General features: G+C 38.1%; 1 protein-coding gene across 1 annotated transcript; it reads right to left on the bottom strand.

Moving 5' to 3' along the window:
- Positions 1-30035: 30035 nt before the first annotated feature.
- Positions 30036-136631, bottom strand: galnt18b (UDP-N-acetyl-alpha-D-galactosamine:polypeptide N-acetylgalactosaminyltransferase 18b). Its single transcript, XM_084404461.1, has 11 exons — positions 136115-136631; positions 91292-91487; positions 87634-87800; positions 76817-77000; positions 74290-74487; positions 73986-74100; positions 62093-62278; positions 53214-53351; positions 51824-51919; positions 40581-40745; positions 30036-31129 (listed from the first exon to the last, which is right to left on the bottom strand). Exons 1-11 carry the CDS (start codon positions 136350-136352, stop codon positions 30983-30985), a joined length of 1830 nt encoding a protein of 609 aa, XP_084260587.1. The 5' UTR covers positions 136353-136631; the 3' UTR covers positions 30036-30982.
- Positions 136632-144179: the final 7548 nt, after the last annotated feature.

The following is a 144179-nucleotide window of genomic DNA, read 5'->3' as shown; positions in this document are numbered from 1 at the left end:
TCTTCTGCTGTTGTAGCCCATCCGCCTCAAGGTTGTAAACCTTTTTACGCCTCAAGGCTTTGTAAACCCTAGAAATGGTTGTGCGTGAAAATCCCAGTAACTGAGCAGATTGTGAAATACTCAGACCGGCCCGTCTGGCACCAACAACCATGCCACGCTCAAAATTGCTTAAATCACCTTTCTTTCCCATTCTGACATTCAGTTTGGAGTTCAGGAGATTGTCTTGACCAGGACCACACCCCTAAATGCATTGAAGCAACTGCCATGTGATTGGTTGATTAGATAATTGAATAAATGAGAAATTGAACATGTGTTCCTAATATTCCTTTAGGTGAGTGTATTCATATTCATCAGAATGTTATTCATATACTATTCATATTCACTGAATACTATTACTATATACAGTGGGTACGGAAAGTATTCAGACCCCCTTAAATTTTTCACTCTTTGTTATATTGCAGCCATTTGCTAAAATCATTTAAGGTCATTTTTTTCCCTCATTATTGTACACACAGCATCCCATATTGTCAGAAAAACACAGAATTGTTGACATTTTTGCACATTTATTAAAAAAGAAAAACTGAAATATCACATGGTCCTAAGTATTCAGACCCTTTGCTCAGTATTTAGTAGAAGCGCCCTTTTGATCTAATACATCCATGAGTCTTTTTGGGAAAGATGTAACAAGTTTTTCACACCTGGATTTGGGTATCCTCTGCCATTCCTCCCTGCAGATCCTCTCCAGTTCTGTCAGGTCGGATGGTAAACGTTGGTGGACAGCCATTTTCAGGTCTCTCCAGAGATGCTCAATTGGGTTTAAGTCAGGGCTCTGGCTGGGCCATTCAAGAACAGTCACGGAGTTGTTGTGAAGCCACTCCTTCGTTATTTTAGCTGTGTGCTTAGGGTCATTGTCTTGTTGGAAGGTGAACCTTCGGCCCAGTCTGAGGTCCAGAGCACTCTGGAGAAGGTTTTCGTCCAGGATATCCCTGTACTTGGCCGCATTCATCTTTCCCTCGATTGCAACCAGTCGTCCTGTCCCTGCAGTTGAAAAACACCCCCACAGCATGATGCTGCCACCACCATGCTTCACTGTTGAGACTGTATTGGACAGGTGATGAGCAGTGCCTGGTTTTCTCCACACCGCTTAGAATTAAGGCCAAAAAGTTCTATCTTGGTCTCATCAGACCAGAGAACCTTATTTATCACCATCTTGGAGTCCTTCAGGTGTGCTTTCATGTGTCTTGCACTGAGGAGAGGCTTCCGTCGGGCCACTCTGCCATAAAGCCCTGACTGGTGGATGGCTGCAGTGATGGTTGACTTACTACAACTTTCTCCCATCTCCCGACTGCATCTCTGGAGCTCAGCCACAGTGATCTTTGGGTTCTTCTTTACCTCTCTCACCAAGGCTCTTCTCCCCCGATAGCTCAGTTTGGCCGGACGGCCAGCTCTAGGAAGGGTTCTGGTCGTCCCAAACGTCTTCCATTTAAGGATTATGGAGGCCACTGTGCTCTTAGGAACCTTAAGTGCAGCAGAAATTTTTTTGTAACCTTGGCCAGATCTGTGCCTTGCCACAATTCTGTCTCTGAGCTCTTCAGGCAGTTCCTTTGACCTCATGATTCTCATTTGCTCTGACATGCACTGTGAGCTGTAAGGTCTTATATAGACAGGTGTGTGGCTTTCCTAATCAAGTCCAATCAGTATAATCAAACACAGCTGGACTCAAATGAAGGTGTAGAACCATCTCAAGGATGATCAGAAGAAATGGACAGCACCTGAGTTAAATATATGAGTGTCACAGCAAAGGGTCTGAATACTTAGGACCATGTGATATTTCAGTTTTTCTTTTTTAATAAATGTGCAAAAATGTCAACAATTCTGTGTTTTTCTGTCAATATGGGGTGCTGTGTGTACAATAATGAGGAAAAAAAAATTAACTTAAAGGGCACCTATTATGCCCCTTTTTACAAGATGTAATATTGGTCTTGGGTGTCCCCAGAATGTATTTGTGAAGTTTCAGCACAAAATACCCCACAGTTAATTTATTATAACCATTTGAAAATGTCATTTTTGGGGTCTGTTTTAAAAAGAGCTGTTTTGGTGTGTACCACCTTAAATGTAAATGAGCTGCATATCCCCGCCCTGCTGGACCCAGATGATGAAGAGACTCCGGCAGAATAAACACGAATGAGAATGGACCAAGACGTCTTGGAATGGTTATTTGATACATTTATGTACTTACAAAGTTTTAATCGCGTCCCCTTTGCAATTATGGATGTGCAACACACAGACAAATTGTGATAACGTACGCGCAATTTTTTGAAACTACACACACACAAATACTGTGATAACGTTTGCTAAGTACAAACAAAATTATATTTATGCGAGGGGTGCTGTTGCGTCATGTTGACATTACTTGTAGTACAGGTGCTTATGTGGCAAATGTGAGAAGATGGCTATACAGAACCAGAAAACAAATGCTGCAGGGAGATAGACGTTTATATACTGTCTATGGAGATAGAGCAGGTATTAATTTATTTAAATTTGTAATTGCTGCAAAAAATGATACGTGACATAAAACTGTCTGACGTTGTTTGTTGAAACATCCTATGACGACGACAATAAATAGCTTTAGACGCATATTTGTTGTTGTACTGGCTGACATCGATTGAAATGACTATTTGCTCAAAAATCATAAAATACACTTACTTCTTCTGGAGGTGACGTTGGATCGCGAACAGTAGGCAACGATCCACACTTGAGGATTAACTTTGACCCTCGTTCACTAAACAGTCAGTCAGAAAATGATTCTCGCAAACGTATTTAGGAAGTTTAAGTGGCGCCTTTTCTTCATAAATAAAATCCATCCGCTGTGTTTTCAGTGGCTCTGATGTCAGTGAAGACTACTATGTCCATTCTTACATCCCACAACAGCACCTACATTTCTTAGGAGACATAACCGGCTGTCGTTGAAACAATGGCGATGGTGTACAGATCACAGAGGGCGGGGTAACCACAGTGTCAATCAAACCACGTCGGTGGGGCTTGCGCAATTCTACGTCACATTGCACCGAATCTTAGAACAGCTCATTCTGAGACAGTGCTTATGATTTATTGAGATTGTAAAAAAAACACTGGGTGGATTTTTATCATTCTAGGATGGTTTTGCTCACACACTGCCAACACACATTTATGTTCAAACACCATGTAAAAGTGAATTTTGCATAATAGGTGCCCTTTAAATGATTTTAGCAAATGTCTGCAATATAACAAAGAGTGAAAAATGTAAGGGGGTCTGAATACTTTCCGGACCCACTGTATATAATAGCAAACAATACTATTTGAACTATCCTCCTATGTATGGTCGCATTGTAAACAGTGGGGCGGTACTTCTGCCAGCGCCGGCGTGACCTTTCAACGTGATGACGTAGTTCCCTGTCCGTTTGTTGATCAGCTCAATCCGAACTATTGAAGGTAAAAAGTCTATAAATTAATTTTTTTCTTTGAAAATGACCTATCGTTTCGCTAGATAACAACCTCTTCTTCAGCTGTGATCGCGTACAGCCCGTTTAAACACTTCAAAGACTTTTGAAACTGCATTGATTTGGACTTAAAAATGATGGTAACCAATGAAGTCCATTGTTAGAAGAAAAATCCAGAAATATTTTCCTCAAAAAACATAATCTGAGAAATGAAAGACATGGGTATCTTGGATGGCATTGGGGTGAGTAAATTATTAGGAAATTTTCATTTTGGGGTGAACTAATCCTTTAAATCAAAAACGGCAAAAGGCCAAAATTACAAGAAAAACAATAATATTATAGTAATTATCAGCAATGTCTTATTGACACACATAGAACAACACCCTGCAGGCGAATATAGAGATGAATCACTTTCACATCACTTTTCACACTTACATATTCAGATTCATGGTTCTTCTCATCTTAATCTGCCATTTACTTTTTTAATAACTCTGTATTCATCCTGACTGAGTCTGTCTTCTTTAAACCACACAGAAGTCTTCAGCAGCTCATTCTCTGACCGTGTTGAATAACTAATCACAGAAATATACATTTTTCTCACATGCTCTTTGTTATGAGACTATGCTTTAACAACTAAGGAAACCTCTGTGCCTGTGATTTAGCTCTGTCATGACATTTATAACCCAGCTTTGACAGGGTGAAAAATGTCAGCTGCACAATTTTGCTGATTGGCAGTAGGGTCTACATTTTTTTTTAATTATTATATGCAATTTCTGTCTTTGTGGATGGAAATAAATTGGGTATAGTCAAACTAAATGATGGCCTATCATTCTTACGGGCAGGAAGGAATATAAGATATCAAAGGATAGCTAATGCGTATGCATATGCATGCTTTACATTTAAAGCCCCGAGCGCTCCATTATTTAGTATTTTGAAGTACTGCAGAACAGGAGGGCAATAATTTATATGGTTCACTTACATAATCAACAATGGAATGCAAATGAAGGCACACTGATATATTAAAGAAAAATAATAGTAATAAATAAAGACTGGTTATATTAAGGGATTCATTGGTTACAACCAGGCATATAATAATTTATCATGAATTATTAAGGAAAAGGACAATTGAAAGTACATACCTTGTAGCAGTCAGCAAAAGTAAACTCATATCTATTCATTCTCTAAACAGCTTTTCCTATGAGTAAACTTATTTGTAATAAGACGTTTTAGCAGCTTTGCTGAAGAGTTCTAGCGTGAAATTATATTTTGGGATATCTATATCAAGCTAATGACAAAATCTGAGTAGCCATGGGAACATGTGCATATTCCTTCTTTGACGACAGGCATCTCTAAATGGCAATTTATAGACAAAGCTCATTCATGCAGATTAAAGACATTTACCCGGTTTTACAGACAATGCTGAAGCCAACTTGCACTGACATATCGTAAAATATGTCACTGCCATTGTTTTGTCTCTAGATGCACATCAGTAATTTATTTTTTTCCTAAGGCACGGTTATAAAAGCTACTTAAATGCCCTAATTGAACTAAGGTACTGGTTTAATTATCTGTCTGTTAAAACCGGGCCATAATGGGTCAATTGTTCCAAAAAATCCTTCAAAATCATAGAAATAACAAATTATATTTATGCAGATAAAAAAGAATCTTGTTTTGTATGACCATTAAGAATTTTTACATTTTGACATTCCAGTTTTTACAAAATTGCTTACACACAATTATGGCTCAAAATCTCAAAACTCTACACACAAAACCACAAAACACGCACACAAGATGCAAAATGTCACACATCTCTTCCAAAAGCAAACACTTCATTCAAAACTTTTTTTTAACTCTTCTAAAAATTGTGTTTTTGCATAGTAACTCTACACACAAACATCAAATGATTAGCCATCTCTTGTCTTATCTCTTGTCTTTTGCTTGTTCAGTGGAGCTTACAGAAGTTTGTCATACAGTAGCACTTACATGTATGTGTATGCATGCACAATTGCTAAACAATTGATGAACTTCACTGAACTGAACTGAGATGAATAATGCCAATACTGGCTTGTTAGAACTGCTTTTCAGGAGAATTTGAATTTGTTACTAATGTGAAGCTGCTTTGAAAAAAATCTGTATTTTATAAAGCACTATAGAAATAAAGGTGACTTGACTTAGCATGCATATTCAGCATTTTTGTACAAAATAAACAGAAATGCATGAGTGAAAATGTATTTGTTTCTTAAAACATTGAGTTTTGATTTCCAAGTGATCAAAATAGGTATATTTACACTATAAACAGGAATACAAGAGGGTAAAAAATTATTTATTTCTGAAAACACCGAGTTTTGATTTCTAAGTGATCAGTTTATGCACATGTGTTTTCACACATGATCATTGGGTGTAGGTAGTGCTGTAGTACTCGAGTCCGGACTCGAGACGTTTTTCTATTGTCTCGGACTTGTCTTGGACTCGTTGGTTTTTGCACTCGGACTTGTCTCGGACTTGGTTATTGGTCTCGTCAAATGTTCGAGTTGGTCTCGACCGAGTCCAGCAACGTATGGTTTTTTCTCCTTCAGTGATGGAGCGCGCTTGTTCAGAAAACGGGTAACGTTATTGGTTTAATTCACAATCCATCTAGAATATGCATTGACATTGGTTGACTGTGTCTGGCTCCACCCTATTCCTGGCTCCGAGGCATCAATCATTTTCATTTAGCTAACGACAGGCATGTTCCAACCCGAACATAAAAGTTAGCCTTAAAGGGGTCATCGGATGCCCATTTTCCACAAGTTGGTATGATTCTTTAGGGTCTTCATGTAAAGTTTGTAACATACCTTGGTTAAAATTCCTCAATGGTTGTGTAAAACAACACCATTTTTACCTCCTCAAAAACAGCTCTGTTCACAGCGACCCTTTTCGGTGCATGTCTCTTTAAATGATAATGAGCAATTGCTCACCCCACCCGTCTCTTCCATGGGGGTTGTCGACACAAGACTGGCTGAGGGCGGAAATATGCTAATACGGGACAGTCCATCAGCGGTCGTGGGCGAAGCATGAGCAATATGACATCATATTGCTCAGAAAATCCAAACGGCTTGATTATTGAGAGTGTTTAGGCTTTTTGAGGATTAGAAAAATGAGTGAATGGATTTTTTTCATTGTATGGTGGTTGTGTCCACACACAATGGTGGAAAACGCCCCCCTGGGGTAAAACGCCCCCCACCTGTTTTTCCCAAAATAACCATTAGAGGGAGTCAAGATACTGTTGCTATGCACTACGTTGACAACGGGGATATACAAATCTCCATGGAGAAGCTGACACCAGCGACATATTTGAAGAGAAGAGGATTACATGGTAGGTGCAATAATTTTCATATATTAGTAAACAAGTGTTTAAGAGAATATTGTTTTGCAGGATATCACAGTGATGTATGATAGATGAATAGTGAAGTTTGTAGTTTGAGAGCATATGTTATTTATAAGGAATATAATTATATTTAAAAAAATATATATTTAAAAAAAAAGTCATAGCTTGTGGAGTAAAACGCCCCCCAGGGGGCATAGTTTCTCGCTATCATATTTACTATAATAACGTATTTCTGTCTATCAAATCCTTTGTTTTACACTTAATGCAGTATATATTATTTTAATTTAGGGTTTTCTGTTTGTCTTGGTGATGGTGGTGAACAAATACATCTATTATCAACCCCATATAGGCCTAGTGTAGAAATCTCAACCTCATATATTTTTTTCTCTCCTTATAGATGCGGACATATAAGAGAAAAAGTAACCTTGGTGCTTATACAGAGCAAGCTCTACAAAATGCCCTCAGAGCTATTGAAGAGGGAACAGCTTTGAAGGCTGCAGCCCATCAATTTGGAGTCCCCCCAAAGACCTTGAGGCGGCATAGGGATAAAAAAGTTTTGGAGCCTGCAATCAAAGTGTTTAGGCCGAAAAGCAGTTTTTACGTCTTCATTCGAGCTCCAGTTAACTGAGCACATTCGATCAATGGAGAGGGCATTGTTTAGGCTTTCAACGATGAATGTAAGGAGGCTGGCCTATGACCTGGCAGAGAGGTTAGGCTTGAACCATTGTTTTAATTCAGAGCGCAAGATGGCAGGGAAAGACTGGTTCTATAATTTTCTAAGGAGACAAGGAACCCTGTCTGTCAGGACTCAACAGGCGATGAGCATATCTAGGATGGTGGGGTTCAACAGACCGAAGGTGGACCTGTTCTTACATACTTATGAGGACGAACTCCAAAGGCTTGGCGAAAACCTTGACCCCACCCGTCTGTGGAATATGGATAAGGTGGGTGTCCAGAATTTACAGAAGCCAAAGAGGAAGAGGCAGGTGGCAAGAGTCACAAGCGCGGAAAGAGGCTTTACTGTCACTGTTGCCTGTTCCATGAACGCCGATGGGCAGTTTGTACCACCACTGTAGAAGAAAATGAATGAATGAGCGCCTGCTGTATGGTGCCCCAAGCAGGATCGATTGGTGGAGTGACTGACTCAGAGTGGATGGACAGTACACTGTTTCTCCAGTGGCTGAGACATTTTTGTGACACCATTAGATGCACTCCTCAGAGGCCTCACTTTGATTTTGGATGGTCACCATTCGCATAAGACCCTCGAGGCTGTGATGCTTGCGAGAGAGTGTGGGGTGATAATGATTACCATCCCACCCCACTACAGCCACAAGATACAGCCATTAGACCACACCTTTTTCAAGTCTTTTAAGTCAAAATACAACACAACTGCAGATAACTGGATGACTTCTCACCCAGGACAACGAATTTATATTTATGCTGTGTGTGGGCTTTTCGATAAAGCTTACTCAACTTTAGCGTGTGTGGGGAAGGGCAAAAAGGGTTTCAAGGCCTGTGGGATGTGGCCTGTTGACAAGACCGTCTACAAAGATGAAGACTTTGAAGGAGCCGAATAACTGAGGAGCCAGATCCAACCTTCGGGGACAGCAGGGAGATTGAGGAGGAGATAAGTGCTGGTAAACAATTACAACTACTTTTACTATAAGGCTAGTGTCATTGTCATCGTCATCATCATCTTCTTCATCATCACTAAATTGTGTGTGTGTGTGTGTGTGTGTGTGTGTGTGTGTGTGGTTCTCTTGACAAGCCCCAGTGAATCATCCGTGGTCCCCAGCACTAGCGCCCACTCCCAACCACAACCTGGGACAAGTCTCCAGAGGCCAGCTGAACATGGTAAGAAAAACTATGTATTCTAAAGAGCTTACTATAATTAACCTTCCAGTCACTTGAAGACACTCCAGCTGGTCATTTAATTTGTATTACAACCTCTATTACTGTTAGGCTACTGTCATTGTCATCATCATCATCGTCATCATCTTATTCATCACTAAATTGTGTGTTTGTATGTGTGTGTTCTTTTGACAGGCCCCAGTGGGTTTCTGTATGCTAATGTATTTTTTATTCCTTTTTAAAGGACCGAGTCTGTCACCCTCGTCGCTTCTAGAAGAGCTGTCCCCTAGGCCAAGAATAAAAAACAAGAAGCCACGAAAGAGGGCATGTGAATCTTCAGCTGTGCTCACCTCCAAAAATGTTGGAGGACAAGATAGCTGCACGAAACAAAGGTACACAAAAAAAAAAGTTAAACGCAAAAGCGCAGCTGAAGTGAATAATAAGAACAAAGAAGATGATACAGAATGCCTCTACTGTGGGGAGTTTTTTTTCAATTAGTGGGGGGTGGGGGCATTAGAAAGGGGGCATTTTACCTCATCGCTGGGGGAAAAAGCCCCCTTTGTACACAAATATTTTCAGTCAAAGTACTAATTAATTATGAAGCCTGAGCAATTTTAATATTTGGTGAATAGTCACTCAAGACATTTATGTTTTGTTTCACAGTAATGTCACATTTTCCTTAAGGGGGGCATTTTCCCCCACTCTACATTTGTCGAGTATTCTCATAAGAGCAGTCTTAAATGAATTATATAAAGTCTAAAGAGAATATAAAGAGATGTGAGAGAATGAGACACGTGAGATCCACAGCAGCGGCTGCTCTTAAAGTGACAGCAGCCACTAATTCTGTCTATCAGTAAAGTTAAACAAAGAACAAAGGGAACAGAGAAAATTATTCACTGTTCTTGACTAAAGAACTTTTGTATCTTTAATAAGGATTAATCTCTATTTAATTTATAATTTATGCAGACTGTTTGATAACTTAATTCAATTTCTGTATATTTCCTAACTGTTAGACAGAAAGGGCACGGGTAAATATGACATTTATTATGGGTTTATGTGAGGATTGTTTTAAGTTCACTTGTGGCTCGTTTCCACCGAGCGATACGGTACAGTACAGGACAGTACGGTACGCAATTATTTCCGTTTCCATTGTCAAAAGTTGTGAATAGTACCAAAATGCCGAACCGTACCTTACCACTTTTTCGGTACCCTTCCGTTTGGGTACCTAGCACAGTGGTACGGTTCTAAAGGGTAGAGCTAGACTCACTGCAGAACGTTGATTGGTTGACAGAGAATGGTCACTTGTGCATGCTACAAGGGGAATGACAACATAAGAAGCTCCATTTTTTAATATACAGTTGAAATAAAATACCACTGTTATTGTGTCACGAAATTTTGCAGGCGAGAATGTAGTTTTTTAAAGTTCAAATCTGTGGTTTAGAAAGATTTATGAAAATTTTATACAGGTTGTGAGATCCAGGCGATCACCGGGGCGCTCAGCGCTCATGTACCCCACCTGGAACAGCCTTTCCTCGGCTAGTCGTTCTGACGTTTGCCGCTGACTCTGACGTCGCTGTAGTGATTAAACATGAGATATAATTTGATCTAACTGGTGCTTTTTGGTCTAGTGAATCTATCATTTGTTCCCTGACCAATCGTTTTTGTTAAGACTTTCAGAAGCGAACCCAAGCACAGACAGTCTTCAAAACACACAGTTTATTATAGACAGAAAAACAGGGAAAACAAAACCCACGAGGGGACAAATAACATAGATTGGGGAAAAATACAAATCACAAAACTAGACTTAGACTAGACAATTAACAGACAGCAATCACTAGATGAATCTTCACAGCGAAATCACACAACAAGACTACTCACATGATAATACAAAACAAAACAGCAAACACAAGGGGCTTAAATAGAAGAGAAAATGATAAGGACTACAGGTGATACTGATTAAACAATAATGACTAACGAGGAGAACAAGGGGGCGGGGTTAAGTGATGAGACAACATAAGCACACAGCCCAAACAAAAGGCCATGTGCTTGCACACATAACATGGGTCTGTCATGATCCTGCCTCAAGACTAGAGAAAATCAAGGACACGAGGGCAGAATCATGACAGTTTTGGCTGAGGGCTAAGTGAAGTTTCATAACTTAATAGATTTAGGCTATTTAACTTTACCGTTGTGACGTTAGAATAGAGCGCTGACTTTGTATGTTTGACTGAATGGTTTGCTTTCTTTCTTATTGTATAGCTTCTTGTACCTTTTACTAATACTTTTAGAATGGCTATTATTGATAAAACTGAAATTTAACAAAAAGAGACAGGGTTGAGTTTTGTCATTTTTAATTTTATTGTAGAGAAGATGATCAGAGTACAAATGCACATATTGCCTGGACCATATTAATGTATTTAATATGTTTAAAATTTAAACGAAAAGAGGCATGGTTGTGTTTTATATTTCGTTTTGTTACAAATGGGCTAACTGTATACATGCAGTGAATTTAACCAATACGCGTTGCCTGAACTACATTTGTGTGGCTATAATGTCACATTTGTGTGCCTAAAATGAAAACGAAAAGAGGCAGAGTGGTGTTTTATAACATATTTCATTTTATTGTTGCCTAAAATGTACATACAGAGATAACCGGAGTGGCCGAGCGAGCTGAGTGACGCTTTCAAGAACGCGCTGTTCAATTTGCAGAATTAACCGGACTCGCGTCCTAGGGAGTCATTGGCAAGTCCAAACATTGCATACTTGGTATTGAGAAACGCCTAATGTTGGCGCTTGTCTTCTTGTGACAAACAGCCACATGCTGAGAAGTAAGAACAAGATCTGCTGTATGTCATTCATTGTTGTTTACTATGTCGCTTTCTTCTTCGCACGAAAATGACGTAGATCGCTTCTTTCCGGCATAGGCTCCACCACGCCTATCAAGTATAGCAGCCTACTGTTGGCGGTGGAAACACAAGCCGGATCAGGGTTTACTGTCCCGAATCGTACTGTACTGTACTGTACTGCACCGTACCTTACCGCTCGGTGGAAACGAGCCATTAAAGCTGCATTCCGTAACTTTTTGGGGTTAAAAATTATCCAAAATATCTTTTTCAGCAAGTACATAACCAGAGAGTTGTAGCGACAATGGGTAGAAAGCAACCACCAACTAATCTTCTTTTTGAATATTAATTCAAATTCTCTACTTCTCGATGACTGAGGGGGGGAAGATTTGTTCAGAACGTCTCATGATCATCACCGGTCTGACTAATTGAAAGAGCCCCCGGCACTAACACATAAATGGTCAATGGCTAGCTTTGTGGCCTACTATCTTACTGGTTAAGATAAAGACAGTGTCCGCACATTCCAGAGTCAAATCACCAAGACCAGAGCCATAAGTCACCCATCCCGGTGCCAGAGAGTCTGCAAAGGACCCTTTAGAAGAAGAATCGACACCAGCAGATGTTACTGAAACCCCCGACAACATTCCTGAACACTTCCTCATTAAGACCTCTGAACAAACAGAGTTCTGCCTCTTCACCAGAGAACTGATTCTTATCAATAACTATACATAAAATCATTCAAGAACAATTTTCAATGGACTCATGATCAAACAATCATGCAACTACCTAATCCTGGGTTGTTTCCACCACTTATATGTATATTTTAATAAGATAATATGTTTTGATCCCATTTAATTCAGGTAATAGTTATTATATTAACTATTAGAAGGAGTGAATGAATGAAAGTGTGTACTGTTTCATATCAATGCTATCTTACGAACACAACTAGCAAGATGGCTTGAATGATATCGGTGTAATATGTTTTGATCTTCTTTTAATTAGAAATCATGTCTAAACTGTGGCCCCTGTTCTCTCTGTTAGTAAGGAGAGCACAGATAAGCATGATTTACGATCAGAACTGAAAAGAACGTCACCTCCTAAATTCAGCCAGTGTCTAATTGGCCAGAACTCATCCTGGAGGTTGGACAAAATTTTAGTTTAAAACCTTAGACCCAAAAACAAAGCTCTCTCTCTCTCGCTGCTCTCTCTCGCTGCTCTCGAAGCTCTCTCTCTCTCTATAGGAACCATGTAAACGCGCAAACGAAATAACCCAAATCAAGATCTGAAGAACATGGGTTAAATAGCTTCATTCAAGCCATCATCATCTACTCTCAATTTCCTTTCTTTTCTTAGTTTCATTTCTTTTCCGTTGTGAGTGTCGGTTCTAAGTTAAGTTTTGCGACAAGATTTCGAGCCACGTTTCTTCTGCAAAGCCAGCTTCAAACAAAGACTTTCATTCCGCCAGCACACCACGTGACTGACCCCGTGATCCAGACATCAGGCACGAGGAGACCGAACGGACCGGGAAAACCCCTTTCACGCAACAAAAAGGGAATCCCCAAAAGCAAATATAGTACCTCCATGCAGGCTAAAATCTTAACTGGTGTATTTATATAACTTTAATAACCTGCCTAAAACGATAGAAGGGTTAAATTAATGATTGATGGTTTGTTCAGGTCATGTCTAGTGTATATGGAATCGTGAGATTTCATCCTTTCACTCTTAAACCCACTCTTTCCTCACTCTATCCCTTTCTGCAACGCGTATGAATGTGTATGTGTGTGTGTGTGTGTGCGTGTGTTTGTGTTAGATATTAGCTTTATGTGTTAGTAGTCTATATAATCAATAAAGTATTGTTTGTATTTAAAAGAGATTACTCGTGTGTGCTTATCAGATTTATTGTCTTGAACTTCGATTTAAGTTACCTATGCTGTTACCCTTAATTTACTTCGTAATTTATTGTTAGCTGGGGATTAATTCTTTCTTGACCAGGAAGATATTATATTTCCTAGAGTTAATACTTGTTTATGCTTTCTGTTCATTGGATGAACTGATAAAATGATCATACTATTGATTCTGCTACAGTAAATTCTGAAGATAATAAAAAATAATTAAAATATTAATTATTGGTCATATTCCGTTATGAATAATAATTAATAATATTTATACGTGGGCGTATAAACGCTACATTTAATTGGTGGAGAATGCGGGCAGTTTAACCTAAATTGTAAGCATATACGAAGTAATTATATTTTCATAGTATGCGAAGGGAGAGATCCGAACCTCCGAGTCTGTGTGTATGACGTATGCAGCGAGCGCCGCGCGCCCTGTTTGAATGAATGTGAATACACAGAGAGAGCTGTTACTCTAGTCTAGGCTGCCTGCCTATTTTTATTTTATTTTAAACTGCAGTAAAATAACCCAAGATATAAGATCTCACACAATGATAAGGTAAGGATTGAGCGTGTCCCTCAATTTCTGAAATACTTATAGCTTAAGACGTCTGCGTGTTCCAGAGTCTTTCAAATAGCTATAACGTTATGTGTGTTTGTATCAGTCAGAGAGCTGAATGAAATTAAAACTGCAGTAATTAAAATAACCATGTAAAGGACGGATGAGCGTGTTCCTCGTCTAACGTTCCTTATTTATCTGATTGTCACTCAGTGCGTGTTCCACTGCAAGGACGAATATTCTCCTCACAGATTAGTCTTTATTTCTCAGGTTGTCCGTGCGTGTCCCACGGCAATCCCCGTGATAAACTATAAGCTTATCTGTGTCAGTTCAATTAATTCTCGCGTAAACACTGCGTATGTCCGAGTGTAGTTGAATAGGAATTATTTAAAGTTGTGTTCAAGTAAAGCTTGACGTTGAAACTTAACCAACAGTTAGGAACCCTGTTGTTTTTGTGTGCTCAGATAACATTGCACAGAGACGATCCGCCGAGATCGCTATTGTTCCATCTATTACAGCGCAAAGCTGCCCTTTAAAGTTAATCTCACTCTTAAACAACTGAGTGAAGCCCCACGTCGTAAAAACTACGAGTGGTGTCCTTTATTTGTATTTTTGAAATGCGCCGACATTTCACGTAATATGATCGACGTGCATATTCTTTGAACATTGTTGAAATGTGCCGACATTTCATGTAACATGCATTACTGTTTACAAACTGCAATTCACATGTTTGCCCACTAGCGTTGTTTTGTCGCCATAGTTACAATCGTGACACGGAAGTCTTAACCAACGCTTCCGGGGGAACTCTGACCCTCGCATGATCAGAGCCACAGCAAAGCCCTGACCACAGTGTAAACAAACCCTTTGGTGGCTAAGCTAGCTGCTAACCCTTGGCTAAGCTAACCTAACCTAGGCAGTTGTTTACAGTGAGGCCTATATGCTAAAGCCTTAAGCATTATTTACGTTTGTCATTTGTATTAACATCAGTGGTTAAATACAGTGTCTGTTTGAACAACGTTAAAGTGATTTAACCATTTAAACACCTTGATTTTTACACCTGTTGGTCTTTTCTTCTTTCTTATTTTACCTGTCTAATATTTTAATTACCCATATTTTCAGTGAAAAGGAAATTTCGTTTGCAATTATTAATTTCGTTTACCTGCATTTTACTTGAAAAAGAAAATACTGGTTTATGATTATTAATTGTCAAATTCTAATTTGATTTAAAAAAGGAAATTAAAATTGAAAATCTATTTTTCTAAACAGGTAATTTCTAATGATTTCTAGATTTATTTTTGATAAATCTAATTTCATAATTTTCATAATTTCTAAATTACTCTTTTAGATTTAATCACTTAAGGTGAATACGTTTTGAACTTTGAAAGTTAAGTAAACTTATTCAACCCACATTTCCCTATTTCAAATATTGTTAGACTCCTACTTGCTCATTTATTGTTATTGCGTTGTAACCTCCTTCTCAAGTTGTGGTTATAAACTTAACCATTCTATTTTACCCATTTACCTCTTTTTGTCGCTGTGGAGCGACACACCTGAGCCTCAATAGGAGACATTGGTATCTCACTACAAGTTTCAAATAAATCAGAGATAACCCTCTCTTTACAAAGCTTTATTTTTGAATGTTTAGTTGGTTGGCAACTATCAATTCTATACTTGTAGTTCGACAAAGGCTCCAGAGCCATTTGTGGATCCAATCTCCTTCCCTCCTTTCCTTCTTACATCCTTCCTGTTCTGTCCTGATTTCCCATCCTTCACATTTGTAGGAAACAAACCTGGAAGAACCATCAATCGAGTCTAAAGAAAGAGAAAGATAATTTTTCCAAAGAAAACAATTATTAGGTATTTGATTTGTAATCAAACCCTCTCTTGTTCTCCATACTCTCTCTGTCTTTGTAAACGCAATTTACAATTTAACATCTTATCCAAGATCAATTAACAGAGACCAGTGTTGAGCAACCGTCGCCTTCATAGCATCCCAGCTGTAAGCGGTCCAACTGACGGTGTGTGGTGTCAATCCTGTAAAACTCGGAAAAAGGTATCAGCATTATTATTGTATAATTTTTCCTTGTAAACATAAGCAATAATATTGTTTACCTTTCTGGAAACAGATTCTCACCGATAGGAAGCATTTACGAGGAAAATAATATTTCTCCTACTTAAGAATTTTCTTTCTTGTTTTATTGAAATTGGTTTTAACCTCTCTCTCTTTTTTCCCCTTACTCAGTTGAGCGACACATCACGAGTTTAAACCAGCTTTTCAAAAAAAAAAAAATCCTTTCAATTGAGATTTGTTTTAACCTTTTTCTCTCTTTCCCTCACTTAGTTGAGTGACAAAGTTTCCACATCACTAACCTACCTGTCTACACTGAGACCAACACTTAGACATTACAACACTTCACTATTGTTGTACAGTCACTGAAACGACACTTAGCTGTTCAACCACATATAGGCTTACACCCCACACAGATCTGTGTCAGTCTCTTCACCCCAGCGTGCCAACATGTCGTGGACAACAAACCCCACTGACGTGGACGCCTGGCTCGGAGGCATTGCAGACTGCCTCACACCAAAGACATTTGAACTGTTATTATTTTTAATAATAATCATAACGCTGAGAAGATTCCTGACACATGATTCAAGCCAGAATCAGAACCACAACCACGCGGAACTAACCAAGATTATCTGTTCCCTAAGCAATGCCTTCACAGCCCAGCTGACACTAAGCGACAAGCACATCACCCACCTTCAGGAGGAGCTGACACGTGCCCAGAGCCGCATAGACAAGCTGGAAGTGAAAGTCCAGGACGACTTCAAGCTTCAGACCACTGAGTTCCTGAGAGAGCTGATGCACACTCAACTCTGCACTGACCAGCTCAAAGTGAAAGCTCAAGTCGAACTCGAAGTGCCCGACAAAGTGAAGCAAGAAACAAAGAAGCAAGTTTACAAGCTCCAAGAAGCCCTTGCAGTCACTGAACGTGACAAACAAGAATTAAAGACTGTCCAGAAGCACCTGGTAAACCAACTCCAGTCTGCTGAACACCAGCTAGAGAAAGCTAAAGCTGACATTAAAGTCAAGAACTCTAAGATCATTGCTCTGAAAGACCACCTGGAAAGGTGCAGTGCTGAAATCGACCATCTGACCCAACAGCGAGATGACGTCAACGACGAGCTCTACGCGGTCAGAGATGAACTCCAGCACATTTTCAAACAGAAACCAGAGCCAAGAAGGGAGAGACCTCCCTCAGCATCACCACTGCTGAGCAGAACAGAGTCCTCCATCCAAGAACTGGCATACAGTGAAAGAAGTGAATGGCCACAACCCGAAAGGTCACCAGCCTTCACCACAGAACTGTTCACTGCCAACAAACAAAGAGAGCTCATTCAGGCAGACTCCAAAGCTGCACAGGGGATGACCTGTAAAGATCTCAACCAGCTGGTTAAGAGTATCACTCAGTTCAACCTGAACTCCACGGAGGGCCCAGACATCCAGGCCCACATCCGAGATATCAACTTCCACCTAGAGGTGAGACCACATGTGACTGACAGAGACAGGTTTTACATCCTCAGATCGACATCCACTCCAAAGGTACGAAGCTTCCTAGACCGACAACCTGCTCATGTCAAGTCAAACTACCAGCTGCTATGTGAGACACTGATTAAAGAATTCACAGGCCCAGAGTCGGAACATGGTGTGTTAATCGCTTTGGAAACTAAACAAGGTCGGCAAGAGACTCCTCAAGCCTACTACCACCGTTTTCGACAAGCCTTCTTTGGTGCACATAACTCACCTGAACATGAAGAGGATGTGAATTTCAAAAACCTCTTCCTGAGAAATCTGCACCCCGGATTGAGTTATTACCTTGGTCTCGAGGCCTGCGCAGACACAATGACAATTCAACAGCTGCGTGACCTGACACACAAGGCCCACATCAAACAGAAGATGTCCTCAAAGAAAGGTTTGAAAACATCCACAATTTCAAACTCCTTCAGCCAAGACACAAGCCTTGCACTGGAAGACAACCAGTGGCATGACAACACCACAGTTCTTCGTAAGAAGCACAGAGAACGTGACTCCCATGCCGATGACAGCTACCACACCAACCGCATGGAAAAGACATGGAACCACTAATGAGGCAACGGGAAGTGTTCCTAGAAAGCAGGCTGAACACGGATGACCAACAAGATGAGTCAAATTTGCTATGACTAGCGATGGAACGGAAGACCCACGACTCATCTGATACACCTTCATAATGAAGATGACAACCACTTGTTCTACAACAACACAGAACAAAGTGGTCTCTCACAGTCAACCACTGACAAACACCCAGAGGTACCAGAAAACACCATCCTGGTTACCCATCACTCATAAAGAAACCACCAAACGAGCTCCAACTCAAGAACCATGTGTGTGCTACAGCAACAACAGTAAGCACAGAAGATCAGAAAGGCTGTCACAACCAGAAGGCATCATCGGAGGAATGCAACAACGGAGACCAAGTTTCGCACTACAGCTTCACGCATCCATGCCAAACTACCTCCCCATGTCTGCCAGAGAACTTCCTGCCTTACTGGTTTGACCCCCAGCAGATCACAGAAGATCCTTTCTCCAAGGCAAAGAGGCAACAAGCTCATCAAAGCTAAGCCATCAAGCAAAGGGGGGAGCAAAACAGACTGAAACAGATCTGACCATACATACATACATACATACATGCATGCATACATGCATACACTACACAACACCCCTAACATACTCACTAACATATAGAAGTTAACCACCTCTACCGTGCAAAACACGCAACAAACATGTTTTCTCCCACAGGTAAAAACTAACTTCAGGAACTAGCTTAACAACGTAGCTACACTTACCATAGGAAACATGGTAACTACCCATCCAACAAGTACACCTGAGAACACCTCTCATTACATCGTGATACCTGACACCCTAGCTGCGCAACAGTAGTTATAAGTCATACCAGGAACACTCAACTGCTTTGTTTTGTTTTACCTCTTCCTTCCTTTCCTTCTTCTTTTATTAGGTAAAATGCCTGTCCACCCTATAAGGGTCAAGGTCGCAATAATAGGATTGACACACCACGCCTAATATTTGTAAGTCACCTTAAAACGAATGTGAGCCAGAGAACTCCCTGCATCATTCGTATCACAAATTGAAAGGTAAATTGGTCCAAACCTAGAACAATTTAGAAGAGAATAAAACAAACAAATCAAATTTAATCACAAAATTGATTAATCACCGTCCCAAAACGAACTAGGATAACGGTCCTAAGATTGAACTAAACTTTATTCAACGTGATTAACTACATTGAGAGAGTGAACCTGTTTATGCCTAGGTAATCTAATGTCCTGCACCAGTAAAGTGACCAGTCATGGAGGTGTTGTCTTGTTGTTTGCTGTGTGTGTTTGCTTCCTCTACCCATTTCTCCAGCGTTCACCGATGTCTTCTACTCAACACATCGTCGAACGGAGGGGGGATATGTAGCGACAATGGGTAGAAAGCAACCACCAACTAATCTTCTTTTTGAATATTAATTCAAATTCTCTACTTCTCGATGACTGAGGGGGGGGAGATTTGTTCAGAACGTCTCATGATCATCACCGGTCTGACTAATTGAAAGAGCCCCCGGCACTAACACATAAATGGTCAATGGCTAGCTTTGTGGCCTACTATCTTACTGGTTAAGATAAAGACAGTGTCCGCACATTCCAGAGTCAAATCACCAAGACCAGAGCCATAAGTCACCCATCCCGGTGCCAGAGAGTCTGCAAAGGACCCTTTAGAAGAAGAATCGACACCAGCAGATGTTACTGAAACCCCCGACAACATTCCTGAACACTTCCTCATTAAGACCTCTGAACAAACAGAGTTCTGCCTCTTCACCAGAGAACTGATTCTTATCAATAACTATACATAAAATCATTCAAGAACAATTTTCAATGGACTCATGATCAAACAATCATGCAACTACCTAATCCTGGGTTGTTTCCACCACTTATATGTATATTTTAATAAGATAATATGTTTTGATCCCATTTAATTCAGGTAATAGTTATTATATTAACTATTAGAAGGAGTGAATGAATGAAAGTGTGTACTGTTTCATATCAATGCTATCTTACGAACACAACTAGCAAGATGGCTTGAATGATATCGGTGTAATATGTTTTGATCTTCTTTTAATTAGAAATCATGTCTAAACTGTGGCCCCTGTTCTCTCTGTTAGTAAGGAGAGCACAGATAAGCATGATTTACGATCAGAACTGAAAAGAACGTCACCTCCTAAATTCAGCCAGTGTCTAATTGGCCAGAACTCATCCTGGAGGTTGGACAAAATTTTAGTTTAAAACCTTAGACCCAAAAACAAAGCTCTCTCTCTCTCGCTGCTCTCTCTCGCTCTCTCTCTCGCTGCTCTCGAAGCTCTCTCTCTCTCTATAGGAACCATGTAAACGCGCAAACGAAATAACCCAAATCAAGATCTGAAGAACATGGGTTAAATAGCTTCATTCAAGCCATCATCATCTACTCTCAATTTCCTTTCTTTTCTTAGTTTCATTTCTTTTCCGTTGTGAGTGTCGGTTCTAAGTTAAGTTTTGCGACAAGATTTCGAGCCACGTTTCTTCTGCAAAGCCAGCTTCAAACAAAGACTTTCATTCCGCCAGCACACCACGTGACTGACCCCGTGATCCAGACATCAGGCACGAGGAGACCGAACGGACCGGGAAAACCCCTTTCACGCAACAAAAAGGGAATCCCCAAAAGCAAATACGCAAGTACCTCCATGCAGGCTAAAATCTTAACTGGTGTATTTATATAACTTTAATAACCTGCCTAAAACGATAGAAGGGTTAAATTAATGATTGATGGTTTGTTCAGGTCATGTCTAGTGTATATGGAATCGTGAGATTTCATCCTTTCACTCTTAAACCCACTCTTTCCTCACTCTATCCCTTTCTGCAACGCGTATGAATGTGTATGTGTGTGTGTGTGTGTGCGTGTGTTTGTGTTAGATATTAGCTTTATGTGTTAGTAGTCTATATAATCAATAAAGTATTGTTTGTATTTAAAAGAGATTACTCGTGTGTGCTTATCAGATTTATTGTCTTGAACTTCGATTTAAGTTACCTATGCTGTTACCCTTAATTTACTTCGTAATTTATTGTTAGCTGGGGATTAATTCTTTCTTGACCAGGAAGATATTATATTTCCTAGAGTTAATACTTGTTTATGCTTTCTGTTCATTGGATGAACTGATAAAATGATCATACTATTGATTCTGCTACAGTAAATTCTGAAGATAATAAAAAATAATTAAAATATTAATTATTGGTCATATTCCGTTATGAATAATAATTAATAATATTTATACGTGGGCGTATAAACGCTACAGAGTGTTCAAAACTATCTGCTTGCCTTAGCTCGATTCAAAATGGTAAGCTTGTAATAATGTTTTTAATTCCAGTGGTACTGTTGGATGTCTTTGCGTCATTACGTCACATCTGTACGCATAAAGTAGGAGTCTGCTACAGAACGGAGTGGCTACAGAAAAAAGAGACTGCAACCGGGCCCATGCGAAAACAAGGATAAATATCGGAAGGGCATTAAATGTAGTTGTTGATGTTGTTAACATTAACAATTTGAGAACAAAGTATAATTTGCACGGTTTGACGTGATAAGATAAGAGATTAGATTTTATCAGTGTGATTTACTGCAATGCTTTTTTCCCCTTAGTTGGTCAGAACAAAAGTGGATGTTACTTGTTCAGATGTCATTTTCCGGTGAAAATTCTTATGTTGGTCATACTTCCAAAAAGTAGAATCTGTGATTGCAAATGACATTATCCATACCGGATAATTCTGCGAATAACTGCAATTGCAGATTTCGAACAGAGATCGCGATGAAGAGAAAAAACTACGGACTGCAGCTTAAAATTAAAAGTTGTTAATTGTTTTGAAGCCTAATATATGTAAAAAAATCTAATCAAATAAAAATAATGGATAGCTTTCAATACACTGTAATGTTGAATGGCTTGCTTATCTCATCTACACACAGACGCAGCAGTTCTCATTTTTAGAAAACCATACATTATTATAAGGAAAAATATTAACACACGAGGGAAATCATTGTTGTGTCCATGAAGATGTGAAAAAATAGGCATAAGTCTAGCTTACACATTTACCCAAATTAGTATATGCCTGTTTAACCAAAGCTAATTTGGGTGGCTTTCTCCCATCCCCATACAATGTCACTTCTCTGTGTTTTACGGCCCTGACGAGAACGTCGGTCTCCTCAGCTGTGAACCGCTCCTGGTGCGCGCCTGGCAAATCCGCCATTATAATAGCCATCCGCCATGGAACAAGCACGCCTGCTTTTAAAGAGGAATGTGAGATGATGCTCTGATTGGTTTATTGCACGTTACGCCCAAACCACACCTATGAATAATGAAGCTACTTCAGACCAACCCATTTTAGATTTGCGTTGGGCGCAAGAGTCATTTATCCCGCCGGTATAATAGCAACAGCGCCCAAGACCCGCCCACAAAGTTACTTGCGTTTCGCGCTTGATACTTGCGTTTCAGATCGTTAAAATAGGGCCCTTAGTGTCTAAGCAAATAAAATAAAAATACACTTCTTTCCATCCTAAATTCTCATTACATTTCCCATTGACAATTTTCTTAATGCAAATTCCCTTTCTGTCTTTGTTTTTTTAGTGAAATGTGATCTGGACACGTTTCATGAAGTTGGCCATTATATAATAGTTAACAAACAGCACAGAGCTGTCAACACTGCAGTAATTGCGATGTTTTCCACTGAGTATATTTTTATGCTTAGGGCCGGATTCTCAGGTGTATTCGACTGCTCTACAAAACACCTCCCCTCCTCCAGCAGCACCTGTAACTCACCTGCCGCATGGAAGACAAAGAGAGCCTCTGTTCTGCCCCCACGGCGTCGGATTCCACTGGGAATCATGTCCATTCTCAGCTCAGATTATACCTTGATTCTCTCCATATGCTAACCTGAACCCTCATATTCCCCATTGTCATATTGCACTTACTTTGTGCCTGGAATAACTAATGTTATGCTTTATTTTCTGCTGCTGTATCAGAAGCAGGGCTGCTGTGTGCGTGTGTATGTGTGCGTGTGCTTTGATTATAGACATCCACAGTTTCATTGCCCCCATCCCCAAAGAGAGATACCTAAATAATAGATATGGGCAAGGGCTGGAAAACTGTCATCTACTCGCAGGAGAGGAACAACGGCACTGCATCCAGCTTATTGCATCTGTTTCCCTCTGCAGAAACGAGAAACCAGCAGCACACATAAATCCTGAAAGCAAAACCCACACAACCTCTGACAAATGTAAGTATACTGGACCTCCCATGAGTTCAAATATAAATACTTAATAATATCCACCTTCCACTACACACACACACACACACACACACACACACACACACACACACACACACACACATGCACACACACACACACACACACACACACACGCACACACACACGTATATGCAGCGCCGTTGTGCTTCGGGAGACCCGAGTTCGAGTCCTGGTGGACCTTTCTCGATCCTGTATACTAAGTATACTTGAAGTTGTTCCAATTTAGTACACTAAATACACTTAAAGTTATGCTTTACTACAATTTAATTACAACTAAAATATACTTTGTACAAAATTACTGGCTGCAAGTATACTTAGCATATTTTTTCACCAGGGTACCTCTAGAAAATTCACTTCTATGGTTTATCTTTCCTCGACTCATCTCTTAAGGGTATGACTTGCGTCAGGGTGTAAACGCACCTCTCACATCCATGCACCGTTTTGACCAGCACATGAAAGGTATTGCATATAACATTGTGAAAGGATAGTTGTGGATTTTTTAACTGAAAAAAAAAATATATATATATCAACTGATTTGATACATCACATTAAAGCTGCCGTCGGCAAGATTTTTTTGATCATATTCACTGAAACCGACACTATGCTTCAACAGAACAACATAAATCAGCCAGTTTTAGAAAAAAACCCGCGCTTCTAACTACACCTGGAGCCTGTTATTTGTTTTGCAAAAACCCACCGCTCCTGGTATTTCTGGTCCAATCAGTGCAGGGCTGTGTGAGATCTGACTGTCAATCACAGTTCGTGCACACGCCACAGATCCCCGCGCACGTTACAATATCACATGCACACACCTGAAGTTCGCAGGTGTGTTGGATTTTACGAAGCGTGATGGCGGAGAGAAAATCTACTAACAAGCTTCCAATTCCTCGATTAACAACCAGAGCTAGGAGGTCCAAAACAACCAAGGAAAAGAAAATGATGCTTCGATGCTGAAGAGAGGGGTGCGTTCACAGAAAATCTGGTGCGCAAGCACTGATGAGCACCAACTCGATGGGAGGGTGCTTGGTGGTAGTGGGGGAGGGGCATGAGAGTTGTAAACATTCAAAATTTTGGCTAAGTCCCCTCAATCTGCCAAACTTGCCGACTGCAGCTTTAAGGAAAGGACTTGCTGAATGTAGGTTGAAGAAACTGTCTTGGGATGTTTCAATTTCTGCAACACCAAACAAAATTATGATGGATTGTTACCAAACAGGTTCCTCAAACACTCCCACCATTTGCCATTGTTCAGCAAGCGGATCTTGCATACATTGGATTCTTTATACATTGGATAGTTTCAACTTGTTCTCTTTAAATCAATGAGATGGAATTGAAATTAACTTTTTTTAAAGATATTTGAATGAAAGGAAAATGTCTGTCTGTCTGTCTGTCTGTTTGTCTGTCTATCTATCTATCTATCTATCTATCTATCTATCTATCTATCTATCTATCTATCTATCTATCTATCTATCTATCTATCTATCTATCTATCTTTCATTTTGCTACAATCATTCAAATTTAATTCAAATTCAGGAATTTAACCGGAATTTAAAATACATTCTCTGTTAAATCCTGAGAGATGCTCAACTGGAATAGAAGAAAGTCTTTTAACTTCAAAAAATACGTCCTACAAATCTGGTAATCCTTGGTTAAGCCTCGAAAGGTCAGCAGCCAAAAATCTAATAATCAGAAAATCTAATCAAAAACCTTTTGAACTCTCAACACATTCAGTACTTCACCTCCACACAATACTGTTCCAGGGGTAACGCCAATTTAATAACTGAATAATATAATCTCAGAAGAAGGTTTGCAGTGCTAAATTAAGTACCGGTTCCTCACATGCAGTGGCTTTGCACGCATAGGTAACATCATTGCTTTTTCAGAAACTCAAAAAGACTTTGATCATCTTTGGATGGAAGGACACATTGAGCCAGGACACTGACAACTGAATGCCTGAATGGAATATTGATCTGAGTGACTCCTATTAAACGATTAGATAAGAGGAGACGTGTTGACATTGTGCTTTGCTGCCCTGCGTTTACAATGAATGCGGAGATCACAATTTTAGAGAGAATCTTTTTGGCAGGCCGCCTTTGCAAGCACACATACGCATCAGCTGACGTTCTTGATGTATGGCTTCCATTTGTGGTTTTGTCTATCATTTGCTATGCACTGTTAAGTTGTAAACCTTTGAGTTGTATTTTAACTACATGCATGAAGTAGTTGCAAAAGCAAACATTTCCCAGACTTTGGTGGTAGTGTGAGGGTGGTAGAATTGGATGTGCATGTATATTTAATGGCAAACATCCCTCTGGCCCAGCAGAACTGTAGATGCTAATGAGGACTGGCAAGTTGAGAACAGAAAGTGCCACTCGTCTCTTCCCTTGATACACACCAGAGAGAGAGAAAGAGCGAGAGAGTTTAAAGAAAACATCTATGCCATCGCCGCACACAACTCCCTCCCGCTACAGGGAGAATACAGACATCATTTGAGAATAAAATCTTTGACACGTGAACTGCAAAGCTGTTTACCACCATGTAGGGAACAACAGTATCAAATGGAGTTTTTTTAAAGGGATAGTTCATCTCAAAATGAAAAATTTGCTTGGTATCTGGCAATGTTACAAACCATATCACTTTCTTTTTTCTTTGGAAAATGTCCAAGTTGCTCCTTTCCACACAAAAGCATACTGTACAGTGATCTGGCGCTGCATTTATATTCAAATGTGGCACATAAAAAACACACACATCATGCTATTGATATAAATCACACCAAAGCCACTGGCATGTATTCTGAATTATCATGATGTGCCAGTTTAGAATATGGGAAATTGCACATTATTTGAGAGCAACAGTCGAAGGCAAGATTTTCAGTGAATAATAACTTACATTTTAGTGTGTTTAGGCTGAAAATTATGATAGAAATACATTACTGCTGTATTATTAGTACTATTGTATTGCAATAATATATAAATAAAGGTTAATAATGTACGATTTTTTCGTTAAAATATTTTTAACCCAGTTTATTGTTCATTGACTAGGCGTACTATTAGTATGCCATTCATGTGTTTATCTCCCCATTGAGGAGGCGTTTACACAACACAGTTGTGTAACTAAAAACTGAACATTTTATAGGCATTTGGCCATTTATTTGGACAACAGCCGTCTGGGGGCCTGAAAACTTTTTGAAAATGTGCTTCAACTTTAAGGAGCTTAACTTCACCTTCACACAATGGAATGATTTTCTTCTCTTTTTTTAAATAATTTCTGCAAATAATTAAATTACAGTGGATATGTAATGGGTTCTTTATTTCACTCAAGTTCATGTATGGATTAAATTAATGAGGTCTGAGTTTGCCTCAATGCCTTTTTTTAAGTCTGACCATCCATAAAGAGAAACTCATTCGGTTTGTTAAAACATAAAAGGCATTGCTTGCAAATTTTTGCACAGCTTATACCAAACATGAGAGCTACTGTTTCATTGTGATTTCATGCCTTTGTTCTGTTAGATTTGATACAAGCAGCAAAATGAGATTCAAATCACAGGTCAAATCACAATTACAATTTTAAAGCTAATAATTCACCACATAAAACACATTGTGAACCTTGATTATTTAATGCAGTCGGAGACACTACTTATTTGTCCCTCAGGTTTTTTTCTTCATAGTTTTCAGATGATGTTATGCAACCTGTCCGTTTTGGCATCTGTCTAATTTGACTGGTGTTAACTAAGTTATGACCACAGCCACATCATCCTGTTGCCCAAGACTGGTTGCCCCACTAAAGCTAAGCAGGGTTGAGCCTGATCAGTACCTGGATGGGAGACCTCCTGGGAAAACTAGAGCTGTGTTCAAAATCGTCCCCTATACCCTCATTCACTATTCCCTACATTAGTCTACTATAGTCCCCTTGAAGGAGTGAAGAAAAACGAGTGAGTGAATTTGGACGTTGAGTGCGTCGGAAGAACTGCTGCTTTTGCTTAGTTTGTGCTTGCTGTTTAATAATCATTTGAAGCTTAGCAATCTGGCAGCTCCAGTAGTAATGAAAATATTTAACTAAACTATGTATAAACCTCAATTAAAATTTAATATTTAAATAAAAAGGAATTTATACCTTTATGATATTACGCTGTACCCACATTGGACCAGCAGTTTTAATAAATGGATGGATGGATGATTCCGTTGCGAGTGCCATAGGGAATTCACGGCGCATTATGGGTATTCTCTAGTCATTGAGTGTACATCAGTTGTGCACTTGTCATTGTGGTGCATTTTTGGGATTGAATGAGTGCACTCGATAATGTCCACTATGGTTACAGACATCACTACAAATGGCTGTTCCCTTCAAAAGTGCCCTATTTAAGGGTCTAGGGGGCGATTTCGGACACAGCCTAGGTTGCTGCTGGAAGAGGTGCTAGTGAGGCCAGCAGGGGGCGCTCACCCTGTGGTCTGTGTGGGTCCTAATGTTTCAGTATAGTGTTAGGGACACTATACTGTCAAAGAGCACCGTCCTTCGGATGAGACATTAAACCGAGGTCCTGACTCTCTGTGGTCATTAAAAATCCCATGGCACTTCTTGTAAAGATTATGGGTGTAACCCCGGTGTCCTGGACAGATTCCCTTCATTGGCTCTTATCAATCATGGCCTCCAAATAATCCCCATCCTCTGAATTGGCTCTATCACTCTCTCCTCTCCATCTATAGCTGGTGTGTGTGTGAGCGCACTGGTGCAGTCGTATCATACGTCTGGATACTGAACACTAGTGGGTGAGGAGAAACCCCTGATATGACTGTAAAGTGCTCTGGGTGCACAGTTAGTAGTAGGGCACAACGGGGCTAAAGGCACATCCTCAGAAAAAAATTATTTTCACTACTCCAGGTGTGTATGGTTGCAGAAACAAATATGGTAACACTTTATAATAACCAAGCAATTAATCATTAGCTAAGCATTAATAAACATTTCATTCATCATTTATAAAGCATTAATAGACGTTAATAAGCATAAATATAGCTATAAATGCTTTATTCTTGATTTATAAGCATATCTATAATAATTGTATTTTCATACTTTGAATTTTGAATAAATGCCCATTCATACATCTTAAATATTTCTATGTTCTGTATCACTGTGTTGTGTTGTTTGTTTCCTTTTTCTGTTTAGAAGATACTGAGTCTTTAAATCTCCTCTGTAAATGCTTTACAAGGCATAACTAGTCCACACTTTAGATGAGCTCAAAAATAGTTAACTGACCACTACTAAATGCTTTATAACCTGAATTAACCATGAATTACAGTAGAAATACATGTTAATAAATCATTTATTAACACACTAAGTAACTATTACTATATGTCTGAATAATAAGATGTATGAATGTGCATTTAAATAGTTTATTAATCATTTACTTACACTTTCTAAGTGATCGTATGAACCACTGACAACTCCTAAATAACTGGTTTGTAAATAATGCGATAGGCTACTTCATTTAGAAATTATAAATGATCATTAATAAAGTATGAAAATACAATTATTAAACACATTATAGATATGCTTATAAAATTAAGAACAAAGCATTTATAGCTGTATTTATAAACTGCTTATTAATGTATATTAATGCTTTATAAATTATTAATTAACTGTTTACTAATGCTTAACTAATGATTAATAGCGTGCAGTTATTATAAAGTGTTACCAAAAGGTTTGTATTAAATATTGATGGAGCAACAGATTTTGTGTGAAAATAAATGATAAAAGTGTTTTATTTTGTTTAAAAATCTTATAAATGCATGAGGTGGCAAGGTGGAGCTACCCCACACATGGGGTAAAAGGCTCAATACCATGGGGCAAAATGCACAGTATTGATATAAATACTTTAGAAATATATATATGTATATATATATATATATATTTTATAATGTCGAAGTTAATATTTAGTAAAGTACTTAATAGCAAAGTCTGCACTATTTTCGGTTTATTTTGATAAATATAAGAATACATTTTTGTTCAATAAATATACTGTCATTAAAATATGTTAAAATAAATATATAAATAAAAAAATATTTTAAAAAGTAAAGATTCTGAAAGCACTGAATGAGATGCATTTTTAAATACGATGGTTTCATTATAAATATGGTGATTATCTCTAAGATGGACACCCAACTTAATATACCATATTTACCATCTGAAACTAACCATGTCATGTCAACAAATGGAAAAGTAAGGCAGCTTTTTATTATCATGTTAATTATTGTGCCTTTAGCCCCGACAGCAGGGACGCCTTTTACCCCAAATACAATACTTTTACATATACGTCCGTTATTGAAGAACTGTTGCTTTAATTAGATCGAACAAAACTGAAAATCATTAAGAAGACCTTTGTCTCAAAATATATTCAATAATTTTAGTGAATCTTATTTGCTACTTAAATCTACAACATTTAAAAAAACATTGAATGATAGATCAAATTAGCGCCACTGCATCAAGGAGTAGCTAAATTTTCACGTGCATCTTGAAAGGCGGATGTTTTGCAAAGTGCTGCATCAAGTTGTAGTGGTGTAGAGGAGAATAAAATCAAAGGCGTCTTTTACCCCGGTGCACTTTTAGCCCCATTGTACCCTACATAAGAGAAACGCTATATAAATGCTTTATTCATTCAATGTACAGATACATTTGCACCCAAATTATCGTAGAATTTGATTGCTCGCACTGCTCTGACATCAATTGTAAAAACTGAAAGACCTATTTATTTTGCCATTTGTAACTATGCAGAACTATATGGTTTGTTATAATTATTGTATCCACCAGTTCCTCAAGGTAAGAAGCAATGCTATAAAATACTGTGTGATCTTGAAGGAATATATTGTTTGTTTCTTCAGCTACATGGCATTCGCAACAAGCGTATCTTCTTAGCAACTCTAGAGAGAGCACATCTGCTGAACCAAAGCACTGACACTGCGAGGAATTACCTAACCTGTCATGACAACTATAGATGTGTCTCTGCTTACAGGAATGATGGTACAAGGTCTTGTGTAAAAAAAAAAAAACTTTGAACAGAACTCACAATTTGTCGTAGCATTTGTTCTTTTTACTGCCATTACTTATAAATACTGAGAATATTTACTGTACATGTAGATATAAAACAGTTGATTGTATCTAGATATGTTCCAACATATTGGCATGTCCCAAAAATGTACAGAGTTATTTCAAAATAATCTCAACCTACAAACCTGAGACACTAGAAAGAAATACAGCAAGAACGTTGCCAAAGCTTTGCTACATAGTAGCAATTATGGCTTCAATGTGTGCATTGGAGCCGATACAACCTTCAAGTCAAGACAAAACCAAGTATACCTTGCACAAAATAAATCTCAGTACAGTGTAGATCCTCATTATACACAATGCAATATCGGCCACATGTGGCTTATCAATATGCACAAGTACAGTAGCTAAGAAAAATGTTTAACATTTATCATAAGATGTCAAAGTCAAAAAGAGACATCCAGGTGCTTAATCTTTTCATAATTCCTTGGTGCAGTCCTAGTTCCACATATTCTTCTTCAGTCTTGATGGTACCATCATAAGTTGCTACCAGGCAACATATTGGTGATGGTCCAGTTCTGGCCAGTGCATTTGTGGAGGGCCAGCTGAAATCCGAACTCATTGTCATTGTTCTCCACGAGTTCAAGGCATCGCTTTGACTTTGTATTCTGGATGGAGCCTCCCTGAAGAACAGAGAAAGAAAATAGATATTTCATTACAGACTCCTTCGACATTCCCCAGGCATATTCCTGTATGGATGGAGCTGTCAGGGCTTCATCCATCTTTCCCTCAAATTCCCTTTCATGAGGATAACCTTTCACAATTGATGATCAGAAAAATCTCATCTGCCATTACAGTGTGATCTCAAAAGAAAATGTAGTCATTCATACATAACTTACACATACATCTTTGTGTTTGGGAAGATGCTGAAATGTAACATTTGGACAAAAGTATTTACAGACCTTTTGAAATCTTTAGCATGAATGTATTTCTATAGGCACATTTTACAATTATGCCAATATTTTTGAGCCCCTAACCTCAGGCCTAAACCACTTCTCAGCTATTAAAAAAACATGTACATTTAGAATTGATGATAACTTTCATTACAGATTCTTAAGAGAAATGAAAGTTGAAAATAGTCCCCAGATCTTGTCCACCAGCGTAGTCACATCTCATTCAAAGGCCCTGTTTACATCTGGTATTAAGATGTGTTTTGGTCGATCGGATCACGAGTAGACGAGGGAGACACATTCCTGTTCACACCTGGTGTTTTAATCCGTCTTTTTTGTCCACTTTCAACCACTTCTGTCCTGATTTCCTCGAGGGGAGGGTCTAAGGGCAGGTAATTGTGTGGGCTTATTCAGATCTTTCAATCTAATGGACAAAATAAGCTTGTGCAATTTACATATGAATGTGCCCAGAGACAACGGAAAACATACAGAGAGCAGCAGCTTTAGTTTCTGCTCTGGAGCCGCAAGACCAGCCGAACGCTGTGAGTGTGTTTAAAGGAGTCATAACCTAGTATTACCTTGGATACCCACGCTCTATTATAGTCTTTCAGGCCCTTCTAAAAAAGAAAAGTGGAAAAAAAATAAACACAGAGCTCCTCTGACCCTTATTTCTGAAGGCATTATTGTCTCGCGAGATCTGATGCGATATTTTGGCTGTCGTGGACGGTCATTTTAATAATGCAAATGAGGGGCGCGTTGATTGGTGGCAGGAAGGAGGGGGGTTGACACCGCAGGTAACTTCAGCATATCATTCCAAAATGACATCATGGCGCAAGTTGTGAATGAACCCGACCTGGCCGCGACCTACGGAATTCAACCGTTATATGTATGAGCCAGACTCTGAACCTGAGCTGGAAAGGGAAGATGTAGAGTCGATGGAAGGACGTCTACATCAAGATGTCTCTGAATGGTAAAGACAATCATTTTGACTGAGACATACATTATACCTTTTATTTAATGTAGATTACATTAACGGAGATGTAGTCTACTTTTTTTATCAGCTTACAGTGGTTATTGAGATCAGCGTTTGCTATCATGTGGTGTTTTTGCCTTGTTTCACGTTGTGGTTTTTTAGACATTCAATATTTTTCTTCTACAGACATGTAACGTGATCTTTTTCTTTATGTTTATTATTACTTGACTGTTTGTTTTATTTATCTATCCTTATCTATAAAAAAATCAATACAATTATATGTTGTCATAGTTATATAATATACAATTCTATAAAAATATAGCTGTATCATTTTCTTGTCTGTTTATCATTTTTAAATTTGCCCCAAATTTGTGAACGATTCCGGCGTAAAATGATCAGCACAGACACCTAACGTTAAGCCAGTGGGAAGGGTTGTAGGAACCGCGTCATTAAAAATGAATTTAATCCACTGGTCCCTGACAGCTTGGTTCGTTCTTGGGAGAGAAAACACATTTACATGTTGATTCTGGCAGTCAACAACAGAGCAACTCACGTGTGCACTACGTTTCTGCATCTTTCGCGACTGAATATGAGGGGGAAAGGGGCAGGGCGGGCTTCCTGCAGCATAGGTCTGCGGTGTCCATATATGGTGTATCCTGCCCCGTCTTGACGTCAAGTCGGGGCAGAAATAAAAATCTCGTATTTGAGTGCGCGTGCACGTGGGCTGGTTTACGAACCCAGGGGTAAACAAACGCTTCACTTTTAAATATCGGCTTCCCGGCCAGTGTATAATCGTTAGGCAATCATAACATACATTGATTCTCGTGGAAAAGTGAAAATTACAGGTCATGACTCCTTTAAGAAATCAGGAATGGTGAGAGAACATTGTGCTTGGTACATTTTTCCTCTTCAAATTAAACTTGGATCCCCAGCCCACAAAGTTTAAATCCCGTCCGGCCAGCGCGCTTCCCATAATGTTACGCATTAGGTCAGTAGACAGAGAGAAGACAGTCTTCTTGTGGCTGTTTGAACACATTCAACCACATTAACGTCTACACTATTAAAGCAATCCGGTCAAATGCATTTTCACTACCTCTGGAAGTGGTCGAAAGTGGACAAGCTCAAAGCATGTTAGACCCCGTTTACACCTGTATTTAGTAGGGGTGGAACAGTACATGTATTCATATTGAACCGAAACGGTACGGCCGTCATGGTTCGGTGCATAAATTTCCATGGAGAATACACGGTATAAAAATAAATAAAACTCGCTTGCAAATTAATTAATGTAATGTGGAACTACTGTTAGATACGCGGGTTCTTTAGGGACACCTAATCTGTAGCCTCTGAAGCAGGCTGCGATGTAAAGATTGCAATGCTGGAATATGTTGTGTGTGTGAGAGAGCGAGAGTGAGTGAGTGAGTGAGAGAGAGAGAGAGAGAGAGAGAGAGAGAGAGAGGCGCGGGCGCGATCGAAAAGTCACAAAGTGTTTACTTATATTTCTGTGCGTGTGTGTGTGTGTGTGAGGCGCGGGCGCGATCGAACAGTGGAAACATAAAAACATACTCCGTCATTTTGTTAATACAGGACATCATTCAAACTGCAAAGTGTTTAAGTTACTGTTAATTAAAATTTTAAGAAAAACACATATATTATTCTGAAATGTAGCAAATACATTTTCAATTCATTCAGGTACAATTACCAAACATATCTCAAGGTCTTTTTGTCTTTTTTATTAATTTAATTAATAAACTAATTATATAAAACTATTGTCAGTGCACTATAAATAAACTGGTTCTATGCCTTTACTTTATTAATAAAACTTATTTAAAAAAAATACAAGGCTTAAGTAATTTATTTTCCTTTGGTGGTACAGCCTGAGACATGCACAAGCCTTCTGCATTTTTGTTTTGCTTTTCCCTCCATTGTACCGAACTGTGATGTCAAAACCGAGGTATGAACCGAACCGTGACTTCTGTGTACCGTTCCACCCCTAGTAATTAGCGTCGTCCACTTGTGATCCGATCGACCAAAACACATCTTAATACCAGGTGTGAACAGGGCCAAAATGATTTGTATGCAACTTTGTCAAAAGTTGGACTGTTGCAGTTGGTCAAAAGACACGCATGAACCAATGTATTTGATGTCATTTACATCAAGCCTGTGGTGTTATGCAAATTTTGACCATTGAAATGAATGCACTGTTTGAGTGGGCTTGAATGAAGAGGATATTGATGATTAAATTACAGGCTTTGGTTACACTTTATCTTAAGGAGTCTTAGTTAAAGTGTAATTATACATTTAAGTACTGAGTAATATTAGCAACACACTTACTGTAGGGTTAGGGTAGGATTAGGGCTTGGGGTTGCACTTTATTTTACAGTATGTGCACTTGCATGTACTTACAGTGTACTTACCTAAGAAAGTACTGGTAATATAAGGTAACTACATGGGGTAAGGTTAGGTTCAGGGATAGGTTCAAGGGTAAGTACCTAGTTATTACCCAGTTTTTGTAATTACTATAATAAATACAGTATGTACATGGGGAACAGTAATCTAAAATAAAGTGCTACTGGGTTTGGTATAGGGTTAGTTGCAAATAATTATGCATAATTGTAAACGTACATGTAACATGAAATAAAGTGTCACCAAGTGTGCATTATATACATTTGATGACATTAAGCATATTTGTCACTAAACCTAAACCTTTTAGACCTAAAATGATTCATAAGATTTAGCACATCTCTAAACTTGTTCATCTGAAAAAATAGTTTAGATACTGTTGATACTATACATTATACATTAATTATGTGTATTTTAGTATTTATGTAATCATACAAAAATGTACGTGTGCTAGAACTGTTAAATATATGATTACTAATGAGACATGAAAAACATGTTTTCCATTAGTAGGCAATTCAAGCTTAAATTGTGTGTCTGGGACATTAATTGCATCCATTTTCTATTGCATTATATTTGTTTAGAATTAGAAAATGCTTGTGTTATGGTAATGAGAAATACTACTAATAATTTAGATTTAGTGATGAAATTCGACAGTCATAATCTTGACAGCATTTTTGGGGGTTCAAATTGGCTCATGAAGAGAAAAACATGAGCAGGTTGAAGGTTTGGGTCAAACTTTAAAGACATCAGTCACATCAAATTCATATTCATCTTTCAACTCCTCTTCTGAAAAGGGCTTGATAGAGTCGCAGCTGGAGTATCTGCGAGGGAACAGCAGCGCTGCAGGCTTAGACATGAGAGAAGAGGCTAAAAGCTAGAAGGAAGCCTCCGCACTGATCTCAAGCCGGGGAGGATGGGACTGCAGGACTGAGATAGGGTGGCTGATTTTTTCCACTGCCAGAGTTCATTTTAACCCGCTTTTCACAGAAGAGAACGCCTGTGGCCTTTAGACCCGGGTTTATGTGGTCTCAGTCCCACAGACTCTTTGAGAGGTGCTCAAGGCGTCTGACACAGCTGTGGTCAGGAGGTCTTCAAGAAGAGGCTTACATTCACTATAAGTTTCTTTAAGAAGAGTTATCTGAAGCCTGTACTGTGCTGCCTCTAAGTTTACCAGAACAAGATATAAAGCTACAAGTATTAGAGTTTAACAGGTCAATAGTATGCGTGCTATTTTATCCCTGTGAAACCCTCCCGGACAACTTGTGCTGTTTGATGATTTTTTTAGGCTTTCTGACCAAGATTCTTTCTACAATTCTTCAGCTGTGATACTTGAAGAGTCTTTGGCCACTTAAACTCTCCTCTTCGCCATACATCATGACAATATAGACACACGTCCTCTACCTGGAAGATTCGTAACATCTTTAGTTGATTGGAACTAATTAATTATCGCCCTGATGGTGGAATTTTCTTACACCCACTTTCTGTTTCGTGAAGCTCAACAATCTTTTGCTGCACATCAAAACTATTCTTTGGTTTTACTCACTGTGATGGATGATTTATACTGTAATATATTTTGTGTTACCTCATATTTATACTCTTGTGAAACAAAAAGTCATGGCTGGATAATTTTATGTTCCTAGTCAGCCTGGTGTGCTAAAAAATTTAATTATGAAAGAAAATATTTTACTCATAAGAATTCCTAGGGCTACCATTAACTGTGGCAAATGTGTATTAGAGAAAAACTTTTATTTCATAATGTGATTCATTATTTTACTTGAATGAAAGATTAGACTTTTGTGATTTTTTTTTTTTTCTTAATGAAAGATCAAAGGATAGCTTTCTTTGATCATGTTTTACCAAGGAAGGGAATAATTCTGACCACAACTGTGTGTGTGTGTGTATAATTTTATTTCAAGTAATGAACATGTTTTATGGTTTTAGTTAATGATAATAACACTGGCTACAGCTGTCTGAAATTAACTATTTTGGATAGACTGTTCTAATGTCTATTTGAAGTGCTCAATTCAGCATCCATTCAGTATTGAAGTGGTTTTCTCTTTTACATAATAATAATAATAATAATAATATAGGACAAAAGTTTTTTTTTTTTATCTTTAAAGGAAGACCTTTAAAGATAAAAAAAAAAAACTTTTGTCCTATATTATTATTATTATTTTGTTGTTTTAAATTACAATGAACACCTGTAAGTTAAAGATAAAACCAGAAAAAAACTGCCATGCGACTTCAGTGTATCTCATGACGCTTTCTTCTGACATTGCAGTCTTTAAAGTCCCAATGACTTTTGATTAAAAATTTTACGACTCAGAATAATTCATGAAACTTGGCAAGCAGCCTCAGACGTAATAAGTAACGTCGCCCGTTGTCAGTTTATTGATACTGCTGACAGTTGAATGTTTTGAAAGTTATTGATTTCAAAGAATTATCCTTAATCTTGAGCTTGAATCATCACACTTTTTGAGGAACGGGGGGGTTATTTCATCATTAAGGGTTATTTCTGATGGCTATTTCAACATCTGAGGGTTTCTTCATTGTTTTTAAAAATGAACTTTGCACGTTTTCTTTCTTGACAAATGCAATGACATTTAAAGAAACACTCCTAAGTCAAAGTGTTCTTTGAAACTAATGAAATAAGAACAAAGCAAGAGGATTTTTATATTGTTTTTGCATATTGAAAATACTCCCTTGTTTTATTCTCTGGAAAGAGTTCATCACTTTATCCTAATTTCACCCTAATTTGTCACGGGCATGTGGCATTTGTCTTTGTACATCTGCTAAAGCTGCCTGAGGCACAAATGTTCCACTCATAATGGTGCATAAGAAGTGTGTTAAAGGTTACAGGTTTCCAAAGTCTTTAAAGTGGTTCATTCAAGCATGGTAAATCTAACATGGCGGTGTGCATCCAGCTGTGGGCATAGGGTAAATATGAAGGGCAATGCTAAATCAGCCCATCACTTGAACTGTTGCGCATCACTGGCTGATGTCGACATGAATGATCTCTCACAATCCCAGAGACCCAGGCCTGTTTCCAGACCTAATCAATTCAATACAAAGATTTGGTCAGTTGGCTGTTTTAAGAATAGCCTTGTACTCTTATATTAGGTCTAAGAAGTCGACCAGCATAGGAATTTGATATTGATCTCGTCTATTCCAGCGACGACGTGTGTACGAGCGTGAGACTGAGATTATACTGGAGCGTTGCCTTCAGCCACAGCTAATGTGAGATACATACATAAACACAAAAGGCAGCAGAGATGTTTCATCATTGGAGAAATGAGTTACAAATGGCAAGCGATAAGACTAAAACTAATTAACGTGAGTAACTGACACACATTTCAATGAGTAACATCATCATCTGTCCTATAAAGAGCGAAAACAATTCTAATAAACAGATGCTCACACCGTACTTTATGCATCTCATACAAGCTAGTAAAATCAGTATTATTAAAAGTAATCCCTCAGCTGTTTCATTTCTATCCCCTTTCTTGTTATTAAAGAAAATGGCTTTTTAAAAGTTATATTAAAACTGTAAAACACAATGACTGTTATAAAAGTGTAAACAGCACCAGCCACAAAGTACAGTTTCTGTATAGACCCCGACAGATACGCCACTGATACTGAAATCTACATTTTAATTGCTTAAACTTACATTTTTAAATAAAATCAAAGTTCAGCGCATTTTTTTCTACACTAAATTACATTAATAATGAAGAAAGTGGAATAAAAACTATTTTCCTGAGAAGAAATTACAATATCAACTGTGAGTGAAGTGTATGAAACTACAATAATATAATATACAGTAGTCAACATTTGAAGTGGATCAAAAAAGTTCATCAAGAGCTGTCCTAAGACAAGAACTGGTATTGTTCAAAATTCCCCAGTGCTCCCAATCCTCCCTCCTTTAACTAGTACTAATGAAAATGTAATTCCTGAAATCAGAAATAGACATTGTTACTAGAAAAAGTACATTCTTAATATCAAGAATTCACATTTTAAATAGTACAGATTTAATTATTGATATCAAAAATGCATCCTGTGAATGAATGAAAGCTAAAATGGCTTGCCACTGTGTTTTAAATGATAAAAAGCAACACTTGATACTTGATGGTTATTATTTACTGAGGGGTGTGCATCCATATTGACCAGTATGTCCAGCCAATCAACATTTTAAATGCAATATAGTCTATAAATCAATAGTCAATGTCAATACATTGCTCTCCATCTTGCTTTATTGCAGAGTTGTAACTAAACTGACTTGTGGACTAGATAATCATTGTCTTGTTTTAAAAGTATGTGCGCCTATAATGAGGAGTGCCTTCACGCCCATATATTGTACTGGTCCCCACAGATGTTTTGCTGGAAAGTGCATATGAACGCATGTTAACGCGTGGCGCGGTTATCTTTTCCGAGCTGCAGTTTATAAACAAATACCTTTGCCCTTTGTCGCTCTGCCCAGCTGGGGTTAGACAGACAGACTAGAGAGAGACGCACATCAACTTAACTTTACTGTTCTTTGCTGACATCAAACTTGGAGAGGAGAGAACACAAGTCTACCTGATTGCTGTTCCCGCAATTCACTCTCATTGTGAAAGTTAAAAACAAAATTGACACATTGAAGTGCTCTAGTTTCAAGAGAAATTACATTTAGTTGTGAAAATAGCATCTGTCATATTATAAAATATGCAAGCATTTTGTCTATGGATCTCAGAAGAGCCCTTTAGCTTGATGTGCCACTTATTTTGTTTGGGAGAGTTTGAAAACACAACTCTTTCGACTATTTCCCTATCCAGCAACCAAAGAGCGAACCAGACCTGTTTACCATTACCATCATGGCTTATTTACATTATATAAACATGTGAACTGCCATGAAATTTAGGTCTGGATTTCCAGGCTAGCAGTTTCTACCATTCTTAAATAAATCAATTAAACTAAAACCATATTAACCATTTCATTATAGAAAACTATGCGACAAAATTGAAAATGAAATGAAATGTTATCAAAGTTGAGATCTGTTCAACTCAAGGATCTGCTCGACTGAATTGTTGTGTGTTTTGTTAGCATTTTCTTTTCTTGGCTGGATGACTAAAACATGAGCTTTCATTATGGCAGTCACTCTTCCACTTCGCGAACGAGCACTGCAATGTCCTTGACAAAACATGACACCTCAGTGGAGCAGAAGAACAGAAACAACAGCTTAAAACCGCAACCTTATGTTGGTTAGTTAAAAAAGAAACTGATATCCCAAAGTGCCACCCCTACCTTTTCAGATACATACAGCTGACCATTTGTAATTTACCTTACAGCAGCATCTATGTTCATCAAAAAAAATGTCACTGCTCCTGTTTTTCAAATAAAAACACATAATCCAAAAATAAGATGTAGTCAACAGATGCACAAGTATGAATGAGGATGAAGACAATGTGCATTTAGTACAGATATTCACTGTACATAGAAATTCATGGAAGAAATGGGCCAAATGTGTTGCTCAATTTTTCTTACTTTGAAGAACTATAAAACCTTCATGCAATCATCTAGTCTAAATTGAATCTAGTGTTAATGAAAACTGTCCAAACCCACAAGCTTTATTAGTGTTTTTTGTGTGTGTGCTTGTCTGCTTGACAGACAAAATGGCGCACAGCAATTTAGTTGACTATTTGGCTAGTCACTCATTCATCTGCCATAAGGTAAATTACAAGCAGGTTGCCGTTTCCTGATGAAATTAAAATTGAATGCAGTTTTTTAAGTGTACACCCCAGGAGTGAGAACCTGTTGTGAGAACGCAGACTGTATTACCTGAGTAAAATGCCAGTGGAGCTTCATGCGTTTAGCCGCAGCGTAGCTGCACTCAATGAGCCGTGGCCGGCCGTTCACATCCACCAGGCACTTGTTGTCATCATCGTCAACGGTGGGGCTCAAGATGCCCACGAATAACTGCTGAGTGCTGGTGTAGTATACATTCTGCAATGACAGAGCACACTCGTCAATAGAGTAAGCTTGTGAAAGAGCACATCTTGCAGCAAATAGTCACTTTATAAGCTACTGTGGAAGATTACAAGGACATGCACTTCAACCTTTCAGTAAGATCAACATCTACTGTATATCTCATGTCACAAAACATAATCTCCATGCAGCAGACCATGAAAATACACACGCTAAAGGTGTGATTCCAAATCAGCCCAAGACAGAAGGCATTTTAATGCTTTTAAATGCTTTATTCATGAAGCATTCTGTTGCTGTGCACTTTGCAAATTAAATTAAGGGAAATTAATTTGCAAAGAAAAAACAAATCACTCAAATTTCACAAGTAATAAGGAAAGAAACTGCAAGAAACGCATTGGATTAAATGCAAAATTTTAAAGTAGAAAGACTAAAGTAGTTTTTTTTTTTTTACATAAAATAGTATGTAGAATGTACTCCAATCTTTGCTTTATTTACCTCAAAATTTAACCTCGAAAAAACAGAAACATGCGCCACCCAGAACTCAACTCCCTAACAACCACCTAGCAACACCCTAGCAACTGCCTTACAACCACATAGTGCCAAGTGTTGCCACAGCAAGCACCACTTACATTTATTCAGAAAATGTCTAGTTATTATTATTATAAATATTATAGTTTACATATATGAGTTGCAAATAAAATGAAAGGAAAACGGACATAAATAATAGACCACATAAAGAATGACTCATTCGTGCAACTCATATATGTAAACTGTAATATCTATTATAATAATAACTAGACATTTTCTGAATACATTTCAGTGGTGCTTGCTGTGGGAAAACTTGGCACTATGTGGTTGCAAGGCAGTTGCTAGGTGGTTGTTAGGGAGTTCTGGGTGGTTGCTAAGGCATTGCTAGGGTGTTCTGAGGGGTTGCTAGGGTTGTGCTAGGTGGTTGCTAGGCTGTTAATAATAATAATAATAGATTATTATTAAAAATACACCTTGCATTTATGAGTCATTCTTTATGTGCTCTGTTATAGGACACTTTTTTAACAGCATGCTGCATTTTACGCATTTTGTTTTTCTCAATTCACACAGTTTAGAAAGAATTTATTTGTGTGTTAACGGTTTGATATGTTTCACATCTGGAAGCTCTAAAAACTGTTTATTAATCATTGAATAAGGTTTGGGGATATGCTAACAAACTTCTTCCACTGTTTGAGTGCCAGGGTGCCTTTGCGGGTTTTTTCGTTTTTTTTTTATTTGCAATACGTGTATACTTCTGTTTGTTGACTAAACAATGCATTATTCATGGTATACAAGTGAGAGCTAGCATTATGCATTAGACGCACTCGAACAGAACCTCGCTGCATTAACACTTTAGAACAGATGGTCACATTTAGCCTCTACTAAGTGCCTAAAACTTTGCAGAGAAAAACACACCTTTATTAGTGTGGTGTTGAAGGGGTCATGTATTTTTCATGTACTTTTTTTCCACGTGGTCCACTTATAAACATTAATCCAGTGAAATGCAAAAAATAAATAAAAGAAAATACCCTTTTCAATTCAAATGGCCAGACAGATGGTGGAAGATGGTCATAAAAATTACATTGTGATTTTTATGACCATCTTCCACCATCTGTCTGGCCATTTGAATTGAAAAGGGTATTTTCTGCAACCCAGGATAACAGAAAAAACTACTTAAACATACAATTCACTGCAGTTTCAAGCTGAAGTGAACACTAGAGGCAGTAAATCGGCAACAAATTTTATTCCTTTTCACACAGCTTATGATTTTTTTTTTTCAAATGCAATAGAGCATTAACCTTTCAGCACAATTTCACTTATGAACTGCTGTGTTACGTACAACAACAAATGTAATAGTGTTGCCACAGTCATGTTTAACTGTTTCAGAGAAAACTGAAGCACCGGTCACTGGACGTTTCACTTTGAAAGTGCTGTGAAACGTGCTAAATGGACCCACATGGACCCTTCAAAAATGGACCCACATGTACTTTTTTTCATGACACCGGGCTGTTTAATAAAATCGCATCTGCAATGGAGAAAAAAGGCAATACGTAACTTGTTTCCCTTTTTTGTGAATTGGTGGCTAATTCGTATGAATTTGTACAATCTCATGCATATGTTTTCGTACGATCTACAAACAACCCAGACAGCAACATAGTGTCGGCCCAGATCCGGCCCACATTTGGTACATTCGCTTACCAGATGTGGCCCGGATCTGGGCCGACACTATGTTGCTGTCTAGGGAAAAAAATAGGCTTTAAAACAATTTTCACTCAGAAAATTGCTAGCAAATTTCACAAGTAATTCGTAAAGAAACTATATTAAATAGTTTTTTTCTTGTAAAATGTACTCCATTTTTTGTTTTATTTACCACTAAATTGAACTTTTTAACGTTTTCTTATGATTCACATTGTACGAATTAATACAAAATTACCAGAGGTGTCAAGTAACGAAGTACAAATACTTCGTTACCTTACTTAAGTAGAAATTTGGGGTATCTATACTTTACTGGAGAAATTATTTTTCAGACGACTTTTTACTTCTACTCCTTACATTTTTACGCAATTATCTGTGCTTTCTACTCCTTACATTTTAAAAATAGCCTCGTTACTCCTATTTAATTTCGGCTTGTTTTCATTCTGGCTTGTCGTCGTTAAAAAAAATTGGCCAATTACACAAACGGTTTAGATCTGAGTCCCGCCTCCTGAATACACATCGCTAAACTGATTGGCGTTGTGGTGTCTTTCTAACTTGTGAGAGGCAGTAGTCACATTTGGTTGTGCGAAGCGCCAAAACTCCTCTGAAGGAAACCTAGATGCGGTAAGCGAGGGAGAAATCGGGGCAAATCGCGTCAAATATTGATTCACACACACACAGAGAAAGAGAGAGAGAGAGAGAGAATTAATTGCATTTTTTTTCCTTACATTACTTTTATACTTTAAGTAGTTTTGAAACAAGTACTTTTGTACTTTTACTTGAGTAAAAAGCTTGAGTTGATACTTCAACTTCTACAGAAGTCTTTTTAAACCCTAGTATCTATACTTCTACCTGAGTAATGAATGTGAATACTTTTGACACCTCTGAAAATTACCATCTGTTTTCCTGTGAGATCGGGTTCTATCCCTCACTATCAGTCTCTTTACAAGACCTGCATTATCTGGACAGGATCACAAAATATTCCAGGCTGAAATGTGGCGCACAAACTGTTATGATCAGACTGAAATTATCAAGGAGAGTTAAAAAAAAAAAAAAAACGTCAGCCTTTCCTCAAGTTGGAAGAGCAGTAGAAGCTAATAAAATAAACTGACAAATGAATGAACTAATCGGATGGTTGCAGGTTTTAATTTGACAGGAAATGACTATTGTGTCACGGAGGCCGAGCCAAATCTGTCCAGGATTCAGAAGGAAGCACTGCTAATTGTGCGGCTGATGTAATTTCCTTTGATGGGACGGGTGTCGATGTGTGAGCCAGAAACACCAGTGGCATCTGTCTGAAGAATCACCGGCAGTCACTCCAGATGGCCCTTCAATGACGTATATGATGAAGAGACTTAGCGTGCGTAGTGCATGTTTCTGTGTGTGACTGAACGTGTGTAGAGAGAAGGTGAGCAGAAGGAGAGCGGCCGAGGGGCTGAGGAACATCTGGCAGACGTGTCTCTTCAGGGCTAGTTTGGCCGAAGCAAATCGCTGTTTAAGTCACAAACTTAACATTGCTTGCTGCCTCATGCATAAAAAAAGAGTTCACCCATGAATGAATTCTTCAAATGTGTCACTCTAATGGAAGCTCTGAAGCAAAAACGGAGTTGAAAAGTGTGGAGCGCTCCATTTGTTGCTCCTCGAGTTAGCAGAGAACTGTGAGGCAGATACATTTTTCTCCTGAAGGATTTTCACTTCGAGAGTCCTCTGGCCAGCTTTAATTTCAAAAGATAATATTACCAATGTTTTCTGATGTAAAACTCTTTCTTTTGATGCTATTTGGTTTGAGGACAGTACTTCAGGCTTTTTAGACTACAGTCCCAGGTTGGTACTAGGCATTATTCCACACATAAAAAGGTAACAATTGTTGGATATAAAGAAAATAGGTTAATGGTATGCTGCTGATTCACCGTTTTAAAACACACCTGGTTATAAAGGGGGGTCTGTAAAGTCCACTTGAAATCAAAATAAACCTTTTTACTTTCAGCTAAACATTCCTGGAATTATTTTTCACCCTCAAACATTATCTCCTTGCAAGAGACCCCTTCCTAAAACGCAGCTAATAGCAGCTACAGTATATCACTGGTTCTCAACATTTTTGACTGCAAGAATTACAATAGAATTGACAATATTCAAAAACCCATATATTCATGGTTTATTCAGAAAAATAAATCGAGACCCTTTACAATAAAGTCCCACTTGGTAATATTATTTACCTGATAACGAACTACCAATGCAAAATACTTCTAAAGCATTTATTAATCTTTGTTAATTTATTTGTATCAGTTAATACTATTTAATGGACCTGAGATAACATGACCTAAAAATGAACAGTAGTATTTTGTTAACTTGGGGTCGTTTACATAAAAAAAATGGAAATCTTTGAATGGGGATAATTTGATCTGTACGCAACAACTTTAACATTTTTAGTGCATTGTTGTCAAATGTACCACAAGATGAATAAATATTGTAACAAATGTATTTCTTATTGTTAATGTTAGTTAATACATTAACCAATGTTAAAGGAATAGTTCACCCAAAAATGACAATTATCCCATAATTTACACACCCTCAAGCCATCCTAGGTGTATGTGACTTTCTTCTTTCAGCCAAACACAATCTGAGTTATATTAAATTATATCCTGGCTCTTCCCAGCTTTGTAATTGTAAATGTAAATGTAGTTTTTGAGGCTCCAAAAAGCGCATCCATCCATCATAAAAGTAATCCATTCGACTCCAGCGGATAAATAAATGCCTTCTGAAGCGAAGCGATGCATGGGTTTTTGTAAGAGAAATATCAATCTCTTCTCTTATATCAAAATCCGGTGACATTTTTCTTTAAAACTTCTCATTTTAGACTTTAAGTGTTTTGTTTTGCTCTATCATCTGCGCTTCTACGTTCGTCAATACGTCATGCGTCGGGTCAGAGGTCACTCTTCTACCAGAACTTGACTCTCTCATGAACGCGCGTCCAGCCATTACCGGAAAGCAGTGATTATAGTTTATAAAGTTTTAAATATGGATATTTTTCTTAAAGAAACCCCATCACTTAACTTCAGAAGGCCTTTATTTACCCATTGGAGTCGTATGGATTACTTTTATTCGCTTTTTGGAGCTTCAAAAACTCTTCAAATGTCATTGCAAAGCTGGGAAGAGCCAGGATATTATTTAATATAACTCTGATTGTGTTCGGCTGAAAGAAGAAAGTAATATACACATGGTTTGAGGGTGAGTCAATTATGGGATAATTAATAACTATTTCTTTAATATAAAAGTTTCCAGCAAGCATTGCGAAGATTTTTTTTTCCTTTTTGTTTAATGATCAATGAAGAAAAATACCTGTATAGAGAGGTAAATCTGAAAGTCAAACAACAAATTACAATGTATCATGAAAATTAATGAAGAGCACAGCCATTTATGTCAAATCCCTGCCCTGATCTACAACATTCTGGGAAAAACAAAGACAGCAGGTCATTGCAATTTCATTGCAATTATCATGCAGGTTGGACTTACTAATAGAATAGCACCTCGAAGAGAAACCACGCTGACCAACTCATGTGCTGATGAGTCATATTCTCAATCCAGTAGATACGTATAAGGCCTACATCATTATGGCAAAATTCATAATTGGTAACTCTTTTCCTTTGTTAACTGCAATTTTGAATTTTGATTAACAGAATTAACATTCAAAATATTTCTGCAATAGAAAGTTTTAATGGAATGAATCTTCATGGAACCATTCAATGCCAATAAAGAACTTTTAAGAGTGTAGTATATTAGTGACTTATTGGCATATATAGGCTATATTAAAATTTGTATTTCATACATTCATTTCTCATACATTCAATACAGTATAAAGAACATGTAGGATGTTGGAAAATAGCAATGTCTTTTCTGTTAACCAAATGCTTTTTACTCTACGCTATTGCTTCAGTGCAAGTAAACAAGCGCACCGGTATTTGTTGTGTAGTGACGGGCATGTTCAAGTAAGCCAGAAATGTGCAGATTCTGCGCAATACGCTGTATTTAATAGATCACGATGATTTGGCTTACACAAACTTCCCCAGCAAAGTGAGTAAACATAGTAACACGCCAAATTGGCTAGAGATTTGACAGCGTTACCCGCTACAGTTCATTTTTACCCGTATTTGGCGGGTTGGCGGGTGTTAATTTCAAACCCTGGTTACACGTAGTTACTATAGTAATTACCAACTACTTATAAATTGTCCATAATTACATGCAACTAACCCTAAACCACATCCTAATCTCAGTACTTAAATGTATAAATTGCACTGTAACACTGACACTTTAAAGTATAACTTTACTAGTGACACTTTAAACCACAGGTTACCTAGCACTGCTGTTTCACAAATCTTTTCTGAACAGTGTGCCATTCTCTGAACAGAGGGAGTGAAGGATCTGAAGTAATCTCCTTGGGAAAAGCTCTGTTTTCTACATGTTCAGCAGTGTGTTCATGTGTGCATAGATTTGAGACATTTGCCAAGAACTTCCTGGGTTTGTATGGACGCCATTGTCAAAAAAAAAAAAACATCCCTGCTGTTCCAATGAAAAGAAAAAAATAATGTCTGCCTGTACCGACTTTTGCTCATACTTCAGAAGTTAGGAAGACAACACCTTTGGAGAAAACTTTCATAGCCCCCAGAATATTTTGTTGTAAGAATAAGTAAACAGTCAATGCATCAAAAGAAAGAACAGAGCCTCTGCTTTTAAATTAACCAAAAAACTTTTTTCAATACTTCAATGTGGGTGTTCAAAAAAAAAAAAAAAATCTTTCAAAAAATAAAAATAAAAAAGCCCAAAGCTTGTGCTGTCCTATATCTCTTCGTGGGTTTGATATTTCATTCGGTAAAATTAGTCAAATTTGATTTATATGCTGTTGAATGTTTGATGATCATGTTAGCTTGTGCGTAAGCAACTTCTATCCACTCCTTCTGGTTTACGCAGATCTTTTTGGATCGAGATATTCTGTACTCTTTCAGAATATGCGTAACAGCCAATCATAGTGAAAACACGGATTGCTGGTGTAACCCCTCCGGTTCTACTCGCACTGCTCTGGGGTGCGTTTCCCGAAAGCATCGTTGGCCAACTATGGTCGCAAGTTCCGTCGTTACCAATAGAGCTCAATGGACATTGCGATGAACTTGCGACCATAGTTGGCCAACGATGCTTTCGGGAAACGCACCCCTGAACGGGATTCGAACCGCTGTTTCCAGCATGTGAGGCAGGCGTGCTAACATTTGCTAGTGCACCTCTTGAGGAAAACCAGTCAATGGTGGTAAAGCGTTGTAATAAATTGCAAAAAATCTTGTCAATTGAATAGGAATGTTTTGGTTTTTATAATCACCCTCAAAACACTCCCATATGCTGATTTCTGTTTATAAACTCCTGAGGGTTTTCTTAGGCAAAGCCAATGTATGTGACAAAAGCAGAACAGAGAAAGAAAGAAATATGAATATTACTACCTATAACAAATCATCAACCTAAGCACACAAATAAAAGCATATCTCACACATAGAATATTTATACAGACTACACTAAAAAAATATATTATATATTCATTATCTTCATTATGTTTTGTTTGTTATTTTGAACTTACACAAATATAGAGGTTTTTCACAATCAATAAAGCAATAAAAACAAGTGTACTTGGAGTCAATCTGGATCTATTACTGAAAATAAAACACTGAAAATATGTGTATGTGTTGCATATGTGTTGATGGCATATAATATTCACACTGGTTAACAAAAAAATTATAATAATACAAAATATTGGTAGAAAGCTCTGGAAAATCAAACAGCCACCCCTGCACAAAAACACTTATGACTGTCATCCCAGCCCACTCTATTGCAGCTCTATTGTGTCTGACTCTGTATTGTGTGACTCATATAAAGGCAATGTGCAGTTTCACTAGTTTTAATACTCATAGTTAACAAAAAATAAAGTAATAACCACCCAGAGGAACATTTTTATTGCTTCATTATAGCTCAAAAGACTTAATGGAGTTCTCAGTTACTCCTCATTTCATCTTGGATATTTCTAAATAATAATAAACCTCTCAAAATAGTTTTAGCATGTAAATGAATATGGCAATGTTAATGTATTTGGTCCTGGCGGACAAAGTTGCTATGAGCATCTAAGATATAAAGATGCTCGAATGAAAGATATAAAGATATCAAGATGCTCGAATGAAAGATATAAAGATATCAAGATGCTCGAATGAAACATGTAAAGATGCTGCATGAAACCGTACATAAAAAAAAAAACCCGGCAGATCTAGGCAGGTGGAGCTGGGGAGGTGGAGGGTTTCAGAGTAACTCTGATAGTGTGCTGCACGACTAACCTACAGAAAACACTGAACCAGACTTTTTAAAAGTTGAGCAAGAAATCTCATTGGCTGCAGATTCAGCAAAGGCCATGTAGTCAATGATGTGATTGACAGAGGATTGCATCTAAAGGACCTATCAGCCTGTGCCATCTTTCAAGACTTATAGGCCATGTTCACACAGCAGCAGAATACGGTTGTCAGTCCTGAATTTGAATCATTAAAGGGTTAGTTCACCCAAAAATGAAAATTCTGTCAGTAATTACTCACCTTCATGTTGTTCCAACCCCGTAAGACTTTCGTTCATCTTCGGAACACAAATTAAGATATTTTTTTATTAAATCTGAGTGCTGTCTCACTCCTCCATAGGCTTCTAAGACATTATAACTTGCTGGCCCAGAAAATGTATTAAAGACATCGGTAATATAGTCCAAGTGACTCCAGTGGCTCAATCTTAAGTTTATAAAGCGACGAGAATACTTTTTGTGCGCAAAAACAAACAAAAATAAGTCTTTTCACGTAGTGTTTAAGCGTAGCGCGTCTGTGTTGCACGTCACCACGTATGACACACATGACCAGCGTCGGCCAATAGTGAGCCTACGTGGTGACGTGCAACACAGACGCGCTACGCTTAAACACTACGTGAAAAGACTCGAGGCCCAGAGAGAAGGAAATGAAAAGTGGAATAAAGTCGTTATTTTTGTTTGTTTTTGCGCACAAAAAGTATTCTCGTCGCTTTATAAACTTAAGATTGAGCCACTGAAGTCACTTGTCATTTTTGAGTGAACTAACCCTTTAATACGGTTACTTTTACGCACAGTTCAGTTATTTACAGGCGCGAAAACCACATTCTATAACAAACACACCCATACATCAGGACTCACAACCGCATTCTCGCAAATCCCATGCTGTGTGGACAGAACTGAATTCGACAACTAGTTGCCTGTCACGTCATACAGTGTGAAAGGGCCTATGGTTACTGGTAAGAGAATATAGGCTTGACTCCCATAGCAAGTTCATACAGACAGTATTCGAGACGCTACTGTAAGTTGCTGTTTGAACAGGACATTTCGTGACTCACACCTCTAAGTAAATGCGGTTGTCAATCCCAAATGTAGTCATATTTATTCATTTAATTCAGATACTAAAGAGATCTCATTTGCGATGTTTCTTTTCCAAGTACACAGACACAAAATGAGATCACTATTCACTGTCATTACGTGTTGTCTAGGAATATAACTGTGCATCTGGATTAACTCGATTATTTCCCCTCTCTGTTTCAACAGGAAACAAAGTGAATGACTAATAAACAAACTGGAAACAAAACATTTGTTTGCTTTAGTAAGCTGTTGAAAACTTCTCACCTGTTCTAAACTGCATCTGATGAAAATTCCCTGTTGATTTGCTAGCCTAACAATTCATCAGCATTGAAAAAATGTTACTGCAAACAAATCTATTATATCCGTTTCGTTTGTGCTTCCATAACCTCTTCCCTTTCTTATTCAGCCTGTTCTCTGCTGGGTCCAGGTCTCTGAGTGGCATTATCTGCTCTAGTGCTGCTCTCTGACTCTCTCTCTGAGGATATGAGTGCACTATAGGTCCCTCCATATCACATCTAAAACCTTTTTAGTTTACTTTCCATCTCAATATATGTATCATCAATGAACTTTCAGTTATTAATTTGACCATACTATTTAGTTAATCACTCTTGGTCTTCAATGTTCTTGGTCTTCAATGTTGGTCAAAATCGCTGTCTCCAGATAGAAGCTACGATAACGATTTGCAGGGCGTTTTTGAAACAAGTTGGCCATGTCAAGACAACCTGTACTCTACAGAACTGCCTTCCTCAGCGGATGGACGAGTGGGAACATAACGATTATAAAGAGCTATTTCACAAATGTGTGATACATCTGTGATATATTCTGTGCACCATTGCCTAAAAATTTTTTTTTTTTTTTGCATTTGCATTTGCTGTTCTTTCTTCAAGGATCTCTCCAAAAAAAATCTGCTTTCAAATAGTTTTAGAATTCAAAACTAAAACATTTTAACCATACATTCATTAATGTCAGTGTTTTAATGTTTATTTTCAATTTTCCTTCTCACTCATTTGTGCTTTTATTATTTGTCCCGAACACAGCCATGTCAAGATAAAAGTGGGTAAAGACGTGCTTTTTTCGTCATTAAACAATGGTACAAATACTAGTAAATTGACGAGCGCAAACCTTAATAAATCATGTTCTGTGATGTATTTAAATACTCTCCTCCCATAAATGTAGCGTCTGAAAGGGAAATTCCTACAAAAGCACATGCAATAAGGTCAGTCGCAAAAATAACTGTTCATTGCTCATTTTAACAGCATGTCTTTAGCAAATCCTGACAGTAGTTTTGTAACGGCAAAAGAGGGTTTGCACTGGTGAATCTGGCCCTAAATGCATTCAATTGGCAGCCCTAATAAAATACACGGAGAAGAAAACCAATGTCATAGCCACTCCAGTGATGCATGTGAACAGAGCGAGAAAGGCCACTCACCTGAGGTGTCATCCCGTGACAGAGGTAAAGGATGGGAATGTTGTCAGTGTCTGGCCCTTGGTCGAGACACAAGTCAGTCTTCAGAGAGTTTCTCAGCTAAGAGAAAAATGATACTGATGGTTAAGCATCAGGAGAATTAAGCACTCAATCAAGTGCATGTCATTTGTCGTAGTTGTTGTTGTCGTCCCTCTTTTTCTCATACAGTAGGTAAAACTCAAGGCTGTTTCTCACTTGCATCGTAATTCTCCTCCTAATTACAGGATGTAATTATAAAATTCATTTTCATAAGTGTATGCACACTCATGAATCATCTAAATTATATTCCAGCCGAAGTCCTTGGCGAAGTAGAAGAGGTGTACTGTCACGCCTTCCACAAATAACTTGAACTCGCTGCGCTTCTGTTTACCTGTTTTTCCCTCCGGAATATAAAAAACCTATTAGTACAACAATTTCATGCAGAGCCTCATAAACAATTTTTCTCCATAGGCTTCAAAGTTTATTGTAACTGATACGTCTAATGAAAATACTGTTTAAACACATAGCTGTATCAGTGACAACAGAATTCCTAGCGGAGGACTTCAGTGGATCATATCTCTGTTTTGGCATTTTCCGTTGGATTCAGCTGAATACTGCTGTGCCTTTTATCACTGTGTGCTGAATTGCCAGCCAACATGATTGACAGGCTCATCAAATGCAGTCACTCAGAGTAAAGTAATGAGGGCGAGAGCTATTTCGGAGCCCTTTACTCCCAGAATTCATTTCAATAAGGCTGACCTATTTTCCACAGTTTCTTCCTTTTAAATTGCGTCTATGAAAACACATATGATGAAATCAAGCACAGAAAGAACACCTCAACCAGACAGCCTGGTTCTGCATCAGTTCTGAGTCAAGTGCATTATTATTTTGTCTAGTATAGGAAATAAAAAGTGAATGAAATGTTTGGACTTGACATGAATGGCTTATATAAACAGTTTGGGTGCGCCGTGCTTCATTTTGTCAAGCAAATTGGAAAATCCTCTTCAGACGCCTTGGACGGAACGGCGAGTGGGTGTCACACGTGGCAAGCGCCGCTCTCAAATCCAGCCTCAATGGTAAAATATCTGGGCATTCACAATGAGCTGTGGCTTATTCAGCACTCACAGGAGTCACGCTTAAAGCTTTGGCTGTGTGGAGAGAAACTGTCTTGCAAACTGCCACTGCTCTGACTGGACTAATATCTTCACTCGCAGGGTTTTATTACAGCACGATTTGATTCCAGATAACACTGCACTGCTGGGAAATGAATGAATCGGACAGAATACACACTGTATTTGAACTCTTTATTTGCTCTTTTCATGCGCTGAGCATTCACGATTGCTTTCGCTTCGTTGGACTTAATACAAATACTCACCACTCCGTATGCGATGGTGTCTGTGTACATTCTCATCTCAGGGTAAATGTTCACTAGATACCAGCGGAAGGTCTTGCACTGCAGTTTTTTCCTCAGCGCTTTCCTTTCCGTGATGTCACCGATGTCTATCCCTGAGTCCTGATGACACACAAACACAAAAATGTAGAGTTGAACTCGGTTCGGTTTCATTAGCTCGCGAATCTTACTATGCAGTACATTTTTTAGCATCCAAATCATACATGCATTTATTTCTAAAAAAACTGATTGGAACCCTCACAGCTGATTGGAACTGATTGCGGCACAAAAACGTGGAGAAAATGATGGCGAAAGACCCTTTTTTTATGCTTTTAATTTATAAATCAAACCTAAACTCAAGGAAAACCATTTGTTCCCATTGTAAGGTGAATCAACATCAAAGCTAAACAACTGAAATATCACCAGTGAGGACTAATGCGCAGACCATAACAGTGGCAAAAACAACTTAAAACATGTATTGTAATATTTAATCTACAAAGTGTGGAAATAATTGTTTTATTACTGAATTACTGCACATTTGAGTTCTCTTTGTATTTACCAACCATTTTGATGCAGAATTATGGAACAATCTGTTTCTGTAAGGCTGAAATGTATTAGTGTCTTACACACAGTCTTATTTTATTGTTGAGATAGAATTATAGTTTCTATTAATAGTTTGAATGAGTTTTTACAGTTTACATGTTCATTTTTTTGTAAAAGTTTCAGTAATCACACACACACACACACACACACACACACACACACACACACACACACACACACACACACACACACACACACACACACACACACACACACATTTTATGAATTAAACAGCTGGTAAGCATACTTTATCATGGGTTAAACATGAAAGTATAGTGTAATAATTTCAGACATTTATCCTTACATAGAGCCTTCTTGGCATAAAGCCTTTAAAATTGAGTCAAGAGCCCCAGGGTTCTATTTAGAACCTTTTTTTCTAAGGCATTTTTTTCAGTGTTTCAGAGTTTAAAAGGGACCGCATAACAGGAATGACATGACAGCATGCATCCTTAATAGCACAGTGCACTAACAATGACCTTTATTCATTACTATATTAATAATATTGCACAAGTGCTTTGTTGTTTAACGTAGAAGGATATTATTGGACTGGAGATATAGACTCAGGAGGATTTGCCATTTATTATTGCAGTGATTTATGAAAATGCAGCATTGAACTCCATATATCACTGGAACTGAAATAGAAACGAACATCTCAGCTCAAGTTGCTCAGCACAAAGAGTCATATCTTTGTTCCTGCATCAACAGTCACTTCCCTTTCTCCCGTTCCCTCCTCTCAACATTCAGCTTGGGTCTGGGAATCTGCTGCAATCTCACGACGCCTTTCCCTTTCACCAGATCTTAATTGCTGTCTCGCTGATAAATGCACAAGCAGGGCCAAAGCTCCCTAAATAAATTGAGCACTGTAACATATGGTTGGAAGCAGAGCTGAGGGCTGGAGAACTATAAATGAGGTAATGGTTGTTTAATAGACAATAACAACTGTATTTCTCTATGCATTCTAATCACTTTTCTACAGGCTTTATAATCAGATCTGCTTTGCATTTATTCAAGTTATGTATGTCTGTACAGTATTGACTAGGGGCATCATTTTTGTTTCCAACAACAGAAACAGAGTGTTTATGGGCCAACTCCTGTTCTGTGGCACATTTTTAACTCTGTAACAAAAAAAACAAAAACAAAAATCATATGCTTGTGATATAATTAATGAAAGTATTCTTTATAAAAGGGTATTTCAGATTTTCAGAAAAATATTCTGGTCAAGCTCAGTGTTACGTTTGAGTTTTTGTCAGGATCCTGCTCTTACTGTCTTGTCTGTTTTGTCATTGTTTAATGTTTCCTTGTTGGTTTTGTGTTTGAGCACATGGCTCTATCTTTGTTTGTGTTTGCCATGTCCTGCCTCCTTGTTTTCTGTTACCACGCCCCCTTGTTTAGTTCTCGTCTTGCCCTCATTTCACTAATTGTGCTCACCTGATCCTCATGTGCTTTGGTCCCTTTCATTAATTGTGCTTCTTTTCCTCTTGTCTTTGCTGGTTCGTTTTGGTGTGTTGTCTGTGTTCCATGTGTGTATTAAGTTTCCACAGAAATTGACAGCTTCTGGAGATTGTTTGGAGTTATCTTCATTCCGGTTCCCGTTTGGCTTCCGCTCAGCATTATTCACACCACTCATCCTCTCCGTTGTTTTATGTCCTGGTCGCCCGCCTGCTAAACGTGGTGTTTTGAGTATCCTCATCTGTACGAACTGTCCATAATAAACTGTTTGCTCTCTGTTCATTCTGTGCCTGGGTTCTCTCTCTCTGAAGCGTGACAGTCCGAAATAGCATACTCTCTTGAGTTGGTACTTATTTTGAAGTAATTACTTCATGATCGCTAAAAAAGTAAGTTCTATGTAGTATGAATGTGTGTAGTATGGATGTAATCCAGACGTACTACATTCGGCTTGTTGTCATTATCATGTGACTCACCAGCATCAGTTACGTCACTTTACTGCCATTTATAAATCCTCTCCCGTGGCCTCATGGGATAGTAAAGTGTCCATCGTATGCACACTTCAGAATCTCGCCGGAAGTAGTAGGTCATCCGGCACTTTTTGCCTATTCTTTTATGAGTACTGTGAATTCGGACATACTGTTTTTCACCTACAGTATATAAGGGAAGTATGCGATTTCGGATGCAGCTAGACTCCAGAGTTTGAGTTGTGGTCTTGTTTGGTTATGCACTGTTTCCAGTTCAGTTTCCTGTGTTAGGCGCCGTTTACACAACACCATTTTCAACTAAAAACAGAAGAATTTTTTTTTAAACTGAAAACCTGGTCTGAAAACACAAACTTTTGAAAACAATACCGATATGGTCTCCGTGTAAACTACAAAACGCAAATTTCTGAAAACAGCGACATCATGCGCATGAGTATTACGTGTTCAGTCTAGAGGCTGTGATGGATTTTAAATAGATAAGATAGTAAACTATCTTTTAAACTAACCATGATTCTAACAATTTTAACATATAAACCTTACTTCCCCTTTTAGGTCTAACATTCTAACACAATGTTCTAAGATGTTCTGTTCTTTGTCTATTTGTGTTATGAAAAATTCTCAATTGCTGACCATGACAAAATCAAAAATATACTGTCTGTATTATGTCATGATATATTGAGTAATCAACTGAGCTCTTAAACCTTTACAATGATATTTTTGCTAATGCCAGTAACAGAGGGTAAAAAGGTGGGGGCTTGCCTTTACCAATAGAACCAATCAAATTGTAGGGAAATTATGTAATGTATCATGTCATTTTCGCCCATTCTCCTTTTCTATAAAAAATGTTGTATTCATGTTTACTGGTGGGATTCTCTCTGAAATTTGTCTGAGATCCTCCAGCCGTGCTTCTTCTTGGGGGAGATTCTCTGAGAGCTGCTCGGGATCTCTTCCAGCCGTGATTAAAGCATTTGGAGGACATTTGCTGAAGTCTGTCTGTTTTTTATTGCTGTGCAGCAAGTTAGTTAGGGGAACAAGTTATTTAGCGAAACACTAGAGACCTTACTACCAAGTGATAGTGTGGATTGCGTTAGGAACACTAAAGACCTTATTCCCAAGTGATAGTGTTCGATGGGGCGAGACGTCGTTCCACTCTTTGTGAGACTCTTAGGCGGGGTTAGATTGCGGCTTAGGCATCAACCCGCACGTTCAGGAGGAGGAGACAGAGGAGGAGGAAGAGACAGATGAGGAGGAGGAAGAGGAGGAAGAGACAGAGGAGGAGGAGGAGGAGACAGAGGAGGAGGATGAGACAGAGGAGGAGGAGGAAGAGGAGGAAGAGACAGGGGAGGAGGAGGAGACAGAGGAGGAGGAGACAGAGGAGGAGGAGGAAGAGACAGGAGGAGGAGGAGACAGATGAGGAGGAGGAGACAGAGGAGGAGGAAGAGACAGAGGGGGAGGAAGAGACAGAAGAGGAGGAGGAGGAAGAGACAGAGGAGGAGGAAGAGACAGAAGAGGAGGAGGAGGAAGAGACAGAGGAGGAGGAAGAGACAGAAGAGGAGGAGGAGACAGAGGAGGAGGAGGAGGAAGAGACAGAAGAGGAGGAGGAGGAAGAGACAGAGGAGGAGGAGGAAGAGACAGAGGAGGAGGAAGAGACAGAAGAGGAGGAGGAGGAAGAGACAGAGGAGGAGGAAGAGACAGAAGAGGAGGAAGAGACAGAGGAGGAGGAGGAAGAGACAGAGGAGGAGGAGGAGACAGAGGAGGAGGAGAAGGAGGAGACATAGGAGGAGGAGGAGGAAGAGACAGAGGAGGAGGAGGAGACAGAGGAGGAGGAGGAGACAGAGGAGGAGGAAGAGACAGAGGAGAAGGAAGAGACAGAGGAGGAGGAGACAGAGGAGGACGAGGAGGAGGAAGAGACAGAGGAGGAGGAGGAGGAGGAGGAAGAGACAGAAGAGGAGGAAGAGGAAGAGACAGAGGAGGAGGAGGAGACAGAGGAGGAGGAGAAGGAGGAGACATAGGAGGAGGAGGAAGAGACAGAGGAGGAGGAGGAGACAGAGGAGGAGGAAGAGACAGAGGAGGAGGAAGAGACAGAGGAGGAGGAGGAGACAGAGGAGGAGGAAGAGACAGAGGAGGAGGAAGAGACAGAGGAGGAGGAGGAGACAGAGGAGGAGGAAGAGACAGAGGAGGAGGAGAAAGAGGAGGAGGAGGAGACAGAGGAGGAGGAGGAAGAGACAAAAGAGGAGGAAGAGGAAGAGACAGAGGAGGAGGAGGAGACAGAGGAGGAGGAAGAGACAGAGGAGGAGGAGGAGGAGGAGGAGACAGAGGAGGATGAGGAGGAGGAAGAGACAGAGGAGGAGGAGGAGGAGGAGGAGGAGGAAGAACAAGAGCCATCATTTCCAATGAAATTAGAGCAACAATCATACACCATGTTCTGGTTCATGGAATGAGTATGAGGGAAGCAGGACCACGTGTTCAACCAAATATAAGCAGGTTCTCTGTGGCCTCCATTGTCAGGACATTCAGAGAAGAGAACAGGTAAGTGTACTATCATTTGTGGTCCCTCAAACTTACAGTACAGTATGTACAGTTGTGGAACGTCTCAGTAAATTACTGTAACATATCTCTAAAAATTGGCTCTTTTCTTGCAGTATTAAAACTAATAGTAGTATTAAAAATAATAGTATTTTATGTATTGTACATATTTGGTGACATTTCAATGCATTAGGCCTGTCTGTACAATTCTAACAAGAGGTTTTATTTGCTAGAATTGAAAGACTGCCACATGCCAGTGGAAGGAGAGGTATGTTCTCACAACAGCAGGAGACCATTATTGTCAATATGGTCCTTCAAAATAATCTCATTCGTCTGTGTGAAATACAACAGTGAGTTGAGGAAGACAACGTGAACTTTGAAGGAATCAACAGTGTGAGTCTCTCCACAATTGACCGTGTCCTGAAACGCAACCTGATAAGTCTCAAACAAGCCTACAGAGTACCATTTGAGAGAAATTCTGAAAGGGTAAAAGAGCTACAATATCAATATGTACAAGTAAGTAATCATGTCCAGAGATTATACAGCACCATTGAGTTACTGTACATCTTTACTGTGTTGAATGTAATGCAGCACATGTATACCGAAACATGAAGCCTGGAATGCTATGTCATTTACGTTACTTCAAAAATAAATTCTTGTTTATTTCTATAGAGAATGTTTCAACTGGATTCCATGGAGAGGCCTCATGAGTGCATCTTCTTGGATGAAGCTGGCTTCAATCTCACCAAGAGGAGAAGGAGAGGCCGCAAAATTATTGGTCAACGTGCCATTGTAGAGTTACCAGGGCAGCGTGCTGGCAACGTGACCATATGTGCTGCCATCAGCAGCTACAGGGTTATTCACCGCCATGTGACTTTAGGGCCTTACAACACTGCCCATCTTATAACGTTTCTGTATGCTCTACAGGAAGCACTACTGAGACGTGAAGAGAGAGGTGATGAGCAGGCAGAGCATCCCATGTATGTGGTATTCTGGGACAATGTGAACTTTCACCGTGGTCCTAGAATTCGTGAGTGGTTTGAAAATAACCCACATTTTATAAATGTGTGCCTCCCACCATACTCGCCCTTCCTTAATCCCATTGAAGAATTTTTTTTCTGCATGGAGGTGGAAGGTCTATGACAGAAATCCTTATGCACAGGAAAATCTCATTCAGTCAATGGATGCAGCATGTGACAACATTGGAGTGGAAGCAATTCAAGGTTGGATTCGGCATGCTAAAGGATTCTTTCCCCATTGTTTAGCAAGGGACAGGATTGCCTGTGACGTTGATGAGGTCCTGTGGCCTGACCATGCCCAGAGACATGATGCTGAGGCAGAATGATTCCAAGACATTGTTTGCTATCGATCTGCTGCATATTTTGTTTGTGACTACATTTATATGTGTGCAGGATTGTGCAAGTACTTCATAATAAATATAATTTTTCCCCCGCTCTGCCCTGAGTGCAGTGTTTTGCATTTATCTCTGTAGTGTGTAATGACTGCTGTGTAGTGTTTATGCATTGGCTGGATGTGTGTGTTATCTGAAAACAGTGCTTGGTTTTGGGTAAAGATAACATAGTTCTGAAGCAATTGTTTGATATAGCAAGACAAGTCAAGGGTTTTGACAGTGTAGCTTAAGTTTGGTGATTAGTGTTTAAGGTTTTGAGAAAGCAAGATAAACATTTAAAAAATGTGTTTTAGCAATTCAGAAATACAGTAGTTTATCCTTGTGTAAAAGTAGTTCATGTTTCCGTTGTCCTTGTTCATTAGTTGCCATGGTTTTTGATTTGCCCTCATGTGTTTCACCTGTGTCTTGTTAATTATCTTGTTTAATCCCTAGTGTTTCACTGTATATATATTGCCCTCATTTTCAGTTGTTCTTCATCATTTCTTCATCATGTTTGCTGGTTGTTCTGTTCGCGGTTTGAGAAGTGCTGAGTTCCAGTGCTTGAGTATTTTGACTTTGTTATTAATAAAGACTGCTGTGTATAGAACCTGCATTTTTCATCCTTTTTCTCATCCAGTGCTGACAATAAGTGAGGAGATTAAACAACTGCCTATTCAATGCACTCTTTATAGTATTATCAGCAACACCTATCAAAAGATAAAGGTGATTTAGGGCACATCCTGTATAAGATATCATTTTCAATGAATAATTTCAATTAATAAATCTTTTTTTTTTTTTTTACAAATATCATGAGTCTTTAATTGATAAGGATATCTTAGGAAATTAAGGAAATAAACTCTTGTCGTCTCAAGATTGGACTCCTTGGCTTTCAGGCATGCAGTTACAATGATCCAGAAGGCACACCTGGACTTCAGTGAACACTAAAGGGCTCCCTACCCACCTCCTTTGTCTCGCTACACTGGCTGCCAGTATCTACCCACATCAGATTCAAGCCATATAAAATCTCCACCGTCCCACATACACTCATTTTTACACATCTATGCTTTCTCCGAGACTGCTGGGGTCTGTGCTACCATCGCAATGAGGCACAAAATCAATTTCCAGAACATTCACATTCACTGTTCCTTGATGATGGAATATTGCAAATGTCACCAAAACAACCCTATAAAATCCCTCTAAAGCCACGGTCACATTAGACTTTGAGCATGTGAAACTTCTATGAGCACTATAACGGTCATACAATTAAAAATCACAATTCAAAATAATAATACATCTAAAATATAAAAACATGCAATTTACTGATATGCTGCAATCCAGTAGATTTAAGAGGACCTATTATTCCCTTTTACAAAGTCTTCATTTTATTTTTGGGGTCTACTAGAGTAGTTTTTTTTATGCTTGGATGTTAAAATATTGTTGCAGCACCTGTCTTCACAGTCTGTCAGTAACGCTCTGGTCACTATGAAGCCACTCCTTCCGAAAAGCACAATGGTATCTGATTGGTCGGCTGGATCAATGTGTTGTGATTGGTCAACTGCTTTGAGCGTGTTTCAGAAATGCCCTTACCATAACCCAGTGGTTCTTAACTCCAGTCCTCGTGACCCACTGCTCTGCACATTTTGTATGTCTCCCTTACTTAACACACCTGAACCAGATCATCAGCTCATTAGGAGAGACTCCATGAACTGAACTGAGTGTGTCAGATAAGAGAGACATACAAAATGTGCAGAGCAGTGGGTCACGAGGACTGGAATTGAGAACCACTGCCATAACCACAGGTTTCAACACACTACTAACACAACTCAGCTCAACCAGGCTTCACCTCACCTCTTCTTTTTTTTTCTTTTTTTTTGGACGGGAATTATTCAAATGAGGAATATACGAAAATATATCGCTTTGGAGTGGACTTTGTGCTTTGTAACTATACAGACCTTTTTCATGCTCAAACAGCACCATAATAGGCCCTCTTTAAAGTTTACATTCGTTTAATTTAGCTAAGAGGTCCTATTGGTCAAACGTCTTCACATGATACAAATCCGCAGGGCAGAGTTCACCAAACTTGAACTTTGGAACACAGTGAAATTCGCATAATTTAGCATGTTCATATGAATGAAAGTGAATGGAACAAAACGTGTATTCTGATCGCCCCTTAAATCTTTTAGAAACATCTGAAAAAACGACTCTTTATTCAACTTTACTGACACAAATTAATTATAATATAAACAATACTACTATGAGACTTACATATAAAACCCCTAAATCTTTTGTAAATTTTGGAACTTTGGAAGTATTGCAACTTTCATAGTGTTACTGTCTCGTTTGGATGAGCTGTGTTTTAGCATTCCTTATTTATAAGACGAATTTCTAGCGGTATGTAGCTGACATAGACTCACCTCTTGTGGAATGTTCCAGGCCATGTAGACGTGACTTTTAAACTCATCCATCCACACTTCAGCCACCCTCAGAGCATTTCTGCGCACGTGGGCAGTAAGATCCTCCGTGTAGGGTTTGTGGGCGCGCTCGATATGAGCGATACGGGCACAGGGCAACACCTCAACACTTCCTCCACACTGCCACACCTACATACACACAGACACAAAGAGTCTAAATAAAAGTACATTTTCACGCTGAGAAATAGAACATGCAATTCTTGGCAAGATGCATTAACTCTCTGGCTCAGACTGAGGAGCTAAAAAGTGCAGATGCTTTGTATCTTGCATAACAGTTGTGTCTTTAAGAATAAAGCTCATTTGAGCATCTTAAGGACACCCAGACCCCCATGAGACCCTGAACGGGGATTTAATTTATGGCATGTGCAGTAAATAGGGTACATTTAAAATACTGATTCGTCTCAAGGGGAAAAGATAATGCATGTGTCCTTGCATGTGCACACACACACTCGGTTCCAAAACCGAGTGAGGCAGCTGTCTTCTACGGCTGTTTCCTAACACAGATGGAACCTCATAAGTGACTGATTTGGAAAAACTCTACATAGACAGCAACAGAATTCAAATAGATTTCCACATGTGAAGCACACGGGAGACGTGAACCACATCTACAACATAGTTTAGAGTTAGCATGTTGCTAAACTAACCATCAGCCTGTCAGGCAAAAATCAGAGCACACTAACAAATACTGCTTAAATATTGTTTATCCTTATTCATTAATGGGGCTATCTGTAAACTAGCCTGATTATAATCAACACCTGCAAGTGTACACTTTGAAGAGTAAAAAAGACAGAAGGTTACGTTAATTCAACTTTATTATATGGTAATCAAATTGCACTTACAAAAGTCATACATTTGTGAATAAACGGATATATACGTTTATTTTAAGTATAATAAATAAAACATAAAAAGAAAAGGCAGATCAGAACATGGCAGACAGGGGAGCGTAGTCGTCTAACGTTGTTAGAAGGTTGGGTACGTTGGGTCAACGTTCTGTGTTTGCTGGGTACCTGGCTGCCAATGGAGGTGCCATTTTGAGACATCATATGTGTGCTACCAAAGAGAATGCAAACTTATTTGAAAAGGTTGGTTGACCAATAAAGTCTTAGTAATTTATTTAAAAAGCATGGCGAGAAAAACAGCATAGCAGTCTACCAGAGACCAACATCCAAAACACAGCAATACACTGGTGACAAGCTATGCTGTTTTGTATTTGTATATATATATATATACATATATATATATAATTATAAAGCTGCATAGGGCTAAAAGCTCTTTCAGCAATTAAAATAAGCACACTAACTACTATCTATATGTAGACAACATTTCTATCTCTTTTTCAAGATTAGAACTGCATTTTGAAGCCATTGTTATGGTCAGCCAGTTTTCAACAACCACGGTCTGTGGAAAAATATGACAATCTGAGAGGTCAGGACTTCACTTTGAAGCCAAAGGAAAGATTTAAAGATTGTGTGGAGTTTATTTTAAGGCTGAGCAGAAGAAGCTATCAGGGATGCTCGATAAACGCTTCACTCCAGCAGGTACACTCTGCTCTCACTGTGGGGAGGAAGATGAAGCTGTCATTATACCTCAAACAGGACTCACTATCACTATATTGCTTGCTCTTAAAGGGGCGTTCACACTGACAGCGAATCGAAGTGACAAAGCCACATGAAGTCACTCAATGAGAGTTGGCAGTTCCCAGAAACATGAGTGACTGTTGGAGTTTCAAAAGAGTTACCTGTCAAAAGTTTGGAATAATTAAGATTTTTTAAATGGTTTTGAAAGACGTCACCAAAGCTGCATTTATTTAATAAAAAATACAGTAAAACTAATAAAAACAGTAATATTGTGAAATAATATATCAGAATATGACTGTTTTATTGTATTTATGATCAAATACATGCCTTGGGGGAGAACAAGAGACTTTTCAAAAGCATACTAAAATCTTAATTATTCCAAACTAGTGTGTGCTTATGAGAAGTTAGAGGGAGTTGCTGTATACAGTTGGATACAGCGATCGAATGTGAACGCCTTCTAGCAGCCAGCAGCACAGAAACACTGTGACCTCCAGCGATTGAATCGCTGTCAGTGTGAACACACAGTTAAGAGAACAGAAGATTTGATCAAGCACACATGCCAGTCACTCTTGTGTGTGAGGGGACCTGTGTGTATAGAGCTTTGGAAAGTGGCTCGATGAGGTGCTCGAATGGGTCAGTTCAAATCTAAAGTCACACAGTTATAAGCAAGAACACAATTATGCCTCGCTTTGAATATGGGGAGTCAATTATAGGTAGCCCTTCAATGCAATCAGCAGTTTCTATGACAATGGCACACCAATGACATGCAAAGATGGAAACAGCATACAACATCTACTCCCTTGGTGATGTCTGGAAGCAAAAGGTCCAAGGACAACTGGCTTGGATGGTTTCCCAGATCAGAATGGTGCAATTAAAAGCACTTACTAGTATATAATAAAGCAGCAGTTGTTAAATTGAAAGAAACGATTTTCCGTGTGGGCAGAATTGCTGTTGTCATGGTTTATTGTCGTTGTTGACCATAGCGTGCATTAGCAGTCGCGCTGCCCTGATATTTACTCCTGTATAATTGATCCTTGTCAGACTCTATGTTTGACAAGTGAGTAACATGCGCACTGAACTGAGAAGTGGGTGGTTTAAAAATGTCTGTGCGTGTGTATGTGTGGATGTGCGACCGCCTGCTTTTATCCCTCTTTTCTGCCTGCCAATCCTCCTACGGACACTCATGGTTCCCCGAAACTAGAGCAGCTCTGCCGCTTGTCAGTGCTAAATTTTGTCTCGCTGTTTTTTTTACTCCAGTGTGCTAACATTTACTCCCAAATGATCATCCAAATGCTTGAATTTGTTCTACTGTGATGACACTGATTGAGTACACTGGTTCATATGAACCCAAATGTCATTCATTTCCTGGTGCAAACATTTGCTCAAGAGTGCTCCATTTCCATTGAGTGCATTCACTCGCCATCACAGAGAAATGTTTGGGATAGCAAGAGTGGCAGAAAGCTAATCAAACAATGACCATGTCTGAAATAATATATACACTGAATATTGCCTACTATTTTTTTAAAATAGGGTTTACTTTTGTGATTATGACTTTCTGACTATACATTATCCTACTTATTATACAGCAACTTTCCAATTGAATGGACATTAAATACTAATTCGTTTTAGAATGTGAGAGGATTATTACACAGGAATATTTAACAGCAGATTGTGCAAAATCCAGGTTAGAGAACTGCATTATTAATTCTTGGACATCCTTTAAAAAATAGTCATGAGAAAAATGTGTTAAATAATCATCATGGCTGATATAACGTGTGGTTCATTCGACCTTCTGGAAATAGAAAGTCAATCTGAGTGCATAGTAACTCTAAGAAAAGATGGTTATTTAAAGGTTCTTTACACATAGTAACAGTTCTATTTAGAACCATACCTTTCTGAACAACTGTTTTATGGCAAAATGGTTCTTTGAGTTTGAGTTTAGGGTTCCTCTTCAGTCGGTCACTCCAACGCCATGTCGGTGACCGACAAATAGGAATCTTGCTAGAGAGGCCAATCTACTTCGAGTGAAACTAAACGAGTCAATGCACATTGGCGTGCAATCATTTGCATCAGCTGCTCAGCCACGCAGCGTGGGTATATAATACAGTGGGGAGAACAAGTATTTGATACACTGCAGATTTTGCAGGTTTTCCTACTTACAGAGCATGCAGATGTCTGTAATTTTTATCATAGGTACACTTCAAAAATCCAGAAAATCACATTGTATGATTTTTAAATAATTAATTTGCATTTTATTGCATGACATAAGTATTTGATCACCTACCAACCAGTAAGAATTCCGGCTCTCACAGACCTGTTAGTTTTTCTTTAAGAAGCCCTCCTGTTCTCCACTCATTACCTGTATTAACTGCACCTGTATAAAAGAGACCTGTCCACACACTCAATCAAACAGACTCCAACCTCTCCATAATGGCCAAGACCAGAGAGCTGTGTAAGGACATCAGGGATAAAATTGTAGACATGCACAAGGATGGGATAGGCTACAGGACAATAGGCAAGCAGCTTGGTGAGAAGGCAACAACTCTTGGCCCAATTATTAGAAAATGGAAGAAGTTCAAGATGACGGTCAATCTCCCTTGGTCTGGGGCACCATGAAAGATCTCACCTCGTGGGGCATCAATGATCATGAGGAAGGTGAGGTATCAGCCCGTGATCTAACCGATCTGCCTCTCCTCAGAGGGTTACTTCAGGCAGTAGTGCGGGTGACCTGAGGATCACGGTAAGCGCGCTTCCTTCGGGGAACCAACCCCCTAGTAACCCTCATCCCTCCCACGCTCCGCAGCCAGTAGAGCTGCCGAGGGAACACGCTGGACCATCCACAAGGTGTGTACCAGCCAAATCCTTCGGCGCTCCCCAAGATGACCAGATGTCAATCGCTGCATCGGAGGGGGGATCAGACTTCTCCAGGGATGACGATTCCGCTGCGCTGCCCCATTGTCCCATTGAACCCTCCACGTGTCCTGAACCCTCGAGACTGGATGATTGGTTACTCGGGGTGGCCCGTGCTGGCTCTTAGCAACCCACCCCGTTTCCTTTCTTCCCGGAGGTGCATGAAGAGCTCACTGGGTCATGGATGGCACCTTTCACTGCCAGAAACCGTCCCAGTGGCTCCTCCTCCCTCATCACCCTTGATGGTGGGCCGGGTAAGAGGGATATGCGCATCCCTCCTGTGGAGCGGGCTGTTGCAACTGTGTCCTAAATCCACCTGGCGGGGAGAGCCGTGTCTCCCTTCCCGGGCCTGTAAGCACTTGTCGGACCTAACCGGCAAGGCTTACAAGGGCTCTGGGGAAGCATATAATAATGTCATATAATTGACATAATTTGCTTTCAATTTTTTATGTAAAACCCTCAAAGAGACCAGAAGGTTTTATAAGACCAAGTAGAGGTAAAAAATCTACAAGGTTCTCTATAATACCATTATGGTTATATATAGCACTTCCAAAGCATGGTTCTTTATGGAACCTTATAAAAAGGTTCTATTTAGCACCAAAAATTGTTCTGCTATTGTTACAAGCTGATAAACTCAATCTGGTATTGTTTAGGACATAGTATTGCTATATATTTGGTGGTGGTTTAAGGTGTAAGGGTCTATAGTGTAATTATAGATGCAATTAGAGACATTAATTACAGCTATAATTACATGCAGTACTGTATACTGTAAGTACAATGTAAATACATGTATGTACTTAATAAGTGCATTGTATCAATTCATTAATTGAAATGTTAGTACATAGTAGTATAAAGACAATTTCAATTGGGACTGTTTTTTCTTAAAGAGTGTACATGCTTACTAAAGAAATAGTATGTGTAATCTATCCATTTTCTCTTGTTTGTCAGGTCTTAGATAGTGCAGAGAAAACTGGCATCAACGCTACAGATAACGCAGATAACGTGATAAGCATGCTTTGCACAAAGTATTTTTGTATCTAATTTACAACCCTGCAAACCACTAATGAAAGAGACTCACGTGGATGACATGTCTATAAATACCTCCTCATAGTTTATGTCACCTCGCTATGTTCAGTGTTTCATAGTCATGTCAACAATCCACATCTGAAAAACTGAGCCATTGTTCACTGTGTAAAACCAACAGGAAATGGGAATGTATGTAAAACAACATGAATTAATGACGCTTCAGCAGCCTTGGACCTTTGATAACGACAGCAGAGTGTGCTGACATGACTCTTTATTGTAGATAATGGTAGCTATGTTTTATTCCAGACTAGAAAGGCCATCTGTTTCAACTTCTGAGGTGCTCCATCAGCAAAGCCTCATTCCCTTCGGATGCAGAAGAACAGAAAGAGCCCTCACACAATGCTGCTCGATGCCCTTCAGACCTTGGCCTGCTGCAAAAATACCTGCAAAACGCTCTCATTTTCCTTCATCCTTTATCTCAATGCCCTTCTAAAGGAGAGTATGTACTAAACATGCTATGAGTTCACGTACCAAAGTGCAGAAATCGATAGAATTTAATTTACTTTAGTGAGCAAACAGTGACTCACAAGCAGAATAGCAGAATAGCAGAATCCAGGTAGACTAGAGTATAACTAAATGAAGAATAAATTTGAACATTACTTCTATTTTCCACTGCTACTCTTGGTGAAACGTTGTGAACACGGGCTAGTGGAGGGATACAATCAGTCAAACTGTTTTATAATATGCAAGATTAATCCCACAAAACCATTAAATGTGTACAGGTCATATTTCACTCTATAATGAAAGGACAAACAAGAAATTATATTTTGGATAAAGAAAAATGTTTTTTTCTCATGGGAGAAAATGTGCTATCATGAAAATATCACAATTAAAAACACATTTATGGTCCAACAATTGTCTTTTCTTCATGCAAACTTTAATGTTCCAAGTCATGTTATCAGATATCCCACCTCTCCCGGAAGTTTTCTTGGGATTTTGGGGTGGAAAATTGACCTGAAATATGACATTTCTAGACCACCCAGTTAATGCTTGTGGGCCACAATAGTCATTTTGAATATTTTATACCAAACCAAATCAAATCTCTGCATGGCCTATTTATTTTATCTCTGGTACTCTATAATTCGCTTACATGTTCCACATAATTTCATTTATTATTTGTTTCCGAGTGATTCAGTGTATGAGAAGACTCCATCTGCATATTGCTTAAATGCTTGATGAGCTTTATCACACAACGCTCTAATCTCTGTTTATCATCTCAGAAGGTTTCAGACATGTGATTCATTTGCTTTTCACTAATTTAGAATTTAACGCTGATTGAGGACACATTACATCTACTTTTAAATAGAACAACAAACATATTTTTATTAGAAACCGTAATCTTTGATATGCGTAGATTAGAAAATCGTCTTCTCTCTTGAGACTTTAATCTGCAGACACGTAACTCACCATCTCATTGTCGGCGTAGTGCTGCTGTAATACACTGCAGACAGATGAAACCTACTGGGAATTATGGGTAAAGTGAGGTAAGGGGTAGTAGCGCCTCTAATCTGACTAAAACACCTCAGCAGCCCATCTTTTCATTGTTTTTACCATAATCTGCAATACACAGACATGAACAAATCTAGCACACTGTGTCTCTGCGTGCCTTCTGGTGCAATCAGATGATTCACTTTCCATTTATCCACAAACCAGCGAGGGACAGTGAAAAAGTATGTCTCTGAGAAAATTGTGCATGCTTTCAGAGAAGAGCAATCAGTGGCCCATTATCAAGCATAAAAATCTTAAAAGCATGCCATTCACTGAGGGAAAATTACCAGGGAGGGAAATGCCACCCTACTCTCCTCTCTCCTTTAGCGTGATTGATGATTATATTTCACTGTGCTTGGAGAGAGTGGCCATAGCTTCGAAAGTCAAGCCATTTTAAGGCTGTGCTGACTCACGGATAGAGGACAGGTGGGGACAGCAAGTTTGCCCTCTAGTCTCTGAATTTGATATATTATAAACAGTACATATGTGTATTTTTATTCTGTCATCAGCAATGCCCAATGTCAAATACTTTTTTGGGGACACTGTATGCTTAAAGGTTATTATTGTCTTCCTTCAGGGATTATAATGGCTCTCTTCTCAGGTACGGCACATTTATTAAGCCTGTGTTGGGATGGAGAAACAGACATATGCGAATAAACCGGCAAATAACTGCAGTATAAAAGGAAAGGAAAGCAAACAGGGTCTGGAGTGCGACAGTCATATACTACTGGTCAAAGGTTTGGAGAAATTAATATTCTTTAATGCTTTTGAAAGAAGTCTCATATGTTTACCAAGGCAAAAATGTTAACCGTTAAATAAAGTAATATTATGAAATGCTATTACATTTTAGTAGAGCTGTTTTCTGTTTGAATATGTTTTAAAATGTCATTTATTCAAGTGAGGGCAAAGCTGAATTTTTAGCATCATTACATAATGATCCTTCATTCTAATATGTGCTCAAGAAACATTTCTTATTATTATCAATGTTGAAAACAGTTGTGCTGCTTCATATTTTTGTAGAAAATTGCAATACAGTACCATATAGAAGTTTGGAGTAAGTTTTGTTTATATTTATTTTTAATTCAGAAATTAAATTGATCAAAAGTGACAGTAAACACATTTACAATGTTACAAAAAGATTTCTATTTTAAATAAATGCTGTTCTCTTGAACTTTATATTCATCAAAAAAGTATCACGGTTTGCATAAAAATAATAAGATCAATTATTATTAATTGAACACTAATAATAATTTATAATAATAGAGCAGCAAATCAACATTTTAGAATGATTTCTGGAGGATTACTGTATGTGACACTGAACACAAGTAATGATGCTGAAAATTCAGCTTTGCATCACAGGAATAAATTATATTTTAAAATATATTTAAATAGAAAAAAACTGTAAAATAATATTTTACAATATTACAGTTTTTACTGTATATTTGATCAAATAAATGCAACCTTGAGAGATTTACAGATTCTTAATCAATTTTACTAAATTACAAATACAACATTGATATTGATATTTTTATTCCCAACACAGCAGCTTAAATGTAAAGAGATACTTTTTTATGACACACAATATTCTTTATGAAAATGCACTGAAATATGTATTCAGCCCCACATGTCCTGCAGATTAAAACTAAATTCTCAAACGCTCGCTAGTGAATGCGCTAGTGAATCAATTAAAAACCACACATTTTCTAACTGAAAGCCCAAAGGACATTGGGGCTTACAGTTTATAATGAGTCATTATTCAGGTTGTAAGTTTGAAGGGCATCTCTGAAATGAATACTAAAGAGTTATTCTGTGAAGTTAGACATTAAGTAAAACAAATACATAAGGAAGAAAACCAATAGCGAAGTGTTTGTAATGTCCCAGCAGGCAATGCTAGTTCAATTCTAAAGAAATGGAAGCTGAATCAAACCACCCAGACATTGCCTAGAAAAGGTTGCCCTACGAAACTCCTTGCACGAACAGCAGGAGACCACATAAAGGACAATGTTCGCTTTGAGAGTTCAGTATCTGAAAACAGAGTAAAGGTGCAGCAGTCGACCATATCAGGAAAACTGTATAACACTGGCCTGTATGGGATTGTGGCACAGAAAAAAAGAAATATGTGAAGCAAATGTGCAGTGCAAATCTAACACTGCTCAAACCTAATACCTCAAAAAACACCACACCTTCAGTTAAAGTGGTAGTTTTCATGCTGTGATGCTGTGGAGACCCGGTTTCGTGAATTTTCAATATCGAATTTGTTATTAAGTTAAAGAAAGGAAGAAAAAGAACAGAAAAGGTCTGAACATCTTTGCAAAGCTAAATCTAACAATTCACTGGTACAGACAATGTAGTGTTATAAAGGCATGGAATGCATTGATGTGTCACTCTTTATGTTTGCTATGCAATGGTATACCAGTCTAACTGGTGCTAAGACACTTGAGCGAGTCATGTTCAACCAAGTCTCTACCTTTCTCACACAGAGCAACCTCCTGGACAACAACCAGTCTGGTTTCAAAAGTGGCCACTCAACCGAGACTGCCCTGCTCTCGGTTATGCCGAGTTCACACTGCACGATTTTAGCCCCGATTTTCACTTGCCGACAGGTTTTAGAAGATCGCCGACAAATGTCCGAAATCATAGGCAAATCGGTGCTCGTTCACGCGAGTGACAATCACACAGTGTGAATTATCAAAGACGCGATCTGAGAGAATCGCAGAAGAGTCGGACCTGTCGGCGATTCAAAATCAAGCTTTGTGAATGTGTTCTGACTGAAAACTACATCGGCGATGACCTAAAGCCAATAAGAGAGCAAGAAACAGGACATGGGGATGTTTGGGGAGGAGTTAGACCAGAATATCAGTATTTTAGTAGATATATTTACAATTATATCAAACAGAAACAAACCACAAACATTTGCTTGACCAGAAGCAACAGCAGCACATTGCAAAATTTACAGAACTCTTTACAGAACACACAGTCATTGCTCCCCTCGTCTCCCCAACCATTTCCTCCTGCATAATCTGTTTTTCTTTTTTGGATCGCAATCTTCTTGCAGGCTATCATTTTTAATAACAGTTTCAGTCTCGCGCGAGAACTCCGGTCGTTTTGGTTGTGAAACGTAGTTTACGGACCAGACAGAAGTTGTCGGCGATTCTTTCTTTTGTAAAGTCATGCAGTGTGAAACCTCCTGGCGCTGATCCATCGTGCAGTGTGCACACACCAGCAACTGAATGTTACCCCAGATAGTCGTGCAGTGTGAAAAGAACAGTGACCTTACTACTTTGAAAATCGTGCAGTGTGAACTCGGCATTATTGAAGCTCTGAGACTGGCAAGAGCAGCTTCCAAATCCTCAGTACTCATCTTGCTGGATCTGTCTGCTGCTTTTGGCACAGTTAACTACCAGTTTCTCCTGTCAACTCTTATGACAAAGGGCATCTTAGGAACCGCACTCCAGTTGTTCAAGTCTTACCTCTCAGCTACAGTAGGTCCTTCAGAGAGTCTTGGAGCAACATCTAGCTACTGGAGTACCCCTGGGCTCATTGCTTAGACCGCTTCTCTTCTCCATCCACATGTTATCACTAGGATCTGTCATTCACAAACATGGTCTTTCCTATCACTGCTGTGCCGGTCCTGCAGATTTGTCTTATACAACATTAGAAAGATCAGGCCCTTCCTAGCAGAGCATGCTACACAACTCCTTATCCAAGCTCTTGTTCTATCCAGACTGGACTATTGTAATGCTCTTTTGGCAGGCCTTTCAGCATGTATGCTGTCAAACCTCTGCAACTGATCCAGAATGCTGCGGAAAGGTGGTCTTTAACAAGCCGAAGAGAACCTCTCTTCATAAACTTGCACTGCTTGCCAAATGCCGCTTGCAACAAATTCAAGGCACTGATGTTTGCCTACAGAACAACAACTGGCTCTGCACCACTAAAACTAAACTCACTACTTCAGACCTACGTGCCCTCCAGAAGCTTGCATTCTGCAAGTGAACAGTGTCTTGTGATGCCATCCCAAAGGGGCACACAATCAATTTCACGGACCTTTACCTGGACTGTTCCCCGCTGATGTCCTGCCTAAACCAACCCAAGCTGCTTAGGCTTTTCATTTTCAAGAAACGGCTAAAGATGCATCTTTTTTGTCAACAACTGAACCATTAATACTAATACTAATACTTACTAATCTATTTCTATTCTATTAATTTTTTTATAAAAAAAAAGCCTACCTGAGACTTGTCACAGTACATATATATTGTTGCCTTATTGTTGGTTTGATTGCTTGTATTGTTCTCCTCATTTGTAAGTCGCTAAACGTGTCTGCTAAATGATTAAATATTAATGTAACTAGAGAATTTTTTATTAAAACATTGAAAAAATAATGCCAGAAGTATTGTTAGTTAACCAAAATCAGGGTTAAAGGCAATCAGGGGAATGTTATATGTATATTAATAGACAAAAAAAAAAAAAAAAAAAATCATTAAATAAATAACAAAATCAATAGATTAATCAATAAAATAAAAATAAAAAATTGTTAGTAGCAGCCCTAAATTCACAGTGTCTTCTCTTGCTATACTTCATCTGAAACTATTTTAAGCATTTTATGCATAACAATTACAACCCGATCAAAAAACACGTTTTGACAAGGGATGCCGTAAATGGTGCCAACTTGAACTTTCCTGCCAAGAAAAGAGGGCCATTAGAGTCATTAATCCTTCAAGAGTGCATCCATTATCTTCATTACCCCATAGCCTGTACAGATTGATATAGTTTCTCACCCTCACACCCAGCTCAACATTCTCTCCTCCGTAAATCTCCATGCCTTCATCCAGCAGACCGATCTCTGCGAAGTACTGCCTGTCCACCACAAAGCAGCCAATCAGGGCAGGACTCCTAAAAATTTATATTACATAATTACATTCATTGAATATATATTCATATCAGCCAAATCAGAAAATAAATAAATACATAAATACATCTGCATTTCCAAATAAATGAATAAATACATACATACATGCATACATAAAGAAAAAAATGGATGGCTGGATGGATGTGCATTCCAAAATATATTAAACAAAATACCTGATTGGAGCAGTGCTGTTGTTCAAGTTCCACCAGGATTTTGGTGGGTTCAGATATCGGCACCACAGTTCCCAGTCATAGCCCTGAGCAGAGAGTGGGTACTCCTCAATCTCAAATGTGTCATATTTGATATTGTCAAAAGATGGGGATATAATTCTGGTTCTGTCTTCTTTGATCCTTTGGAGAATAGGCTCTGCCCTGTAGACATAACAATAAAAACATTTACCACGCAGCGAACATGCTTTGTTCCAAAAAATATTTGAGTATGACTCGTGAGCCTGAACAGGCAGTGTGTTCTCAACATGATTAAATAGAGACTAACAGACAGAGCCTATTCAGTCAGTTCATCCTCTGTACTATTTTAGGACTATTTTAGACTCTTCTAGAGAGATGCAAATTGAGCAGTACAGTACAGCTTTAAAATCACATCAAAGCTGATTAAAGGCAGAAAAATTCTGGGCGTTATTCAAATTGCACTGACATATCTGGGTCAGATTGTTATGAGTCAAACCATGGTGTGCCAACTGTAAGATCCAGAAATTCTTTTGATGATGAAGGGCATCTATATGATCTGTGTTCTAAAAGAACCAGGATAGTTAATAGAATCGTTCATCCAAGAATGAACTTGATGTGTCGCCAAGTTTGAAAATGAAGCATGAATGAAATTTGAAAGCTAGTGTTATATGTTCCCTATGTCTTGTTTAGGACTTTTTGGTTACTCACTGTCCCGAGTGCCATGTTTGTTGTTCGTTGTAGTTCTCCCAGGTGTGTCTTGTTAGCTTGTTTCTCCCTTGTGTATAGGTGCGTTCACGTCATGTTGCAATTCCCCTAATTACGAGATTTCAACCTGTAAAAGCCTCTCATGTCCTTGTAGAGCATGTAACTTGTAAGCTTGGAATTTCCTGAGAGATCCTACTTGTACCACCTGACTGCTGCAGATTCATTCATTTATTTATAATTCCTAATTGTCAAAGGACGTGAAAAGCTCTTAGTAGAACGTCACATGATGTCATCTCGAAATTACAGTAATTACGGCATGGAGTGAACGCAGCATATAGCTCTTGTATTTCTCATGTTCAGGGTCTGGTGTTGTCCTGTTTAAGCAGTTTCGTGCCATGCGTTCCAGTTCTGTTCCTGGTTCAGGGTTGTCCCTGTTTTGAGTGTTTTACTCCTTTTTTTACGCCTTACTCCTTTTGAGTGTTTATTTCCTTTAATAAATATTCTTTACTGCATTTGGATCCTACTCTCCCCTGTCTTTTCTGCATCCTCATCACGTTACAGCTAGAGAGGACTTTCAGTTTCAGTCTGTTCTTCACATTTACAACCCAAAATCATTAGAAAAATGTGCCTGTGGTAACATTTCTCTAGAGAGTAAACACAAGTCGGCACACTGCCACTGCTGCTTCCAAAGAATCAATTTATTGAGCGATACAATGTTTCGACCCAAAGATCTTCATCAGGCATAAAAACAAGTACACAGCAAGGAATACTTTATATCAACGTAATCCGTAACACCTGATCTGACTGAGTGACAACTCATTAACCCAAACATTAAATAAACTGAGAGAAAAAATACAAAATAGCCATATATATATATATTAAAATAAAATAAAATACAAAATAGTAACCAACATTCAGATCAGGTGTGACGGATTATGTTGATATAAATCATACCTTGCTGTGTACTTGTTTTTATGCCTGACAAAGACGAAACGTTGTATAGTTCAATAAATTGATTCTCTGGAAGCAGTGTGCCAAATTTAGTTTACCCTCTAGTGAATTGCTTGATCTGATCACGCACCTGCCTGAAGTTGTCTGGATGTGCGCATACTACCCACTTTGAATGTGGTGACATTTCTGCAAAATGATTTTAAGTTGCCTCTTGCATGTTTTGAGACACTTTCAAAGTGAAATATCCAGTGAGTGGTTAATGCTATATTGCTTTTATAAATAATGTACCACTTACACTAAACCTAACCGACAGAGTTTAAAAAAGTGAGATAAAATGTGAGATAAAAATGCACTTGCTGAAGCAACCATGCCATTTTAACTTGCTTATACAAGTCTTTGAGCTCTTTTATCGTGACTCGTGGACTCGTGCACTCATGGGACTCGTACCCAAGCGCTCGCATCACAAGCGCAATGCTGTACCAGGTGAGCTACCGAGCAAGTTTACAGCGTCAGAAAAGCCATAATATGGAGCTGATTATGTGTGCAAATGTGAAAATGTATTAGTTTTCAAATCATCCACTATGGTAAAATAGCCTATGCTGCACATCTTCAGTCTGTCTTCATATGGATATAATGTATATATATATGATGATCATACATATATATATATTTGGAGCAACATGAAAATAAGAGAACATTTTTGAAAGGCTGAAATTCTTTTCAAACCCTTTTAGGAAAAATGCCTGTCAGTGCTTGAACAGGAACACTGATGCTTTATACAATTCGATTGAAAGAAGCAGTAATTACAGTCTGTCCGTGAAGCACTAGGAATAGCCAGAATTCTCATATCACCCACCAGCCAGTGTTGAACTCTACGTGGGCGTCAAACAGGGCCACCACAGGGGCAGAGGCAGCTCTCCAGCCACTCACACGCGAGCGGATCAGGCCCTCCTGCTTACTGTGCCGCACCATTTTAATGAAACCCGGCTGCTTGGCGTTGGTCTCCTTCACAAAGTCCTGTAATTTCTCCTTTAACTCGTCTGAAAGGAAGAGAGAGAGAGACAAAGAGAGAGAGAGAGAGAGAGAGAGAGAGAGAGAGGGAGAGAGAGAGCTATAACATTACAATGGCTCCTAAAGGACTGTCCTCATTATCCCTGGTCACAGCAAAGAGGATGTTGTTTCTGTGTGTGTGTGTGTGTGTGTGTGTGTGTGTCAATATGGACTCTTGTGTCTGCCAATCTTGTTCAACTTGAGTAAAACACTGTGCTCTCACACCAAACAATACAACATACAGAGTTCATCACACCTGACCTCGCTCCATTCAGCACCTAAACAATGTACTGTATGTACGAAGATATAAATAAAATAACTGATCTGGTGACCAATTAATATTATTATTACATAACTGGTGCTCAATCATTAATAATGGTTCTTATTATAATTCAATGTTTTTGCTGCTTAATATTTTTGTGCAAACCATGATACATTTTTTTTCACGATTCTTTGAGGAATAGAAAGTTCAATTAAATATTTTGTAACATAAATGACTTTACTGTCACTTCTGATCAATCTAATGCATCATTGCTGCATAAACGTTTAACGAATAAACGTTTATAAGTATTAATTAAATTAAATTAAGCTGCAAAACTGTTGACTTTCTTGATTTTTCTTGAGCACCAATTCAGAATATTAGAATGATTTCTGAAGGATCATGTGCCACTGATGATTGGAGTAATGATGCTGAAAATTCAGCTTTGACATTACAGGAATATTTATATAGAAAACAGTTATTTTAAATTGTTATAATTTTGCACAATATTGTTGTTTTACTGTATTTGTGATTAAATGCAGAATTGGTGAGCATAAGATACTTATTTTAAAAACATATTGTTAAAAAAATTATTCCACACCGGCAGTATAGAAGTGCAAATGTGAAGCATGTGATTCTATATCACCATTAAGAAATGTTAACCACAATGTCAACGCCACTAACATCTGCAACACTGATAAAACTTTAACAATCTGGCAAAAAGTCAAAATGAAGGTGCCTTACATGAATATATAATGCAAACCAAGACGCAGTGTCATTAAGTTTTCATTTTGGTCCTCTCATGTCTTACGCTTCACTGTTAAATTGAATTCCTATGATTTATTTTTAATTTCACCTTTTTCTCCTTCTTAGAGAAGAAACTGGTGGAAGAGAAGATGAGATCTTGAAGGGACGGGATGTTGATGTGAAAAGGATAAAGACAGACTCTTTTACATTCTATACAATGTATTCATTACTGTAAGTCATAAATTGCTGGTGTACAGACTGCAATGAATCTATTTTCAAATGTATTCCTCTAAAACAGGAGTATTCAATTAAAGTTCCAAGATGTCTGGTCTCTATATTCCCTTCCCAGGGGATGTCCGGACAATACTTGTTTGGAACAGTTACACATTTCCATCAGGGCAGCCGTAGTAAAAGAAAAATCCTAAACACTCAAAATAGTCATCAAGGATGAGAATCATGGGCTCCGAGAGCCAAAGCAGTCCACGCTAAGAATTTTTTACCAATATTTACCAAAAAAAGGAAATATTTCTCCCAGCTGGATATGAGTATAAAAAGGTAAGATCAGATGTTTTATTAGGCTATTATTAGGGGTTCAAGCATGAAATGCTGAAACCCTATTGTAATTGTAAGGATTCGTAAAACGCATCGTGCAGGCCAAACCGTAAGGCCTAGAGACGTGAAACCTGGCCAGATGGTAGGCCTCAATTTGGGGACAACCTATCAGAGTATGACCCCGATTGGCCCATAGGTGGCGCTACAGCAACTAAAAGCATATGTGACATAACATCCTTAACAAGCATGCAAAATTTCATGGAGATCGGACCATAGGTGGCGCTATAACTGTTAAAAAGCTTTAAAACCATATATTTCCTATGGTACATTGCCTGTATTGGCAGTAAATGGTCTTTTCCATCTATTATGTCAGTGGTTACATGCTTGCTAAATAAAACTTAATAACTTTTGATGGTTTTGTGCTTAAAGGCCTTAAAGGCCTTAATTGCTTGAACCCCGATAAATGCTGCTTGCAGCTTTAATTATTATTATTATTCGTATTAATACTATTATACATACTATTATTATTACATTTAGACACTCGCTCAGCTTTTTGCTCAAAATGTTGCTTTTTTTAAATTAAACTTACCCACATTCAAGTGTTGATAAAAAAAGAATGCATGAGGCTAGAACAAAACAGTTTTTTTTTTAAAGGGTCCTATTATACCCTTTTATGAAGTCTTGATTTTGTTTTTGGGGTGTACTAGAATATGCTTTCATGCTTGATTGTTAAAAAAAAAAACATTATTTTTCACGTTTTATGGTATTATAGCACCTCTCTCCCCAGTCTGTCCCGAACGCACCATCTAGTTCCTCTTTCGATGAAGCCCCTCCTTCCGAAATGCTGTGATTGGCTAGCTGGCCCAATGTGTTGTGATTGGCACCGCTTAGTGCATGTTCGGCCCATAACCGCAATTTTCATCTGCTCAGATGTAACTAGAGCTTACAAATGCAACAGTAAACACTACACTCACCTAAAGGATTGTTAGGAACACCTGTTCAATTTCTCATTAATGCAATTATCTAATCAACCAATCACATGGCAGTTGCTTCAATGCATTTAGGGGTGTGGTCCTGGTCAAGACAATCTCCTGAACTCCAAACTGAATGTCAGAATGGGAAAGAAAGGTGATTTAAGCAATTTTGAGCGTGGCACGGTTGTTGGTGCCAGACGGGCCGGTCTGAGTATTTCACAATCTGCTCAGTTACTGGGATTTTCACGCACAACCATTTCTAGGGTTTACAAAGAATGGTGTGAAAAGGGAAAAACATCCAGTATGCGGCAGTCCTGTGGGCGAAAATGCCTTGTTGATGCTAGAGGTCAGAGGAGAATGGGCCGACTGATTCAAGCTGATAGAAGAGCAACTTTGACTGAAATAACCACTCGTTACAACCGAGGTATGCAGCAAAGCATTTGTGAAGCCACAACACGCACAACCTTGAGGCGGATGGGCTACAACAGCAGAAGACCCCACCGGGTACCACTCATCTCCACTACAAATAGGAAAAAGAGGCTACAATTTGCACGAGCTCACCAAAATTGGACAGTTGAAGACTGGTAAAATGTTGCCTGGTCTGATGAGTCTCGATTTCTGTTGAGACATTCAGATGGTAGAGTCAGAATTTGGCGTAAACAGAATGAGAACATGGATCCATCATGCCTTGTTACCACTGTGCAGGCTGGTGGTGGTGGTGTAATGGTGTGGGGGATGTTTTCTTGGTACACTTTAGGCCCCTTAGTGCCAATTGGGCATCGTTTAAATGCCACGGCCTACCTGAGCATTGTTTCTGACCATGTCCATCCCTTTATGACCACCATGTACCCATCCTCTGATGGCTACTTCCAGCAGGATAATGCACCATGTCACAAAGCTCGAATCATTTCAAATTGGTTTCTTGAACATGACAATGAGTTCACTGAACTAAAATGGCCCCCACAGTCACCAGATCTCAACCCAATAGAGCATCTTTGGGATGTGGTGGAACGGGAGCTTCGTGCCCTGGATGTGCATCCCACAAATCTCCATCAACTGCAAGATGCTATCCTATCAATATGGGCCAACATTTCTAAAGAATGCTTTCAGCACCTTGTTGAATCAATGCCACGTAGAATTAAGGCAGTTCTGAAGGCGAAAGGGGGTCAAACACAGTATTAGTATGGTGTTCCTAATAATCCTTTAGGTGAGTGTATATCAACACTAATGTTGGCTAGTAGGTGAGCGGAGGCAAACAGCTTTGCCCTTTATTTACATCATAGCAACTATAAAACACAGATAAACATGTGGGATATGATGTTCAGGAACATTGTTTAAAACACATTTTAACCACTCTGAGTTTGTCAGCCTTAGGAAGGTCAAACATAAGGACAAAACAGCGTCTCTTTGACATAGCAGCAGCTCATTTGCATATTCTGTGGGCGGAGATATAGTTTTTGGAAAGTGAATTCCGTTAAATACAATATTTCCAATTGGAGTGGACTTTGATCCATTTGAATACCGCTGCTCAAGAGCATTCTTGAAATCTCAATCTACGTAAGGAACTTCCAATGACAATACATTTCTTTGTTACCTTTTTCTTTTTTAGGAACTGCTACAATGGTTTTGCCATGTGCTTTTTTTTTTTATGTTTTTTTTTTTAATATGTTTGAATATGTGTCTTGGAAAAACCAAGTATCCAAATAAGGTAATCTGAATCATTTAGTAAAAAAAAACATGGTAATACACCTTAAAGCATCACTGATACCATGTTACCTTTTGGTAAGAATTTGTGTAGTTTATTCAGTCGACGGCCTAATCTTCTTATTCCCTGTTTGCTGAGGCTAAATTGACTTTCTATTAAGTTTGCATGAAAAACATGTTTGATGATTTTGCAGATGGTATAGCCACGGGACAGGGAGATTAATTAATAACATCAACTCAATTATCCGTTGCTGCTAAAACAAATAAATGACCACAAAGACTTCAAAAACAAAAACTCATCCAGACAAGGCTATAAGTTGGGACATCAATTCTGTTATCAGAGTTTCAAATCAGATACAACTAATAACAAACATTGTGTCTCCTTTCCACTTTCAGATCTATCCTAAAGCCCTTTTAAAAATATATATTTGTAATTTTTACAGACAAAAACTCTAAATGCTACAGTAAAACCTGTTATTGGTTAACTGTAAGTTCCCTTTCGGATAGGAACTTCAACGCTGCATTATGGCATTGATGCTATTGGAACACTTCCGTGTGAGGAAGGTCCTTCAGAGTTGTTGATTTGTTTTCAGTCTATTCAACAAGCATCTGTGCAAGTGTTGCACAGCTTTGATGGGTAAGCACCCCCCTCAGCGCGGCGACATTGGTATTGTCGTTTCCATAGCTTTAACGGCATGGCGCAGCATCAAAGTTTCTATTCAAAAGAGAAAGTCTCTGGTTACATTTGTAACCCGGTTCCCTAAGAAGGAATGAGGAATTGCGTCCTTCACACAACAGAATCTGATGGCATGCTTTTCAGGCATCATTTATAGTCTTGTTGTCTCGCTACGTAGCGACCACAAGCCAGCTAATAAAGAATTGGTGTGTTTACACACATGCTTCAGACACCGGCTCACTGTAAGCATTCCCATTCGCTATGATGCTGCGTCTCGTTCCCTCTCAGGGAACCGGGTTACATATGTAACCGTACCATACACAGGGAAGAACTTCAAATGGTTTAACATAGCATTATATGTAATTTTATTGTACAAATGTAGTTTTACTATAAAATTTTGTCAAACTATAAAATTACCTTATAATTTACGGTGGGAAAAAATTTACAGTGTTTTTTTTTGTTGTTTAAAGTAGATTAGTATATTAACTTTATATTAGTTATCAGCTTTCCCGTAATATCTGAAACAACAGAATGTCAACCAGAATATTTCAGTATATTTTTAGGGGTATATATGCGAAGAATGAAATCCCTGATTGAAAGAGATGATGGTGTAACTAAGTATGTACTTCACACAAAATGATTCCAAGAGGTGCAGATTGACTGAACTTGTAATACTGTAATACCAATTGCAGTGATTGTTATCTGACAGTTGTTTTTTCTCAATTGTCTTGCCCTTAATGTTCATAACACTGGCCACAGGTATGACAGAAGCTAAAGGTCACTTCTTTTTGCCACAATGCAATTCACCTTGCCCTTGAGTGGGATGTTGTGTTCAGCCAAGCTCATGCCTACAGAGTTTATCCTTGAGCGATCACTGTCCCTCATCGATCACTGAGATTACACGATTGAACGTGAACAGAATGTCTCTTTCAAAAGCCAGAGAACATTGGATATGAACAGCTTGTGGCTCGACAAATTGCTCTAATGCTTTACCCCCGCCTGCAAATATGAGTTTTATGATTGAACCGGGAGACACTAAACGAAATCTGTCTTCTGATTTTATTTGACAGGAAAAATTCTCCCTTTATCTTCAACCTCACCAAAAACTTTCCTCAAAGCTTATTAGAACAGAACTTTCATCTCTGTCAAAAATTCCTGATTGAAAAAAAATGGTGAAGACTACTATCATAATAAAACAAAAGCATAACAGGTCCATTATCTCAGAACTGTTCATGACTGAAAGCATCAATCTTTCATCACCATTATCTCAAGTGCATTTCTTGTTTCAGTCGATAGAAAACACTAAGCTTGTCTGAATCTACAACTACTAGCCATTTTAATATGAAGGAAGACTGACAAGATAAAGCTGTGTAAGCAATCTTATTGGGTATCAAAGCTTTAGAGGAAACATTTTAATTAAGTTGTTGGTGTTAAATGACTTAAACCGATCTTCTGTCTTTCCCTCTGTTGAGATACGGAAGTGTTTTTGTAGGGTTTGGTGAAACCTAAGAATTGACTCTCTTTTAATTTCTAAGTTGGAATTTGAATTGTATTGGCCAATGCAGTATAGTATCCATCCATCCATCCATCGTTCGTCATAAACGAGACGTACTGTATACAGGTGAGAGTTATATATAAACACCTCCATTTAATACATCTCTTGAAGGACAACCTGTCTTCTCTGTCAATCTTATAGAGACCCATTGGTTTATGGGTTGCCTCTTGGAAGATGTCCTCATTTTCCCCAGGCTTAGAAAGAGAATAATTTAATCTTTGCGTATGTCAATATAGACTCTGGGATGGCTAAGCTGTATTGAACTGAATGTGAAGCTCTCAACCAATATAATACAACATTCATGAAATCGATCCATCACTCTTTCTAACAGCTCAAAACCCACAATGCCCAGCCAAAAGTACAGTGGCAGTTCTTTTGGCTGCATGTACAGATGGTTCCATTATTCCAGATTTGCACAAAACTTTTCTTGTCGATAAAAAACGATTGTGAAATGACGGCGTTTGCATTAATCAATGTTGTGCCACTAAAACATCATTTTTTCCTCTCGCGAAAACTCATTCTGAAAATCATGGCAACGGATGTTGGTAGGTTTATGTAAATTGCAGCCACCACACTAGCTGTAATTTTTTTAATCGAAGGAGGCGTATGCATGTTATCCAAGCATTAATGGCAAGGAAAGCCCCTTATACTTGGCAGCGGCCACGTATGAGGTGTTTCTGGGTGTTTCTCCCTCATATCTGCTTTGAGGTTTTGATAAATTGTGACATTTCTTTGTTGTTTAGAATCCAGTATTCCTGTAATTATTTCGTCTTCTGTCTAAACATCTTTAAAGAATTATCATGTGACATTTACGTAAGCCAAGTGACTTGTACTGTAAATGCGAAAAAAACTGTTTCCATTGCAATTTTGCTAAATATTCCTTTTTCAAATTGCCTGAAAAACCACCTCTTGCGAGCATAAAAACGTTTGTGCAATATATGGGAGTTTTTGCACATTTTCAATTCGCAATTTCAACTTGCGTAATTTGAAGGGTAATGGAAACACAGCTAATGACACTTTGACACATGCAGTCATGAAATCTGTGACTCTCATGCTACACTAACTGAAAAACATCTATAATGAAAAATAAACTTAATTCAGTATATATACTCTCTGAAAACAAGTCTCATTTTTGTATGCAGTTCTGCTTCTAAAGTTAATTTATCTTTCATTTTTGTATTCATTTTGCTTAATATTTGAACTCACAACTATCTACAATAATAAATGTACTTGATGTATTCTCTAAAAATACATCTAAATAAATTATGCAATTTAGATTTTTAAGAAAAAAAAAAGTATGCAGTGTAAGTCATCTCTCTCTCTCTCTCTCTCTCTCTCTCTCTCTCTCTCTCTCTCTCTCTGATGATAAGGTGGTTATTCATCAGTCGTCATCTGAAGAGGCAAAGAATTTCTGTCAGCTCATTCTCAGGTTTTGAGAAGAACGAGATTCAATTTTCTTTGGCCTTCACTGAAGGTTGACAGATTTTCTGTTGGTCTCACTGTTGACACACTCTCAGGTACAAAAGCTGTCACTGGGACAGTACCCTTCAAAAGGGTTCTAATATGTACCATTTAGGTACTAATATGTACACGTTTGGTACCAATATGTACCTTTGAGGGACTTAAATGCACTCTTTAGGTACAAAGGTGTACCTTTTGAAAAGGTGACAGCTTTTGTACCTTTTTTCTGAGAGTGCATAAAGTCTTATGTTGAGTGTAAAGATAAAACTGTCAAAATTCACATGATTATTCCAGCTGAAAGAGTGGGCCACTGATGCTCAAAATGGTACAATTAGTGAGGCGTCACCTGGGTCGCTTTACTCTCTTTCTCTTCATGTCAGTCATTGTGTCTGCAGCACTATAAGATAGTGTAAGCTGAACGCAGAAGTGGCTCTCACATTAAGAAGCAACGTCGAGAGATCCTCAACCTAAAGAACCAGGCAGCCTCTACAGAGCCGTGGGGGTGACGTCAGCTAGAGGCGATAAGACCACCTATTCTAGCCGTGATGACAAAAGTAAATCAGTTTCAGCAGACACACTATGCCCTGACACACAGGATGGAATGACACTGGCAAAATGTCAAAGACCGCATGTTTTTTTTATGTCATTTTTTTTGGAAGAAGATGATTTTTAGGGATAATGTATTCTTGCAGATAATATAATATTAATGAAATAAAAGGCCACTTAACTGTACTGTTAAGTATACTTTCATTCATGTTTACTAAACACACTTTTAAAAATGCACTTTGTAGTTTTCAAATTAAAAGTTTTATATTAAAGTGCATTGTGTTTAAATAATCTTTTGTCATGCTTTAAAGTATTATTGACTATATAATTTTAACTGTTTTGTGCTACTTGATATTTCATTTAAAGTACATTTTAGTACTTTATTATAGTAATTATGAAATTACATATAATGATGTACTTAAGTCCTACTTAAGTGGGTCAAAACATCACTCTAAAGTTCAGCTAACTACATTTAACTCTTTCCCGCCAACGTTTAAAACAAAAACGTTTTTTTTTTTATCATTTTCACAAAAGTTTCATGGTCCCCAGAATATTTTGTTGTATGAATATTTGAACATGCAATATATCAGAAAAAAGAACAGACTCTTTGCTTTTAAACAAACAAACAAAACAATTATAATAAAGTTTTATTCTAGTTTCATGCATTAATTTTTAACACTTGAATGTGGCTAAGTTCCATAAAAAAAGCAACATTTTGAGCAAAAAGCTGAGAAAACCATGTTTTTGTCAAAGACTACATCTGGATTATATTCAGAACGATAATCAAAACATAGATGGAGTAGATTGAGTCCATCAACACCCCTAATGCTTGCACAGTCCTATAGCTCGTCCTGAATCCACATTTCATTTAGTTTTGAAAGCAGTTTTGATTTATATGCTGTTTAATGTTGATGATCGCGTTATTTTACATATGCATATGATAACACATGATATCGCTTGTTTCTGCGTCTTCTTCGCACGTGTTTTGATCAGAATATTCAATACTCTTTCAGAAGATGCGTCATAGCGCCCCCTATCGTAAAACAGTGAAAACACGGAAAGCCGCAAATTTTCGTCAATGGCGGGGAAGCGTTTTTTTCACAAATGGCGAAAATTTTCATTAATGGCAGGGGAAAAAGTGAATCTCACTATAAGAACCAATGTCTTTGCTGCTGACCTTCGATGATCCAATCAGCAATACGAATAAGCAAACCTGACTTTAGTTAAACATCACATTTGTGTTTCTTTTCTTTTTTTTCACATAAGAGTGTGTCCTATTCTTCTGCGATCCAGAATGGCAGCACAGCTGAGAGGTTTGTTTGAGCTGCGCCCTCTACTGTACAAACGTGAATTTGCATTTCCTGCACCTTATTCATTTCACTTTGGTGTGAAAGGGCCTTTACATTTGCCAAAAATGTCGCGTTTGGGAGTGTATGGATAAACATTAAAGTGAGTGGTGGTTGACCGAGTTTTTAACCACTGAAAGGAGAAGACAGCTGATACAATTTAGATATATTATATTATATTACATTTAATAATATAATTATAATAATATAAATTGTGAAATGACTTTCATAACATTGCTGAAATTAATACTTATTTCACACAATATTAACATAAAATAATTGGACAATTGATAAAAAAAAATAAAAAAAAGATTGGTGGAAATAATGCAACACGGAGCAAGAAACCTATAATATGCTTTCTATTAAGGGCTAGCAGACAAATCCACTAAATGCATCATTAGTCCAGAGCATGAGGCACATGGTGTCGGGGAAACAAAGCAATTCATCACGTTTCTCAGGTTTAATCTTTCTGGGGTAAATATTTCTCAGTTTTCAGCTGATTAGTATTCTTTCGCCAATTACTTTAATCCAATGAGTAGAGCAGCTAATTAAGCAGACGGAAGGGTTAGATTAAAGACAGAATGTTGAGAAGCCATACAGCGCTAACAATTAAGACTATAAGCCCCACACTGAGAACTAGCTAGTCCAACACAAGAGAAAACTAAAAGGAAATGCATGTTTTTGCCGCAGCTTAAATTTGTTCCACTCTCACAGGAAGTAGTTACACCAATGCTTCTCATTAATGGAAAACATAATACAACCAAACAAACATGTTAAGCGATTTGTGCTGTGTGTAAACTTACCGTTATTGCTGTTGTCATCTACCAGAACGATCTCTTTGAGCAGGTGGAGGGGGGTTCGGTTCATGGCCGAATGGATGGAGCGTAGGATGACAGAGAGCGCCTCATTCACAAAGATGAAGACTATACTAACCTGCGGGAGGTTGGACGGGTAAGACATGTTTTTGCACCTGCGGGAACAGATGAAACAAAAATGTTAATATGTGAAGGCATTTCCAAGAACAGGGAACGATTGGTGTCATGTTGGTTTTTAAAACACAAATCCCATGGAAGATTTGTTTAATAAAGCATTACTAAAATGAACCAAGCTAGTTTTAAATACATCAAATGTATTTTTGGCCAGTCTCGCCTTAGAGGTCTTTGACTTTCTCAAATATATCCAACAATTAAAATGATTTATAATCACAATTTTGAAAATCTATTATTAAATAATCTAATTAATTTGATCATGCCTATTCCTGTTTTACCAAGTTATTTTAACTGGGGGTAGCATGATCAATAATTTTAATCATATTAATAATATTCCTTTATTTTATGGGAAATATAAGTTTATCAATAAGTACAATCCAGTATTTTGGTCCCAACTTACCCATTTTTAATATGTATACTTCTTAAAGGGATAGTTCACCCAAAAAAATTTAATAACCCCATGATTTACTCACGACTCAAGCCATCCTAGGTGTATATGACATTCTTCTTTCAGACGAATACAATCGGAGTTATATAAAAAAATGTCCTGGCTAATCCAAGCTTTATAATGGGAGTGAATGGCTGGTGAAAATTTTAAGCACAAAAAAGCACATCCATCCATTATAAAAATATTCCACGCGGCTCCGGGGGGTTAATAAAGGCTTTCTGAAGCGAAGCGATTGGTTTTTGTAAGAAAAATACATTATTTATAAATTTATAATCTAAATTAACTAACTATTTCTAATTCGCGACTGGTACGTTTTGTTTTGCTCTTTCCTCTGAGCTTCCGCATTCGTCAATACGTCGTGCGTCGGGTCAGTGGTTTGTCTTCCACTGCAAATCGATGCGTACGGCATTTTCCTTACACAAACTTATGGTTTAACTTCAGAAAGCCTTTATTAACCCCCTGGAGCCATATGGATTACTTTTATAATGGATGGATGCACTTTTTTGGGCATAAAATTTACACCAGCCGTTCAATCCCGTTTTTTTCACACCTAGGATGGCTTGAGGGTGAGTATTTCATTTCTGTTCATTTAAAAATTATTGCTAGAAAATAACAAAATCACACAAATCAGCGTTTGAAACTGTATTTAGACATGTCCCAAATTTTAGTGACAGAGTCTCAGAACTGCAAACCTTATACAAAATGTATTTAAAAATAAATACAACAGCCCATATAATATTTAGTTTGACCTCCTGAGGTTTACAATCAGCATTTTATTTCTTTGCTGACCACTTGTTTAAAAATGACTATGTTTAAGAGTTTCAGGCCCTATTCTGTTTCCTTTACGTGGAAAACGCAGTGAAATACAAATGAAAAAGTCAAAAGGCAAATAGAAAAACAAGACCTTTTTGGTAAATATAGAAAGTCTTTTACAATAATAGGCAATGTTTTGATGTTTTTGGCAGACTGGAGTTTATAACAAGTGGGTTTTCAACGTTTTCAGACCCAGGTACTCAATAGCAATTTGGCGCCACGGAGAGAAAAGAACAGATGTGATCAGATGTGAAGGAGTTCTTTATGTTGCTGCCAGCAAGACACATCCAGTAATTACAGGCTATGGAGTAATTATGTTTTTCTACACACACCTCTTTCAAAGCCTGTCAAAATAGAGTCGGTTGGTGTAAACTGTATGTTGCCATGCTTTCAACACATAACAGACTGAAGAAAAAAAATTATATGTATAATACACAAAGTAGTGGCAAAAAGTTATGTCCAGCCTAGGAAATCTGACACCTTTTATTTAAATAAATATTATTAAAAATATAGATTTTGTAAGCATATTGCGTAGCTGTATCACGTACAGGCTTAGACACAATGACGAGAGAGAGATGGATCAGTTTAAACAGGTGAGATTAGCAGGAATGCAGTCAAATTCAGAGGTAAGATGATCAATATACTGTAGAGGGAAGTGCAGCACTGGTAGTCTTGATAGTAATGTTGACCGTGTCCTACAGGTTTACAGATCTCGACACACACACACAAGGGAGGAGACGAGGAATGACTGGATGACAGGACCGCGGTTACAACTGTAGTAGAGAATCACATGACGTTCTAGCAGGTAATTAGCAAGGTAAGTGAGTCTGTTGAATAAGACGAGGCCAGAGAAAGTCTGAGGTTGTGTGTGTGTGCTACTTATAGTGCTGGTGATGAGGGCAGGTGTGTGTCAGGTGTGTGGGAGGGAGAGCCTGGCTTGATCGTGACAAGTTGTGCTTGGGATCTGTTGTTTTATTTGTGATAATGCAATGAAACGTGCCAAATTGCGCGGACATAATTGTTCACCAGGCTGTCATACAAAGAAATTATGCACACAGGCAAAAACAAGAGAGAACCAAATAAATATTAATAACTGCTGTAGTCAATGTATGTTGTTTTTTTTCCTGTGAGTTTTTTGTTTTTCTATGCATTTGTATGTATAGTAAACTTAACCAAGTTTTGTGCTTTGTTTTTCCTTCATATATGAAATATAAAAAAAAGAAAGAAATATTTTCCTCATATTTTGACCGTTTAATCGCCCTTGTAGCAAACAAATATCCCCTCCGGACATCAGCACTGTCTCTGTATGTGAACTGTACATGAAAAAAAAAACTGAAAAAAAAAAACTTAATAATAATATATTATTAATAATAATTTTCTTATCTATTGGCAATTGTTTTTAAGCATTAACATCATTTTATTAAAGTTTTCCAGTAAATATTTGCAGGACATCTGCTGACTGCAACTATAGATTTGTTGTGCTCAACAATCACATTGGTTTGCACAGGCATTCGCTGCGATAGTGAGTAAAGGCCTTGTTCGTTTGGACTTGGTTTCTGGAGTTCACAACAGCTTTCTAAAGCAAACTTTCTGGAAAAGTTTGCTCTGATTAGAAAACACCTTCGAACTACATCTGGTCCATGGCAATGATGTAATAGGTGGGTGTGGCTCTGAGGCTCCGCCTTCTATAACATGGAAATCTTCTCCGGTTCATTTCTTCTGTTCAGTCCGTCGAGGTCAGACGTCCACGAGTGAAAACATAAACAATGGAGAACTGCTTTATAGTAGAAATTGAAGTGTAATTCTAATAGAAAGAAACACTGGCCCTGTTTTTTCATGTTCAACACTGTAAAGCTGTTTGATTTAAAGCTAACTATTGTATAAAGTGCTATAAAAATAAACGTGATGTGACTTTACTTTACTGGAGTACTGAATTGCAGAGCTGGTTCAAACATCCAAGTGGCTATGATCCGATGCTTTCTTAACTGCTGTTTTCTCACTGTCATTTTAGTTGTGTTTTTATTTTGTTATTAAGAGGAAAGCGCGCAGCACATAATTACATATTTATCTAAACGCTGCTCTCAGCCGTGTGGGCGGCGTTGGGATGCTCGCCAACAGTATGTCGCTGCAAAAGTATTTCGCCTAAACAAAGAACGAAAAAGAACTTCAAGACAGACAGGTAGTCTTAAGTCTTGACTGCAATACACTCACCCATTAGGCCTGTAGTCTGGGATGGGTCTGTCCATGGAGAGGCGGTCACTGAGATAACCGTTGTAGCCGTAATACTGAAACATCTTGAGGGCCACTCGACGGCTCTCTGGTCCCAGATCCTGGCCCCAGTGGTTGAACAAGGATGAGTCTGCAAAAGATCGATCTTCTTGATTGTCATCTCCTTTCAGCGGGGACTCTGTGAGGGTCAGACAGAGAGATGGTTGGCATTCCCCTGATAGTCAAACATGTCAGAGTCTATAAAAGGAAAATAACACTGAGTCCATTTACATGCACAGTCTTACACCGATTGTGCTCAACAAACTGTCAACGTGTTTCAATGCCTTCACTGGTGGTTAAACCCTTTATGGAAAAAAGAAGTGTGCTTAGTTATATTGAACTATTAAAATCATAAATGTAACATTTAAAAAAAACTGTACAAATAATATAACATTAATGAACTAAAAGGCCATTTAAGTGTATTTAAAGAGATTGCACTTTCATGGCTGTTTCTTAACACGCTTAAGTACATTTTTAAATAGTGCATGTTTTAATAATGTCAAATTAAAAGTTTTATTTAAGGTACACTTATTTTGATGTGTTGATTACTAAAGCACATGTAAAGTACTTGGTTATAATTTGAAATGTAGTGTGTTATTCAGTATTCAGTTTTAAAAGTATGCTAAAGTGCACTTTTTCTTTTTGAAAGAAAATTCAAAATCCATTCAACACACACAGATTTTTGCCCATTACTCTGTTTTCTTTTAACTTTGATGTAAACACAAGTGCTGGGGGATTCTTTCATTCTACCATCTTTCTAAACTGGAGGTTGAGATTGGTTCAAACCAGTGAATTAGTGTCTAACAATCACATCAGTTGGTTTTGTTGTTTTCATTGTGTATGTGTTCGTGTTTCTTTCTAGTTATCTCCCCCATGCTACTGATGGCTGGTTCGTGGCTTCAGGGGCATAACTTACACACCTCTCTCTTTCTATCGTTCTCAATTTTTCTAGGTTTTATTTGGTGATATAATAAATATTTATTTTTAATTTGACCCAGCTTGTTTTCAACTCTGTATATACAGGGCATGACATTGTTAATGATCACTGAAGTCTCAAAATTTAACTAATCTGGACAGTCGTACTACTTTGTTGTGCTTTAAAAAAACAAAACAAAAAAAAATATATATTAGGGATGCACCGATATGAAAATTTTGTCTGATACCGATAACCAATAATTATTTATATTCGAAAGCCGATAACCGATACTTGATCATATTTCAAGCAATTCAAAACCATCATGGCAAACAGTGTGCATCTGAAGTGTCTCAGCTGTAGGAAATAATCCATTATTTATCAGCTGTAATATATCGGCCAAATTTTCTTATCGGGCCAATAAAGATAACATTAAACTCAATTTCATTGTGGGCTCAGATTTTTGTAAAGCACTGTATACATGTATAGCTTCATTGACACATTGAAGGTAATAATTACAAAGTGCCAATCAGAAGTAACCATCCCTAGAGTATAATAGAATAACTGCTGCAAAAGAACAATGATTTGCAAACCTGAAAGACAAAATAATCGACATGAAAATGAAAACAAAATCTCAGGAGAACATTATATTGAGGGAAAACAATGTTCCACAAAAACAATATCCTTACATAGCGCTCCCATTGTGTATTTGCTTATCAATGTCACTTTGATTGACCTTTGTGTTTGACTGTCAGTTTCTATGACTCTAGCAGCACTAACCACACACTAACATGCAACAGTTTATAGATATAAAATAGAAATCAGAGCTGCATAAATACCAATATTTCATTTACACCAACTATATTAAAAACAAATAATTACACATTTAACTGCCACTATTATTCTATTTTAAAAGTTCCTAATTTGTTTTGGAGATCTCCTACCATAGATTTACATTCATCCAAGGTAAGATTTTTTTTTTTTTTACCTCATAATATACATTGTACATCAGGGTGTGACGAGACACTTAACTCACAAGACGAGACGAGACACGAGATTGGCTTCACGAGAACGAGAAGAGACGATATTTTTGCACAATATTTTATAGAAATCCTCAATGGCAAAATTCATGACAGGAAAAATAGTCTGCAGGTGCATTTTAAAATGTTTTAACTAATAATCTTGTAATGACTTTCATTTCAGCTCTACTTTGAGTATGAATTATCAAATGCATTGAAATACAACAATATACAAGCACTGTAAAAGGTTTTGCCACAAACTCAACTGACTGGCTTCTCTCGTGTATGATTTCACATGAGTTTCTTCAGACCTTACTGTACATGAATTATGAGCTTCCAGAACTTCTGATTGAGGCTGTGTGTGACCTCCTAATGGAACTCCTTTCCACAAATTGAACATAGAAATAAAAACAGTATAAATAACAGAAAACTAAAAAGTCTTATTAAGTGCAAACAATAAGTGCAAGTGCAACCATAATCAAAGAACTGTAGTGCACAGACTCTTTATTATTCTTGTGAAGTTATAGGGTTAAGGCGGTGAGTTCGGAAAAGGCCGGGAAGAGAGAAACGAGCGAGTGAGTTAGGCTGGTGCGTTTGTGTACAGTTGTTTGCGTTCTGATTAAAAGTTCAGAAATGGAGGCTCCCTTGTCTGTCGTTCCAGCCCGTTCTCATCCCAAGGCGTCATATACTGACGCTTTTGACATTTCATCTACATCCAACGCACATGGCACCCTTTAGCGTCAATATGAGACGCAGATAGATATGGGCCAGAAGGTGCCTCCTAGCGGTCTAACCCTAACCCTACCCCAGACCTAAACCTACCCATAACCGAACAAAGCTATCTGCGTCTCATATTGACGCTAAAGGGTGCCATGTGCGTTGGATGTAGACGAAATGTCAAAAGCGTCAGTATATGACGCCCTAGGATGAGAATGCGTTGGTCGTTCTTCAGACCTTAGAGTGCTGGATGAGCAGAGCAGACGTTTACAATACTTTACAATGGTACTTATTTTATAAAAACAGCAAAACAACAGTGGAGGTGGCATATTATATGCTAATATCACCCTCACGCTCTCCATCATGGCGATATCACAAGACAGCTTTTCACTCGACGAGAAATCTCGTCACATTTAGATCTCGTGGCACGAGGTCTCGTCACATCCCTACTCATTACTCAAAGAGAAGTTCTAATGAAGATTCAGTCTCTCTGAACCCATACTTTGTGCAAGCCTACTCTGCTCTGATTGGTCAGACACCTTGGTCTGTTGTGACTGGTCTACTCTACTCTGATTGGTCAGATGGGCCAGTCTGTTGTGATTGGTCTACTCTGCTCTGATTGGTCAGATGACCCAGTCTGTTGTGGTTGGTCTACTCTACTCTGATTGGTCAGATGGCCCAGTCTGTTGTGACTGGTTTACTCTGCTCTGATTGGTCAGATGGCCCAGTCTGTTGTGACTGGTTTACTCTGCTCTGATTGGTCAGACGGGCCAGTCTGTTGTGCTTGGTCTACTCTGCTCTGATTGGTCAGATGACCCAGTCTGTTGTGATTGGTCTACTCTGCTCTGATTGGTCAGATTGTCCAGTCTGTTGTGATTGGTCTACTCTGCTCTGATTAGTCAGATGACCCAGTCTGTTGTGACTGGTTTACTCTGCTCTGATTGGTCAGATGGCCCAGTCTGTTGTGATTGGTCTACTCTGCTCTGAATTCAGCGCGTGTCGAAAACAAAACCTCCATTACCATATCTGAATTTCAACTCCAGAGGCTTCCTTAGCACTTGTACATTGATACGAACAGCAATGATAGCGTTGGGTTTTCCGTATCAATTTCGAACCGCTTCCTTTAGAAATGCAATCAAAGTGGATTCACAGTGCAGAAAACATCGTCTTCTCTACATGTCGACAAGACCAACCAAACTCTTCCAGGCCTCAGCTACAGCTACAGTCTTTGAGGGGCGGACAATCATAGGCTGGCATTATGCAAAATTGCTACATTGTTACATAGGTATGTAACAGGAAGTGAGACTCATTTCAGGCCGTTTAGGAGATAATAATTTTATTTGTCGTGCACTATTCACAACAACTACAACGATAACTATATTATCGCTCTCCATCGATGCATGATAACGTTCCATTTATGATAAGCGTGCTGCAGTTTTGTCGCCTGCCGCTTTAAATGCTCGAGCTCTTGAAGGAGGATGGATTCTGATTGGCTGTCAATGTTTTTATCATTCATCAACTGGGAAAAAAAAAAAATTCTCAAAGTAATTCCAACGATGTTGTTTCTCTGTGCCAGTATCATTATACTTGTGGTGTGGAATCTGCTATTCTTTTACATTTAGAATGATTTTTAGAACTATATCTTTATCTTTATTGTCATAGTTATCATCCTTGGTGTGAATGACCTTTATATTCACACAGGCCTCTTATAACAACTCAAGTCCCTATCTCAAATAATGTTCACACTCCTCCTTAAAAACAGCCCTTCTACAATATTCCAGGCTGTGGGAACTGATCGCAAGAGGATAGATTGAATGGGGAAGTGGCATTGTTGGGAGCAACAGCATTGCAACCTGGACCTGTGTGAAATCATGACTACAGAGTCCCCAGTCAGAAAACTGATACTGAAGGGGTCAGTCTGGATCACTGACGGAATCAAATACGGCTCTGTTGGATACACCCACCCAAACGGCAGCTCTGAATAAACACTGGAGCCGTGCTGCTAGCACGCCACAGACTGCAGCGTGTTTTAAGCACTAGTGCAGGAATGTGATTTATTGGACCCTGTGCACAAACACGCAGCATCTGACTGCTGAGATGGAATATCAATATTCTGTATTCCTGCTTGCTGATTGAAAATGAATTCTGTTTCATGTATTTCACTTTTGCCAATTTTCCATATTAAGGCCTTTTGATATAATTCTCTTAAGACATTATAAAAGGGATCTCAAAATCAATCTCAAATGACCTGGGTATGCAAGGCAGTGGGTGTTCTCAACAAATACAAGATGAAGTTTTACAACCATGAATTTAACTATATGCAGCTATTGGTGGAGTTATAGTTGTTGATACGTGGACAGGCCTTTTTCAAACATAACAAATGCAGAAAATGAAAAATTATTTGTATTTCTATCCTGGGGGCCAAAGGTTTAAGACCCCTGAGAGATACCAGTTCCACAATCCTATTACCCTTGTGAAAAAGAAGATGACTTTATCATACTTGAGTACTTGGTTTCAGTTTATTTTAATTGTCCCTTTAACACAGTAAAGAGAAAGTTACAGTCACAGTAAAGTTACCGAGCACATTACAGAAATAATACTTAAAAATAACACACATTAGTGCAAACTGAATGTAATGTTATCAGACACTTAACTGCATGTTATTTCCAATTAAATGAAAATAGTTTAATAGTTTAAATCTAAATAAAATGTGATTATTTGAACTTAAGAGTGATTTTTGACCCATTTAAGGTGCAGTAAGCGAATTCTGAGAAACGCTGTTGATATTTGAAATCAGCACAAACAAACACACCCCTCCCTTCATTGCTCCACCCATAAAATGCACAAACACTCAATGCAAGAGTGGATGTGTCTTTATGTCAGCCATCTCTCTTTCTAAAGTCTTCACATCTCCCTCTTGCTCATTCTCTCTCTCCATGGATGGACACGCCCCCTACTGCTGATTGGCTATGGCTGATGGTGCTAGGTTCGATTCACTTTCAACAGCATTTCTCAGAAATCACTTACTGCACCTTAAAGTAGGACTTATGTACATCTTTATATGTAATTGAATAATTATATTGCCTTTGGAATATGATTAGAGTGTACTGCTGAATGTAATGACAAGTATTTTTGATAAACAAAAATATACTTTAATGTAATTTCTATTTAAAATTGTATGTCAAGTATTTAAATATATTAAACACATTTGAAATTGAACTTGAAATTAAGCACATTCAAAAATACCTAGTAATATATCACTACAGATAGAATTATAACCAAGATCTTCACATGTGCTTTAGTATATTAGTCAACATAAAATAAGTGTATACTTCTTTAAAGCATGACAAGATTATTGAAACAATGATTTGAAATGTACATCAAAGTAGCCTACACTTTTTAAGTGAAAGTGTATGAAAGTGTCCTCCAAGTACACTATTATTATTATATTATTATTTTAAATAAACTTTTAAGATTTGAAGTGCACTAAGTGTTCATTCAAATACAAAAGTGCACTTCTTTTTAACAAGAGATAACTGCTTTGTAAGACACCGTGTGCTTGTCAACAGATCAGGGCTGTGTTTCCCAAAAGCATCGTGTGCCGAAGTTGATTGTAGAACAATCGCCACAAATGGTGTCTACGATCAACTTGGCTCGCAATGCTTTTGGGAAGCGCAGCCCAGATTGGGAAATCAATTCAGGAATAACAAAGGAGTACAATATACATCAATAAATGGCTCGCATTTAGGTGACACATAGCTAATTTATCTGAGCTCTCAAACTGGATGGTAACATCTGCTGCTGTAATGTGCTGGCTAATAAAATGCGCAACTGTCATTTGGCAAATGTATGATTTGGCTATTTATGCATTATTCTCTCAGCAGAGTAATTGCTTTGACAACCAAAATAATAGATGACAGGCCTTGTTCTGAGAAATATGCTACGTGCCATGAAACCAGAAGCAGCATGAACACAATGCCTTGTTAAAATGCTTTTCACCTGGATTGCAAATTTATTTTGGCAGTGTTTGGTGTACAAGATGGACTAAACGTAGAAATGGTCATTTTAAATGCAGTCTTTGCACACCGAGCGTGAAACAAAAAAGCATTTTTGTTAGGCAGCTTTAATGAAAGATACAAGCCATATTAAAGTAACATTTATATAGATAATATTTCATGACATTATAGCATGTTTAGCCAATGCCTAAGCACAAAATTCACTATTTGTCCCTGCCTTTCATGTCACAATGCTCATGACCAATCACACATTTGAATAAAATGTGATTTTATGATTTATTATTATTTGAATGATAATTTGGAATGGTGCTAAAATAGTCAAATAAACTATAAATGTACAAATGTATGATATTGCCACATCAAATCATGTTGCCCAGAGCCTTTTTCGAAAGTTGCAAGAACCTGCCAAAATGAAGAAAAAAAAAACTTCATCAATTACTCACCCTCGTTGTGTCTCCTCAGAAGGCTTGGATTAAACTGTTTATAGAATTTTTTTTTTGTTTTGTTTTTTTTCAATCTCTATGAATGTTTTAAAGCATTATATTTAGAGGTGAACACACTTTCAATGGGGGGACGGAAACCCCTCAGATTTCATTCAAAACATGAAGATGAACAAAAGTCTTATGGTTTTATAGGTAATGATGAAATAATTTTATTTTTGAGTGAACTATCCCTTTAAAGGCCCACTGAAGTGTCTTGAAACGAGCAGCATTATTCAATGTGTTTACATAATTTCCACTGAAACAGGAAGACAGGGCGGCCCGTATTGAACAGCTCCTCCTCTTTTTTAGAATAGCCAATAGCCTTTCATTTATGTCACAGCTCAGCCAGAGCCATTGAGCTCAGTAAAGCCGCAGTTTCCTCCTAATCTCTAACCGTTTCTCCTCTAATCTCCTCCATATCGCTTTAAAATACAGCATTCTTTGCAGAATTCAAATGGGTCCGATACGTTCTCTGGTCTGACTCGTGTATATGATCCGCTCTGTGCTATCGTGTCTCTGGACTGGAGCTGCGGTGGTTCGCGTGACACTAACATGAAACCAGACTTCAATGGAATGCATATTTACACTCTCTGAATAGTCTCTGAATTTCCCTATCCCCTATATAGTGCACTATGTGCCATTCACCAAAGAAAATAGTAAATGTGTGAACAAGTGACTAATTTCAGCCACAGCTTCAGAGTCTCTTTATAATGTACGGGGCAAGGCTTCAGAATCTACACTGAAAAAAAAAACAATAAGTAAAATGTACTTAATTTTTCTTTGGCAAGTTTTTTGCACACATATTTTTTAAGTAAATTTCACATATGGAATTAAGTCAACTCTACTTAACTAAGTTAAGTAAAGTTAACAAAGAAATATGTAATTTTAACTTGCCCAGTAAAAGGTTGAGTAATGTCTGTTTAGTTGAAGTTTCCTTTGCAATACATTTCACTCAAACAATATAACATTGAATTAAACCACATTTTTAAAATATATGCTTTACTTAGAAACATCTAACTAAATAATACAATAGATATTGTGTGAGACTCCATATCTACACATCAGAAGTAGCGGCACCGAAACACAGAGACCTCAATACTTGCTACACAATATACAATGACGGTAACATTTGATGGATTGTTTTTGTGTATGAATGAGCCATTTTTGAGTGCCATTTCACAAAATGTCAAGTTACTAATCCTAACAACAAAAGCAATGATTAAACAGTGTAAATACAGCTGGAAAACAGTGAAAAAATCAACCTCATTAATTATTCAAGGCCCAGTGCATGATGGGAACATCAGTAACAGAAAAGTTGAGTCATTTTACTTAATTTTATAACATTGATATTTACACTTTAATTTCTACACGCTTGAATTGAGTACCAATATAGAATTTACTTTTTTAATTCTTGCCTGAACAAACTTTTTCCATGTAGAAATTACATTGGGTTTTTCTGTAGAATTTACTTCACCACAAAATCATTTTTATCAGTGATAGAGAGCATTTGATTGGACAGAAAATCTGATTAGTAGCTGAAGTGCAGAGCGATGTCATCAAAATCATGGATTCATATTGGCGGAAGTTAGAGTGAATGCTTATATCTTCTAAATGTCATTGTTTTTGGAGCACATGAGATTATAGATAACAGCAAGACTAACAAACATTTTTTGATGGGGACATTAAATGAGAATATTTTAATAATGACACGATCATAAGCATACACATCCCCATTATATGTGCCTGAGGGTCAGTGATGTGACAGTATGTCTGGCTATTAATTAGAAACCACGCTGGTACGGTCAGGGGTGGCTTTTGTAGACTTCGTAACCTAGGCAACATCTAGTGGCTCAGTCTGCTCAGCATGTTGTCCCAACGGCTCTTTGTTGATAGAGGAATTCAGTCCGCAAGCATGCAGGCCAGCTATCAGAGCCTTTCTACTCAACAAAAGAGACATAGGGCTTCAAGTAATAGAAGTCCTTTCACAGATATTAAACGCAGCTCTGAGAAATGGTAGAATTTCATAAGCAGTCTGAGAATGACCCTACATCAGTGTGTGCTGGGCACATCACAGCAAGTACACATGAAAAGGTCAGGAGTTCTGCCGCAGCCATTATGCTGCATGACAGCGATGAATTCTTGAGGATAAAATCAACGTTAAATGGCTTTCACATCCCATTTCACTTCATAATGTAATGAAAATGGATCTTTTACTCTGGGGGAAAAATAAGTTGGACAGGCTGTAGGTCAAGTTATGTGCTCGTTATTTGCTTTTATCGCCGCTTCATTGATTACATTAACGTTATGTTGTTAAATGACTGCATTCACTGCTGGGCATTTATTCTGCAGGCTAAAATCAACCTACACTACTAGTCAAAAGTTTGGGAATTATTAAGATGCTTTTATGTTTTTGAAACAAGTCTCACCAAGGATGAATTTATTTGATCAAAATACAGAAAAAACAGTACTATAGTGAAATATTATTACAATTCCAAATGACTTTTTTCTCTTTTAACATATTTTAAACGAGTGGTTGATTATGATTTCACTTTTCTAACTTTAGTTAGTGTGTAATGTTGCTGTTTGAGCATAAACAACATCTGCAAAGTTACAATGCTCAAAGTTCAAAGCAAAGGGAGATATTTGCTTTTAAAGAAATGGCTTTTTAAGGACTACAACAAACGGCTGGTAGAGACTACACGACATTCCTCCAGGGTTAGTGACATCACCAACCCTAAAATTTACATAAACCCCGCCCCCCGGAACACGATTTATAGATTATCAAGACAGAATATGCTAATAAATGAGTGGAAGATAACTGCACATAAGCTACATAAATTCATCAACTAACCATTTAGAAATGTCCTGTTGCATTCTACATGTTGTCACTTCTTGAGTCTCTCCATCATTGTCTGAACATAAAAGGGTAAAAGTGTTTGAAATTTTCAGTGCATGTCTGTGTGAGGTAAAAGGACACAAGCTGTTGAAGCTCCGTACGGGACTTGCTACTACACACACGACGCTGCTGTGAGCAAGTAAGACATGCTGCTACTGTACAATATAGTGTACATGAATTACACGTAGGAGATCTATACAGGTGGAGCTGGGGAAGGTGGAGGGTTTCTGAAAGTGTGCTGTTAATGCTAACCAGTATTTGAAGGTTGAGCAGCGAGCTCATTGGCTACTGATACAGCAGGAGCCAATGAGCTATGGCCTATAGAGAATGATGTGATTGCAAGCAGTTTGAGTTAATGACCAAACAGCCTGTGCCATCTAGAACTTTGTATTTCAGTATATTCTTCAAACACAAAAGTGTAAAAATAATTATTATAATAATAAATAAAAAAAACACCCATATCTTGACATATACTTGCACTGTGATGTAAAATTAGTCATTCTCTATTAATTGTCTTTGTTTTGTATTTAGTATTTCAAGACACTTTATATAAAGAGGCTCAAAAACTACTAGTACAGTTATATAAGATGTTGGTCATGCCATCCACCTCCCAGAACGCACATCCTTGATCCTCAGATAAACAGAGCCCAGCCCTTCCTGAAGAAAGCGGGAACAGGCACTGAACGAGGCCCAGAGGAAGCCAACGAAATGAATGTGACTTCCTGAATCAGAGTATGGAAACAATAAGAACCGTTTCACACATGGAGGAAGAAAGTGTGTGAGACATAAAACAAAAAAGGACAAAGAAAAAAAATACGAAATTTATATTTATAGATAATGTAGATCAAGGATAATTGCTGCAGGATGAAATTACACCACAGTGAAGGACCAGTTCATATCCGAGCTCCTGTGACTGCTCTGCGGTGTCAATCACATTTCCACACTGATGGCTTCTCTTGTTCTAGCAGGTTGTTAAGCCCCGGTGGCTCTAAACACATGCTCTCTGTGAAGTACATTATCAAACACGGTCAGGTGGGCTGAAACAAGATGAACTTCTACAAAAGGCCTCCTGCATAAAGAGACATGTCTGATGAATGGGGGGTGCCTTCACACAAAAAAATGTGCTCACAAAAGAAGAATTCATTATTTTAAAAAATCCTATTCCACACCTAAATATAATAAATGTGTGTGTGTGCACTTTACTGCAGGTAAACAAGAAACAATATCTTTTGATCAATATACAATAACTTTTTTAAAATGTATTTGCATAATGACTTCAGTTTGGACATGACTTGATTTTAACCGGAATATATTTAATAATAAAAAATATCGCTCTAAAAAATATATATATACTGATTATTGCCTGACAGATTTAATTTAGTGGTGATCAATATTGATATTGTATGTATTACAGTCAATATTGGATATTTGATTGTGCGTTTATTTTCCGTTTACATTTACATTAACTTCGCACCACCTACATAACACTCACCTACATAACAAAGATTAAAGTTAATCTTTAAAAAAACACTAATAGTTTATTAATATTGCTAAATGCACTCTAAACTGTAATCTAATCTAATCTGTAAAACATTTTCAAAATTATGTTGAGAAGCCTAAATTCACTTTTAAAATCAACCATTTTGTGAATGATCTGATTATCATATGGCCCAGAATTTTCATATCAGTGCGTTCCTATTAATTGTTACTTTCTCCTCTCATATGCATCAGTGGACAGTATAAATGTATCACTGTGAGGCATTAAATTAACAGTGGGAAAAATGTATATACGGTGACTTCCAAGTCTTCAATCCAAGTCATCTCAAATGCAAAAAGTGTCCCAATACTCTGAATTCACCCTAGCTAGAGAATGAACATTTGTCCCGGTGCATGGCCTCTTCCTGCGAATGTTTTCACACTGGAAACACAGAAGCAGACAGCGGGATGTTACAGACAGGTGCAGGACAGTTTAGCTGAAAGAGGTGTCAGGGTGTAGGGAACACAGCGGCTGGTGTAGTCGTTCTGCAGGAACATGTGACCAACTTCATGTAACCAATAATAAGCACACACAAAGCATGCTGCCAGATCACTTCCCACACAGGCGTATTAATAACATCTGCTGTGCAGGGAGCGTTTTATACTGAGCTGCGAAAACAAAGGCATTCGTCAATGTTCCAACACGTTCATCATACCTGGTTCACAAACAAGAATGAGAGGAATGCAAGCCCACCCCCAACGCTCTCTCTCACTCTATCCACTTTTCCAAATGTCCTTCCCTCACTCTTTTCCAGTGAAAGGAAAGAAAAGGACGTGATGTTTACATGCGCTCTCGATAGCCTCTCTTCCGTTCAATGACACATAAAATGAATGCTTATACAATGTTCAGGATAATGCCGAAAGAGCTATTCTGTACTGTAATATCAATGAATAATGTACAAACTATAGTCTAACATAACCAGATCTATATAGTCTATAGTCTCAAATATACTTTATAATCGAACTATCATAATAGTGTCATTTCAATAACCTCAACAGTCCATTGTGCTGCTTGACGTTGGAACTTGGTATTTGTTATAATATAATTGTAATTCTTTATCGTATATAAACACTGGTTCGTTACACAAATTGTTTTATCGTGTATTGAACCATTTCTGCTAATAAAGCGAATGTCTAGCACATTCGCAGAAAAGAGTTTATTTCTGCATTGAAAAATAAGATGGATGATATCTTACATAATATTCATAACGCCTTCTTTATTATTTCGCTATTAGTACATGACCTGTGTGCATCTTAGAGCTACATTTTAGTTATGCATATTTCACAGATCAGCCATAAACATGGATCCATATTGCACATCTGTCACAACAAGTCCACTTAAGGAAAAGAAAATGCAGCAGTTTTGCAGGAGTTCGGTAAAGTCCTGGAGTGGTTTTAGTGTTTAGGGGCTTTTACACCCAATGGCCTTTAACCCCACTGTACCCTATAGAATGGCATGTGTGAGGGGCTAAATCTTATCCATAGAAACTATTTTGTAGAGAAAAAAATTGGTCAAATTTTAATAGTAGATTTACCAAAATTATTTAAAGATTTTCTAATCTTTACCAAAAACAAGTCAAAAATGGCACAAAGACAACTATTTTAAATAAACCTACGGCAAGAACCACACAAAACCATTATAATAATAATCATATCGCCACTGTCGGGCAGAACACTTTTTCAGGAAATTTTATAAATATTTAAACACTGTGTTGTCAAAGTTGATAATGTGGTTTTATATATGGTCAGACACTAGCATGTGTCTTATATTCATAATATTTCACCAAAATCAAGCTCAAATGGAGTTACAAGGTCTGAGGCAGTAATACGTTTTCATCAACTAACAGGTTATAAAGTTTACAGTATCTACAGTATGTGGTCACTTTTTTCCTGTAATTTGGCCAAAATCTCATGTTCTAAAAGATGAAGTGTTTTGCACAGACTATTTAAGACAGTCTTGGCTTTGACTCGACAACACATGCTAGACTCTTCTCCGCTCCTTAAATACTTTAGCCTTTATATAGTGTTTCTTGAGTAAAGACAACAGTTCATTTTTCCACTTCGATGCTTATGATTCATTAAATTATAAATAATTGCAATCATCAATGTAATAAAACACTTAGACTAAATCTGTGATGGCAACAAAAACAAAAACAGGTAAAAACATTTGCTATTAATGGATTTTTCTCATTAAATGCGAAATACAAGACTGACTGCACTTGATAACTTCTTTAACAAGGCCATTGTGTGCAGCGGGTATTAGGAAAAAACATAAATTTAGTCAAATTGTGTGTCGCAGCATGTAAATACTGTTTCAAAATAATGAGCAGTAACAATCCTCAACTGAGCAGCCAGTAAACTAATACAGTAAGACTCCACTCAGGATCATTACTTATCATTTCTAAATAAGGGTTTTCTGCATGCCTACACACATATACATGACAGCGCACGCTATGTAACAGTTAAGAGGCAATTAGCATGTTGTAAGGACTGAGGGTGTGCATTCATTTACTCAGAGGCCAAGCACTGGGAGACTGTGTACTAGGGCAATCTTTAAAGGAACCGTTCATCCAACATGTAATTCTGTTATTTAATCACCATAATGTTGTTGAAACATTTTTTCTTTTTATAAAAAACAAAAGGAGAAATTAGTTTCTGCCTCTTCTCGCAATTTCACTTTTTATCACAATACAATTGTGATTCTATAACTTACAATGTGACTATATCGAAGACTTTATCTGAGACTTCAATATCAGAGACTTTAATTCGCAATTGCGACTTCATAACACAATTTTATATCTTACAATTGTGAATTTGTCGAAATTTGTCTTTACATCTTACAATGTCTTTTTTTACACTGAGGAAAAACGGGCTTCCATCATACACAGATATTGTCGGTAACGCTTTACAATAAGGTCTCATTTGTTAACATTATTTAATGTGCTAACTAGCATAAACTAACAATGAGCAATATATTTTTTACAGTATTTATGAATCTTAAAAATCCAGCTGTTCATTGATTGTTAATGTTAGTTCACTGCATTTACTAATGTTCAAAAATTCTTTTGATTTTAACAACGTATTAGTAAATGTTGAAATTAAAGATTAATAAATGCTGAAGTATTTTTTATGTTAACTAAATTTGTTAACTAATGAAACCTTATTGTAAAGTGTTACCATATATTCCATTCAAACACAGATTAGTGAACACAAGCTCCAAAAGACAAAAAAGGTAACCTTTAAAGAACCATAAAAGCAGCGTGTGCATTATATTCCAAGTCTTCTGAAACCCTATGATAGCTTTGTGTGAGGAACAGAAAGAAAATGAACCCATTTTTCACCGAAAAAGGCTCCTTCTAAATGCGACGTGCCAGTTAGAAAATGCATAACGAAGAATGGCATTTGAGATCTGAAGCAATCTCAGATTTTCAGTGATAAATCAGCACGATTTTACCTTGTTACTCACATGAAGCTATCGTATGACTCCAAATATAGTCGTATAGACTATTTATAATGTTCATTTGTCCTCTTCAGAGCTTGACAAGCCCTGGTCACTATGAACTATGAATGCCATTATACTGAAAAGAGCATGAAGAATCTTCATGAAGAAAAAAAAATCCTCTTTTGTGTTCCACAGAAAAAAAATAGCAGCATTTGGAGTTTGGAGCAATGTAAAGGTGAGTAAATAATGACATACAAGTCTAATCTTTTGCAGAAGACATTTCTCTCATTGGAAGCCAGAACGTGGTTGGAGAGTGTGTCGCTTGTGCGCATTCCAGAAAGAGGAAATCAGAAGGAATTTAGTTGTAACGCTCCATTTTTCCTCATTAAAAGAACAAAAATGAGTGCCTTCAAAGGTAAGAACTCATAATGCAATTCCGTTGCTTTCTATATTTGGGCCGGTTCATTCTCTCCAGCTCAGAACACAAGGAGCAAAGCACAGGGCGGATGTGGGTGGTCTTCAAGGTCTATTTTCCCTCTGTCCAAAGGCAAAACACCCACTTCAAATCAGATTTTGTTCTAGTACTCAGTGTTACAGTTTTTCCTCAGCATGGACAATTGTTTTCCAAAGATCTTTTAAAAGCCGAGTTCCCTTTGAATGCTGTGATCGCCTAAAGCGCGTGTGAGGGGCAAACTCTGGGAGATGCTTAAAAGGTTGCCGCTTTCTTTCTTCCCAGTGCATGCATTTTCCTTTAGGGCTTTGTCTTTGTAAGCAGGGCCAAAGATATGGTCACTTTATGACGGAGAGACCGTAAGAAACCAATCAAAATTTCCTAGCAGTGCCCTGGAGGGAAACTTCCTTCTCTTTCCGCACTGTTTTGCTGACAAGACATCACACTGACACCGGCTCATCTCATTAGCTCAGAGAGATGCCTTTCAGAGAGAAAATCTCTCATCTCATCTGCATGGACAAAACCTGACAAACATGATTATAATGCTATTAAACCCATTCATTAAAACAGATCAAATGAGGCAGATCAAAGGAATGATATAAAACAGCATATTTTACTGCACTTGCCTTGCCTGATGTTTATTAAATAATTTAATATTTATGAGATGTAATAAAACGTCATTCCATGGATTCAAAAAAAGCTGGAGAAACTGTAACACGGCCATATTTTACAAAGTCTTGATTTAGTTTTTGGGGTGTATTAGAACAGGTTTTCAATCTTTTTTTCATTATTTGTCACGTTTTACATTGTTGCAGCACCTCTCTTCCTAGTCTGTCAGAAACGCTCTGAGGTGTGTGTCCAGTAGAATGGCACAACTGTTTCATGAAACCGTACTGTCACAAATTTGTCATTCAACCATGTTGGTATATGATGTCACGCAGGTTGTGGTTTTAATGAATCCGTCTGAGATCAAATTAATGCCAGATTTTTGCTGTAAGTTACGGACATTGCAGCTGGGGACTAATTCAAATTTTTCTCAATTTTGCTTTATTTCCAGATTCAATCATAGGCTCGTTCTTACGTAGGCTACTAAAGAACGTTCGCACATGCGCACTCTTCAAAAATCTCTTGACAATCTGACGTAAATGACATTATAAAAATATAAAAAATCAGGAATCTCCACACATCTTACACAAACTTTACATTTGAGTTTGCAGTTTCGGGCAGGTGTTCAAGATGTTGAGTTAAATATGAGTGAAAATAACAAACATCCTAAAAATGCATTCCCAAAGGAGAGCTAACTTATATACAGTGCCCTCCACAATTATTGAACCCCCTGGTAAATATGATCAAAATTGGCTGTAAAAAATAAATCTGCATCGATTATCCTTGTGATCTTTCATTCAAAAAATGTGAAAAATTCTAACCTTTCATTGAAGTAAAAGAATTGAAAGTGGGGGGAAATCACATTATGAAATAAATGTTTTTCTCCAAAACACGTTGGCCACAATTATTGAAACCCTTTTATTAAATACTTTTTGCAATCTCCTTTTGCCAAGATAACAGCTCTGAGTCTTCTTCTATAATGCCTGATGAGTTTGGAGAATAACTGACAAGAGATCAGAGATCATTCCTCCATACAGAATCTCTCCAGATCTTTCAGATTCCCAGATCCATGTTGGTGCTTCTCCTCTTCAGTTCAGCCCACTCATCAGGTCAGGGGACTGAGACGGTCATGGCAGAAGCTTCATTTTGTGCTCCACAACAAATTTTTGTTTTGATTTTGATGTTTGTTTTGGACTATTGTCCTGATGGAAGATCCAACCACGGCATATTATAAGATTTCTAGCAGAAGGCGTCAGGTTTTGATTTTTTATCTGTTGATATTTGATAGAATCCACAATGCCATGTATCTGAACAAGAAGTCCAGGACCTCCAGCAGAAAAATATGCCCACAACATTAAAGATCCAATGGTATATTAAATTGTACACATGGGGTACTTTTTATCATTGTGTTCACCAAACCCATCTAGTGTGTTTGCTGCCAAAAAGCTCTGTTTTAGTCTCATCTGACCACAGAACCCTGTGTTGTTTGAAGATCCAGTCGTGTCTGACAATTAAATTTGCTGGAATTTGTTTTTGGATGAGCGAGGAGGTTTTTTTTTAAAACCCTCCCAAACAACATGTGGGGATGTAGGGGTTGTTTGATAATTTTTTTTTTTAGGCTTTCTGACCCTAAGACTCAACTAATCTCTGCAATTCTCCATCTGTGATCCTTGGAGAGTCTTTGGCCAGTCAAACTCTCCTCCTCACCGTGCATTAAGACAGTATAGACACACGTCCTTTTCCTGGCAGATTCATAACATCTTTAGTTGGTTATAACTTCTTAATTATTGCCCTGATGGTCAAAATGGGGATTTTCAATTCTTTAGCTATTGTCTTACAGCCACTTTCTAGTTTGTGATGCTCAACAATCTTTTGCTACGCATCAGAACTATATTCTGTGGTTTTACTCATTGTGATGGATGATTAAGGGAATTTGGCCTTTGTGTTTCCACATATTTAAACTTCTGTGAAACACGAAGTCATAGCTGGACAGTTTCATGTTCCTAGTCACCCTGGTGTACTAAAAAAGGTAAATATTAATGGGAATATACTTCAGAGATATTTTACTCGTAAAAAATTCTAGGGGTTTCAATAATTGTGGCCAACATGTTTTGGAGAAAAACATTTATTTCATAATGTGATTTCCCCCCACTTTCAATTCTTTTACTTCAATGAAAGGTTAGAATTTTGCACATTTTTTGAATGAAAGATCACAAGGATAATCGATGCAGATTTATTTTTTACAGCCAATTTTGATCATATTTACCAGGGGGTTCAATAATTGTGGAGGGCACTGTATACATGTGGAAGATCAGTAACATTAACATGGGCTAATTAATATTCATGAACTCAGCCTTCGCCACAGCGCGTCCATCTTTGACCCCTCCACCGTCACAGCCACAGTCAGGCTCCGTTAAAATTAGAATGAAATATATTTGCAGAAGATTCACTTCGTTCTTGTGTTTTTCAACTGTAACATTTATAGGCATGGTTTATTCCAAACCTCAATTTTAATTGGGTACAAGTTAAAACTTCATCAGCTTATCAACTAATGAACCTTGTATGCCATTGAAAATTCAGTGTAAATTGGATGCAAAAATGACAAAAAAGTGTGAAAAGACCTCCAAAAAAATCTAAAAGTATGCTTAAAAAACAGCTTAAAACAGATTTTTTGCTCTTAGTTGATCTCCCAGCCAAGTCTGTTTTGCTGGTTTTAAAGAGAACTTGTCTGCTGATTGCTTGACTAACTAGTAACACTCAAACCTGACTAGTCCATTAGTATTTGTTTGTTTTTTTGGGTAGCACGTTACAGCAAGCTTCCATTTGTTATCATTAGCAAACTAACATTTAAAAGACCAATAAATACTGTAACAAATGTATTGCTTATTGTTAGTTTTAAAATGTTAAAGCACTAACTCATTTACATAACTTTTTTTTTCTTATATATTTGTAGTTTTGATGTTTTGATGCTTTCACTGGCATGCAAACATTTGTGCTCTGCTTTAACTGTTAGACAGTTTGCATGGTAAAACTCACTCAGAAAAGGTGCGTCTTCAAATCATCCCCTTTAAAGCATATTTGGCTGTTGCCTCTCTTGTTTTTTAAGTGTCCTGGCACGAGTGTTGCATAAAAATGTCAAGTTGAACAGAAGACACCTACATTCTAATCAATTTCATCTAGCTGTTTTCCGACCGCAAGAACACGCATTACGTAAACGGTCCCCAGAAACGTGTCCAATTGCCAACCTAATTACGCAGTGCTTCCTGACGACTGCAAACCACAGACTAGTTGATTTGAATATATTTTTGTTCATCCCTAGTGTCAACCTGTTGTACTGTACGTTGACATGCAGTGTCCTTCACGACTGAAAATCTTGATGGATGTGGAGAATGGGAACGCTCATCACAGAGCAGTTATTTCAACTTGTACTGCCTCCCATAAATAATTCACGAGCAGAGACCGTTTCAACCTTTATGAGGGAGAGAGCTGTTGAGATTCTGCAGGTCAGTCGGAGCTCAAGATGCAAGCGTCACATTTATGAAATAAGCCTCTCACTGTGCAATACACGCTTGGCCATGAATCACCTCAAATGCATTACATAAGACAGAGGAGACGGCAAGTCATTCTTTTGAACCTGCTTCTGTAGAAGGTGGCGGCAAAAACAGCTACTATCTTTATCTACTGATGGGTTTTGCCTCGTTTAGTCCTTGGAATCGAGCACTTATCAGCACTGATGTCACTTCGAAAGCCATTTCATTTAGATGAATTGCGCTGATTAACCTAATTTACCACAAGAATGAAAGATCCACTCAAATGTAATCTTAGAGCTTTCTTCTCCCCAAGTACAGGAACAAGGAGGCCCTCCGAAATAACCTTGAACAGGTATGAAGTTTGCAATCGTGTAAATCTAATTTCTCGACTTGAACCCTGAAAGGCTGTCTAAGTCTACCAAATGGATCTTGAAGCGAGTAGGACAATCAGAGCCCTTTAAATGAGCTTTCCATCCTCCCAATGTCACATTGAGCTAGCAGGAAACGCTCTGGTGGCTGTGGATGCTCCCCTGGGAGGGCCCATGAGCACTTCCATTTTCCCAGATGAATCCTCCTGCTTTCCTCAATGAGTTCGCTATCTGCACTCTGAGAGGCCATTAACTCTGTGGTCGGTGACGATGGGAGGACGAGTAGTTAAGGATGGGCATTACCTCATGCAGACCTCACTGAGCATGCTCGATGTGGCAGAACCTCATGATTTTCCTTGCTTGAGCAGTCTGGAGATGTCCACACACACCAAACCTCCACCATTACACAGCCCAGAGATTTAGCATCAGAAAACTGCAGCATGCATCTTAGCAAAAATAAGTGTGAGATGATAAAAATGGTTGAGGCCTGAAATTATGTAGGCTTGTTTTCAGCACAGAGTTCACAACAACAACATATATAAATTGTGAGCTATAAACTCAGAATAATGAGTTTGTATCATGCAATTCTGACTTTTTTTCTCAGAATTGTGAAATATAAACTCGCAATTGCAAGTTATAAAGTCTGAATTGTGAGCAAAATAGTCAGAGTTGCGAGTTAAGTCAGAATTGTGAGATGCAAACTCGCAATTGCCAGGAAAATCTCAGAATTGTGAGTTCATATCTCGCAATGCTGACTTTTTGTAAGATATTGTGAGATATAAACTTGCAATTGCAAGTTATAAAGTCCGAATTAAGATATAAACTCGCAATTCTGAGAAAAACTGTCAGAATTGTGGGATATGAACTCGCAATTGCGACGAAAAAAAGGCAGAATTGTGAAATTAAAAAGTCAACTTAAAAGTCAAATACAAACGTTAATAAGTGCTAATAAGTCTTTGATTTTTTTAATACATGGATGAATATATTAAATGAAAAAGTCAATACTGTATAAAGATGTGTGAAAAGACTGTAACAGTCAAATATATATTTAAAAAAAATAATGATTGGCCAACATTCTCGTCATCATCATTGGTATAAAAAATTTATGAAAATATGGATGTTGGTCAGAAATGGTGTCCATTCAACTGATGTCAAAAATCTTAGGGATAGTTCACCCAAAAATGGAAATTCTGTCATCAATTAGCTACTGTATGGTCTTCAGAACACAAATGAAGATATTTTTCAGTGATCGCTTTTTATGATGAATGGATCAAATTGAGGCCTGTATTCACATAAACATAAAGGGCACATCCAATATGGTAAACGCAAGTTCAAAGGTGCTTGCTTGATGTGCGAGACACATTGAAGTTTGTCCTCAAGTCACACCAGGACGTTTGAGCTTCTGCAAGAACCAGTGAGATTTCTTCTTGCATGTCAAGCAAGTACGATTGAGCTTTCATATACCATATTTGATCTCTTCAAAAGACTTGGATTAAGCAGAAGGCTGCACTAACTTTCTTATAAGACACATCATGAAGGAATAACTTGTGCATGCTGTTCTTTAGAAGAAGCAGATGAACTTAGGAACAATTTTCATGCACATGGATGTTGTAAAAATCATTCATAGACACATTATAATATATGTTCATAATTAGGATGAGTATACATGCTCTATTGCCCCTTTATTAGAGAAAAAAAAAAGCAAATCAGATAATGCCACAAACACAAAATGCTAAATGCAGTTTTCAAGGGACAGTTCTGAGAATCATGGAGAATGCAAACGTAGCACAATTCAGCCTTTAGTGTTCGATAAATAATCCTCCTATCCTCCTAAATAATCAATCTGCCAAGCACTTTCGACTTCCTTAAAAAGTTCTTACATTGCTTTTTGACAGTTTCACAGACACATGTAGTTTTTCTTCCAGCACATCACAAATGCTGATAGTGCTGATGGCATATCAGACACGGTGTCTATCAGCTCTACAGAGCAGAGCGCGAGTGTAGAAAAGATGAATGAAAACATTGGATTATGCTAGGATGACAGAAATATTCTACTAATATTCTTTTCTTCTTGGCACAGAAATGGAAGAGTCAATGTCTAAGGTTAGACCTGAAGTAAAAAAAAAAAATGCTTGATTCTGCAGAAAAAAACGTAAGTGCCTTAGATTTGACAAATTAAAATCGACATAGTGAGAGAGAGGATTGGAAGAACGTCAGTTTGCCATTGGCTAAGTGGATGGGAGTAAATACGTTTCAAAGAGTACTCAGTAAATTATTGCTTTTTAAAGTTTTACGCTTGCAGAAATATTTGTTTTTGTTGTATTTTCATGTGTGCTCTACAATGAGTTCGGAAGTATTTAGACATTAAATACATAAAAAGAAGTATCCCTTGAAGAATTTGTTTTTATGTGATATTTTTACTTTTTTTTAAATGATACATTTCCCAATTGGGTATTAATGAATGGATGGTAATCATGTATAAGTGCAGTCCCTTCACTAGCATGCATTTAATTTATATTTAAAGAATGGAAAACTGTAACAAAGATTTCTGTTATGTAATTTTTATTGTTGGACTTTGTTTAGAGGACAGTGCAGGAAACATTTGCACTGTAGTTAAAGCAGGCTTGATCCCGTCCTGCTTCTCCATCAGTGTGGATTCACCAAACCATGTAACACAGTTGTGATCACGGCCTTGCAAACCGTACAGCTTTCCAGGCACTGCCAACAAGTTACAAAACAGCCGCACACCTACAAAGCTCTGTGTTCTCTCAAGCTACTGCCTCACAGACCCAATACATTATGTTTCTATGAAAGAAATCCAGAGAGAATCATTTTAGTGCTTTGAAAAATAATGTGCCGTACACCCTGGAGCTATTCATTTAAGCAAGTCCTTCCCTTAACATTATTACCAGCTTGTTTTCACTCTGCTATCAGACTTGCTATATGCGCACAATGTGATTTAGCCAAGTAGGACATGTTCCTGAATCAAAATCATTACCTGTTCCTGCGACAACAATCATATTGAATAATTACAGCCCAACCGCTATTCCCAACCCTAATCTGCAGCCCTAAGTGTACACATAAGCCTTCTTCTAAAATATGGTCAACTGATATATTAGTGATGCTGTTGAATTGGCCAATATGTGGGATATTTTCGAACTCAGTTTTGCGAAAAACCATCTGGACGTGAACAAATGTGTAACCAACACACACAAAAAAATAATAATAATAATTCAAACCCTACCCTATACCAAGAAAATTTGTGCCCGGTTGTTAACTGAAAGTGACTTGCACTAACTATCTCAATGTACAGTATATCAGTGCCATTGTTTTTGTCTCAAGATACACACCAGGTTTTTTTTTTTTTTTTTGCCTAAGGCACTTTTACAAAAGCTGCTTAAATGTCCTAATTTAACAAAGGCCTAATCCTGGCTTAATCTAAACCCTGTCTGTGAAACCGGGTCATAGTTAATTAATTAATATTACTCAGTACTTAAATGTATAATTACACTGTAACACGGACACCTTAAAATAAAGGGTTAAACTTTATTTTAAGGTGTCATTGTTACAGTGTAATTATATGTACTTTCCATAGGGTTAGGGTAGGATTAGGATTTGGTTGTGAGGGATAGTGCATGTAATTATGCATAATTTACTGTTATTACTATGGTAAGTACATGTAACATAATTACAAGGACACTGTAAAATAAAGTGTTACCAAATAAGAACATTAATAAAAATGATGCAACCCAGGCTCATTAGAAAACCATTCCTGTGGCAACATTTCTGCAAAATGATATTAAATTGTGACGTGCACGTTTTGCGACAGTTTCAAAGTGACACATTAAAATCGACATAGTCCATTGAGTGGCGCTAAGATTGTGAATCTGCAATGATGTATTGGTAGGTTTTTTGCATTTTGCAAAAATGTTGCCACAGGTACGTTTTTCCAATGAGCCTGTTGTGCAATTATTGTCTCTTTTATCCAATTTAAATAAAATATATGTCAAATGTAACTCCACACACATCCAGTGAGATCTTCTTATGAAAAGCACACTGTATCAGCCCGAAGCAAACCTGTGTCCCTCTCAAATATTGTGTGAGACTGACAGCCGCTCATCTGAGATATGGTCCTCGCTGAATATACACCAGTATAGCAGACTACTTAAATAACATGCATATAAATATCAGTTGTCACTCTGTATCTCCCAATAATAGGTCTTAGTAAATGCTTAGTTTTATGATCAAAGCTCTATAGCATTTAATGTGTTGGGGCAAAATATATAATGCAATGCAATACAATGATGATTAAATAAATAAACGCTCCTCAAAAGCCTAATGTATCAGATTTAATACTTACATTTTAACAAGATTTTTCTTAAAATGGTGTCCAGTAAGTGTTCACCTAACAATATAAAATGTATTTAATACATTTACTCGTTACACTTTATTTTACAGTGCATGTACTTACAGTGTATAAGGTAACTACATAGGTTAAGGTAAGGGATAGGTTCAGGGTTAGTATCTAGTTATAACCCAGTTATTGTAATTGCTATAATAAGTAAGTTCAGGACCAACAAGGAAGTCTATCCAGAAATGTGTCATACTTGGTTAAATCACATTAAGCATGTCAGATCCAATTTTATTGTGCTTTATGTTGTAGTTCTACAGTAATGTTGCAATTATATTCAAGAAGTCCTAGAAATAAATTACAAACAAGCGGTACAGCAATGAGGCGGAGATTTGTGTGAGGTATACGTTGGTGATTCATGGCTTTGTTGAAGAAAAGAGGTGGCATCTTCTGAGTTCAGATGTAATTAAGCATGAAAGATGTATCACAGATGTCAGCCCTCCCTGTATAGATATGTCAGCTGTTTCTTCAAATTCGCTAGCACGAAAAATGAGCCCAATTTCTAAACAGAAACACAAACACTGCTATTATCCCCAATGCTAAAACTGTTTATTTTAGAGGCCTCCGTGTTTCAGCGGAGGAGCTGCGGTGCAAAAACAAACAGCATTTAAGCATCTTTTTGGTGAATACTTAATGTGCTCCACTCACAGCATCGGAAACATGAAGTGATGTCTATTTTTATGTTTAGATTTGCATTCTAAGGGCAGAGAGGGTTGTAGGAGGCGTCGATTCCACATGGACCTGCTGCCCGGCTTGACTTCTACTGCAGTGACCTTTTTGAGTCAAGCACGATTCAGAGTGTAAAGTAGAGCTATCGGCTATATGCAAAAGCAAAGTAAAGAGAAAGAAGGATGAAAAAAGAAGGCATTAAGCAAACTTAAAGATTGTGATGTGGGTGTATCGGTTTGCCTACAAGATGTTGTTGCATAAAACCATTTGTGCTGTGCAACAAAACCATTGAAAAAAAAGAGCAGTCTCGCTATCTGCCGTCCACATAGACAACCCTCATTAGAGATTTATTGGAAATGTTTTCCACGACACACTCACATGACATTCATAAGAAAATCTGTTAGGGTTTTGCCCTGGCAGCCTTGTCATCTTTGTTTCATGTTTCTATGTTTGTCTTGTGTTTGAGCACATGGCTCTGTCTTTGTTTGTGTTTGCCATGTGCTCCTCTTGTCCTGCCTCCTTGTTTCCCGTTACCACGGCCCCTTGTTTAGTCCACGTCTTGCCCTTGTTTCACTAATCGTGCTCACCTGATCCTCATGTGCTCTGGTCCCTTTATATTGTGCCTCTTTCCCTCATGTCTTTGCTGGTTCATTTTGTGCGTTGTCGGCATTCATTGTGTGCATGTGTTCTTGCTTCTTGTCAGTCAGTTTTGTGTTTGTTTTGATTTTTATCCAGTTCTTCTTTGTTCCTGATAGCAAGTTCTAGTCTTTATTTTGATTTAGTTCTTCCTCGGTTTTGATCTTTTTGTTTTTGATTATTAACTTATCTTTTATTTCTTTTCTCTTTAGTGCACTACAAGGTTGCTGTCTTGTTTTTTTTTTCTTTTGCTAATTTCAGTTATTTATATCTAGATCTTTTGTTTATTTATTTTGCTAGATCCTGTTATTTCAGTATTGTTTCTTCATTTTTCTCTAGTCTCATTATCAGTTTTATTTGGCTTTTATTACTTGTTGTCTTGGCCTGTTAGTCTTGTCTCGTGTAGCCATTGCATTGTCTCCATCTTTGGACGTCACGTCTTTGCTGTCTCATTTTCAACCTACCTGTTCTCCAGCTGTGCCCTCGGCCTGCCTGTTCTCCAGTTGTGTGCCCTGCCCTACTGTTTGGACTGTTCCTGCCTGTGTTTTGTCTTTGTCAATAAATATCACTCCCCGTTCATTCTGCGCCTGGGTCCTCCCTTCTCTGAATCCTGACAAAATCAACTCTTACAGCTGATTCTAATAGTTTGCTGTTATATGTTGCTAAGTTAACAATGAGTACAATGGATTAAATATAAATATGTTTGTAATCACTGTTTATCTGTCAATTTGGCATTGGTATTTTCTTAAAGTCCCCCTGTAGTCGATAATTGTATCCCTTAAAACTCATCTTTGATCACCAAAATTACATATTTAAAAATGTTTTCCTTAAAAAAAATATTCATGCCTTAAAATAGCTTGAATGTTAGTATACGTGAATATGCAAATTGTTTTGCTTTATTTGATGTTTGATTCATTGTGGATTCCCTACGTCATACTCCAGGGTTCCCTTATGCATTTGAAATGTACTCTTTAAAAATGGTGCTTATTGTAGACACACTAAAATATATCAATTGAAATGTATATTTATTTAAATGGAATTAAAATATATGGAATGTTAACTTGGTTATAGTGCCCAACAGAAGTTCATATGTCATACTATCAAACAATCTATGCTTTTAACCACATGTCGACAGCTGTAGTTCAAACCACACAAGTTTGCGAAGCTGTTTGCAATTTTTTTGTTGGAACTATGGTTTCGAGAAACACTAAATATTGGTAATGACAGAACTTGTAGCCCTATTTGGCTAACAATGCTTTTGGGGAACGCACCTCTGGCCAGGCTTTGGGCATTAGTTGGTCTGGTTGGAAAATCACCTATCCGGCTAAGCAAAAGCTTGGCCAGACTGTGAAACAACAAAACAACATCTGAAGAACAGTTTGGCCAGGCTGGGAGACCATCTTAAATCAACTAAGACCAGTAAACAAACTTAGTAACTTAGGTTGGGTTTTTTAACAGGAAATCGAGATATCTTATAAAGAAGCATGATTTCTAATGTTTGAAATAGTCTTTGTGTCAATAACAATGCTTAAAAATGTTGTCTAGATCACTTAAGTTTGGAACGCAGCCATGGTGAGAACCTAATATTCTGCAAACTGTGCCCCTTTTCACTCACTTCCCTTAGCTTTCTCAGTGTATTATAGAAAAGAGCTTGTATCAACCTCAACCCCTATTCAATGTAAATGTGACCTGTGTCAGTCAAGGAGGCTTATAGGGGAATTGATGGATCACCTGGATACCTGCCATTGGAGACAAATCCAGAGTATACTGAGGTGTAGGACAACTGGTTGCAAGTCACAGATTGGCAGCTACATTTTTCTTTCATTCATTTCTAGAGAGCATCAGTAGTGGGAAATTTATACTGACCATGCACTCACTTTCATGCACATTCATAATAATAAAAACGGATCAGACAACATGAATCTGTTGAAATTAAAATCTGAGATGCATGAGTTGTACTTTCAGCTGCTCTCAGAAAATAGCTCCAGAAAGACTCAGTAACAGTCGTGCAATATTTCACACTTATAAATGTGATTATGCAAACACGCTCACAATCCGAGTGGAACTGATGCAACTAAAGTGAAACGTTGTGGCTTCAAAAGGCTGTTTATCAGCTCCTCACTTAATAGTGTGGCACTTATAAATGTATTAAATAATTGCTTTTTGATAACATTTCATGCCAAGCCAGCTTCTGTCACTTAACTAGAATGGACATGATGGACAGATGCTCTGCAGTGCTGAATAACAGAGTGTTCTCATATTAAAACCACTTTAAAATCTGGAAAATAAAAGAAACAAAAGATTAAAGAGGAGGAAAAAAGAGGCATTCGCAGATCTTAAAAGTACTGTATTTTAGAATCAGCCATTAAAGGGATGGTTCGGAGTAAAATCAACCTAGGGTCCTTTGCACCATGACCTCGAGCCATCCCATACTCCGAACCATCCCTTTAATGAAACAACTAGTTTTAAGAAGATTTATTACAAATTAAACAAAAAGTTTTATGCAAATTGTTCATTTTTATGGTTTTTAGCTGTTCAGTATTACATGCTTCATCTCATTTTTTCATCGGCTTCATTTTTGTGCCTGCTGGGATGAGAGAGAATGAGACTGAAGAACAAAACGTTTTTCTTTTCTTTTTTTTACAGTGTAGGCGTATTTGAACTCAAAAGAATTCCTTCATCCAACTCAAGTTCTCGACTAAATCAAGGGATAACCTTAAAAAACCTACACTGTTTTCCAAAGAACTTGCAAAAATCAAGTTAATATATGGTTATTTTCAGCATTTTTTACTTGATCTATGAATCTTTTTATTTAAAACAGAAATGTCATTCAAGCTAAAATAACTAAAGCACATTTATCCCTGAAGCGCAAAGAGCCTCTAGATATCTAATCACAAACAGCTGTAATGAGGTTGGAAAACAGTCTATGAAGCAATTCCCGCTTGGACTCAAAACAGAGATGCTCAGAGAGATTGGCATCATTCTGTTTGGTGAATACACTTTGTGGAAAAGCTGATAAGACATCTCAAGCGATTATGTTGTATTCTCGGTAGGTAAACGTCCCCATGCCTAAAACGTTTATTTGTCTTTGTAGGCGCTTTGCTGAAAACTTTAAGATTTTAAGACATTAAGAGATACAGATGCTTCACTATGAAACTGTTATTATTCACAAAAATCATTCAATAGATTCTGAACATTCTACAAACTACACTACAATGTAGTCCATCTATCATATATTTAGATCATTCTCATTAAAGGGATAGTTCACTTTGAAATTAATTTTTGACATGTTTTAGCTTACCTCAAGGGCATCCAAGATGTATGTGTCTTTGTTTCCGCAGTAGTTTCAATTTTGATATTTTAAGGTCAAACCGTTCTTGTCTGTCAGTCATATAATGCATGTCGATGGTCACTGGCTCAAAACACAAGCACAGAGTCCAAATTAAAACAATTCCCCATCGTCCAAATGAAACAATTCCCCATCGTAAGTTCACATTGATGGCCTAAGACACGAAACGAGCGGTTTGTGTGAGAAAACGAACAGTATTTATATCGTTGTCATCTCTTGAAAACAGCACACGTCCAAATGATCTTACGGCGCGGGCGGGTATAGATATATACATAGATGTCGCCTTGGCTACTGCAGTTCATTGGAACGAAACCGTAGCCAAGCGACATCTAGTGTATATATCTATACCCGCCCGCTGGCGGGTATAGATGTATACACTAGATGTCGCCTTCGCTATTGCAGTTCATTGGAACGAAACCGTAGCCAAGGCGACATCTATGTATATATCTATACCCGCCCGCGCCGTCAGATCATTTGGACGTGTGCTGTTTTCAAGAGATAACAACGATATAAATACTGTTCGTTTTCTCACACAAACCGCTCGTTTCGTGTCTTAGGCCATCAATGTGTCCTTATGATGGGGAATTGTTTCATTTGGACGTAGGGAATTGTTTTAATTTGGACTCTGTGCTTGTGTTTTGAGCCAGTGACCATCGACATGCATTATATGACTGACAGACAAGAACGGTTTGACCTAAAAATATCAAAATTGAAACTACTGCGGAAACAAAGACACCTACATCTTGGATGCCCTTGAGGTAAGCTAAAACATATCAAAAATTAATTTCAAAGTGAACTGTCCCTTTAAATGAATGCTCACAGTACCCTCCTATTGTTTCATGAACTAAATCAAAGAGGACAGAAAGCATCATAAAATCTTGTAATGTGGGTTTTTGGAAATTACTACTTGAGTATATTTTCATGCTCCAGGATGTTCAACGCCTTCACTGTAATTTCAAAACAGGCAGTTGAATTGTCATCAAACAGTGTAAACCTGTGGGTGATCATCACGCCTATTTACAGCTTTCATAGTCTTTCCTGATGAGTCACAAGACAACCCTAATCTTCACTTTGATTTAAAGGCATAAGCAGCCAAACAGCCATAAAGTGACATGCTTCTGAGGAAATGGATGAACCAAAATAGTTTTAAAGGTTAAAGCACAAAAGCTGCACATGAAAAACTGCTTGAAAGGAATAATGCTAGGGTTTCTGTCAATAACAACTTCAATTTCCTTCTGTTCACACACAAAGTTACCGTATGGTACATATAGAGGACATGGTGCATTTGTTGTCATCTCTGACCTTGGCGCCCCAGATCCCCATTCAATTAATTTCATTTATTTATAAAGCACAAATAAACACAACAATAATTAACCATTGTGCTGTACAGAAGAGAAGTCCTAAGATCTCACAGATAAGGGAAGACAGTTCCATAATAGGACATATACACTCACCTATAGGATTATTAGGAACACCTGTTCAATTTCTCATTAATGCAATTATCTAATCAACCAATCACATGGCAGTTTCTTCAATGCATTTAGGGGTGTGGTGCTGGTCAAGACAATCTCCTGAACTCCAAACTGAATGTCAGAATGGGAAAGAAAGGTGATTTAAGCAATTTTGAGTGTGGCATGGTTGTTGGTGCCAGACGGGCCGGTCTGAGTATTTCACAATCTGCTCAGTTACTGGGATTTTCACGCACAACCATTTCTAGGGTTTACAAAGAATGGTGTGAAAAGGGAAAAACATCCAGTATGCGGCAGTCCTGTGGGCGAAAATGCCTTGTTGATGCTAGAGGTCAGAGGAGAATGGGCCGACTGATTCAAGCTGATAGAAGAGCAACTTTGACTGAAATAACCACTCGTTACAACCGAGGTATGCAGCAAAGCATTTGTGAAGCCACAACACGCACAACCTTGAGGCGGATGGGCTACAACAGCAGAAGACCCCACCGGGTACCACTCATCTCCACTACAAATAGGAAAAAGAGGCTACAATTTGCACGAGCTCACCAAAATTGGACAGTTGAAGACTGGAAAAATGTTGCCTGGTCTGATGAGTCTCGATTTCTGTTGAGACATTCAGATGGTAGAGTCAGAATTTGGCGTAAACAGAATGAGAACATGGATCCATCATGCCTTGTTACCACTGTGCAGGCTGGTGGTGGTGGTGTAATGGTGTGGGGGATGTTTTCTTGGCACACTTTAGGCAACTTAGTGCCAATTGGGCATCGTTTAAATGCCACGGCCTACCTGAGCATTGTTTCTGACCATGTCCATCCCTTTATGACCACCATGTACCCATCCTCTGATGGCTACTTCCAGCAGGATAATACACCATGTCACAAAGCTCGAATCATTTCAAATTGGTTTCTTGAACATGACAATGAGTTCACTGTACTAAAATGGCCCCCACAGTCACCAGATCTCAATCCAATAGAGCATCTTTGGGATGTGGTGGAACGGGAGCTTCGTGCCCTGGATGTGCATCCCACAAATCTCCATCAACTGCAAGATGCTATCCTATCAATATGGGCCAACATTTCTAAAGAATGCATTCAGCACCTTGTTGAATCAATGCCACATAGAATTAAGGCAGTTCTGAAGGCGAAAGGGGGTCAAACACAGTATTAGTATGGTGTTCCTAATAATCCTTTAGGTGAGTGTAGGTCTGGCATCAGAAATCACAGTCACCTCTCAACTTCAATCTTGATCTCGGATAGGACAGAGTCTTTCCTGTGGATCGCAAGCATCAGACCGGCTTATTCAAATTTAAAAGATCTGACAAATAAGAAAGCGCCAGACCATTTAGGGATTTAAAAGCAAGCAACAGTAATTTAAAATCCACTCTATAAAGCACTGACAACCAATTGTGATACATTCAAATCAGAGTAATGTGTTCACGTTTACGGACCCCAGTTAAAAATCTGGTGGCTGCATGTTGAACTATTTATAGCCGTGAGATAGAGGACTGGGAAATTCCAATATATAAGGAATTTCCAAACGAGATAAGACAAAAGCATGTATGACACTTTCAAGTTCTTTAGACAAAAGTTTTAAATGTAATAAGCTTGACTTACAGTATTAATATGTAGTAATATGTTGGTCAAATTTAAGGGAGGAATCAAAAATAACTCCCAAATTTTGGTTTGATGTAGGAATTTAAGTTGCCAAAAATAAAGTTAGCTTTTCCTTTACCCAGAGAGAGAGCCCAAAAGCAAATGCTTCCGACTTACTCTCATGTAAGTGTAAGAAATCCAAAGACATCCAAGATCTTATATCAGCTAAACATCCAAGCAAGGTTTCTAAACCTTTATTGTCAGGTCATGTTTTTAAAGGCAAATAGATTTGGGTGTCATCTGCATAAAAATGAAAAGACACTACATGCTTCCTAAAAAAATGAACCTAATGGAAGGATGCACAGAGAAAACATGGTAGGAGCCAAAATGGAGCCTTGAGGAACACCACAGGTAAGAGGGGATGGGGATGAAACAGAGCGTCCAATGACTACTGAAGTTTAAGTTACTAAGATAGGATTTAAACCAGCTAAGGGCACTTCCTCTGATGTCTACACTCAAAGGTCGACAGATAGCAAAAAGTAATTTAATAGAGCAGACTCAGTATGTTTACAATGAGCTGGAACAGACCCAGAGAAAAGGCTCTTGTTTACAATCGATAGGATCCATGTCCCAACACTATTGAATATCTGATTAAAAACTAACAATATCAAGAGAAGAAGGGGTAGGCTCCAACTAAGCAACTATATACAAGGCATAGTAATCAGCTCGAAAGAATTAAAACAATTGGTGGAAATCAGAAGGGAGGGATCATCAGTTGAAAGCGCTAATTGCTACTATTTTATCCACAAAGAATCTAAAAAATATATATAATTCACACAAAGTGGAAGATTCAGCAAGATTGCCTGTAGGATTAAAACAAATATTAAACAGAGTCCGACAGATCAATATATAAATAAAACAAAAGACAGACAGATGGCTGGATGGATGGATGGATGGTGAAAATCACTCATTACATATAAATCAATAGCTAAAAATAAAAAGATGAGACAATCTGATAATCAAGCATATCTGTATCAAGTGCATTCCTTCCCTTCCAGCTGCACAGCGGTGAATAACGCCACATGAGCCTGTGCAACAGACAGTGAGCTCATTCCACGCGTATGTCTCTTAAATTCAAAGAGTGACTGACTTCCTTTAGCTGTGCTTACTCAGAGATACTGCGCTCCGCTTGGCTCTGTTTTAATTAATGACTAATTACATCCCATTGCTTCTAATTAGAATCACAAATTCAAGAGTGCCGAGGACAGAAAGCGAGTCTGAATCACAGGCATCATCTGCCTCTCCTCTTTTTCTTTCTCATACAAAAAAATAAGGCACGGGCGGGAAAACGTGTTCCTTGATAATCTCCTTTTTGCTTGTTTAGACAATGCCAGAAGATAAACTCAGGACTAAAAATAAGACTAAATTATAAAAAGGGATATGATGGAATTAAAAATAATACATTTCTTTAAATGATAAAATAACAAAAGACATAAGCCACTCAAGGCCAAGGGTTATCATCATTTTTCTAGGTTGAGGTGGTTTTAGGCACTTTGAGTCATACTTAACAACACCCCTAAGCCGTAGTAAAGTCACGGTTACGCACAGTTGCTAATAGTGTTTATAAAATAGCCACAAGAGCAATATTTTAAAAGACTTTGGATTATTCAACCATTACTTCTGTATCACAACCTTTAGAAATCATTCAGATATGCTGATTTGGTGCTCATTTATACTCAATTATTAATAATAGTTATTATTATTATCAATTTTGAAAACAGCTTTTGCTGCTTAATGTTTTTGTGAAAATCATCTTTGATAAATAGAAAGTTCAAAAGAAAAGCATTTCTTTGAAATATATATCTTTTGTAATATTATAACTGCCATTTGTAATGCTTTTAATTAACTGAATGCATCCTTGCTGAATAAAAGTATTATTTTCTTAATTTCTTCTTCTTTTTAAAGTGTAACTGTTTACACAGAAATATTAATCAAGCAAAAACTCTTTTCAACATTGATAACAGTAAGCATCATGTGACACTGAAGAAAATTCAGCTTTTATCACAGGAAAAAAAATTACATTGTAAAATATATTCAGATAGAAAACAGTCATTTCAAATTGTAATAATATTTCACACACATAGGGCCAGATTTACTAACATTTAACGCCCCAAAATTTCTTAAACCAGACTTTAATTTGCGCTGCTCTTGGTCATTATGGAAACGATCCGGCTGCGTCTGTGTTCTTTAATTTCCATGTCGTCAGTAGATCACGCGCAGAACTTTATAGAAATGGATAGAAATGTTCCGTCATGGTTCCATTGAGGTGATCACTCAGAACATCTCTATATTGATTTGCAGTGACCCTTCCCTTTGAAGGGATGAGTGTGGATCCAAACCATGCCAGCCTGATGCTGCTAAATCCAACTTTAGTCATCTGGCTCAGTGCCATGAGAAGCAAAATATTTATAGTTATGATGTCTTTCCTCACAGCACTCTCAAAGGCAGGCAGGCGGTGACTGTGCTATATAGTGAAACATGACCTCAATTTGCTCCAGTGTGCCAACTGTTCCTCCTGCACCTTTAGGAGTTCAGATACAAATTCCTAAATAAGAAAATTTGCACTTGTGCATTTTTCGCAGTGTGGCGGACCCTGATATCAGCAGGTTACTTTCTCTATTAGAGATTCAGTCGACATTGCAAAATAAGGTTGACTACTGTGATACCATGTTTTGACTCCCCTTAAGCTTTCCAAGCATAACATCTATGAAGGTTTTGAACATGGATAAATATTTAATGAACTGTATTTTTTTTTTTTCTAGTCCATGCAAAAAAACTGCTGTTGTTAAATCTGGGTTAAACAGATATGCAAATCCACTTACTCAAGAACGCTATAATTAATGCAGATTTTTATTTTGTTTGCATCAAGGTATGTTTACCCTGTCCTATTTTTTGTAGTTAGGTCAAATAGTTTATTCCATGAAAATCAGATGCATGGCACAAAACAAGCAGGCATCCGCATTGTGCTGCTTTAATTCTAACCTATTCAAATCATCTCAGCATGAAAGCTTTTGAGATACTGTAGCATTAACTTCCATTGTGCATGAGTGTGCACTCAGAATGAAGAGCAGGCATATAGTGTGTTATTGTCTTTACAGAACTGAACCGAGAAGACAAGCAGCATTTGTCTTACACAATACAATCAAAACTAAACAGCATTACTGTTGTAGTTATGGCTACAGATGAAAAAAACAAAACAAAAAAAAACGTTTAACCCCTGAATGACCTGTTTTAAAAGGGTAACAGATCAGCCGAATAAAATGCCAGGTTTGATTTTTTTTACTGCAAAGCTCAAGGGAACGAACAGAGGAAATGAAGCGAGCAATTCTATTCATGAAGTCTTAATGTGTCGCTCTAACACCCAATTACAGCCAAGCGTGGCTTCTGATTATATTAGATATAAAGTACTGGCTATTTGGTTGTTGTTTTTTCATTCTGTTAGCAACCTTCTCTGATTTTAATTTTCATTATCGTGGACTTTTAGTTTGCTTTGTATCATATCCTACTGTCTTTGTTCTAGTTTCTCTTTAGTTATATGGCAATTCATCAGATCATCACACCTGTTAGACTTTAAGTTCGTTTTCAGTGTGTACTTAAGTTCCTTGTTTCCTCAGTTCAGCGTTGGTTGTTGTTTGTGTATTACGCACACTGTTACTTTGTCCTGGATTATCCTGTTGAATTTTCATCTTTGGGTACCTTCCATTTTAAAGGTTCCTAATGTTGTTTTGGAGTTTCCAACAAGAGGTTTACATGTATCTAAGGTAAAAAAAAAAACACTTTAATTTTCTCATAATATACATTGCACATCACCACTTTTCTCACAGTGACTGAAACAGCTTGATAAGAGAGCGTCCTCTGCTCTGATTGGTCAGATGGCCCAGTCTGTTGTGATCGGTCTACTATTTACCGCGCGTGTCGGAAAGGAAACAGCCATTATCATATCTGAATTTCAGCTCTGAATCTTCCTCAGCACCTGTGATACGAACAGTAACGTTGGCATCGGTTTTACCATTTCAATTCCAATGCTAGTCCTCATCCTTTGGAAATGCATGCAAAGTAGATTCACAGCACTGAAAACAGCGACTTCTCGACATGTCAACGCCACAAACCAAGGCCTCAGCTACAGTGTTTGAGGGAGGGTCAAATTATATGTTGTTCGCGGGCAGCCAGTGAAGACCAGCTGAGCAAATGTTATGCACATTTTTCCCAAACCTAGCTATATTACACACTGCATGAAAAGCAAAATACACTTTAAAGTGTCTTAGTTACAGTGTAATTATTCTTTTAAGTTCTCAGTAGTATCAATTAACAACATGTACTTACTATAGGGTAAGGGTTTGGTTTAGGTTAGTTGCATGTAATTATGCATAATTTACTGTTGTTGTTATTATTATAGCAAGTACATGTGTAACAAAGTCACTTTTACTTAAGAGTATACTTAACAATGTTGCTAAATTATTCATATTTTTAAAGATCAGTTTCATTGTGAGTGAGCATTAAATTACCACTAAATGTAATATACATGTAAAAATAGGAGAAATGAGCAGCACAATTAAAATATACAGTATCGACCAATACGGATCGATTTCAAGAGCTACTGCAACTACTTGCTAGTTGAAATTGAGTTTTAGAATATGTTGCTGTCTATGCATCTGAATTTAACAAGGCCAGATTTAGCATATGGGTATTTGGGCACCATACAGGGTTGAATAAATATTTTCAAATAGCATTAGATACGGCATAATGGCCAAAGTCATCGCCTGCTGAGGCACAATGCCTGCTGGGTCCACCAAACCAACACTGCACAGTGACCAGAGGTTTCGCAGACGGGGTGTCCAGAGGAACAGCGACACTTTATTACACTGAATAAGCCTATGGTACTTCATCATGCTAAGTTACAGAACATTGACTTACAGAGAGACTACAGTATAGAACTTAGTTACTACCCAACTACTTTTTTTCAAGTGCTAAGTGAGTTAAAACACTATAAATGCATGTCGTATGTGAGCTGTACTGATTAATAGCCTGTCTTTCTGGATCAGGGGCTTTGCCGTGTCTTTGTTTAACAGAGCTCATTGTGATTATCACAGGATAAACCCTCCAGCAAGGCCATAAATCAGCCCTGCCGAGGCTCCTCGCGCACACAGCCATCTGTCAGTCAAAAGGCCAGATGAGGGCAACTTGAAAAATTTCGAGTCTCTTCCGAGGTGTGCCAAGTACAGCATCTCTGCTGTGTTTCCATGCCTTTCTGTTGAGGTAATTAACCCCAACCCGCTGCTTATTAGAGGAGACTCACAGGGAGCGGAGGATGAGAGGAAATGAGAAATCACAGCTTCTTGAAAGAGCAAACGCAGTCCTTGGAGACGGTGTCATCCGATTGACTCTTCGCAGATCACCCAGCCTTCAAACCAAATATTCCATAACATATATTCCTTCTGACTACATCACAGTTAGGTAACGTTCATAAATAGGTCATACAGCTCAGCATTTCTCACCTATGCCACTAAAATATAATAAACAATAGAGAAAAATCAGTTTGCAGTCAACACACCCTTCAACACACTTTTACATTAACCTCAATAATAATACTGACTGCACATCATTACCATAACATCATAACTTCACAAATGAGTTCCAATGCGACCTGCAGCTTTTCTGCTGGCGCTCGTGTCCGTTACATTTCTGTTGTAACAAGGCTTTTTTAATGAGCAAAATGTAAAAATAATAGTGTGTTCCCTCAAATTTAAAAAGTTATATTTTAAAAACATGTTTCTGATAACCAAACAAACTAACCTAGCCGACAAACATATTCATAGTCTAAGAGAGACTTGAATTAATAACTATTTTCATCAATTTCTTACTATTTACTGCTTTGAAGTGGGAGTTTTTAAAGTGGTAATACCATAACTAACTTCTAGAATAGCTAGACAAATTCTGTCCATTGTGTTCATACAGTGTGCGCACTTGAAATCAGAACGGATGAACCGGAAAAATGAAACAATGAATAAAGAATAAACAATGGAGAGAATTCCTCATCTAGCCAACAAACTGTCTGAACAAGTGGACTAAAGTTCAATAGCCAAGTACAAATATGCAAGGAATGTTTCGGTAACACTTTACAAAAGGTCTCATTTGTTTACATTAGTAAATGGATTAACTAACATGAACTAACAATGAGCAATACATTTGTTACAATACTTATTAAATAAAATGTAATTACGTATTAGTAAACATTGAAATTAACATTATTAATAAATGCTGTAGAATTATTGTTTTTTTCTTGAAAATCCAGTTTTCACAATACGTCACATTATCGAATTTCATGTTGACTTCAACATTACCGTTAAAAAGTGAATAGAGTGTTTGTCATAATCAATAGCAGGATCCTATTCCACAGCAGCACTTTCTATTCCTGCTTCTTCTTCTTCTGCAGAATTGCATCCTTCAGCTCCCATGAAATGCTGTTTTCTTGATTTGTTTAAATGTGGCGCAGTACTTTGCATAAAAGCTAAATGCAAATGGTATGAGAGCAGATAAACAGAATGTAATGAGCTGAGAATTTGTCCGCTTCACTTCGCTCCTCTACACAATGTAACTACACAATTGAAAGAGGGACTAAGTGATTCTGTTGTTGTTTCTCTTTGGCTTTCAGCAGAAAATCCACTACAGCGCTAAAGAGCTGCTGTGCAGAAGCGTGCTGCATTTTCATCAACTTGAGGATGACAGGGAGATCAGGCAGGCCATCCTCCAGGCTGTTTGTACCAGGTGGTGGAGCCACAGCTGGCATGTACCTCTTCCACATAAATCATTCATTCTGGAAAACACTTGTATGTTACAGAGAGAGAAGCGATGTAAAGTCTGGGACCATGAAGTTTAGAGCAACCTTTGTCGGCACTGTATTGTAAGATACAGATTTGGCGCTTAAAAGTGGACTAAAGTCATCCTTCCCTTTGGAAGATGAATGCAGATAAAGCAATATTCTGGTAAAGTTAAGCTCTATCAACAGCATTTGTAGTATAATGTTAATTACCACTCATCTCTAATTTTCTCTGAGGCAATGAGGCACTTACAATGGAAGTCAATGGTGCCAAATGTTAAGCAGAAATGTGAAGCGTTAAAATGTTTCTCACATTAAAGGGGTCATGTTTTTATTTTTATTTTAATATGTTCCTTGAGGTTCACTGTTAATACAAATTCACAAAATAACAAATACAGTCTGACTCTCTGTCAGAAATGATCAGTTTTTAAAGGTTGTTGGTAAACGGCCACTGTTATGCTTGGCTAGCATCATTGCGTAGGAAACATTATGAACGCCCGCTCGCTATCGCATGTGCATGGGTAAGTGTTTTGAAAACATTATCATATAAAACCGTCCTTTACTGACAAAGCATTATGAAATCATTTGCGTACGGTTTGTGATGCAGCTGCTGTCAGATCCAATACAATTGGCTTCATTAGGGTGGTCCTTATTTTTAAAGTCTCCAATTGTCATGCTCTTAACCCTTTAAATTGTTCCTTTATATAAGAAAATACAGCATGCCAATTTTTATGGCAGTAACATAATTATTACTGGTAGCTCAATAGCTTTAAACTTTCTGAGATTTTGATGATTTTCGTAAAAACAGATCATTTGAATTGGTGTTGTACCTGGCTAGTAAAATTCCAAAAAGAATCTCCATAAAAGCATCTAATGCACCATATATTCCTAAATATGTATTTTAGATACATATCTCAGTTTACTGATTGTAGAAACTAAATCCAAATGAATCCATCCATGACCCGGTTTAGCAGATTTACCTTTCCTGGTGGAATCAATACATATTTCTATTGATGATCACCTTGGTTATTGTTTGGGTTTAGAGCACATTTTTTGGTTTAAAAAATTACATTACGTTCCTTGAAATTGAACCGGAACTTTGGCCGAATCAAGCAGATTATCAGGAGGCACAGGCAACCATACATGCAATGAAAGTAGCCGAGAGAGGAGTGGCTCTGATTCAAGAATACAATGGCTATCTCACACACTCTGAAGAACAATTGCAGTTTCTCCTTCATGTGGTGGAAGATCACCGACGGATCTATCCAGACTGAAAAAGTCAACACTAAAGTTGAAAACTTTGTGCTTTTTTTGAGATTGTTGTCATTGTTGTCATGTCAGTGTTGATCTGATTTCAATAAAATGTAGTTCATTTGCAGCAACTTTTAATATTACTTGCATATCACAATAACGCCGCACAGCTTAACATAGGCAATCTTCCACATGATTGAGCTACCTCTAAATCTCTTTTTTTTGTCAACATTTTTGCATATTTCTAATTTTGAAGTTAAAAGGAACAGTTTAAGAGGTTAAGACACTAACATTTTCCAAAAAAAAAAAAAACGGACTTGATAAGGACCACCCTAGGCTTCATCTGCCATCAAAAGTTTCTGATGTGATGTGATGCAACGCTCACAGTCAGGCAAATGTCATTCGTTAAGCAAATGAACGCCAGTGGTGCGTCAATATCTTGCTCTGGACCAATTCATAAACAGATGTTTTTGCCTGTGTGATGTCACAAATCCCACAATATCAAAATGAACCATTTTTGGAGCTTGATTGAAACTTGCAGGATGTTTTAATGGTACAAAGGCTTCTTATATGTCTAAAGCTCAAGGCTAATTTGATTTCTCTTGTCATAACCCCTTTAAATCTTTTGTGAAAACGTGTGCATTGTCTGAGCTGTAAAGTTGTTCTGGCCATTTTTACAGCCTTTTTAGGGGTTTAGGCGTTGCGTTGTCACAACAAAGAAGTTGTAAAAGTGGATATGGCTTTACATAGAAAACATCAGTAAGTGATTTAAGTATAGTTCTGTTTAAGTTGCTCAAACAGTAGAGCATGGTGCTAGCAACGGCAAGGTCATATAAAGGTTTGATTCCCAGGAAAAGCTGATCAATTGTCTGGTAAAAGCATTAGTGTAAAGGTACATTTGTTTACATGTTTACGTATAGGGGAAAACTATTGCAACCGGGCATGAAAAAGAAGTTGCGAAGTTGTGATAGTCTTTTCTTCCCTATTGTCATGTATATCTGAGTGAAACAGCTTTTCAAACAAAAAATAAACGCAGGGCAGGAATTGATTTTGTCCATGGGGAATATAGTGCTGAAGGGATGATGTCAAAACACAGAAGAATAATTCGCCAGTGGTTCATTCAAAATATTCCTATGCTTTTATAATGGGGTTATTCAGTTTATGAGTGAAATAAGATCTGTGGTAAGTATAACTTGACGATACTTTGACACTTTTTATAGTTTACACCTGGTATTAAGGCGCGTTTTGGTCGATCGGATCACAAGTAGACGAGGGAGACACATTCCCGTTCACACCTGGTGTTTTAATCCGACTCTTTTGTCCACTTTCAACCACTTCTGTCCTGATTTCTTCGAGGGGAGGGTCTATGGGTGGGTAAATGTGGGGGCTTTTTCAGCTCTTTCGATCTAATGGACAAAATAAGCTCAAGCAATTTGCATATGTACGCGACCGGAGACGACAGAAAACACATGGAGAGACGGAGAGAAGACGGTCTTTTGTGGCATTCGACGACATGAGCGTTTACACTACGAAAGCAATCCGGTCGAATGTGTGTGTTTTTCACTACCTCTGAAAGTAGTCGAAAGTGGACAAGCTCAAAACGTTTTAGACCCTGTTTACACCTAGTATTAAAGGGGTGGTTGATTATGATTTCACTTTTCTAACTTTAGTTAGTGTGTAATGTTGCTGTTTGAGCATAAACAACATCTGCAAAGTTACAATGCTCAAAGTTCAAAACAAATGGAGATATTTGCTTTTAAAGAAATCGCTTTTTAAGGACTACAACAAACGGCTGGTAGAGACTACACAACATTCCTCCCGGGTTAGTGACATCACCAACCCTAAAATTAACATAAACCCCGCCCCCGGAACACGATTTATAGATTATGAAGACAGAATATGCTAATCAATGACTAGAAGATAATTACACATAAGCTACATAAATTCACCAACTAACCATTCAGAAATGTCCTGTTGCTTCTACATGTTGTCACTTCTTCTTGAGTCTCTCCATCATTGTCTGAATCCGGTTTGAACATAAAAGCCTAAAAGTTTTTGAAATGTTCAGTGCATGTTGAAGCTCCGCCCTCTGTGCTGGGAGCAGCAGCTCATTTGCATTTAAAGAAAATTAAAGGAATTGTATTACATGTTAACCCATTCACTTCCATTATAAAAAATCATTACTAAACTGAAAACGTCAACAATGCAACAAAACATCAAGTGTTGAAACCCAAAAATGCTCACTAATGCTCTTCTCCAAGCCCATTCCTGAAGCCCACAGCCGTTGCCAAACAGCTCAACGTGTCTGCGGCTGTAGCTCGGGAATGTTTGCTCTAGTTCTCATCTGTAGCTGCCTCTCAGCTCAGCGAGGTTTGTTTGCACCCTTGAGCGCTACACTGCCTGTCAGCAACCCATATCAACAGTTAGTAAGTACGACATAATCATCTCTCTAACAATGAAGTGTGTCTTTTATAACAAAGCACAAAAGGATGCCATTAATAAAATTATATAGCAGACTTTCTTGAACAACACAAGATTTCTATTCATAAGATATTCAGTGAAGCAGACAAATCATGCTGTGCATGTTGTAGACTAATAAACCAGAAACAGAACAGCAAATTGCTTGTGTTCTCTCAGATCTGCAACAAATTAGCACTTTCCGAAGTAGCTGAAAACGAATCCGGAATAAAGCTTGCGCAACAGTGAGAAACTACAAATGCTTTATTGTTTATTTGGCAGATGCTTTACGGGGAAGGTGGGTTAGGCTGTATTGCAAGAGGAAGAATCCACCATTTGCTTTTGCACGAATATGATCAAGATCAAGCAATATATTCACAAACGACCAAATGTTGACCTCAAACATGTAATTGAAGTATCCTACACTTTTAAAAGTAAAGGTTCCAAAAGGAGGCCAAAGAACCTTTTGGTGAAAAGTTAGTGAAAAAATAGTTTTCTTAGTGTGAAGAATATTTAAATAATTCGAAGAACCTTTTTCCACTATAAAGAACGTATAAAGTGCAATGCATAGGTTCCGTTGAGGACCTCATTGAACCCTAAATGCCAATTAAGAATGCTTATTTAAAATAGTGTGTCAAATAAATAAATGCATTCATGATAAAAAAAAAAGAAATTGTGTGTGCTGAGAAAAGCTGAAAAATCTAAACTATCTGTTCAGACAGAAGCAATCAGTCACTTTTCATAATTAATGTTCAGCCAGTGCCAAGTTCATTAAACAAGAGTCTCTGAAGAGAGAAGGAGAGGAGTTTGCAATCATCAGTGGTCTTTGTGAAGCTGCCAGATCACGAGTGGAGGTCACACCTGCATAAAAGTGCCATTAAAGAGGAGGCAAGGTGCAATCAACCTGATTTGAACAGGACAGGACAAATGTTCAATTGATATTCAGGTCATGATGATGAAATTCCATAGATTCTTCTGTTTATCAGGAAGAAACTCTCCACAATGGGATTCTATTTCAGAGCAACCCTCTCTCCAGGTCATGTCTGTCCACAGTACAGACAAATATTTACTATGGTAACCACAGTGTCTAACAAAATACTTATTTTACAGTTACAGTTACAAGAACAAAACATGTATGTTTATAAACTTGTCATATAATATTTGTCATTGTATAGAATTTATTTTTGAAGTGACAGTGCCTGCTAATACAGCATTACCAAAGAATTTTGAGGAAATTATGGCTACTAAGGAAAATTTTTCAAAGACCAAATGCTACTGAACAAAAAACCTGAACAAAACGTCCCTGAAAGCTTCAGTTGTTTTAGTACAATGAATGCAATACATATCACAGGTAACTGTGGTTACCATGATACGTCTTTGTAAGGGCGAAAATTCAGTTGAATGTTCAATGAAAGGTTTATATATATATATATATATATATATAGCCTTAACATAAGTTACATAATATCATTTTTGCTGAATTGATGGTCCTCAGCTGTATTCCATTTTCTCATAGGAAAATAATTCATAAAAGGGATATAAGATATGATATAGTGCTTAATAGTGTGAAAATACTTTTAAATCTATGAGCATTTTGGCCAGTCTCACATCAGAAATCTTTGATTATTTATAACAGTTCTATAGCTTGGTTGAAAACAAATAAACAATCTGATTTTCTCAGTTTTTACACAAACTGAAGTGTTGACTGCATTAATCGAGCTCAACTATTACCCTATTATTGTTAACACATAAAAACTGTTCTTTAATGTATTATTTATTTATTTGGTCCAAAACTAGTTAGCCCGTGCTGTGAGACAGATCTAGGTTGCATTTACAAATTTGTATTTTATTTATTTTATTCTAATATTTATCTAAACACCCCTTCCAATCACCATTTGCTTAATAAAAAAAAAAAAAAAAAACTGTTTAAGATCCTCTAATAGTGGAAAGTGGCATTTAACTTATTTTTGGCACGTATTTTTGCTGAATTTGTGGTTGCATGTCAGCTGTATTTGTCATTGTGAACATTTTTAGACGTCACATTTTTATGCACAATTATTAACCACACATTCGTCTTACCTTGTATATGCTGATTAACTACATTCTCCAGTCGATCCAGTCGCTCTATAATCCGCAGAGTTTCTCCTTTCCTGTCGCCTTCCAACTTTTTGGCTGGGACAGGCATCGGCACTTTGATGTACACATTAGCGATGTAATTAGTCACCCATCCGACGTACAAAAGACACACTATGTTGGTCATGCCACTTAGTATCACACATGTAGACACCAAAGTTTTGGTTCTCCTGGTGCAAGCCATTCCGACATCCCTCCATATAGAGTCCGAGATACAGCGGACAAGTGCGCCTGTCCTCAACTCTGTATGCGCTCCGATGGAGAATCACGCGCTAGTTCGGTCCTCGCGACTGACGCAAACACTACAGCACGTGCTGCATTCTGCCACAGATTCCAACGACTTGAAATGTGCAACTATCGTCTTGTTCCAACACGACTCGCCGCGTCCTCCATCCGCAGCGGTATAGAAAGGAGAGTGAAGGTGCGCCAGTGTGTGTGTGATTTGATCCTGAGCCTGTTGACCAATGAGATGAGCTGTAATCTATGGGACCAATTGCACAATGATCCAGTAACAGTAAGGAGGTGCTTTATGAAGACAGAAACATAAAAATTTTATGAAACATTTGATAATATGGTTCCACTATGTGTAACATTTAAATGAATCATTTCACACAAATCCTTTTGTGTAGCTACATGTTTTTACTTTTTACATTGTAAAAAGTAATGTTTTATTTTTTTTTATTTTTTTTATGCCTGCATGTAATTATAGTTGCAATTAATTTCGGTAATTACATCTAGAATTAAGCTCTTGACCCTTCCCTTACACATTAAAGGAATAGTGGTAACACTTTATTTTGCAGTGTCCTTGTTACAAATATTACATGAACTCACCATAGCATTAACAGTAAATCATGCATAATTACATGCAACTAACCCAGACCCTAATCCTACCCTCTCCCTATAGTAAGTACATGTAGTTAATCAATATTACTCAGTACTTAAACATATAATTATACTGTAACAATGACACCTTAAAATAAAGTGTACCCGGAATAGTTCACTCAAAAATGAAAATTCTTTGTTACACTTTATTTTAAGGTGTCTTTGTTACATTGTAATTATGCATTTAAGTGCTGAGTAATTCTAATTAACTTAATGTACCTATAGGGTTAGGATTAGGGTTTGGTTTAGGGTTAGTTGCATGTAATTATGCATCATTTTATAATTTTTACTACTACATGTAACATGTCACAAGGACACTGTAAAATTTTAAAGAGTTACCAAAATCCCTGAGTTTTCCCTGTCTTGTGTTCGTCGTCGTTAATGGTAATCGTGTGGTATGCTTCTGTGTTATTTTCGGTGCATATTCTTGGTCGTTTATTCTGCTTTTTACATCTTCTTTGGAATCTTCTGCTTCTTACTTCTTCTTCTTTCTTCTCCAGCAGGTGGCGACAAGTGTATGATGAGTAAGTCACTGAATCATTCACTCCTCATTGGTTCATTCATTTTAGTTTCATTATTGTTCAGGAACGAAACACTAGGGATGGCATAATAATTTGATTTGCACAATAGATGACAAACTTTGATCAAATTGCAAGTGTCCATGTTTTAGGTTGTAACAACAGCAGTCTTTATGCTTGACATTTATTTACACAGTTTAAGAACAAGCTGTTTATTTCTTGTAGACTTTATTGTAGCTGATAAATATAGGAATATTATATCAACACTTGAGACACATATCACAAAATAATACTGAATTCAGATCCTGAAAAAAAAAAAAAGCAAGTGTTACTTAGATAAAAACATTGTACAACAGAGGGAACATAATCATATAACAAACAGGATTTTGGCACTTAGAAGTGTTGGGTTGAAGGAAACCATTATTTGTACAAGAAGCCAAGCTAAGGTTCATAGTGCACACTTGTAAGCAACAATATATGTAATTGTCTGTGTAGAAGCCAGTAGCATTAGCCCTATATCTTCAGATTGTGCCCATATTTATGGATACAATTTGCCAAATTATTTAGATTTTAGAATTACATTTTCCATGCTTCCATTCTTGTTTTGTTGGAATCATTTAATAATAATAAAATGTAAGTAAAATAATAATGTACATGTGTGTGTATGTGTATGTGGCCAAAGGAAAAAAAAGTGCAGGATGAATAAAGGAATAAAGATCCCTCATAAGCCTGTGTTTTATGTCCACCCCATGGGTACAGTCTCAGGAAACTCACAAAGAAGCAATATGGATTTTATCTCATTATATAAATCCCATAGATACATATGAGCAAATTATGTTTGATTCTACTGGGACATGAATAGTGGTGCTCGTGCCACGAATAGCTTCAGATGAATGAGATACCATCAAAAATCATAGTCAATGCAACATTTACAATATCACTGTAAGCAACAACAAAAAAATAGCAACAACAAGAAATGTATGGAGAATTGATTTACATAAGCCATAAGTTTCATGTTGCATATATACACTGCAAATCCACTTTTGTGGTGCTACCCAAGCTTCACAGCAGTATGTGAATGTTGCTTTTACAATTAATGTTATAATCTGAGTGTTTCACAGAGGACCTGCTGCGGCTCAGGATCTCTTCTCTATAAATCAATTAGTAAAACATGATTCCTCGTAAAAAAAAAAAAAAAAAGTAGATAGATACTGAAAGTAAATTGGAAGAGCTATGCAAATTTGACTTTTTGGTTTAAAACTGCCGAAAGCTCTAAAAATGATTAAGATCATGATCATGTTTAATCACACTCACTTAAAATTCACAGCAGGACATGTCTTAAAAATCCAATCATAGTCTACTTAAAGGTATCTTGGTGAATACAATTATAGCTATATTATATATGACAAAAACAATTAAATAAATTACAGGTTGTCCCAAAGTTAGCCATTGGTGATTGAGAGTTAGCTTACATGAAGATGCAGTTTTTTCCTTCTTCTTTCTTTATGTTTTAATCTTTGGATGGCTACAAAATGGCAGCATATGGTCAAACCTAAGTAGTGAAGATATTTATATTTCACCCTGATGTTCACTTAAATGTAATATTGTGATAAAATAAATCTGAGATGAGTTTCTGTAACGAGTATGTGAGTAAGTATGGAGTATAGAGTATGAAGTAGGTGCTGGTGCTGGTGCACAACAGCTCATCTTTCACCATCAGCCCCTCAGAGGGTGACGTTGTCACCAGTCCCACTCCAGGACCCCCAGAGACCAGCCATCCACCATCTGCAAGCGATCAACAGAGATGTTGCATGTGCCCACCGCAGACCGTGGGGACCGGCCTGCCGCGATGGACAAGCCTGAACTGAGGAAGAGGTTGCAACGGACCCCATTTCACAGCATGTGCCTGTGTCAGCTTTGAGGATAGCCCTGCCCACACTCCCATTGCTGTGAGTGAGTTGAGCCTGGCCAGTGGATATCTGAGGATATGTGGAGGAACTTAGAGACCTTTTTGAGGAGGATTTGATAAACTGGTTTGGAGAGGTGAAACCCTATTCCCCCCAAATCTCCAGCACCCCCTGTATCTCCAATATGCCCGCCCAACCTCCCTCTCCCACCTCCTCATACAACCAGGTCCTCAGCCCCACCTTCACTGATGTCCATCAACCCCTCTGCATCTCCAACATGCAGCAGGGATCTGCCAAGTGTCTTCAGGCCACCAGCTCCACCTAGCCTAGACGATCCCTTGGCTACGCCACCAGCCTCTGGGCCCATCGCCCCACCTCGGCCTGTCGACACTTCGGTTCAACTTGGCTCCTCGGCCACATGGCTCCAGCCACATAGCTCCCTTGTTCCTTTGACTCCACCTTGGTTGGACATCGTCCTGCCTGTGCCTTCGGCTCCGCCTTGTTCTCGGCCCCACTGCCTCCGCCTCTGTCCTCTGGTCATCCGGCTCCACCTCGGACACTCGTTACCACGGCTCCACCTCTGTCTCCAGTGCCATCGGTCTCGCCGGGGTCTCCAACATCTGAGGCATCATCTCTGTCGGTCGTCCCCAGGGTGTCATCTACCATTAAGTCCCATTAAGTCCAATTTGTCACCATGGCTCCTCCCGCCTTCAACTCCACCCTGGGGCATTGTCCTGGCTGGCCTTTTGACCACCTGGGTTCTGTCCTGTGACCTAGTTTTCCTCAGTCGGTTTAATCAGTTATCCTATTCACCTGTGCCTTGTCAATCACCTCGTTAATAATCTTGTTTGCTCGGTGTACTTAAGCCTTCAGTTCTCCCTCTGTGTTTGTTCATCTTTGTCAATGGTAACACGTGTGTGAAGTACGGACAAGTTAGTTATTTATTAGTAATAGTCATTACCATAATATAGTAGCTAAATATAATGGTAATGACAGCGAATTACATTTTCTAAAGAAAAGTGAGTGGTGCTTGCACAAGGTGCCACAACAATACTTTTTTCAGTGTGGTTACTAGGGTGTTCAGGTAGTTGCTATGCTGTTAAATGTAAGAATATGCACTCTGTGTGACACTTATAATGTTGCAGTCTGATTCAGAATGGCACTGATCTCCCCCTTCTTTGTGTTGAAGCTGATATGTGACACTGCAGCAGTATAAATGTGTGTTGGCGTTTTCCCCACCGCAGGGGAACAAGCATCAGGCCTTGTCTACAGCCTTGAAGTGGGTGGCGCAAAAGATTGATGCCAGTAAATGTGCTGTGATGTACAGAATACTCCTGAAATATAAGTACCAAGCCCTAAAGGGGGTCAGAGACTCATCAGTGCTTCACCAGTCAGTGCCACCAGTGCCCTCCACTTACATGCTTGGTAACTCAACATGTCAGTTCTGTGCTCTTTCATGTGTATGAGAAATTCAAGTGTGAAAATGAAGCAAGCTAAATAGTACATTCATTTTGGTCATGCTAAACTACAGTATTTACCCACTGCTTATAAAACCCACTCTAAATACAGCACTTTTAGAAAACTACAGACCGGCATCCCTTCTTCCATTCATTGCAAAACTACTTGAACGAGTCGTGTTCCACCAAGTCTCTATACAGAACAACCTCATGGACAAGAACCAGTCTGGTTTTTAATAGCAGCCACTCAACTGAGACTCGGTTATTGAAGCTCTAAGACTGGCAAGAGCAGCTTCCAAATCCTTAGTACTCATCTTGCTGGATCTGTCTGCTGCTTTTGACACAGTTAACTACCAGTTTCTCCAGTCAACTCTTATGACAAAGGGCATCTTAGGAACCGCACTCCAGTTGTTCAAGTCTTACCTCTCAGCTACAGTAGGTCCTTCAGAGAGTCTTGGAGGGGTGAGGTGTCTTTGTCACAACATCTAGCCACTGGAGTGCCCCTGGGCTCATTGCTTAGACCGCTTCTCTTCTCCATCCACATGTTATCACTAGGATCTGTCATTCAGAAACATGGTCTTTCCTATCACTGCTGTGCCAATGACACAAAACACTACCTCTCATTCCAGCCAGACGATCAGACAGTAGCTGCTCGCATCTCAGCCTGCCTGACAGACATTTCTTGCTAAATGAAGGACCACCACTATCAACTCAACCTTGCAAAGACAGAACTGCTTGTGGTCTCAGCCAACCCAACACTTCCTCACCCATTCAGCTAGGTTCATCAACCGTAACTCCATCCAGGACAGCCAGGAACCTTGGAGTTGTGATTGATGAGCAGTTAAACTTCACAGACCACATTGCTAGAACTGCCCGGTCCTGCAGATTTGCCTTATACAACATTAGGAAGATCAGGCCCTTCCTAGCTGAGCATGCTACACAACTCCTTGTCCAAGCACTTGTTCTATCCTGACTGGACTATTGTAATGCTCTTTTGGCAGGCCTGTATACTGTATACTTAAGCATGTATACTGTCAAACCTCTGCAACTGATCCAGAATGCTGCAGCAAGAGTTGTCTTTTACAAACCGAAGAGAACGCACGTCACACCTCTCTTCATGAACTTGCACTGTCAAAAACTGCCAATTGCCGCTCGCAAAAAATTCAAGGCACTGATGTTTGCCTACAGAACAACAATTGGCTCTGCATCACTAAAACTAAACTCACTACTGCAGACTTATGTGATCTCCAGAAGGTTGCATTCTGCAAGTGAACGGTGCCTTATGGTGCCATCCTAAAGAGGCACACAATCACTTTCACAGACCTTTAACTGGACTGTTCCCTGCTGATGTCCTGCCTAAACCAACCCAAGCTAGGTCTTTTCATTTTCAAGAAATGGCCAAAGATGCATATTTTTCATCAACTCTTGAACCATTAATACTAACACTTTCTATTCTATTTCTGTTATATTGATGTTTTTTTTATTTTATTTTTTTATTCCTATGTTTACTGTGCTAGACTACCTGAGACTTGTCACAGTACTTACATATTGTTGCCATACTGTTGGTTTGATTACTTCTATTGTTCTCATTTGTCGCTTTGGATAAAAGCGTCTGCTAAATTATTAAATGTAATGTATTTACAGTTAGGAATATACATCGGCCACTTAGTTATTAGACAAAAACATTCAGATGAGGCTGAGTTTGTCAAATAGTTTAGAGTACTTTTATCAGACATGTTGTGAGTTTAGCATACTGTTACTGAAGGTCATGCCCTTGGCTGAATTCTGTTGTATTATTCATTCCCTTAAAAAATATGATTTTAAATAATATTCAAATAGCCAAATAGGATTAAACTCATGTCTGTCACAGAGGAATCAAGCTGCTACTGTAGATGATGTGAAGTTTTGTCATTTACTCATCCTCATGTATTTCCAAATTTGTATGTTTTTCTTTCATCTGCACAACATAAAAGAAGATATTGGAAGACTCTTTTGGTTGTTTTTTTTTTCATTCTATAGGAGTCAATGGAGATTATCAGGTAGCAAAAATTACATAAATAATAAATAATCCATTCAACTCAGTTTTCTTCTTAGCAACCCAATCACTTTGAATGATGGACAATTGTGTAGTGGAATTGAAATTCTCAAAAGAAAGTGGAATTGAAATTCTCAAAAGAAATAAAAACATCAACCAACTCATGTATGGTCGTGCCGTACTGTCTTGTAGGTTTAGTTTGAATCTTACTTTGAGACTATTAAAAAAGGATGGCTAAGTATGGATAATTATTCTATATAGTAATAATATGGATAGTAAGAAATTCGGACATACTGCATCCGCCATGTTGTTACTGTCATGTAACCATCATCAGTTGTGTCGTTTCACTGCCATTCACAACTCCTCTCCTGTGGCTTCATGGGACAGAATGTCCAACGAATGCATTGTGTCCCAAATTATGTACTGTATGTGTCAAGCTCTGGCTTTTCGTGCACAATTTCCCCGCTTGAAATGATCCGCTATCCAAACAATGTCTCCAATTGCAACGTTCCTATGCATGGTATGCCACTTGGTCCTTAAGAATAAATTAGGACCCGCAAGCTGGCTCCACTGTCTCCAGAATGTATCCACCACTGACTGCATTGCTTGGAGGCATTTGAATGGGTAACTGGAAAAGTCGAATGTTTTGACATCACCACTTTGAGATGCTCACCCCAGCAGTAGTGCATTCGGAGTTACATACTGGATGCAGTCTTCCTGGGTTTGCGCTCTGGCATCGATAGGCCGTTCGTTAGCGAGAGTAGCTGCCATTTGAAGGGCTGTTTGGAATTCACTGTAAGTCAGCGTAGACTCGCCTCCACAGCTTTGGAGCATCCTCTTGACAATACGCACTGCAGTCTCCGCAGCTCCATTCCTATGTGGAGAATCGGCTGGATGGATTTTCCACATCTACTCTGTCCCATTTTGAGCGTCCATTTCCTCTAGAGCAGCCTTGTCGATGCCCTCTAGGAATTTGTACAGCTCCTGAAAACCGGTCTTGCTCCAATAAAATTGGTGCCGGGATCTGAATAGATCTTAGGATAGCCCCTAACTGCAGTGAATCTTTGAAAGGCCATTAAGAAACTTTCGGTAGATTGGGTGTTAGCCAGTTCTGTGTGGATTGCTCTGCTCGACATACAGCAAAAGACAATCCCCCAGACCTTCATCAAAGCTCTTTTCTTAACGTCAACTTTCACAAAGTAGGGTCCAAAG

The sequence above is a fragment of the Rutilus rutilus genome, assembly GCF_951802725.1.
Source record: "Rutilus rutilus genome assembly, chromosome: 3".
Lineage (NCBI taxonomy): Eukaryota > Metazoa > Chordata > Actinopteri > Cypriniformes > Leuciscidae > Rutilus > Rutilus rutilus.
This window is presented reverse-complemented; position numbering and strand designations above follow the sequence as displayed.

What these genes read in the sequence shown, in the direction of transcription:
- galnt18b (XM_084404461.1), bottom strand. Translation starts at nt 136,352, where the DNA reads ATGGCTTGCACCAGGAGAACCAAAACTTTGGTGTCTACATGTGTGATA. An exon ending in ATGTTGAGCTGGGTGTGAGG is followed by an intron (nt 62,279 to 73,985) that starts GTGAGAAACTAT and finishes GTGTGTATGTAG; the next exon opens with GTGTGGCAGTGTGGAGGAAG. An exon ending in TCCACTGGCATTTTACTCAG is followed by an intron (nt 31,130 to 40,580) that starts GTAATACAGTCT and finishes TCTGTTCTTCAG; the next exon opens with GGAGGCTCCATCCAGAATAC.